The 110,690-nt window shown below is 39.3% G+C and overlaps 4 protein-coding genes across 11 annotated transcripts; 2 read left to right on the top strand and 2 right to left on the bottom strand.

Annotated features, from left to right (window-relative positions):
- Positions 1–1,717: 1,717 nt before the first annotated feature.
- BPNT1 (3'(2'), 5'-bisphosphate nucleotidase 1) lies at positions 1,718–16,677 on the bottom strand. Of its 5 annotated transcripts, none has more exons than XM_051614511.1 (9): positions 16,624–16,677; positions 12,503–12,627; positions 8,286–8,390; positions 7,950–8,057; positions 7,393–7,441; positions 5,805–5,896; positions 4,620–4,817; positions 3,645–3,750; positions 1,718–2,341 (listed from the first exon to the last, which is right to left on the bottom strand). In XM_051614511.1, exons 2-9 carry the CDS (start codon positions 12,617–12,619, stop codon positions 2,193–2,195), a joined length of 924 nt encoding a protein of 307 aa, XP_051470471.1. In that variant the 5' UTR covers positions 12,620–12,627; positions 16,624–16,677; the 3' UTR covers positions 1,718–2,192. The 5 variants fall into 5 exon arrangements, with proteins under 5 accessions (XP_051470471.1, XP_051470470.1, XP_051470468.1 ...); XM_051614510.1 differs by lacking the exon at positions 16,624–16,677 and adding an exon at positions 16,425–16,530; XM_051614508.1 differs by lacking the exon at positions 16,624–16,677 and adding an exon at positions 15,074–15,936.
- IARS2 (isoleucyl-tRNA synthetase 2, mitochondrial) lies at positions 16,671–48,480 on the top strand. Its single transcript, XM_051614506.1, has 23 exons — positions 16,671–17,064; positions 17,573–17,695; positions 18,757–18,913; positions 20,044–20,192; positions 20,282–20,331; positions 20,431–20,540; positions 20,626–20,716; positions 21,096–21,211; positions 22,790–22,959; positions 23,839–23,929; positions 24,141–24,292; positions 25,280–25,440; positions 32,840–32,942; positions 33,605–33,698; positions 39,054–39,162; positions 42,860–42,962; positions 43,979–44,104; positions 44,507–44,638; positions 45,275–45,381; positions 46,193–46,338; positions 46,501–46,691; positions 47,822–47,966; positions 48,108–48,480. The coding sequence occupies exons 1-23, from the start codon at positions 16,840–16,842 to the stop codon at positions 48,257–48,259; spliced, it is 3,003 nt and encodes a 1,000-aa protein (XP_051470466.1). The 5' UTR covers positions 16,671–16,839; the 3' UTR covers positions 48,260–48,480.
- A 218-nt stretch (positions 48,481–48,698) lies between these two features.
- On the bottom strand, positions 48,699–95,469 carry RAB3GAP2 (RAB3 GTPase activating non-catalytic protein subunit 2). 4 transcript variants are annotated; one of them, XM_051614505.1, is made up of 35 exons: positions 95,289–95,469; positions 86,216–86,283; positions 82,989–83,112; positions 81,565–81,646; positions 79,439–79,486; positions 79,247–79,322; positions 78,997–79,098; positions 77,816–77,915; positions 75,195–75,287; positions 74,214–74,362; positions 73,174–73,253; positions 72,969–73,058; positions 72,013–72,152; positions 70,143–70,359; positions 69,684–69,827; positions 69,343–69,425; positions 68,730–68,794; positions 68,222–68,312; positions 65,821–65,948; positions 64,892–65,105; positions 62,890–62,987; positions 61,938–62,043; positions 60,851–61,011; positions 59,670–59,886; positions 59,126–59,299; positions 58,888–58,994; positions 57,791–57,857; positions 56,981–57,051; positions 54,902–54,937; positions 54,292–54,366; positions 53,829–54,047; positions 52,076–52,165; positions 51,773–51,991; positions 50,887–51,045; positions 48,699–50,630 (listed from the first exon to the last, which is right to left on the bottom strand). In XM_051614505.1, the coding sequence occupies exons 1-35, from the start codon at positions 95,395–95,397 to the stop codon at positions 50,484–50,486; spliced, it is 4,149 nt and encodes a 1,382-aa protein (XP_051470465.1). In that variant the 5' UTR covers positions 95,398–95,469; the 3' UTR covers positions 48,699–50,483. The 4 variants fall into 4 exon arrangements, 3 of the variants coding, with proteins under 3 accessions (XP_051470465.1, XP_051470463.1, XP_051470464.1); XM_051614503.1 differs by having other exon boundaries at positions 75,195–75,293; positions 95,289–95,461; XM_051614504.1 differs by having other exon boundaries at positions 75,195–75,293; positions 86,216–86,280; positions 95,289–95,461.
- Positions 95,470–101,862: 6,393 nt separating this feature from the next.
- Positions 101,863–104,694, top strand: LOC127382887 (T-cell activation Rho GTPase-activating protein-like). The gene is made up of 8 exons (XM_051615037.1): positions 101,863–101,939; positions 102,294–102,399; positions 102,597–102,758; positions 102,843–102,952; positions 103,120–103,315; positions 103,547–103,655; positions 103,937–104,088; positions 104,542–104,694. The coding sequence occupies exons 1-8, from the start codon at positions 101,863–101,865 to the stop codon at positions 104,692–104,694; spliced, it is 1,065 nt and encodes a 354-aa protein (XP_051470997.1).
- The last annotated feature ends 5,996 nt before the right edge of the window (positions 104,695–110,690 follow it).

The following is a 110,690-nucleotide window of genomic DNA, read 5'->3' as shown; positions in this document are numbered from 1 at the left end:
GTATAAGTAAGGCAGTGAAATTAATCTTGTTCTTGCTATGTAGTTCAAATTCAGTCACAATCAGTATGTGGAATCATTAAATGTATAATGGATCAGAATATTAAGAAGGCTCTAATTAAAGCAGGCTGAATCAGTCTTGCATGCTCTTACTAGTCAGGTGCTTGAGGAAGAAGAAATGTATGCTACAGATTAAAGGATTAGAAGGATGTGTTGTTCCTATATATGCAGTTTTAATCCAGTGTCACAATAGCCTTATGAACTGGTTGGTGATGATAGAATGAAGTGGTAATCTTGCTAATTTATCTGTAAAAGTTTTGAAAGAGCTTCCTTAGATCCTTTTCCATGTGTGCATATGGGGAGACTAGGAACACTTGGGCAAGAGTTGCCTAGTTCTTGGTATCAAGATGTTCCTGCTTGCTAGAAATAAAGCCAGCTTTATGCCAATTAAGTTATATCGGCATACTGCTGTGACAGGAGGATCTAATCTAAGGACTCTAAGTAAATTAGAGTTGTTAAATACCTTGTGTGATGAAAAGAGAAAGAAGTAACTTGAAGACACTGCTGAAAACTTAATTTTGAAATTTACTTTGGACTGAGAGTGTAGTTAATTCGAGGACTTAATATTTTGGTCAGGCAGAATGGGTGCAGTGCAACTTGCAGGCTACTTTGCCATTGGTAGTGGCAGCAGAGGTTAAGGCCAAAAAAAATCATGCTGGGAGAGCTTAGGCCTTCAGTACAGACAGGCAAGCAGCCAAGTTCAGGCATCCTCCCCAACACCACAAGCCTGAGAACCCAATATATGCCACTCTTCCAACCACACAGAGAACAGAAAGAAAAACACAACTGTGTGTTGTCCATTGAAAATGGTATCTCTTCATGGCATGCCTCAATATGTCCCACATTGTTAGGGAAAGGGAGGCCCTAAGACTCCTTTATTTGAGACTGAGGGATTTGGGTCACAAAACCTGGAGAAAACGAAGTCCATAGGGGCCCTAGTGGCTCAAGATACTCCAGAATCCCAAGTTCAGCTTGAAGGGGGGACTTCTGTTTTAGCTAAAGTTGCCTATTTTAACTAGTCATACGTAATTTACTACTTCTTCTCTTTTATGTTCAAGTGGACTGAACGGTTGAATCCTGCTTTCCTAACCCCCATACCTATGGGAAAACTGACTCAAACAGGCCCTCCCAATTTTTACATTCATTTCAGGTGATTTTGTCCCCTGCTCTCCCTTTCCCTAGCATGCCTATGATCCACAGGAGACAGAAGTGGTAGTGTCAGGTTCCTTACCTCTTGGGGCTGTTGGAAAGGCACCTGGACTTCCGTTTCTCTCAAAATGTGGACATGAAAAATTTCAAGTTTTGACATTTCTGTTGTCCTCATGTGTGATAAAGTGACTTAGGATGCCCAAGGCTCTCCAAGACTGAGTTGGCATACATCCTGACAGAGGCATTTCAGATGATCAGAGCGGTGCTGGGAGCTCCTCCCCCTGTTGCAATTTCCTTGGGTTGTCCTCAACTGAGGTGTCCTGAGCCCTTCTGTACTAATGCTTCACTGATTCTCAGGGGATCAAATGATCCAGGAACCCCTATTTGAGATGTCAGAAGCCCAGCTGGACTGTGTCCTGGCTCCTGCAAAATTCAGATGACCCAACTCACCACCAATACCAACCTCAGCCATGCCAAAACTGAGTGCAGATAAAGAATTTCAGTGATTCACTTCTAGGAATCAAAAAAGTTTATAATAAATGAGCTAATCCATCCAGGCAAATTCTTAGTTCATTTGTGTTTAACAAAATAATCCCTTGTTCACTACATACAACAAAAACATTGAGCAAGATCAGGCAAATTACTTAACATGATTGTGTGCCCTGAATACTAAGATGATTTTTGGTCTGAAGTGCTATGTTTAGCATTATATTAAGCACAGTGACAAAGAATGAATACTCCCAAGGAATATCAAAACAACTATTGAAGAAATGTGACTGTTTTGATGTTGTCTGCTTAACAAGCAAAACAATCTGATCCAACAGACACCCAGAGATTCTGTATGTAATTTTTAAACTTTTGAGCACCTCAATGTAAGAATTCAGTTCAGATTCTATAAAACAAAATTTCAGGCTCAGTTATCTCCTTTCTTTTTCTCGAAGCTCACTTTCTCAACCTTCCAGGCCAAGTGAAGATGCTTTACTACTTCAAGGCACAAGAGATTGTTTAACATTGTTAGGAATACGACTGGCATAATAGTCATAATTTCTCAAAGTGGCAAGGACCCCAGCTGAATTCATGTGTTTCACTTCCTTGTTGTACTGAAATGAATTTCCATGGATATCAGTTATTTTGCCTGCAAAAAGAAAAGAAAAAAAAAAGATTCCAGGAAACAGGAGCTGGAGAGAGAGAACCTGTTTTATTAGTGTGATATAACTAAAAACCCCAGTCTTTGCCTATACGTGCCTGTCTTCAGATGTGAAATATCTCTGCTCTCCGTTTAAGTCAATAAAAAACTGTTGCACTGAGAACAAATACCTAATGGTTTTATTTTCTTTCAGCAGTATTTAAATTCACTGTGTTTCAGGAAAGGAAAACAACATCTCTGTCTTATGGATTAATTAAATGCTTCCTGAGTACTTTTTATGCTGGTCATTGACAAGAAGGAAAGAAAAGTCCTCCGTTCAAGTAAAAGCCAGAGTAACTCTGTACAACAAGTAGCAGTATAGAAATACCCCAGCTAGTTTTAAATTAGTTTCTAGAAATGACTTAGCAAAAGCAACACAGTTCTTTATGCAAGCTAATTTAACGATAAGATACCTACATAACAGGGAGGCTAAATACAGCACTGTGCTGCCCCAGATTGGTATCTTTTTGTGCCTCAGCTAACCTGTTTAAAGTTACCCAGTTACCAGCACTAGAGAGGAATTAAATCATGTCATTATGAGACCTGTTACCCTTGCCTGACAGAATCTAGGAGATCGAAACCCACAGTTTTAGCATATAGTGGTAAAAGGTCTATAAACATGAACATCAGAAAACATATAATAATACTTAAATTCCTGTCAGTGAGACTTCATAACTTCTGTAATAACTTAGCCCCTAGAAAGGTGAAGTGGCTTATGTTGGCTGGAGACCACTAATTTTACTGAATTACACTAATTACTCAATTTTGGAGATTGTACATGTGAGGAACAACTGCATGATTTGGCCTATTTTTGTTGTTTTAAAAAATAGCCACATATTATATAATATGTTGCTAATAATAAACTACTATATCCAGTTAGTAGGACAACGTGATTTTACTGTGAAATAGTAGCCAATAGAAAAAAATTAATTTGTTTTGAAAATATTAAAAATAATATAACAAAAACTTTGGAATTTGGTTTCTTAAATTATTTGACAGTTGTTGACTATATTACTCCAGGGCAAACAGATCATATCATGCTTTCCAGAGCATACTTTCCTGCCCCTTTAGAGTTACTGTTGATTTCAAAGGCCTCAAAGTTCTTAGTGAATCATGACTATTTTAAAATATGTACATTCTGACATTTTTCTTTCCAAAGACATGTTTTGATCTTTTTTTCTATGAAAAGTATAAGCAACTTTAAGCTGATGCAGTTTCACTTATCTTGGAATTTAGCATGCTATTAACTTACCTCCCACAGCATGTAGAATAGCTTCAGGTGCACATGTATCCCATTTCTTGCAGCCAGGACTGGCAAATACATAAGCAGATGCCTTGCCTTCTATGAGTTGAATGATCTGTTATGAGTAGAGAGTGGCAATCATTGCAAAGGATCTAGGCATTTAGAAACAGGTAAAAAACCACCAGGAAACAAGAATTAGATCTGTTTCTTCTATGCACTTATGGTCAGAAAAGGAACACCAGTCATTTCTTTTACAATATTACAATAGCTTATGTTAAGATTTACAAAGCTATACTGTACTAGTATTCTGCATGATCTGTTTTCCATTGTTATAAACACAGCCCACAGAATGCTTTTAGTTTCAGAAACAAGAATTCCCATCTTATGCAAGTACTAAGAAAATAAAGTGGCAGATATCTCTATGTTGTCTTAGTGCCATTTTGGGCCTTGCAAATGTTGGAGAAAAGAGATTGGAGGGTCTGTTTTTGACAACCATGACAAAACTAAGCATTGAAAACTGCAGCAAATGAGTTTTCCCTGTATGCAGCGAAGGTGTGCAAAGGAAATATCACTGTACGCTTCTCCTGTTTTATTCTTTGGTATGTGCTGCTAGATAGTTGGAACAAAAAACATATTAACATGAACAGGAGGAAATATCTTAATAATTAGGATTAAACTGTATTGCCATTTAGTAATTCTAGTCTTAAAACTCCTTATTTTCTCCCCTTGTAACAGAATATTGGGGAAGATGGACATCAGCCATGACCAACACAGCCATTGTTACAAATATACTTGTACCAAATTCTGACTCTCTAGCTCATAGCAGTCTGAATGCTAGGAAGAGAAGTTGTGCTGGGGAAGGAGGAGGAAGTCTCCAGTACATTCATGCAAATCAGCAAATTATTTCTTTCTTCTTTTTTTTTTTTCCCAAAGGTAATAGGTTTCTTTGTCCAAATACAATCAAATTATTTGGAGTTTTCATACCTTATTTCCTGCTCCTCCAACTCTGATGACACTGTCTGGGTTCAAGGCACTGATGCAGTCATTTACCAGGGTACTGCTGTGAGAACGAGTGGTGACGATGATGTGTTTCCCAGCAGGTGCTTCTGTGAGCTGAAATCCAAAGGCACCTAAGCCCAGGACTCCCCATATTGTCCTGCCCAACACAGCACCAGCTTCTGCCTACATAAAAGGTAGAGAGATCCAGATGATGGTCAATCATTGTGATCAGCCCTTAAATCACAAATGGAGAGCAGTATCTAGAGAAGCTTTGCTTTAGGGAGTATAATGTTAATACTGGGTTATCCATTTAAACAGGGGCACTTAAAAAGAACTACTCTAGAGCCCCAAGTGAGAAATTGGCTCTTTTCCTTTAAGGGATTGACATAATTTCCTATTTTCTGTGTGACATTATGGTGATGTAATATGTCCTGCCTCTAATGGCTGGCAAATTAATATCTGTATATTTCTCTACTTCAGGCAGAATCTGTAACTGAAAATACCTTAACTGTCATTTTATATGTTTTGTCATAGATACCGCATTGCGCTTCTAGAATCAGCTGATGAAATGCACTACATCAGATCAGTAACTTTTGCTTTATACTAAGTTTAATCACTGAGACTGCATCTTGAGCTTTTTGAGTCACAGATAATACTGAAATAATCTCCAAGCATGTGTGAAGGCCTGGAGGTTGGCCATTCTGGACTTACACCTCAAACCTGCCCTGATACATTCTAGCCCAGCTGTCAGTGACTTACTTTATTTGGGGCTGCAGATTTATGGCAGTTACCACACATCACATGCCCCTATTGCAAAGATTTAGTACAGAATTTCTACTAAAGACTGCAAAAATACCAATTTGCACTTGTTTTACCATATGTACTTTATATGTACTGCAGTAATATGTACAGTATGAAAGTAACATACACTGTATTAGTGTATTACACAAGCCTCAGGATTCAGTATGTGTGTTAGTAGGCCCTTGAAATCCAGTTGCTGGAAAGAACATTCAAAATTGTATATATTTAATAAGAAATCCACCACCTTGTATTACAACATAAACTCCACTACACACTGCTTTTCAGTTGAAAGTGTGCAAACTAGAAATTGCTTAGAAGTGACAGTTAGAAATCACCCAATGCTCTGCAACAAATCAATGAATTTAATACCTCGTAGTTGTAATATGGCTGGTTGATAACTCCTGCTATTGCTTTCCCTCCATATGCAATTCCAATAAGAACTGTTACGTGGTCAAGCAGACCTGTACAGAAATAATACAAATATAGTTATGCTTGAAAAAGTGTGTGTGTGTGTATATATATATATGTCTGTGTGTATATACAGATATAAAAGAAAAACCCTTCAATGAAAGTTCACAAATTCATATGCAGAGCTTGTTGGCATCTTAAAATACTAATTAGGATTTTCAGGTGTAATAACTTGGTTGATATAGCCTTTTAGTCATTTATCCTTGAGGCCTACAAAAAAATGCCCCCAAAAGAATTATCTTAATAGAACTACATTATAATTAACACATAATGAGAAAGAAGTTTAAAGATACAACTAAAAAGCAGTATATTATGACATTCTTCTGTAACTGTGGTGTGAATTATTCAAGGTATTCAAAACTAGCAATTTGTTGACAGTTGCACATATCTTTCCCTGAAAAGGGGGAAAAAATCTGCCTGAAAGATTTTACATTAAGATGCAGTAGGAGGCTAAAGTGAGGTTTCAACATATTTGTTTTAGGGGGGTTTCTTTTTTTTTCTCTTCATTTTAGGGCCTATTTCTGTGGACACAAATTAGGCTCTGCTGAAAACAATTTAATAGAATCACAGAATGGTTTGGGTTGGAAGGGACTTTAAACATTGCCTAGTTCCTACCCACCTGCATGTGCAGGGACACCTCCCACTAGACCAGGTTGCTCCAAGCCCCATCCAACCCATCCTTGAACACTTCCAAGGGTGCAGCATCCGCAGCTTCTCTGGGCAACGTGTTCCTGTGTCTCACCACCCTCAAACTAAAGAATTTCTTCTTAATACCTAATATATATCTACCCTCTTTCAGTTTAAAACCACTACTCCCCTCGCCCTATCACTACATGGTCTTGTAAAAGCCCCTCCCAGCTTTCCTGTAGCCCCTTCAGGTACCGGAAGGTTGCTATATGGTCTCCCTGGAGCCTCCTCTTCTCCAGGCTGAACAATCCCCTACTCTCTCTGTCTTCCAGTACCAGAAGGGCAGCTACAGAAAATCTGGAAAGGGACTTTTTACAAGGCCATGTAGTGATAGGACGAGGAGTTTCTTCCCATAACTAAAGAATTACAATTTAGGGGAAGACGCTGCTTTATTTTGAAAGGGCTACAAATACACCTGTAGTATTTGGGTTGTTTGAAGAGGAAGATGTAAATATAATTGAGCATATTCCTACATAAATGGGTGATTTAGTTCCTCAGTTCAAAGTACATGTGAAATTGTAAGTTTAACCAAAAGCTTGAGATGATCTGCCAGCAATCAAAGGCAGGAATTCGCTCCCCGAAATGTTAAAAACTTGTGGGAATTCCCGTCAGAAATATTTGATACTGGTTAGAATGAAATTAAATTATTAAAAAATTCCATAGAACTCAAAAAGCATAGAAACAACATCAGCCCTATGAAACAATATTGTATGTAACTTCTATCATATATCTACCTGTACATGCTACTTTATGACACTGCTGTAATTTTTTTTTGAATCTGCAGAATTAAAGAGAAGCCAACCTTCAGTGTACTCTTTGGTTCCATCCAAGGGATCAACCCATATTACAAGCTAGAAAAAAACCAAAACAAAACAAAAAGGAAAATTAGTTAATACAAATCAAGTAAATGACCATGCAAAGTACGTACTTTAGTGCTTTTATTTCCTTATGGTAGTAAGGAAAGAGAATCAAATTGTTAATGTTATGATATGATCGAAGTTTACAATACTGTTTTACACAAAAAAATCTTAAGAACGGACAGAAACTTCTCAGCTAATATTAGACTTAAACTGAAAATGGAAATGACAATACTTTCTTATGAGAAAAGCAGATTCCTTCCAAATAAATTTGAATCACAAGTTGTAAGGAACAGCCTTCTATTTCCCATTATTTCACACAGGGGTATGCAGCACTTCCCGCCCTTGTGGTGTGATTCTCATTACTACCTCTCAGTTTTTAAAACCAAAAGGAAAAGTTTCCAACACAGAAATCACTTTTTGTCTTAATACATTCTTACCTATAATCAATGTGTAATAAAGTGTAAAATGTGAAGACTTGTGTAAAGCACTACCACGTTACCTCTTCCTCTTTAATTCCTGTGTACTGAGCAGGACAGGTGTTCTTCAGTATTTCTTCACAGTGACCATCTTCAATTAATTCCTCAGTCACCTCATCAGTGGACAGTTCCTAAAAAAAGGATTCTCAAAATTATTAGAAAAAGATGTTGGACTCACCTGGATTTGCCTGAGAACTGTGGATTTGCTTGCAACTTACTTGACAAATCTAATGCAATGGAAAGATGAAATGGGATGGAAATTTTTATTTTTTTTTTTTAAACAGATGATTTCTTAAAACCTGCCAAAGCAAATTCCACTGCAGGTGAAATTGTTAATATGAAATAAAGTAGGCACGTACTTCTTCTCCTATGATGGTCACCTTGGGAAACTTCCGTGCCAGGGAAGCACAAATGCTCATTTGTACCAGCCGGTCAGCTTTGGTCTGCAAGTCATTGGCTCCAGTCTGTCAAAGGATGGATAGGAAATGGTGTATTTAAAAAACAACAAAACTAGTTCAACGGCCCATATGTCACTCTGAATATCTACCTTGTAATGAAAAAGAAGTCTAATTTGATAAATTATCAGTCTAGTAAGTTATCTTGAGAGAGGCTGGCTAGAGATTGAAAGAAGCAATTTCCTTCTTGTTCTGGTTTGGTTTGGTGAGTTTTTTGGTAGCGGGGAAGTGCCACAGTAGTGCCTCCTGTAAGAAGCTAAGAAGCTCCCCCTGCTCCAAAACCAGCCAAGGAGCCATTAGAGGGACAATAGATGCACCTCAGTGATTAACATATGACATAACTGAGATAACACCAAAGCAGAGAAGGACTGAGGCCAGAAGAGCTGTGCTGGAGGAGAAGAGGTGTGCTGGGGAAGGAGAGGAGTGCTGGTGGTTGGTGAGGGGGAAGGAGAGGAGTGCTGGTGGTTGGTGAGGAAGAAGGAGAAGAAGATGCCCAAGCAGAAGTTTCCCTGCAACCCATGGCGAGATGGCAGGTTGTCCCTCTGCACTCGTGGAAGAACATTCCCTGAAGGCACCAGGAGGGGTGAACTTGGGCACTGCACTTGGATTTTGTGGCCAGAGGATTTGCTGCCAGTGGAATCAGATTATGCAGCTGTCGAAGACCCCGACGCCAGGGGATGTGGCAGCCCATGACTCAGTGGGAAGCCCATGCTGGAACAGCTTGGTCCTGACCTCGTGGGAAGGACTCATAATGAAGAGGTTTGTAGAGGACTCTCTCCCATGGGAGGGAGCCCATGGGGAATTAGGGAAGGATTGTAAGGAATCCTTCTTCCTGAGGAGGAAGGAGCAGCAGGAACCACCAGCCTGTGAACTGACTCTAAACCCCATCCCCTGTCCCCCTGTGCTGCTGGGGGAAGGAGGGAAAGAAACTGGGAACAAAGTGATTTGGGCCTGGGAAGAAGGAAGGGGTGGGGTAACATATGCACGCCCTGCTCTGTGTATTGTCTGTGTCCTGTGTGTGTTTGATTAGTGTGAAATAAAATTATTATTTTTTCCCCAAGTTGAGTCTGTTTTGCTTGTGACCTTAATCAGTGAAGAACCCTCCTTGTCCTTTGTCTCAAGCCATGAGCTTTGTCCTCCTCATCCCAGAGTGTGTGGGGTGGGACGGGGGTGTTGAGCGAGCAGCCATGGGGCTGTTCCTTTGTTGTCATGTTGGGCCCAAACCACCACACCTCTACAGCCCCAAGCCAAGATAAAGTGATATGATATGAGAACAATATTTACATGCTGTATTCTTCTCATGCCCTGGTGCAATTGTACTGTATGTATTTGTGCAAATATTAGACCATGTACAGAATCAACGAATACAAGTATGAGCCCAGGCATAATACAAGAAGAGGGAAAAGCAAAAATTAAGATGTTAACAGGAACAAAAAATATTTTAAGACTCACTGGAGAGACATGGCAAATTAGGAAAGAGGAGAAATACAGAATTAATAGAATTAATTACTAGAATTAATCTAGTTTGTTTAAAATAAATAGTAAAGGAAAAAATGTCGATGTATAAACTTTAGCATGCAGTCCTTTAGTCTAGCAGAGAAAGACCAATGAGGGCCAGAAGCTAACCAGTGAAATTGAACTGGACAGTAACATCCATATATTTTTTCCAGCAAAGGAAAGGAAACTGGATTCAGTGTCTCAAGATGACATGAAAAAATTACTGAAAGCCTTTGCACAGGATGCAGTGTACCCAAACAGATGTTGCCAGGTGGATTTCCACCTGCTATATAGTGGAAGTGGGTAATTTATTAATATTTTTTTATCTTAATCTTCATGTTACTTATGAATAAAGGAGCCCTTTAGGTCCAGAAACAGAATCCCAGTAATAAATACTTCTCTTAGCACATGAACGAAGAAAGCCAGTTCATCCAAGGTTATGTGTCTTAGTTGAATCAAACAAAAATTTTATCTGCTTTTGTCTTACTTGGTAAAAACATGAAAATTGTTTTATCCAGCTACATAAATTAGTCATAGGAATGGAATAGCCCATGTATCATGCTGTAGGTTAATTTTTGCATGCTCAAAACCTAGACTTTCCCTTATCCAATTCCCTATTTTTACGAAACCTGGTATTTTTCTTTGAAATTTCCCCTCTTGTCCCCATAATAAATGTGGTTGAACTTGGGACTGAGTTATTGCAGAGAATGTCCTTTGTTCCAAGACACCAACTTAATAAAACAAAATAAAGTAGTTCTGCAAAACAGTCACCAATAATGTAAGAAGGGCTAGACAAAATGCCTAACTTCCAGTAAGAAAAAATAAATAAAAAGGAAAAAGAAAATAAAAACTGCTACAAGGAAAAGCAAATTAAATTGAGAAGTTAGAGGTGACTGGGGGAAGGAAAACTCTGGACATAAAGAGAAGAACTAGCTAAAAATTCAACTGTCCTTGAACTATTTTTCCTCATCTAGATTAATGGATGGGAAGTCAATGTGTTGAGAGGAAAGGTGGAACGTGCTCTTCCTAGCTTTTCTAAAAATTTAAATGAGGCCAATTGGAATTGATCTTTGCAGCTGCTGACTGCAGAAAAAGGATGAATGAGAAGAAGCAGCACTTTCTGTTCTTATGCATCTCTTCCCTCCACCCTGTAAAGCAGAGGCACATACAGGTTCTCTCTAGTATTCTTTCTCTTTCCTCACCAACCACCTCTGACAGGAAGCTTGCAGGAATTCTGAGACCTCTATGGCCTCAAACAGGCCTGTATCTACAATTATTTAGTTATCTGGTTACAGAGCTTAAAATGTGTTAATTTGCTGGTTTTATTATATTAGAAAATAACAGCATTTCTGACTTACTGGGAAATAATATTAACACACCTGCATTATTTTAAAGTGAAACTGAATTAAACTAATAAAAGCCAGCATTTACTTTTAGTTAAAATTACCTTAACCTTGCTGGACTCTTAAAAAATAAGCTTAAGGAAACTTGTTTATGCATTTAAAATTAACTGGTTAATCAAAGAACAGATAGTACTTCCATTTTTACCTCTGGATGCAAGTATTTTAAGGCTTTCTTTTAGTGAAGCTCCATTAGTTTTTCCAAAGACCTAAAATCAGGTTATGTGGGAGAGTACATTCTACTTACATGTGTCTTTGAGAATCATGTTATGCATCTAAGTACTTTTGAAAACACGTATCATTACATGTTTTTAATTGTCTCCCCCATACACTTGATTTTAATTGCTTAGGAAAAAAGGGACTAAGAAAAGCTTGCAAACGTTTTTGTAGCAATGAATATAACTGGCCAAATGGAGAAAAGAGCATTCTTGCATCTTCTGTCTGAACCGACAATAAAAGTCATAAAGTATCAGGCTTTTATTCACAACTAGATGAAAGTGCTCATTATCAGAAAAATGTAAATATCAGCACTTACTTCAATGTAGTGACAAAAATTAACATAGAGACTTAATGTAGTTGATAATATTGTAACATACCTGTAAAGCTAGAAGTAAGTTCAAAAGTTAATTCCACCTGTTCTAGTACTGTGGTCAAAACAAAGATCTGCCTGGCTCAGCAATGCATCTTACTAACTTACAGCAAATTAAGATTTTCATGCAGATAATTATAATTTCATTTCTGTTTTCTATTTAGAATTAAATTTTAAGTTCAAAAAAAATGTTTAAACTGTGATTTACAATAAAATCTAAGGTTCTTTTTTGTTTTAAGAAACTAAATACTGATTCATCCTAATCCAAAATTCATCAAGGCAACAGTTCTTCAACCTGTACTGTACAGATGTTATAACATGGGTATGGAAATTCATGGGAAGGGTACATTATTATGAATTCTGACATACTATTCAAAACTTGTGTTTTGTGAGGGGAATCAGGACAATTACAGTATATTTCTTTTAAGTGTCTGAGCAATGTTTAGAAATAGGGGTCAAAAGACACTTCTGCAGCGCTCTTTTAATCCTTTAATAAGGAATATTTCTTGTATCGAGAGAGCTTAGCATTGACTGTATTTCCTTCCCCAGTTGCTGATCTTCAAAAATATCACTTTGACCTGTATCTAACTTGGTATTAATAAAAGAATTAAACTGGAACAAAATAAAAGTAATACCTTCTCCACTATGCCCAGGTCTCCTCCAGCCATTACACTTCTCACAATTGTTGCAGCTTTTTCCGCAACAGAATAGGCAGAGGCGACCACACGCATGAGTAGAGCTGGAGAAGCCATTCTGAATGCTGAAAAGGAACAAAAGCAAAGTTGTACATTTCTCTCTTCTGAAGACACAAGAGGGAAAATATTTTATGTAACATGACAAACAGGTACAGTTTAAGCTGAGCAGGAAGAGGAAAGTGGGTACTGCCAGTGAGTAGGAATGAAGCGAGCTTTGACTTTTTAAAAAACACAGTTAACAAACAGAAGGATATAAAGCTATTCCAGACAAGATTTTTCAAATACCTATGTTCTGTCTGACAGAGAACTCAGTTCTTCTCACTAAAATCTGGCATGAAACAAAAATGGCAGCAGAAACACTTTCTCATAAACTTTATTAAAAAGCGTAGTCTACACAAAGTGCTCATTTTTTCCAAGTTTTGAACGTAAGTTCATTGCTTCAGAACAGAATCTACAGAGTTGGTTTGTGCCCAGGCTCAAGTACAAGGTTACCAGACAGGATGACAAGACTAACTTTACTTTTTTTATTGTTCAAATATAAAATACTCTTTTGTGGATGGCCTGACTGTGGACACAAAATAAGCTAATAATATGCAGATACTGCAAACACTGCACTTGTATGCAAAAATCTGTTCATCTTAATTTTACCATCCTTTCTATATTTCTATAAGTTCTCTTGATTCCTTTATGGATATCTATTACATCTTCCTTCCTTCAACACCGCTTGCCCTGTCCTTCTTCCTACAGTATTGTCTTCTATGTCTGTTCCCCAGCACACATCAGGGTAATTCCCTGTGAGCTCTCTCTTGCAAAAGGCTATCAATCATCCATTCCTCCCAGCTTTTCTCTAGCTCACGAAAAAGAAGAATTGATAACCACACTGTATTATTTAAAATGCAGAACTAACTGCCTTCTCTGTTTTCCTGACAGTTTTTTTCTATGTGTGCAGATTTCATGTTTTTTGGGTTGGGCTCACATGTATCATTTACTTCTAAGTAAACACTTAAGCACAGAGCTAGAAAAAAAAAAAGAGGAACTCATTAATCACCACATAGGAGACGACATTAACAGGCTTCACTCATAGTTAGTATTTGCAGCAATTGCAGCAAGTGTTGCCCAAGTGGCAGTAAGTTGTTATATGGTGTCTTTCCTTACTTCCTTGAGAAATCTACTTAGCAAAGTATAATGTGAGGTGATAAGGCTGGCTACTGTAGATACACTGATGTGACCTCAGCTTCACATCTGTTTACAGCAAAGGCAAACAGCAATGTTAGAGGTATCAAAATCCCAAATTCAGCTGGTTTAAGAACATCTTCAGCATTTTAGAAACTCTGTATGGTTATCTATAGAGTTAGAAAATCTCTGAAGCTAAAAGAATGATTGTGTAAATACATTCACAAAGTGCAGTTGCTACTGTTAATTATTATTTACATTAATGGATGGGAGCAAAGTGCTCTGCAATCCCATAGAACAGCCAAGGTCCATACCCAAAGCGCACATGCGGGCTGTCTTGGACTGGTAACAATGGTTACAAAGGAAATTTTGGAATCTCCACCTGTGGCAAAAAGTAGCTTTCAAACAACTGAATGTAGTAGAGCAAATACACCTCATAACACATGGGAAGATAGCTACTATTTTAACTATCTACCTTCATGCGAAACAAGTTAACAGGAAGGGAAATTGTATGTAGTTCATTCCACACTGTATATATCTGAAATACAAGTACTTCTGAAAGAGAGTAAAAAACTTAGCATATTAGATGGGAAATTTGGGTTAAAGAATTGAGCTCAGAAGATAATTAAGATTTTAGGCTCAACTTTTTGTTCTTCATTTGACGTTTTACTCGACATTTAATCCTGCTTTGTAAAATGAGGTTAAAGCTTACTTAATTGTTTTAAAGACCTGGTTTTATTACGTGTTTGCACAGAGATTCAAAAGCCTTAGAAAACAATGGAGAAATAGTATCTTACATTCTTGAAGCTTGACTCAAGGTGTTTCTTGAGCACATTTTCCTCGGACATTCTTGCAGCAAAGTCTACTTTCTTTCTGCAGTGAACTTGCTTGAAATCTCTAAGCAAACCTTAACATTATAATATTCTTATGAAAAAGCAAGATTTATTAAGAGAAATTGAAATGGGAGGTTAACCTCCCCCTTATACAGAGTAACTAACTAACGAAGTGCAAAGTATGCTATTAGTGCAAAAGGTACCTTATATTTTAACAGGGTTGCATGTCTTGTGTGGCCCTTTTTCTGGTGTGTTGGACCGTTTTTGTTAGATGTGTGTGCTAGTTGGCCATAAGTATCACATCTCAAACTAACTAGTTTATTCATAAGTTATGACACATTCTTTCCGATGAGGGCAATGTCTAATGTGCATTTCCACAATACATTCAAGAATGTATTGCTTGCTTTGGACAAACAGGTTTGACTCTTACAAAACTGTACAGTCTACAAAGAATGCACAGCAATCATCCCTCAATTTCAATTTGCATATTATTGTCAAAACATACCTTGACTTCCAAAGACCATGCAGGCTTTCTCCTAGCCTAGCAACCAAATTGTTGGATATAATGGTTTCAACTTCACAAATCAGTTTTCTCTGATACCTACTGAAATAAAATAGCTCCCCAGTTCTTGTTATGTATTTTCATGTTTAAATACTTAAATATTACAGGACGGCTGCAATTCATCAAAACAAAGGATTTGCTGATGTGGCTATCTCAGTGTCTCTTCTGAAGGCATACCTATTTTCAGATTTATAATTTCACCTGATGAAAGGAGAAAAGGGCCATCACACACAGCACATCTTAAAATGCAATTGCGAAACTGCGACTTCTTTCTCTGAACTCTTCAAAGCCCAGGTGACTAGAGCTCCCTATTTCTCTACAATATACTTGGACTCACATTTAGTAAAAAAAACCCTTTTAATTCTGTTTAAGGTAAAGAAACAGTATTCACCCAGCAGACATGGGCTAGGAATTGGGAGTGGGAATGCTTGGGTCCCACTGCTGTTCACCTACAGACTTCCAGCAGGAAAGGGCTGCACTACCTTCTTGCACCAACATGCTTAAAGGCCTTTTGAGTTTCTATTGTTTGTTTGGGTTTTTTTCAAAAAAGATTGTTCCAGATTCCCTTGTGATTAGGATTCCCAGTGTTACCCTGCCTGCAGTGCAGTCCAGACCAGCCAGTGTTCCTGCAGAGTGCTCTCTCAATGCATTTAGTTGATCATCGCATAATGTAACATAGGTGGCTGTAGATCACAGTACCATAGGATTGCTTTGGCTGGAAGACCGTGAAGATCATCAAGCCCAACCATTAACTCAGCACACTGCCGAGTCCACCCCTGAACCACGTCACCCAGCACCACATCTGCAAGTCATGTAGGTACCTCCAGGATCGGTGACTTCACCACTTCCCTGGGAAGCCTGTTCCCGCGCCTGACAGCCCTTTCGCTAAAGACGTTTTTCCTAATACCCCATCCAAGCCTCCAATGGCACAACGCGCAGCCATCTCCTCCCGTTCTACTGCTGGTTACTTGGGGGAGGAGACCCACACCCACCGGGCCGCACCCTCCCTCAGGCAGCTGTAGAGAGCCAGGCCTCCCCCCTCAGCCTCCTTTCTCCAGGCTGAACTCCCCCTGCTCCCTCTGCCTCTCTTCGTAGCGCTTGTGCTCCCGATCCCTCACCATCTCTCTCGCCCTTCCCTGGACACGCTCCAGCCCCTCCATGTCCTTGGGATGCGGGGCCGAGAGCGGAGCGCGGGGTCGCAGGCGCGGCCTCCCCGGTGCCGAGCCCGGGAGAAGCTGCCTCGCCCTCCCGGCCTCCCTCCCTCCCTCCCCCCCCCGCCCGGGCGCTCCCTCACCGAGCAGGAGCAGCAGCAGCAGCAGCAGCGCCCGCAGCCCTTCCTGCCGCTCCCCTGACCCAAACCCGAGGCAGCCCCGGCACCAGCCCCGGCACCGGCCCCGCCGCTCCGCGCCCCGCCCGGCCCCGGGCCCGCCCCCTGCGGCCTCTGCCCCGGCCCTTTCCCCGCTCGCCTCAGTGGCGCGCCGCCGCCTTCGCACCGGCGCTCGCCCCGCCGCCAACCCTTCCCGTTCCGGGGCGGGCGGAAGGGCTCTCCCGCCTCTCCCGCCTCTCCCGCTCCTCCCGGAGGTCTCCGCCACGGGGCGGGAAACGCGTTGCTGCGTGTCACGGCCCTTCCCGCGGCCCGTCGCCGCCTCGCCGCTTGCCGTAGCGCAGCCGGAAGCGTTTCCTCGGTGCGCGGCGGAGGGCCCGTGGCGATGCTCGGGGCCCGGGTCCCGGGGCGGGTCGGGCTGCCGGCCCGGGCGGGGGCCGCCGCCTGGGGCTGGGCGCGCTCCGCCGCCTCGGAGGTGAACAGCCGGCAGCCGGCAGAGGAGAGCCGGCAGGACTCCCAGTACCGGGACACGGTGCTGCTGCCGCGCAGCCGCTTCCCCGCGCAGCTGCCGGGGCGGCTGCAGCCCCAGACGGAGCTGGAGACGCAGCAGGTAGCGGCGGGGCGCGGGACTCGCTCGCCCGGGGGCTGTGTGCCCCGGGAGGGGCGCGGCGGGGCTCGGGCAGGGAGGCGGGTGTTTGGGCCCTGGGCCGCCTCTGGCTGCCGTTCCCTCCCGGTGGGTCTGGGCTTTGGCGGCTCCTGTCCAGGCCTTCCGCACTTTGCCGTCGGAGAAGGGCGACGACGCCGGGACCTTCCGTTACTTGTTTATCTGTAGCGTGGATGCTCTTAAATTTGTTGTACAGTTTCCTTTGGAGAAAGAGCAACAACCCTCCTAGTCGTGGACAGCCAGAATAATAACGTTAGGCTCAGTATTGTGTCTCTCTCGGGCATTTTAATGCTTTCGAACTGCTAACATCTTCTGTTACAGAGCTAGAGAATTCTAAGTTAACTCTTTGTGTTTGTTTGCCTGTGTCACATGCTTTACCATCTAGCCAAAATCCAGACTTTTTGGAAGTGCGAAGACCTGGGATGATTTTGGTGTTTTCTTGTTGTCTCTGCAGAAATGTGGTTTTTCAGAACTGTACTCATGGCAAAGGCAAAGGAAAGCAAAGCAGGAATTTTGTCTGCATGATGGACCACCTTATGCCAACGGAGACCCTCATGTTGGCCATGCACTAAATAAAGTAATTATTTACTCTTTCATAGCACGCTGTTTTGAAGTGGTAAAGGTTTCCTATAATATGCTGTGTGTTCTCCGTTCCCATCTAAATCAATAACCCTTTAAAGCGTTCAGTATTTTGGTAGATGGGGCTTTTGGAAAGCAAATAACATGGTTAGAGAAATCCCACATGATGCCAGTGACACAGATACCAAACCATGGCATAAATACCTTGCACTGGTCTATGGTACCTACATGCTGAGAGCTCATTCATGAGGCTGAATGTTACAGTAAAAAGGGAACGTTTTTCTTTTAGAGAAAGTCCTGCTTTCATTCCTAAGCAGTATTAAATGCATAGTTTGTTTGTGTATTGAATGTACCACACGTACACTTTTGATGAGTGTATATTTCTTTATGTAATGATGTAACTAATGTGTGGTTGAGCTCTGCCTTGCTATTCTTCTTTTTCCTTTGGGTATTTTGCAAGTTTGGTATATTGCATTTACTTTATTTTATCTGAGTGTCTTAAATGGAACAATAACTAAACATTGATGAAATGTTGGGGTTTTAATTTTTTTTTAATGGAAATTTCAGCATCGAAGTAGTAGTCCTAAATTTGTTTGGCTATGTCTAGATTCAGTCCTAAGAATGACAGCATTACATACGTTACCAGGTGGGAAAGACTGAAATGTGACCCACAGCTTAAGCTACTAGTGCTAAAGCTTGGACTTCTAAAAATGACAGGTTTTGGTACGTGACCACTTTATATCAAAAAGCAGGAATACACACTAGGTCCCTGCTGTAGATCCAGCTATATGTTTTAAAAATGAGAGCAAGTAAGATTTATTTGCTTCCAAGTCTTGCAAGTTTACAAACTATACTGAATATTAATTCCTTTGATCAGAGGTCTTCTGAAGTTCTGCCAAAATACAGTACGATGGGAAAGAAGAATCACAAATGCATGGTCTTAAAAGTAAACATACCATGCAGTCTTTTATGCTTGTTTTTTGTTCTTTTAAAAGGAGAACCTTAATTCCTTGCCACATGGGGGAGCTAAAGTGTTAACTGACCCTTGTGTATTTCCAGATTTTGAAAGACATCACTAATCGTTTCTACGTGATGAGAGGTTATAAAGTGCATTATGTGCCAGGTTGGGATTGTCATGGCTTGCCAATTGAGTTGAAGGCATTGTCAGAAGTCAGAGGAGCTGAAAATCTTTCACCAATAGAAATTAGACAGAAAGGTAAACTACTGTTTGCAGTATCTTTACAGAAAAAAACTGGTTTGGGTATTTGTACATCATATTTTGAATTTCATGCTTTATAGATAGCTTTTTTGCTTTACTGGATGCTTTTCTATTAGCTGTTGGTAACATTCTCTAGAATCACTGTATGTGTCTGCCAAGCAGATGGAATGCCATGTAATCTTATGAAATGGGGTAACTGAATACAGGCTTGATCTGATGCTGTGATGAACACGCACAGCACTGACCATGGGTTTAAAAAAACCACAAGGACCAAGGACTTGAATTTCTGCCTTGCATGACTAGCATTTAGCAGCAAGAAACCAGTATTTATGAGACCAGCAGTTTTGAAGACCACATTTGATGAGGACCCAAGAAGAAGCTCCTCGTAAGCTGGGAGTCCCCTCTGACCTCAACCAATATGTAATTCTGTGATAAAAATTGCACTTAATCAGGACAGCTTGGCTCAAGATCATAATTACGGGTGTGTTATATGTAATTAGATGTATTTATTAACTCTGTTTTTAACAATACTACAAAACTAGAGGGGTGATCCTCTCAGAGAAAGTTAGCCTACATTATACAGAACCTGTTTTGAAGAAATACTTTCAAATACCATATCTATTGAAAAACATCAACATTCAGCTTCAAAACCATTTGTAATTAGCAATTTTAACTGTTTTAATTTAAATTGAAGCAATGAAATGGGCTAACTTATTTTCAGATGCATGTTGCTTTGAAAATTTTGAATCAGCATCAACAGAGGTGGTTTTCACTCAATTTCACATTGTATGAGAATGCATTTTGAGAAATTGTTCTTCATAACTGAATTTATTATTTTCCTCTTCCTTAAGAAGAAATTTTATGTTCTTGAGACACTTGTTGCTTTATGTCCCCATGCTAGTCAAAGTGCCACTCCTGGATCAGTGTACCCTGCAGTCATTTCATGTAACTATTTCTCCGAGATACGTAGTTTTTGAGTCATAATAATCTATTTGATAAACAGCTGCAGTTAGTGCATGGATTCAGTATGTTCAGCTCAGGTTTTTCTAAAAACATCTATATTTTAAATGGTATTATATTGATCTTAATGGCATAAACCATGTGCTTAATTGAACTGTTCCCTTCAGCCAGAGAATTTGCAGAAAGAGCAATTGAGAAACAGAAATCCGCCTTCATTCGTTGGGGTGTAATGGCAGACTGGGATAACTGCTACCGTACCTTTGATCCCAAGTATGAAGCAAACCAGCTGAGAGTCTTCTACAAAATGTATGATAAGGTATATTGAACTTCTGTTCAAGTATGTTTTGATTTGTCATGAGTTTCAGTTCTCCTAACTTCCTTTTTTCCCCTCTCTTTCCTCTTCAGGGTTTCATTTATCAGGACTATAAACCTGTGTTCTGGTCCCCTTCAGCTAAGTAAGAATCATCTTACTATTTTGGCTTCAAAATTTTGGCAAGTATGTAAATAGTTTTCCATGTTCAAGTGTGTTAACTCTAGGTTTGGTATCTACCCAGAACAGCCTTGGCTGAAGCAGAGCTTGAATACAATGAGAAGCACGTCAGTCGTTCTGTGTATATGAAATTTCCCCTGTTGAAGTCACCACCCAAGCTGACTTCTGTGATAGGTACCAGTTTTGTATGGATTTTAAAACAGATAGCTTTTATTTTTGTTATAATTTAAAGTAAAGTACTTCTAATTTACATCTGTAGATGGATCATCCCCTGCTAGTGTGCTAGTGTGGACCACGCAACCTTGGACTGTGCCAGCCAATCAAGCAGTTTGTTACATGCCAGATTCAGAGTATGTGTCTTTAACTTGGTTCAGTGATCTGTGTCAGTCCTTATCAATATTTATCAGCAAAGTTAAAACAATTCTGGACTAACATTACATTTTATTTAAGGTTGTTGGGTTTTTTGAGTTGTTGGGTTTTTTTTAAGTGACACAATTGTAAGCTTTGTTCTGTATGTCTATTAGTACATTAATTTCAGGTTTAGTTTTTAATTTTAGAGATATATCTTCTTCCTGATCTTATCTTGAAATTCTCTTTAGATGTACAAGTGAATTGGACACGTAGATCTTAAAACATATTTTGCTGTCTTTTAGAGATGGAGCGTTTAAGGAATTTGTAACTTTATTGTGTTTGTAATTATTTAGTATCACACATCTCTTTGCATTGTAGGTATTCAATTGTGAAGTGTACAACTACTGGTGAACACTTCATTCTTGCTGCAGATAGAGTGGAATCTACAGCTGCTGTTTTGGACACACAGTTTGAGGTTGTGTCAACGTGTAAAGGTAGGTTTTAATATTGTTTATCTTAACTTGCTTAGAAATCTGCTTGTAGGTGTCCAAAAACTGCTTCAGTTCCGATCTGTTATTAAGTTTGTGTATATTTTGAGAACATGCTTCACTAAAATAACATGAGGAGTATTAGTCTGTCAGATTTATTATTGGTGTATTGCTCGAATTTTCATTCATAGATTTCTTAGTAATTTTTAATACCTGGATTCACGGTTGGAAAACATAAACACAGTGTGGAAGTCTGTGGCCTGTTCAGTATCTAAATCTTAATTACACTCAGTGCAGTTTGTCTGCCTCTCTCATCTGTTGCTGATGAGACCAAGGGGCTAGTTACAAGTATGCTTACTGACTGCCTGAGGGCTGAATTCTATGAAAACTATTAAAATTACCTAGTGAAGCAGAATCCGTAGCACATGTTATGTTACTTTTCAAACTTTTCATTATTAAGCGGTGTCTGAAGCCTTGTAGGTGACTGTTGTCTGTAGGGACAAACAAAAACAGTTTGGTTTGTATCCTAACAAACTGCACAGTTATATTTCTTAATAGACAGACTTTTGATTCATTATCACAAATTGGGATTTAATGTGCCATTCGGGAACTTTGTTCATGTTCCTTTATCAGTGATTCAGTGCTGAAAATATGCTTATCTAAAAGGTCTGAGATATCTGTTTCTAGGATTTATTTTTTTTTCAGGTTGTTTTGGTATCTTCCCATGCCTTCTTTTTCAGAGGGAAACAGTTTATCTGTTTTGCTGCATAATAATCTTGTTTTTGCCTAATGGTAAAATTAACTGGAACTGTTCTTCTCACAGGTTCCACCTTCTTGAATAGCATGATTTGCAGATAACATATAATAGTAGAGTTGGACCTTTCTGAAAACAAATTTAATATTAGAACTTGTTCTTTTTATCTTCCCATGTATTCGGAGATTTGTTATATTTGTTACCCTTGTGTAGTTGTGTATCTGGCAGCAGTTCCTCAACACGTTCCTTTTAGGATGAAATTGTTACGAAGTGTTCCTCAAACCGTATGAGTCTTGACTTCCAGCAAGGTCTTGCTACTAAGATTGCAGTGGGTTTTTAACCTTAAATTTTCACTAGCTTCATTGGTACTGCACTTGTATTTGTATGTGATTTAGAGGATTTAAATTAATTGTTCATGGTAACATTAGTGCTTAGTGGCAGAACTATTAATAGATCCCAAATCCCAGGTTTTCTAGCCTACTGAATCATTATTGAGTTCTGTTTCCAGAACACTGAGATAGTGGTCCCCAAGGAGTAGGAATGTGTGGAGTGTCTCTAGGTGGAATGTCATGACTAAGGAATATCATTGTCTAAGGTAGCAGAAAAGCTTTTTCCTCAGAGGAAAAAAAAACTATGTGCAAGATTAACAGTACAGAAAATTTGAAAGCATTTGGACATCAACCCACAAACAAGATAAAGAGTTAATATATCTGAATAGTGTCCTGTGCACATAATTGCTGATCAGTTGTTCCATTTCTGCTCTTTGATAAAAGAAGGTGAATGCATGAACGATGTTGCTCTGTTTTCTCTTCTGTTTTCTCTCACCCCAGGTGTAGATCTGGCAGATGGTTCTTGTGCTCATCCCACAATTCCTGGCAGAGTGTCTCCTCTGTTACCTGCAAATCACGTGACAATGGCAAAAGGAACAGGTTTAGTTCATACAGCCCCAGCTCATGGGATGGAAGACTACGGCGTAGCTTCCCACCATCAGCTACCCACGGTACTTTATTTTATTCAGCTGTTGCTCTTGGTTTCCTGCAACTGTTTGATCCTGTGCCTCTAAAGGGATTCTTGTAGTCTGTGCATAAAACTTGAAAATGTTTTGAAGCTTCCGTTTAAGTGTGAGTATCACTAATAACCTGCAGGAATGCAGGACTATCCTTAAAAAAAGTTTTTCATCCATCTGCTAATTAAAGCTCACACGGAAGTGGTAGGATAGAATCAGATTTCTCTTCTCTCTCTGGTTTTGTTTCTTGAAGGGTAACACAGACAACAGTTCTCAGGTATTGGCTCTCAGTACTCATAATTGGCTTTTGAAGCTGTTATCTTGACGACCAGTAAACCAACAGTTACGTAGGTCATTGTTAGTTTTCCAGCAAAGCTTGTTTTAAGCCACATACATAAATACAGTTCAGTTACGCATGTTCAGTTTGTGTTTGATGGAAATGAAGACGCAGAGGTTTCTTTTTCTCTTTTGACATTTTAATGAGGTGGCTCTAGAGATGTTCCAAAGCCTGATAGTGCTCATATTTCTGGATGTGTTTTTTGACGTTGAGGTTTTTCTTGGGGGTTTTTTGTTTTGTTTTGTTTTAGTTTTTCAGTGTTAATTTTGAATACTAACTGGTGAGTTGGTGTAAGACAGTTGTGGCATATCTGCAAACGTGATGGTGCTTGTTTCTTCTGATGTGTAAAATTCACTTGCCTGGTAGATTACTAACTAACAGTTCAGTAGGTCTGAAGTGTACTTAAATGAAGCATACTTTGCTATTCATCAAATAAGTTTTTACTCAGCAGAGTACTTAACTCATGTTTGAATGCCAAAAAGCTAATTAATTGCCACATGGTATTTTAGCAACATGATTAACATATTTATTTTTAGGATTGCCTTGTGGATGAAAGTGGGTTTTTCACTGAAGCTGCAGGTCCTGAACTGCAAAACAAGAATGTCCTTGAAGAGGGGAATGAAGCTGGTGAGTATTGGATGTTTAGCCATTTGTTACTTTATAAGTTATATTTCTGCAGATCTGTTTTGAGGGTTCATATAAACTGAACGTATTTTGAATATGGATGAGGTACAGGCACTTGTTACTACATGTTGATCATAGGAATAAATTAATTGAGGTTAAAAGTAGCAGTATGTTCCAGTCAGATTTTAGTCTAGCCTGATTTTGTTTCTCTCAGTCATTCAGATGCTTCAAGCAGCTGGGAGTCTGTTAAAAGAGGAGAAGTATGTGCACAGTTACCCATATGATTGGAGGACTAAAAAACCAATGATTATTCGTGCCAGCAAGCAGTGGTTTGTAAACACAGCAAGTGTGAAGGCTGCAGCACAGGTATGTCATTTTGTTTTCTTATGAGGCATTTAAAGACAGCTGATGCCATTTGGATTCAGCAAAACAATCTTAATATAGCTCACTCTAGGATATGTTCTTTTCTAGGGTTTACAGACAGTAGTTGAAAAATGTTCATTATTTGTATAAGTGATGAATGATGTAATTTTTTGGTCAATACTGGTATAATCCAGAATAAATACATTGACTGACATATTTGCTCATTGTTTTTGTAGGAAATTTATAAGCTTCTTAGAGCTACTGAATTATTTTCCCCAACATATTTTTAAAAATAGAATGTTTCGAGGAATAAAATCAGATGATTTTGTCACTATTAAAATTACTTTTGTTGTTGTGGTAGCCTTGCATGGCCAGACATCTTTGTTTGATCCCCTCTTAATTTTGCCATAGTCTTATTTTAAGTAACTTTAAAACATATTTTTTGTTATGTTTGTAAAAACCTTAAAAAAATCAGCCCCACACCTTAGGCTGTTTTGGGTAACATTGATTTCATTCTAATTAGGGCATGAGGAGTTTATTCCCTAATCATATTTACTTAGAGTGAAGGAAAACATGGTTATTTGGCAAGGATTGGGAGTGAGTGGTAGCTCACATTCTGTAGTACAGGCAGTATTTATTGAGATGGGGCTTCAAAGTAGACAACATGACAAGGCACAATGAGCTATTAAACTTCAGGTAGAGATACTGATGCCATTTCTAACTGACTTTAGGGTGTGTCTGCTGGAGAATCAAAGCTGGCAACAAAGCCTGGGTTGCTCTGTGGGGACATGTACAGTATCTACAGCGTTCAAAGTGTGTTACTGAAGTGCAGCACGTGGTGAAGAAAACACAGTAAATGTGGCAGTTGCCTGAGAACATGTTATTCAATACTGGGCTGGGGGGGGGGGCAGTGTAGGCCTGTAGCTTTTTTTTTACTGGTAGCATAAACCATGTTTGAATGCTGGGGCATGTTCACTGTCTCCTTTATAGGAAGTGCTGAAAAAAGTGAGAGTTATTCCTACATCTGCAGTGAACAGAATGCTCGAAATGCTGGACAGAAGGACCTTCTGGTGTATATCACGGCAAAGATGCTGGGGTGTTCCAATTCCTGTTTTTTATCAGAAGAACACGGGAGAATGCTTAATAAACAGGTATTTGGCTGGCTTTATATGCTGAAAAATGAAAGAATGAGCACTGTCTTTTGTGCTGTGGTTACACATTATAAAACTTGTAACTACCTAACTATAAGCACATGCTTTTAATTGTTTATACACAGAAGTAATTGAGCTATAAATTAAAACAATCAAAAATTGTTGCTGAAGGTGACTTGTAGGGAAATAATGGGAATAAATTTGCTTAGATACTGAAGTTATCTGAATAGTCTCCTTGGTAGCAATTGCTGCTTTCATCCCTCATCTTCAAGTGAAGTGAGCTGTCAGTAGTATTCACTGGCCTTTGCATTTAAACAAAGAGTAAAAAGCAAGTTTTAGTAAGAACAGACTGCAACTGTAATTTTAATTGTAGCACTGAATTGAGTGATACAGGCATTTTGTCAAAATAGCATTTTGCAGTTGAGTAAGTGATAGATGTCTGAAGTGAAATAATCAAATCGGTTACAGAATAAATAATTGCACTTTGTTGCAAAATAAAGTCAGAGCATTTTTGAGGGGGCAGCTTCAATAAGTGTAAGTAAATGACCTCTACCTATATGATTTGGTGTGTCTGAAACTTCAGATGTTAGCCTTACTCTGCCATCTTTGGTTAACAGTATCCAGATATTGCAAACACTGCATTTCAGGAATTCCAGGTAATACAATGTGGAGGAAATCCAAGCTATGCTTTAAAACAAGAAAACTCAACCAAATAAGATCCTTTTCTGTCTTTTAAGGACTAAGAGATCTGCTTTTTTTAAATTCTGCATATCCTCCAAGAGATGATTTCATAGAGGTAGTATTGTGGACATCCACATTCATTGTATATATATGTAATTGTTTTCTATCTTGAAATATGCTAGTATAACTCCATTTTATGCATCTTAACCTTAAAACCATTTGTGCAAATTGATTATGGATAGTGAGATTTCCCAGTGGAGATTAACTTAAGTGGTGTTGAAGAATTGTTTTTGTTCTGGTGTTGAATAAATATACTGCAGAGAATCCAGCATGTTCTCCAGAGGCTGGGCTGAGCACATAGGTATAGAAGTAGGTGAGGCTTAGGGTGTGGAGAGCAGGGAATGGACTTTAAGCAGTTAGTCCTTAGCTTCACCTAAGGTGACTGGGTGTGTAGGTGCACAGATATGTACTTTGACTCTCTCATGATAGGCAATAACTGTGAGAAAAGACCACAATAACCATCACTGTTTATAGTACCTGAATAATGCTGACACTTATCAGGAAATAAATGGATGGAGGCTCTGTGGGGTGTAAAATTATTTTACCTGCAAAACTGTTACTGTATTAAAAAGTAAATTTATGTTCACATAAAGAAAATAAGTCACAGCTTCTGAGGAATACTTGTGGTAGTCTATGTGCAGAGTAGGCTTCAGTGTGTTACTTGTGCTTGCCTGTTAAATACATAGTTTAATCACAAAATAAGAGTATAATGAAAAGCAGCTTAGCAGTTGGCAGTCAAATGCGAAGGGTAACCATGAAGGAAGAGCTCCTTCAGAACAGAGAGATGACGACTCAGCCGGTACATAAAACGTTTGAAAGGAGGCATGTATGTGAATTCCTTTAGGTTGTACTAAAATTGCCTTGCATGCCAGTGACTTGTGTAAAAAAAGCATGTCTTTTGTAAGTTGTGTAAGGTTATTGCTGGAGTTGTACAATCTGTGGCAGTTGGGGCGTTTCCTGCAATAGTTTAACAACTTGATCTTTGTTTGTAGGTATTGGCCTAGCAGTCAGGTGAATAAGGGACAGTATGGCATGTTTGGTTAGGACTGATCTGGGGAAAAATGAGAGGCATTTAGGAGAACAAGAGACATGCCAAGATGCTTGAAATTTATTTCATTTGACTGACAGCTTCTGATGCCTATTTATAGTCAGTACTCATTACTTCTAACATATTTTATGGTAGAAGTGACATTTTCAAAGAAAAGTGTAAACCACTCATTGAAAGTTAGCTGTGGCAGATTTCTGTAATCAGAGTAGGAAAAGTGCACAGAATATTGGCCTATAGAAATGACAGGCAAATTTAGAAAGCAGTCTGTCAATTCATAGGTCATTTTCCTGGACACCAGTTCTTACTGAAATAAACAGCTAAGCCTAAATATTTTGTTGCATTTGCATTAGCATTTTGAAAATCATATTGCAATAGGTTGCCAGTATGTTTCTAACACTTAATATGCTTCGCTATCAGATTGTGTGAATAATAGATATAATTAAAATAACAGTAAATAACTTACATTTCAATACAAAAGCGGTTTTCGTATCCTGAATGCTGGATAAACATGCTTCCAGTAGCAGCTGCTCTGCAGTTTTTGAGTGGCTATCAAAAGTAACAGCATCTCCACTGGAAGTCAGTGTAGTCCACATGGAGTTGCTGTTACATATGAGAGCACCAATGGTCGATCCTGAGTGATCCCGTTTATTTATCACCTGTGAAAAGACTTAAAAAAAAAAAAAAAAAAAAAAAATCCCTAAAATAAACCTCTGTGTTTTCTGTCTGTGAGAATTTCCCCTGAATTTGTCATGTGAAAGGCTGAAGAAAGCTTCTCTTTTAAGATGCAAGTGCTCATCTCTAGCAGAATATTTTTACCACACAATCATGTCTTTTGAAACTTGAAAGCCAAAATCTAGTTTGTAATCTTATATGCTATGCTTTTGATGCAAAACCTCCATGAGTCTTCCCTGTTTGCTGCTGTGACCCCCCCCCATGGCCCTAAAAGAGATTTGATTGTATGGCACCGTCGCTGGTTATAAATTTAATACACTACTGATGATTAGATTCTTTATGTAGAGTACGCCACACCATGTTGTGATCAGGAATTAAAAACTGATCCTAAAATAACAAAACCTTATGCAAGAGATAAGAAAGAACATGTTTTGATTATTGCCATTTTTGGTAAAAATATGGAGGTAAGATTCTGTGTGATTTTTTCTTCAGTGGAGAAAAAAGACTTTAAAGAGAATACGTGCACAAATAAATGATTATGCTGTTTGTCAATTTTAGAAATGTAATAGATTTCACGACAAAACATTCTGATTCTAGGAAATTGTGTAACTTGTGGAAGAGAAGAGAGAAAATGCTCCAAAAGTAAACCGAAAGATTTGTATTTCCAGTAGTATCTCAGATCAGGTAATAAATGTGAGATACATACTTAATCTGACCTCATGCAATAAATTCTTGACAAATTCACTGTTCACATATTGCTAAGTACTATTACTATTACAAAGATTACTCTCATGCCTAAAACTTTAGTCCCTTCTCTGTGATTTTGATTAACAAGTAAATTAAATTTTTGACACAGAAAACTCTAACCTCTTCTTGAAGTAGCTCTACTCTGTGCTCTAATTTTCTTTTTAAAATATAAAGACATTTCAGTGATTCAGAAACAACAGCAACTTACCGTACCCTAAGTACTTACTGCTGCATTAATCAGCATTCGGGTACAAAAGAAAATAGCTTGGTTTCTGTACTGCTGTTTGAAGAGGGGTCGAGAGAACATCAGGCACTGTATTCTTCTCCTCCTGACTCTATCTTAATGCTGCCTAATCTCTGTTAACACATTAAATAAGTGTTCAGCATAATCAATATCAGACTTCAGAGTGATTGGCTGGTGTCGTGGTAGCGTGAATTGCCGTAGGGGTTTCAGTGTTAAAACGTAGCGAGTGACACGTAATGCAAGTTCTTCTAGATAGTGTATGAATACAGGTCAAAGTTTTACAATGGTGTTTATTGCTAACTTGGTGAATTATCATGTTCATGTTGAAGCCCATAGATTATAAAGTGATGAGTAGTTACTTGAGAAAGGTGGTTTTCACTTGCACCTTACGTAAAAGTACTTTACAAAAATCTTTCTCCTTACTATACAAATACCTTAAACATAGCAATTTCTTTCTCTCTGCTTATAGTTAATCATAAGGATCCTGGGAAAAGATTAGAGGAACAGGGAGAGGGTTTTGTTTGTCATGGGTTTTTCAGATGGTAGGAGGAAAAAGTATTTGCCAAAATGGTGTCTTGGAAATCTTTGATCTTAACTGTCTCCTCTTAAAAATTAATTGACTATTAATGTTCATTTACATTCTATAGGGAAAGAGAATATAATGAAAAAAAGCCTTGCACTGATAAAATGTTCTTATCCTTGATTTGAAACCATGATAGGATCTTGAGAATACTGGTCAATAATAAGTTGACTCCACGGTTATTGACTTGTTACATCTTGAAAGATAACACACTTCTAACCTTCTTTTAGTAATCTGAAAACACTGATCTGTAGCATAATCATGTCTGCTAGTTCACGTGTCATGAAAATAATTCTGTCCTTTGTAAATTAACAGTATAAGCCTTTGCATGGCAATGCTCATGTTTTGTAGTAATGGTTTATCTAGGATAGTACACAAGTTGTGACTTCCCAAGGGAGATTGATAGCAAGGGTTCTTCCTCCCCCTGACTCTAATGGAGAGGAGAACAGTTCATCCTCATTACAGGTAATACAGTTTGCACTAAGACAGTGTTTTGGGTCCCTCCCTTGTTAATTTCTCCAAATGTTGATAGGCCTGATCTTAATCATTGTGTCTTCCACTGAGGAGAGATGTCAGAAAACTGGTGGCACTTCAGGCTGTATATCCTTTACTTAAAGTTAAGAACATCTGACAAACTGAGATTTCTGTTGTCATCAAACTGAAACCAGGCAGTTGCTGGAAAGCATTGTTTTTTAAGAGTGTATTCCTACATGTTGTCCAGGGTGGTTTGTTAGTTTTGGTCTGTAGCTGGATTTATCCCCTTTTAAAAATATCTACAGACAGTGATGTCAATGAATACCTGTTGAATGCTGTAAAAAATATTGATTGAAAATTAATTAATCAGTAGAATTTGTGTCCCTCACTGAAGTCTATCTGTAATATGGGAAGGTTTTGTAGAAGACAAGCTTAGTGCCTGTTTAAATTTTCTAAGTGTTTATAGGGCATGCTGGCAGCTTTTCAGTTCTAGTTATGGGTATGATTCTTGATTGAAACATTTTCTGGCTCTAATTTGATGCCAGAGCCATCAGCTGAGTGCTGAATTACTTCTTCCATTAATCACTCAACAGGCACTAACATTTTATGTGGCAATAAGCACATTTTAGGGTATGCATTTCTTTTTAATTTAGCTACTCTGTGTTCTGCTGGTGACCTCCATGACTAAGACTTCACTAGTAATAAGAAGGCATTGATACTGTGGAGAGAGCTCTTGAAATACTTACTTGAAGGCAGCTAGTTATTCATACTTCTCTTTAAAAATACACCGATAGTGTTTTTGAGAAGAATCAAAGGTGGAGCCTTCTGTTGGCAAGGGATCAAAAATAATATTGTACTGTTTTTTCTAAAATATTCCCAGGTTCTACAGTCTATGTCATCATTGCAGGTCTGGATGTAAAGCCAGCCTCTTCAGTGGAAGGTACTGACTCTCCAAGATCAGTGGAATAGTTTAGTCTGGACCGAGGCAAACAAATTTCTTCTTGGCTTATATGATTTATTTTTTTCCTGAGAGTTTTTGAAGATTTTAGTCTGAGGGAGGTAAGGCTTAAGGAATACTTACCAGCTATCTGCCAGGACTAGAGTTGTTTGCTTTTGTCTTGGAAAAGTAACACTTCACAGCTAGAAGAACAGGAAAATAGGCCTATGCGCAATTACTTCTGAAAGGAAAAGATACCATTCAGAACCAGAGCTCCTGTGTTTTGTTTTACCAAGATAAATGTCAACATATATATCACAAAGCTGTAAATTGTGTCCTGTCATCATTGAATTGGGGGGTGAATGATTTCCGCTCTAGCCTGAAAGGGTAAGAATGGAGATGGTATGCTAGCTTGGCATCGCTTTGCGAGTGGTACAGGTTAGTGGGCTTTCTCTCCAGAAGGTAAATTGGTTAATTGGTGATTCATTGATGAATACAAAAACTTGCAGTCAATTGCAACTTTGTGGTGAATATAAAATTGCAATCTTATTCCAAAACTCAAGACCAAAATTGCATTTTCTTCTTACTCTGCACCTCATGTTATATAATTAAGTAATAATTTTTTCTTCATCTTCTTGGAGAACATGGGTTTTCATGCTTACACTCCAGATGTAAGAATCCACTAAATGTTGTAGCTCAACTTGTTAGCAGTGCAGAAAAATACTCTGCTGAAGTCCAAATATAAAACTGAGTGACACTAAAGTAGTTAGATAATCTGCTTTTTGTGTTTTCAAGATAATTATGCCAGTTCATTATTTTACTTTTTCCCCTTTTGCAATACTGTGTCAATAAGTTAGTTAACTGATTAAATCTTCATTTCTTGAGTTAAAAGCTAATCTCTGGATCTGGGGTAAGCCAGTGTTTTTAGTTTGAAGCTGGCAAGTCATGATGGTCTGCTGTACTCCTTAAATACATCAGAAGTTTTAAAAGTCACCTCTGTAGTAAGTGATCTGTGAGTCAGCAAGAAAAATGTGTGGAGTTTGTTTTGGGTTTTAAGCTATTTTAATTTATGTCTGAGCTTGGCATTAAATGATACTAAAAATCAATTCCCCATAGCCTTACCTACTGGGGACAACGACTGAATGTGTCATAAATAGTGCATAGAACCTCGTGCCTTGTGACTGCGTTATCTTTTCACATCAGAAAAAATGCTTAGTTGATTTTTTAAATTATTTTTCTTAATACTGTAGTATCTCTCTATTTCAGGGCCTTTGTCCTAACTGGTGCTATACCATATGAATTCATAATATTGCCTGCAGAGTGTATGTTGAATGGTTGTTTTCACCACTCCTCTACTGAGTATAGACATTTCAATTTCCCGTATTATTTGTGATAATACATTTTTATATATATATATGTTTCTTACCATTAAAAAAATGTATTGCTGAAAAGCAGGAATCCAGGCAACCAGAGTTCTAATATATATGTGTACATTACTTGAATTGCTGCCATTTCCTAACTCCATTTCCACGTGAATTCTCAGGGTCTCTTTATCCAGTGAAGAAAAGAAGCCTATCGTCAAAAAGAGCAGATTTTTTGGGGGAATTAGTTGTTTAGTTTTTGTAAATCCAAGGTCAGGAAGTTGTACACAAAATTAATTTCAGAAGTTTTCGTGCTGCTGGCATCTTTTCTGAGTGCCCAGTTTTTGTGTATTTGCATAAAAAGCTGCATGAAATTAATGCAGGTTCTGTGTGTTCAGGTTTTACAAGACCCTATCCATCTTGGAAGACAATGTGGGAAGTCTTTTTAATGCAGGCAGAAAGCTCATGGAGCCTTGTCTGAATTAGAAGCTTGAAAATCTTGATCGCTTTATCAGTCACTGCTTTCAATCTGGGATACTTGTAGAAATGTATGATTAACTCATCAATTCATGAACCCCTTTTTTCCTTCTAACAGTGAAACTGTCACAGATGTCATCAAAATAGTGGAGCAGCAAGGAACAGATGCATGGTGGACTCTTCCTATTGAACAACTGCTATCGAAAGAGGCTGTAGCAAAGGTAATCTTTTTACTTTCTTTTTTTACTAATTTTACTATTTTTTTTTTTACTTTTTTTTTTTTTTTTACTGCTTAAGACAGTTCAGTGATGAGTAATAATATAAAACCTTCATATATTCCCATGACTCTTTTCAGTCTTGACCTTCATGAGAAGGTATCCTGTGAAAGGAATATTCAAAAAACAAGATCTGAATATGGCAGAATACACACAATCAGATTTGTGCCATTAATCTAGTGCAGAAATCTCCATCCTCCCTGTTTTTAGTTCTGGAGAGAAGTGACATCCTAACCAAATTATCCATCACAATCAAATGATGAGCCATTGTCATTAAAAGAGATTAAAATTTTTATTTAGTTCTACCTAACATTTTATTGTTCCTTTAACAGTTGTGCTCTTAAGCTAGCACACAAATTAAAGTGTTATTCTGCCATCTCAGGCTTTTTTGGTAATTTTTTCTTACCCTGTTTTGGTTTTTCATCAGTAATTATATGAAAACTATTGTGAAAAATTATCTAAGTTATTTTGTGTTCACTCACCAAGTTGGTAGCAGTGCCTGTACAAAACTGGTCCAAAAACCCAGTACTACTTTTTTCCTTGCTTTGATGACCATTGATGATACAGACTATGCTATTTGCGTTATTTAGTAATTGTTTTTCCCATAGGCTGGTGCTCATGATGTTTTGGATTATGTCAAGGGACAGGACGTCTTAGACATCTGGTTTGACAGTGGAACTTCCTGGGCTCATGTTTTGGAAGGTACAGAATTAATATGTTGATCTTTCTTTTAACATATTTGGAGAACAAAATGTGTTTTGCGTGATGCTGTTGGTATCAGCAAGACTGAATTAGATTATGTCAGCAGCAAACTGATTATGACTTCTTGTAAAGCTGCTTTGGCTTGTAAAGATAAGAGTTTCATGTTGGCAAACTCATTTTCAACATAGTTGAAGTTGTGATTTTTCTAATATTCTATTCTGACTGTTTCTGCTATGTGGCATATAATGTATCTTCTAATCAGAATGTATTTCTTTAGAGTATAGAAGTTTCATTACACAAACAGCAAAGGTACTTTGCTGCTAGTTGGTAACTCTTAAACTATCTTCAGTTAACAAATTTCAGTTTGTGCTTGTACATGCTATTTGAAGCAGAACAAAACTGAAATCAGATGCTGAATTTAAATGAGTTTTATTTTAACAGTGTAGATGTATTTTGGACTTCTGATTACTTTCAGTAACTGAAGCAGTATATTGTGTCTTAAAATATTTATACTTAGTATATGCTGTTTATAACTCCTACTGTCAGTAGTTGCTCCTCACCAGGTAGCAGATACATATTTGTATAAAAATATATTCAATATACCCTGTTTTCTTGGAGAATAATCCAAAGCCAGGAGTCCTTTCTAAAAGAGAAGTCTGGTTCCATACATCGAGTCTGTTGGACTTTAGACCCTCAGTACACAATTGCATGATAACAATCTTGTGTAATTATAAAACACGTTAGTACCATAGGTTTTATTTCTTAGCAACGTGGTCAGGCAACAGTACCATCAGCAAATACTCATTTTCTAAAAGACCTTTATATACATTGGAAGTGCATGCTTTTTAAAATCTGGTTTGAATTTGAAAGGTAAAACAAAGTAGTGGCATTTTATGTGCATAGTTAAATACTTTTATTCTTTCAGGGCTTACTTAACACCTCAGTATGCAAAAACTACTTTTAGTCCTGTATAGAGGATAGATGTTGTGTTTAATGAACAGCAGAATCAAGACCCTTTTAGTTTCAAAGATTCATTTGTATAAGGCTCCCATGTGGATTCTGTAATGTCTACTAAATGTTGAGTATTTCACAGTACAGGCTTCTTCCTTCATGGAACCATCAAAAGTTCTTCTTCTTTATTTGGTCACCTATTTTAATGAAACTTCTAAAACTTGGTGTGAAAGGAAGGCATCTTCTTTTGCTGTCTGACCTGACTGGAGTGTCCCCACTGGTCCAAAAGAGAAAGACTAACAGTGTCATCTTGTAAGCCTCTTCAGAAATTACACAAGTTACATTGCCTTTTTTCCTGTGTAATTTAGGCTCCCAGGCATGGCCACAAGTGGAAGTACAGTCTCAGTAATTCATATGAAGTTACTGGTTTAATTTGTCCTTTATGAAAAATGCAATTTGCCAGAGAAGTTGTTGAAGGAATAGTTTTGTATTTCTCAGTATGCTCCAGCTTTTAAAACTTCTTGCAGAACTTCTTCCTATGTCAATAAAAATAATTGGCAAGGCTTACAAATAGGTTAACAGATGGGATCGATTATTTTCCCAAGAATTCTTGGGGAAAAAATGCATTAAATCCATAGAGAAATCCAAAATCGCTTTGAGAACGTTACAACAGGAAGAAGAATTTCCTGTGGCTTAAACTCATGAAAGCACAGAGGCATATGGGTGCTGGAGTGCTACCTGCGAAGTGCTACCTGTTAATTTTGTTGTAGGACATCACTGATACCAGCAGTTATTGTTTGCCTGCTGATGAGTGTCATGTGTGGCAGTGATTCTTTTGCAGCACGTGAGTTACTTTCAGGGCAAATCTAGCATTCATAGATACCTAAAACTGAGACTAACATTTATGATTGTTTCACTCTACCACAAAAGTTATTGAAAATTATAGATCAATGATCTGTCTGTGAGTAGCCAGCCAAAATAACCGGCTTTACAGGCTTCCCTGCCAGGTCCAGTCTTGCAAAAATAAATCCTTCTCTTGAACGTCTCTGCAACTTGGGGAACTTTGGCCTGAGTTTTCACTGGACTCGAACTAGCTGTGTGTGAGTTTATTAAATGAGATGACGCAGTTACCTTTAGCTGGTGGCCACACAGAGTGCTTTAAAAAAATACAGCAGGTTGGGAAGTGAGTGGGAAGGAGGAAGAGGAGAGAGAAAGATTCTGCAAGTTGAGGTTTCTGAACAGGTTCAAGGAATTGCTAGGTAATGGCAAGCCCAGTGGCCTAAATCATAGGTTGCATGGACACAATCCTTTTTCTGATGCTTGCCCTGCTGTGTTTGCTACCAGAGACAGGGTATAATTCTGATTGAAATTACTTAGAGATGCTCTTTTTTGATTGAATTATGGTTGGCTTTCTTTTTCCAGCCTAGGTGTGTCAAAGATACCCCTTCTAGCTAAATGGCAAATTAACCAAACTGCTCTACATCAGCAGTATGGCAGGTAGGAAGGTGCAACTTACACACAAAGATCAAAGATTTAGCTACTGTAGTTACAACACCGAAAATGTACACTTATAACTAGATTGTTAATTAGATACTAATTCCCTTGCACCATGGAGAGCAGCTCCACAGGTGCAATGTGCCCTGAAAAACCTGCTGCTGCCAAAGTTTTCTGGGGATGCTGTTTGCTTCGTTAACGCTCTGTTTGCCTAACACCGTTTTCAATGAACAGATTAGTTATGCTATCTAATCCTGCTTCTTTCTTGCTACACACGCTTCAAATATTGTCGGAAAGAAGTGTTTCCATTTTCTTGCAATGTTAAATTTTAAGTCTGAATGCCTCATATACAAATAAATTCATTTTCACAGTGCTGCTGAGAGGTAGAAATGTGTTAATACACTGCCTTCAAAAAGGTGTGTAGTAAAAGCAAAATCTGGTTCAAAACCATTTGCTGATTTTGAATACCCAATGCTGTGGAGCCTACAACTTTTTTTCTTTTTTCTTCTTTTATTTGAAGTTTAGTTTGTGTTCAGCCTTTTGATAGTGATTATTTCAGTACCTGTCTTTGAAATACCCATTTTAGAGAATTCTTTTCTATCTTAAAATTCTCTTACTGGTCTTGACATCTTCCTCATGGGCAGAGTGCCAGCTGCACTACAACCTTGAGATAATTGATTTTTCAAAATATTTAATATTAAAATGCACACTGGACTCTGTTGCAACGTGAGATGCCATTGGTAAAAGTCCCACAGCTTTTTACCCATAGTTTTGTATCACACTGAGGGTGGTTTTCAACATCGTACCTTCTTTTTCCATATCTTATTGGCTAATATTTAACTGAATGAATGTGATTATTTTACAACTTACCTATCTGAATGTTTAAACTTTTGTGCTGACTGAGAGACTTGAATTTATCTTAGCTGATTTATTCCTGGCATAAAAATACAATATGTTTAATCTAAAAGTCAAAGTCTGTAAGATCAAAGATATGGAATCTTGAAATCCAAACCAGAAGGATCATAAATTGTAATTCTCTTAATGACCTATGTACTATACCTCAGTGTAAAATAACCAACTGAAATGTCTCTTCTGGGTTGTCAGACGTACTCTTCCATTTGCAAAGAAATGTGTGCACTGTTGTAATAAATTTCTATATAATCATCAAAGATTCAGTGAAACTGAGGGAGAGGAGCTACCTGTGCACTTGAAAAGCAGGCTTTGTATATGCAAAACCTGTGTTTGTATTTTACAGAGATAAAATGTTCAGGGCATCATTAACTTTGTAAGCTACATTAGCCAGCCTGCCAGATGTACTAATTCCTGTCAGAAAAGACCAAGACAGTTTGCCATTTGCAGTCGGTTGTTTGTTTAAATTCTTCTCTAAGTTAACAACTGGCATTTCCGTGAAAAGTAAAGTAGCTGTAAATAACAACTGTGTTGTTACACATTTTCCACTGTTATTTTCATCCTTACCACAAATATTTATTTTTTTTTCATCTTGACCTCACAAGTATTTTTGCAGTCTGTTAATACAAAGGCTGATCCCTACTTGTACTGCTTTTTAAACTCAAATATCTTTGTAGCTTTTCTTGAAGGAATAAACAAATGTGTTAAAAATCATAACATCCACCCACACACTTTTCCTGTGCTAGCTGGAACTGCATGGCCTTGACCTTTGTAATGTTGAACTTCCTTTTATTGCAGGATGGATCTAAATATCGAAACTTCCATTAAGTTAAACAAATAAATCCAGCGTGTCAGCAGCAGAAAGAAGCATTGTCTCGGGGGTCCTAGGAAGAGGATAAAAGGAGCTAGTAGATAAAAATTGAGTAGAGGAACTTTTGTCTGAGTATCTGGAAAATTACACCACCAACTTTTGGAATCAAAACTAAATTCCTGCCAAATATGTGTATGATTTTGCACATTTGCAGGCTTTGACTCACATGTTCTGCTGTGCTCCACATTATTCTGTTCTCACTGGGATGGTGACCTGTCTGGGATTGTTTAGGACAAGGAGGGACAACTTGAATCAACAAGTCTTGTACCTTCTTGTGCAATGAGTGAATTCCACTAGTAAAGCCATTAAAACTTTGTTGCCCTCTTTCAACCCTGTGGGAAAGCTGGGCTTGCTCTTCTGCTTTTAATGTGCAGTCAGTTAATACCCAGTTTATGTGCCTTGTAGCCCATTTTTTTCTCTGATCCCAGCAGTACTCATTAGCTCCAGTTGCTCTATATTTTATGGGGAATAGTATTTCCATTCAGCTTTCCCCTGCTAGGAAAGCCATGCTTCTCCAGACCCCTCTCTCCCACAACAGGGTTCCTGTTTCCTGTCTTGTCCTAACCCTTCCCTGAAATTTTTTATCTTCCCAGAGCACCAGTGACCAGAAAATGTAGATTCTGTCACAGGTGAGCTGCGGTCACTGCCAAAGCTTCCTGGTCTCCTCTGAGAATACCCAAGGCCTTACGCATGCCAATCAGGCACCTTAAGCCTGTGACTTGTATCTTGAGTAATTCCCACATTAATTCCAAAGTATGTGATCTTTCCATGTGTCTTTCAGTTTGTTTAGGAGTACTTGGAAAGTATTTTGAGAACTTATGAAGTGCTCCGAGTGTGATGGCTTCTGTTTTCAAAATTTATTACTTTATTTGGGGGAAAGCAAGTTTATTTGTTGGATTTTGGAGTTCAGTGAGTCTTGAATTTTTTATTTTTTTTTTTTTTTAAAGTGATACTAATGAATCACTTGCATCATGTTCTAATAACTATACACCATTTATAAAAGTAAGTTATTTACTGAGTTTAAAGAGGAGAGTCAGTTTAACTAATCACTTTCAGAGATCTTCTGTTAAGTGTTTTAATTGTTTGAATATACAGGCTGATATTTTAAACAAAATCTTCTGGTTTTAAAGGTTCAGAACAAAGAGCAGATACATACCTTGAGGGAAAAGACCAACTGGGAGGTTGGTTTCAGTCCTCTCTATTAACCAGTGTGGCAGCAAGGAAGAAAGCGCCATATAAGTAAGTATGTGCATTGCAAACACATTGCTAGTTCATTTATTAAATACTGGGCTTTTGATAGTGTGGACAGTAATTTATAAACAAGATAAATCGACCTATTACTAAGTATCTGATTTATGTCCTTAAGTTTTCAGTATAAAGTTTTGCTGGGATTAGATTGTAATGGGTTTACCGTTAATTGATTTCCACCATAATTTAAATAGATACTTTCTCAGTCATTTAGGTCTATCCTGTTACATTATGAGATACAGGTCTGTTCTTTTGTCATCTCTCCCACTGCCCGAAGGCAGGTGGTCTGAGGAGGATTTGGTCCCACCAGAGTGCTCTGTTTGCTTCCTGAAATGCCTGTATGCTAATGCACGCAGCATGGGGAATAAGCAGGAAGAGTTAGAGGTCTGTGTACGGGCTAAGGGTTATGATCTGGTAGCAATAACAGAGACATGGTGGGACAGCTCACATGACTGGAATGTGGTCATGGATGGTTATGTGCTTTTTAGGAAAGATAGGGTGGGGAAGCGAGGTGGTGGAGTTGCTCTTTATGTGAGAGAGCAACTAGAATGTATTGAGTTTTGTGCAGGGGCCGATGAGGGGCAAGTTGAAAGTCTGTGGGTAAGAATTAAGGGGCAGGCTGGTGTGGGTGATACAGTTGTGGGGGTCTACTACAGACCTCCAGATCAAGATGAGGAAGTTGATGAGGCTTTCTACAGGCAGTTGAAAGCAGCCTCACAACTACAGGCCCTAGTCCTCTTGGGAGATTTTAACTACCCCGATATCTGCTGGAAGACTTACACATCCAGCCTTTCACAGTCTAAGAGGTTCCTCCAGTGCATTGATGATAACTTCTTAATGCAAATGGTGGACAAGCCAACTAGAAGAGGAGCGCTCCTGGATCTTGTATTAACTAACAAGGAGGGCCTTGTTGAAGCAGTGGTGGTCAATGGCAGCCTTGGCTGCAGTGATCACGAGATGGTGGAGTTCAGGATCCTGTGTGGAAGGAACAGAATACCCAGCAGGATCAGAACCCTGGACTTCCACAAGGCAAACTTTGGCCCCCTTAATCAACTGTTAAGGGAAATCCCATGGGACAGGGTGCTAGAAGGTAAAGGGGCTCAAGATAGCTGGTCAACATTCAAGGACCACTTCTTGCGAGCACAGGATCAGAGCATCCCAATGGTTAGGAAATCTAGTAAGGGAGCTAGGAGACCTGCATGGTTAAAAAAGGAACTACTGGGCAAACTCAAGTGGAAGAGGAAAATCTACAGATCATGGAAGGAGGGGCTGGTCACTTGGGAGGAATATAGGTCTGTTGTCAGAGGATGTAGGGAGGCAATTAGGAAAGCTAAGGCCTCTTTGGAACTTAACCTTGCAAGTCAGGTTAAGGATAATAGAAAGGGCTTTTTCAAATACATAGCTAACAAATCTAACACTAGAGGCAATATTGGCCCTCTGATGAATGAGGTGGGAGCCCTGGTGACAGAGGATATAAAGAAGGCAGAGGTGCTGAATGCCTTCTTTGCCTCTGTCTTTACTCCTGCAGGATTTCCCCATGAGCCCCAGATTCATATAGCCCCAGAAGAAGTCAAGATAGAGGAGGAGTTTGCCATGGTAGATGAGGATTGGGTTAGGGATCAGTTGAGTAATCTGGACATCCATAAATCGATGGGTCCGGATGGAATGCACCCAAGGATGCTGAGGGAGCTGGCGGAGGTCATTGCTAGTCCACTCTCCATCATCTTTGGTAAGTCATGGGTAACAGGAGAGGTGCCTGAGGACTGGAGGATAGCAAATGTCACACCAGTCTACAAGAAGGGCAAGAAGGAGGACCCGGGTAACTATAGACCGGTCAGCCTCACCTCCATCCCTGGAAAGGTGATGGAACAACTTGTTCTTGTCACTATCTCCAGGCATATCAAGGATATGGGGGTCATCAGGAGCAGTCAGCATGGTTTTATCAAGGGTAAATCATGTTTGACTAACCTCATAGCCTTCTATGAGGAAATTACTAGGTGGATAGATGATGGTAGAGCGGTAGATGTGGTATACCTTGATTTCAGTAAAGCATTTGACACTGTCTCCCACAGCATCCTTGTAGATAAGTTGATCAAGTATGGGTTTGATGATCAGGTAGTGAGATGGATCAAGAACTGGTTGAAAGGAAGGAGTCAGAGAGTTGTAGTCAATGGGGCAGAATCTGGTTGGAGGTGTGTGACCAGTGGAGTCCCTCAGGGGTCGGTACTGGGACCGGTGTTGTTCAACATCTTCATCAACGACCTGGATGAGGGTACAGAATGTACCCTCAGCAAGTTTGCTGATGACACTAAGCTGGGAGGAGTGGCTGACACACCAGAAGGCTGTGCTGCCATTCAGAGGGACTTAGACAGGCTGGAGAGTTGGGCGGGGAGAAACATGATGAAGTTCAACAAGGGCAAGTGTAGAGTTCTGCATTTGGGGAAGAAAAACACCATGCACCAGTACAGGTTGTGGGCTGACCTGCTGGAGAGCAGTGTAGGAGAAAGGGACCTGGGAATCCTGGTAGACAGGAGGATGACCATGAGCCAGCAATGTGCCCTTGTGGCCAAGAAGGCCAATGGCATCCTGGGGTGCATTAGAAAGGGTGTGGTTAGTAGGTCAAGAGAGGTTCTCCTACCTCTTTATTCTGCATTGGTGAGGCCGCATCTGGAGTATTGTGTCCAGTTCTGGGCCCCTCAGTTCAAGAAGGACAGGGACCTGCTTGAGAGAGTCCAGCGCAGAGCTACAAAGATGATTAAGGGAGTAGAACATCTCCCTTATGAGGAGAGGCTGAGGGAGCTGGGTCTCTCTAGCTTGGAGAAAAGGAGACTGAGGGGGGACCTCATCAATGTTTACAAATACATAAGGGGTGAGTGTCAGGGAGATGGAGTTAGGCTTTTCTCAGTGATGACCAGTGATAGGACAAGGGGTAATGGGTGGAAATTGGAGCATAGGAGGTTCAAGGTGAATATACGAAAAAATTTTTTTACTGTGAGAGTGACAGAGCACTGGAACAGGCTGCCCAGGGAGGTTGTGGAGTCTCCTTCACTGGAGACATTCAAAACCCACCTGGATGCGTTCCTATGTGATATACTCTAGGTGACCCTGCTCTAGCAGGGGGGGTTGGACGAGATGATCTTTCGAGGTCCCTTCCAACCCCTAAGATTCTATGATTCTATGATAATCAAAGGGTTGTTACGAGAGGTGCAGTATGAAAATCTCTGAAGATCATTGATTTGTGAATTGAACATTAGGCTGTAAGGAAGTCAGAATCACTGTGTGCATGTCTTATACTGGAGCTGTGACATGCTGCTTGTTCCCTGGAAGATGAAGAGCATAGGGAAGGGTAACGTGCATCTGTTGCAAGGAGGCTGTGCAATTTTGGGGAATTTATTGGCTTAAAGAGTAAATAATACTTTAGTCTTTAATTTGTCTGAAATGTATGTGCACCCGGTATCTGCAAACAATCCATTGCTTGCATGGCAAAATTAAATAAGGAAAATAAAGTTGCATGTGCTGCTTGGATGATAGTACAGCATATTCATGGTTGCTTGTACTGGACAGATGAAGCCTCAGGCTTACCAAAATTGAGGATTTCTGTGTTTTATCTTAAGAATATCTTCCCTGGAACTCTGTTCTTAACAGATTTTTCACTGGGATTTTGTTTCTGCTAAAATCTTTTCTTCAGGACACTGGTGGTTCATGGATTTACTCTTGGTGAGAAAGGGGAAAAGATGTCTAAATCCATAGGCAATGTGGTTGACCCTGATGTCGTTATCAATGGAGGCGAAGTAAGTCCAACTCCTGAGTTTCTAGGAATGGCTAGTTACAATTTCTCACTACCAGATTCTGCTACTATCTTGTGACATGTTTTCCTCTAAACAGCTGTCTGGTAACAGAACCCTGTAAGGCTCTTCTAAAGAGGCTACCCTGCAATTCCATTTGGCAGGAGTGAAAACCTTGAGTTGTTTTGTGTCAGCTGTAGTGCCAAAAAACCCCCACACCTTTGTTCTGTGCTAAGAGAAAAGAAAGCATGTTACATAGAATGTGTAGAATGGTTCCTGTTTACTTGGGAAAGCTGTTGATGGAATGATGGGAGGAGGATTTAAAAAAAAATAAATAAACCTTTGCCTTCAGACTGACTGAAACTGATGAGCTGGGCCTATCAATAGAACAGTGAGAGTAGCAGTTGCACCCCAGCTGTCTGTCTGCTCTCAGCTTAGGCTGTTTATTGGCTCTGGAAACTTAGCTCATTCCATGGTCAAAGAGGGGGCACTGCAGGGGACGCTCTGAATTTTTTTACTTCCCCAATTCTGCTGTTGCTCTTTCTGAGACTGCTGAGTGTATTTTGCAACTCTCAAGACAGAGGAGTCCATCCTTACAAAGACTTGCTTATCTGATTGAATAAACACACAATAGTTTCTGTTTTTTCAAAAAGGAGAGAACCCGTTTTCAGAGTTGAAAACAGGGTGGAAAACTGTCTGAAGGAGAAAAAAAAAAGGCATGTAGCTTTAAAGAGTAACATTACTATTTTAATGTTAAGCATTCAAAGGATTCGAGATGTAAGATGGAAAGATTAATTTATCTCAACTTACTAGAGTTCCAGCATAGCCTGGTCACAGACTGCTGCAAGTAGCCCTGCCTTAGCAGAAATCTTGCTAAAAGAGTTTGAAGACTTCCAAATAGAGTGGCCCTCTGGGCACAGTTAAGATACATGTTCTCACAGCTTTACCAACATGGAGTTGCACTGCTCACCATGCTGCAGGACCCTCAGCAGTTCTACTCATGCCTTTCTGTCTCTACTTAGGATCACTCCACGGATCCTCCATATGGTGCCGATGTTCTCCGCTGGTGGGTGGCAGAATCAAATGTTTTTTCTGAGGTGCTGATTGGACCTGTTGTACTTAATGCTGCAAGAGATGATATCAACAAGGTAAGTGCCAAATATGTTAACGCTCTTCAGTCTAATGACCGGGTCCTCTTTATATTTGGGTTTGTGTTGACTGAGAAGAATCGATTGCAAAGCTTTTCAATCTTTAGACAAAAGAAAGCTTTTCTGAGCTTATTTAGGTGCTTCTGCTTTTTACGTCTGCGGATCTAATAGTGAAGTGTATGAATGAAAAGACTAGTTTTTGCAGCATGCTTTGGTAATAGCCAGGCTTTTCTTTACATTTCCCTAGGTCCTTTTGGCATACATTCTTCGTGATGCTTTTGTACATATGCAGACAATAATTTTGAAAAACAGCCTTTAGCTAATTCATTATAGAATATTATAATTTTGTGTTCCATCTGAAGTGCAGACCACCAATGTTTAATTTTTCTGGTTTGTTCCTAGCTTCGGAATACACTACGCTTCATGCTGGGAAACATGGCTGACTTCAATCCAGAGACCGATTCCATCCCTGCTTCAGAGATGTACATAGTGGATCAATACATGCTGCATTTATTGCAAGATTATGGAAGCAAGGTAGGGGTAAATTGGATTTAGATGAATATATGTCATGTTTTTTAGTGGTTTTACCCTCTAGGGAAAAATATTTTAAGTGTGTGAGTAAAGAGTATGTGTCAAGTAGGCAAATGATGACCACAAAGGTTTCTTTGATGCCATGTGCACTCCCTTAAGCCCGTTCCAACTGCTGGAGGAAGGCTTTGCTGTTAACATTCTGAACTTCTTGGTTTTAGCATTGACCAGTTTTTCCCTCTCCCCTTCTGCCCAAGGTCTCAAATTATCAATCTTTAGAAATAGTTTCAATAGGATACAAAAAAAGAAGACCAAAAACTTCTACAACTTTGGAAATCTGCTGTAGTCCAAAACTTAGTAATTTCTGTCACTCAGAACCATTCTGCTGAATGACAATGTATGGGCATAATTTCTGGAGTTCTCCCTGTCCTCTTCCCTCAAATTTGATTTTAAAATATTTTTGTCCTAATTGTTAATGAAATTAACTTTTTTTTTTTTCGCCTCCAACAACCTTTTAAAGAAGAGGTTCTCTCAGAGTTTGTCACTCATTACAGTTTCTGCAAGTTCAGGTTCATCAAGGGTTGTCATCTGTATGCTGTCATCTGATACACTGTTCTTATCATTTTCTACTCCCTCTTCCAGGTTACAGAAGCATACAAAGAATATGATTATAGCAAAGTTGTTCGATTATTGCAAGCATTCTGTTCCAGAAATCTGTCTAACTTCTATTTCAGCATAATCAAAGACAGGTAAGTTCATTACTGCTGCCTTTAAACAGGAAATAACAAGTTAAGCAGTTTGAGATGGAGGTAAGAGCATTCCAGGTGAATGTTGGGTGAATATGGGTATCTCAAGAACATGTCACACTTACATATTGTGCTTTGGTGCACTAAAGCTCTCAAGTGAAAGCTTACTTGCTTTCAGCTTATTTTTGTTATCAGTGTGCTTCTACATCCTGTTCAGTACGGATACAGAATCATTTTGAAAGGTAATCAGTTTTAAAGATAGATTCTTGGATCTGACTTTCTACCTGTAACTGTGTGCATCTGTATTTGGGAAGGTAAGAGGGAAGAGCTTTAAGCATTTCTGGGCAGCCTAATGTCTTTTACTGATCTAAGAAACAGATAAAGAACCCTAAGGATGTACTGATACCTTTGTAAGTTTTGAAAGGGAGGTTTCATGGGTAAGGGGGTAGGGGCTATACTGATCTTTAGTTTCCAGAATGCAGGTAAGGTGGGGGGGAGAAAAAAGCCCTAATGATACATTATAGATGATCCAGAACAAAGAGCCAACAGAGCTGCCAGCTCACCTCCCTGAGGAAAGATTCTCTTCTATACAAATGAAGTAAATTAACATGCCATATCCTTTCCTGACAAAAGGTGGCTGAATATGCAGCTAGTCCAGTACCTAATCCATTCTGCTTGCCTTGGAAAGGCAATTAAGAAAAGCTTTCCTAAGAAAGGCAAGCTAGGTCAGTGGTAGTCCTGAGCATATGGCTCTTGAGCAAGAACAGTAACATGAACATACAAATGTTTTCCAGCTTTCATCTCTGTCTTGCAGGCTCTATTGTGAAGAAGAAAAAGATCCTAAGCGCCGTTCGTGTCAAACTGTGCTAGCAGAGGCTTTAGACATAGTAGTCAGATCCTTTGCCCCAATTCTTCCTCACTTGGCAGAGGAGGTTTTCCAGCACCTCCCTCATAAGAAAGGTAAAGCATGTAGAATTTTGAAGGAATTCTTTCAGTGTGCTATTTAATCACACAGTTAAAAGGAAAGTAAATACAGAGATATGCCATTTTAAAATTAATTTAATAAACACTTTAATAGAAAGACACTCAATTAAAAATTCATTTGTTTGCTTTGCACTCAAGACTCGGAGGGTGTGTTTCGTACGGGCTGGATTAACGCAAGCTCAGCATGGAAGAAGCCTGGCATTGAGGAAGCAATAGAAGGTGCTTGTGCGATGAGAGACTCTTTCCTTGGGTCCATCTCTGGAAAGAATTCTCTGGAATATGAAGTTGTCATTGTAATTGAGCCTGGATTGCTGTTTGAATTAATGGAGGTAAAGATGCAACTAAGAATGGTGTTGTCTGTGCAAAAAAATACTAATTTCTTTGAACTTTTTTTTGCATTTTACTTGCCAGAAAATCACAAATACGTCTGAGGTTGGAAGGGATGGCTGGTGTTCAGCTAGAGCACGTTGCACAGGATAGTGTCCAGTTGGGTTCTGAATACTTCTGAGGATGGAGACTCCATAACCTCCCTGGGCTACCTGTACCAGTGTTTGTCTACCCTCACTGTAAAAAAAAGGTGGTTTTGTGCCTCACCAGGGCTAAGCAGTGAGGAGGGATTGCATCCTTCACCTTGCTGGCAGCACCCTTCCTCATGCAGCACTCATACAGGATGCTGCTGGCCTTCTGTCATGAGCATATATTGCTGGCTCATGGTCAGCTGCTTGTCCACCACAACTCCTTCTTTCTTTTCTGCTAAATTGTTTTCCAGCCAGTTGGCCCTCAGTGTGTACTGGTGCCTGGGCTTATTCCCCTCCAGGGACTGGACTCGGCATTTCCCTTTATTGAGCTTGACATGACTGCTACTAGCCTGTTTCTCCATCCTGTTGAACAACAGTGCAATGGTCTGGTGCATCAACCACTCCTCTAAGCACTGTATCATCAGCAGACTTGCTAAGGGTACACTCTGCCTCATCATCCAGGTTATTAATTAATATGTAAAACAGTACCAGACTCCATACTGACCCTGAGCCACATTACTAGTGACTGGCTTCTAGCTCTAGACTTCTTGAGAAGGCCTGTTCTAGTACTGCTGGCAAAAATTTCCACAGTACAAGTCTGTGCTCTTGCTACTGTCAGAAATAAGTCAATTAGTCTTCACTCAGATCATCCACTCCACGAACTGCTGTTACAGCATTTGTTTTAAACAAAAGAGCTTGCAGATCATAGGGCTTGCAAGGGTAGACCTGTTTTGATGCTGGATTTAAACAATTTTTAGATGTATATATTTAGACACACACAAGCACACGTGTAAACAAACTTGTGCTTTCTTCACAACAAGGCTACAACAGCTGTTGCTATCACATACATGGCAATTCTACATTTGCTTTAACATTTTCTAGGAGGAGGATGCTGAGAAACAAAAGCAGGTTGCAAGTCTGAAAATGTAACTCTTCCCTAGGCACTGCAGGCTGAAGAAACTTCTAGTGTTTCACAGCTGAATGAAATAATGATGGCTTCCCAGACAACCCTGCTGAGCGAGCTGCCTAAAGAAACCCCTACAGATGCAAACATCATCAAAGGGACCTTTCTGATTAACTTGGAAGGTAAGAGAACGATTCCAGATAGGCTGCTGTGCTAAAGAGCTGGTTCGTTTCCGCACTACAACATACGTTGTTGTCCACTGCATACGTAAGAGTTGGAAAACTGCACCTCCCTGCTCTCAGGAATGATGCTTTCTTTAACAGGTGGTGATATCCGTGAAGAATCTTCCTATAAAGTTATAGCCCTGCCCATTGCCAAAGCAAAATGCCCTCGCTGCAGGAGATACACTTCTGATTCCTCAAGCACTCCCTGCCCACGGTGCCTGAAAGTCATTGCTGGAAGAGGGAGCAGGTGAAGATGCAATGCCTGCTACACACACTGCTCCAGCATCAGGAGTACCGAGGTACATAACAGCAGGGGCTGACCAGAGCCTCTGTGCACCAAAGCCTGTAGAAACAGATGCTTAAAGCCCCAGCCTAAAGTGGCATTATCAAGCTTTTTTGGGGGAACCTTATGTACATATACCTAATTGTGTATATCACTTTTCAGCTTAATAAAAAGGGTGGTTAAAAATAACTGACTGATTTACTTGTTTTTAAAAACCTGTGTTCTGTTGGAGTTTCACTTAAGTGGAACTGAACTTCAGACTAAAACAGTGACTGTTTAATTCTCAGTAGGTAGTTCTGCAGAACCCCAGAGAAGCAGTCCACTCTACACAGGAGTGTCTACTCCTCTTACAAAACAGAACAGAAGAGTGGTGACTACCATTGCCTTGAAAAGAAGGAAAGACACAATGAAACCTCAAATTTTATTTAATCAATTTACACAAATCCACAGCAAATTAGACACAAAATAGCACTATGTACAGAGTATTACTTACAATACATTACAGATTTGATTGGTGTAGTGTGTCAGCTCAGAGATGGTACTTGGTTACAGTGAAATCCTTTACACAGCTGTACCAGGCTACAGGAATATAATGCAACTAAGAAACATTTTTTGTTTTTCTCAGGTTCCTTGATAACCAAATCTCTAGCATACTCATTTCTGCAGAAGTTTGAAGTGCTGTCAGGCAAGGCAGTAAAGTCACCTGTATGATCTTGCCTTCTTCCATTTTTTCCCCTACAGCTGTTTTAATCTCAGAAGTCAGTATAGAAGTACCTACAACACAGACCAGGGCTGTCCACTGCTTCTTACTAGAATTCCTACTCTTCTCTACTGTCTGATCTCATTTTGCTGTCAGAATTCAAACATTTAATATGAAAACTTTTTATGAAGCCTTCATCAGCTACATGAAAGTGCAGTGTTTAGGAACTGAGGATGCTGAAGGAGGCTGCAGAACAAGCCACCTACATAACCTTCTTTTAGGGGGAGTCTAACCCTTAGATGACAGCAGCACATACTTCAGAAAGGTAAGACCAAATTCCGTCTCCAGAATACTATGAACATTTCTTACATATAAAGCAAGAGAAGCAGGTTACAAGATGGAGCAAGTATTACCAGGTGACTTTAAAACTCAAACAATTTATGCCAACTTCATTTTTCTCCCCTACCTTCCTCTAGGTGGAGAGTAAACAGTACTAACTGATGCAAGATAATGATGTTTAATACCACTTATAGTGAGGATACTCACTATATGATTCCCTGTAGGTACTGTAAATAAAAGTGTGGGTGTTTTTAAGGCTAAAGTGCTCAGTACTATAAATCTTCAGTGAAGTTGGGTCAACTATTTAAGCAGGTTTTGACTACAAGTTAACGTGCAGAGATTTATAGCATACTACATCTTCTACAGTGGTAAGATGTGGGAACAATCTTAAAGTAAGACATTCCTTGACCTACTTGAACTCAGCAGAGCTTAATAATAAAGGAGAAAGATGTAAATCCAGTTTTAATTTAAGCGCAGCACCCTAGAGGCAATACTGGGAGAACCAGACTATAAGATGAGTCCATATCTGCATCTGGAGAATTGGAGTCTCCTTCCCAGGCTGTTTCTGATGTGGGCTGTTCTCCCTTGGCATAAGGCCCCTTGGCATAAGATGTTTCATCTTATGTCTAGTGCAGTCATCATTGTCTCGTATAATGCAGTTACAAGGTCTGAGCCCAACACCAGCTCTAGCTTCTGAAAAAGCAGGATTGGCTTTTTGTGCTAACTCCAGAGACTAAAGTTTTTCTTGGGTGTAATTCTACAGCTCGTATCAAAAAACAAATCATACATGGAACACTGAAATTGCAGCAGTTACTGCCAGCAAGAAATACAAAATTTCACAAGACATGATTTTGTAAGTAGATTAAAACTGCTGTCAAATATATCCAATTTAAGACTACCGCGAAAGCGCTCAAGTAAGAAATAAATAACAAAGCGTTTCAGATACTGACAAGTGTACTAGAAACGAAACATCTTTGTGCTAGTGCAGAATTTAAAATATATTCCAATTTAAAATTACCTCCTGAAATTCTAGGATGGGGAGCACTGTCCTCTCTGCTGTTTAACAAGAGCCACGCAGACATTTCTTTCTGTAAAGTCCAGCCTTGTAGTGTAAAATCATGCATTACAGCACTATAGAGCAGAGCCTTGAAGGTCAAAAGGAGATGGCTTCTACAGCCTCTATTAGGCTCAAGGCAAGGCTGTACTGCCCGTGATTCTCCGGTAAGTGCTCTAAGACTTTGTTAATGAGTTTAGCTGTTGTTGGAATTGGCACTTCTACATTTTGAAGTTCCTGGGGGTCCTATACAAAAGAATAAACACAGCATTAGCGTAATTTTATAGACCATCATCTCCATGTAAGCTCTCCTGACTTTGTATAAAACAAACCACAAAGGTTTATTAAATCAATTAACCTGACACTTTGACACCATGAAACTGCTTTACCCTTAATGAAAGGAAACTAGCCACCAAAAAAAATGAGGAAGAGGGTCATCAGCTTCTTGGTGAATAGAAGCCTCTGAAAACCAACCTGTTTTCCTAAATTGGGCTAAACTTACCATAGCTTTGAGCCAAGTACATAGCGTTGGAGGAAGGTGAGCGAGGAGTTCCATACCCTCCTTTGTCTGCCTGTGCAGTAAAGCGAAGGCCAGTCTCTGTCCAGCCAGTATGAGCAGCTGTGATGCAAGAACTTCTTTGTCAGACACCTGATGAAAGGCCTGAAAATAGGAAAAAAATTGAAACAACTACCCTGACCACTCAGTAACTCTGTAACTAGAAACCATTCAGTATGACTCAGCTCACTTCTGTAGAGGCTTGAAAAGCTGTATCAAAAGAAGCGTCTTGACAATAGGACAAATAGTTTTGAGACTGTTTCTTGTGTGACCTGTTACTGTAATAAAGCACATTATTAAAAGCTTCAGAACAGCAGAAGAGTGAACAAAGTCAGAGAATTACTCTCTACTTTACACAGCAATTAGCATGAACATGAGATCTATTTTACATTTCAGCAACATATTTCTAACTTCCATATCATCTCATTGCCTCAAGAAAGGCAAGGATTTTCTTGTCCAGGAACTGGTAAACTTCTTTTAGAAGATACTACAGGCAGAAAAAGCATATTCCTGAAACTATCAATCAAATATAATAAAAGAGGCTGTTCTGGTGTAGACAAGTAGTATAACGCCCTATATCATGCTTCCTTTAGCTGTTACACACAGATTTTTGTTGGGAAGAAGGAAAAATGAGGGTAATTATTAGTCCTGAAAAAGTATTTTTCCAGCATCCAATTTTTAATTTTATTTTTTTCATTTTATTTTTTCATTTTTTGAGCCTGAGAATACTTGCCAAACCCTTCCAGGCATCTTAAGTAAGCAAAACAGTAATTTTAACAGAGTATTTGACATAATGCAGTGTTGATTTTAAATCACTAAAAGCTGTTATTACCTCTTCACCAAGATGATCCATCCCATAACTATAGAGTTCACAGACATAATGCCTTCTGACCACATCCTCAGAAATTTGAAGACACAGAGCCAGGTCTGCAGCCAAAGTTGGCCAATTCTTTCCCTTTTCAAAAGGAAATAATTCCTCTTCTGAGATTTCTTTGGCTTTTTGTGATGAACATAGCGCTTGAACTGCTGCAGTCACAACTTTGATCAAGAACTTGGAAGTAAAAACTGCAGGTTACTTTACTGTTATTTGAAATTGTAGAAGTTTAAGAACTTTCAGTACAAAATGTATACCTACCTGTTGTCGTATGGATAACACATTTGGATCCATATCCCCACTAGGTAACAGCTGAATTGAAGTAAGGTCTTTGAAAAATGCATTTTTGCCCTAAAATTGAGAACCAAAAGACAGGCCTCAGAGGTACAGTGGAATACAAGTAATTAATTATGACCTAATACTAAGAAGCTGACTTATTTTTTACATTTTATTTGTACTTCATCTTCTATTTCTCTTTGAGGACAAAAATTAATATTGTAAATTAAAGCCAGTAAGCAAACCAAACTTTTGTTCATGCAATCAGTACGTCAAGGATTTGCTTTGAAACTTAAAACTAGCTGCCTACTAAATCAGGTAGCTGATAAAACACCAGCTGGACCTGAAGTTTGGATACATTTCCTAGTCCCTGTCTCTAGACCAAGCATAGTACGTGCAAAGAAATGCAAGTAGCTGATTAAAAAAATACACTATTAGCTATTGATATAGTTGACACTGCTTAATTTTAAGTTTTTTGTTGAACGGCAAATTAATCAAATTTCAGGTAAACCTCTGAATTATGGCATGTGGTAGCCTTTTTTTCAGCTCAGCAGTGTCATACTCAGTGCCAGCCATCTCTGATGCAGTCCTGCTCCATACCAATATGGAGAGCAGGGAAATTGGTACCAAAAGAAGGTCTGTGTTAAAAGACAGTGATCAGTGAGTAGGTCTAGACAGTGACTTGCCTTGTCAGAAATAAGGTAATAAATGGTCTTTGAAATTTGTAACCATTTTTTTAGTCATCATCTCTACAGGCCAGTTAGAAATTCTTTATAAAGATCACAGAACAAATGGAAATCTGAAGTGAGAGAAAGGAAAAAGGCAGCAGCGTGGAATAATAGTTGTATGTAAAAGAAAGGAGGCACAGGAACAGGATCTAATTTTACCCTTGAGGTGCAATATGCATTCTTAGATGATAAAAGGTAGTATATAATGTTTTCTGCTAACGGATAAGGAAAAAAAAAAGCCATAAAAACAATGGAATTTCAGCTACATTGAAATGCTCAAACCAGACTCAACCACTTCAGAGCCTGCACACATACAAGAACCTATGGCAAAAGGAGAGTAGTATTCTGCACTTACCAAGTTCCAGTAGCTATTTAAGAAGTCTGCTCAGTATTTCAGGACTAAAGAATTTTCTCCCCAGCAGGAATTAAATGACAGTCTACAGTGGAAGTTTGTGTTTACATTTTTTTAGAATTGTAGTGTGGAAGGAAGAGTAAAGCCCAATTTGTGGTACCTGTTTTGTATCATACTGTATTTTAAATGCAATTACTTTTGTTTTTTCAGAAGTGGTTTATATGTGCTAAATGGCAAATTGTTTCTTCTCTTCAAGATGCCTAGAATTCTGCAATAATCATCAGCAATAACGGATATAACAGTGACACTAACATAACACTTCTGACCTTAAATGTTTTTTCTGATCTGGCATTTCTCAAAGCAACTAGAAAAACTTGTCATCTAGTGTTCTTACCATGCAGTGTTTTTCAGGCCAGCTAATTATTAAGGAGCTAATTTTCATGCATGTGAGGTGACTACTATCTTTTATTCATAAAGAAAAGCATCAAGCTTGGGTTTCAGCCTGAATTCTGGTGACACCTTCATTAATGCCCCACAGTGGACTAAATATCTTTCATATAATTATGCATGAGCTGTTTAAAGAGTGAAAGCTGGCATATATTCTGGATACCAAGAGGAAGGATAGAAATCTTACAATGCAGGTTTCCAAAAGACATACCTTACTATCAAACAGTGAAAGAGGCTTCACGCTCTTCAGAGAAAACCTCATGATGGCAAACAAGATGGTACATAACACAAACTGGTGCTCAACAAGTGGGTAGTGAATGCGTTTCTGCTCAAGGGCTAGTTCTACTATGGATACTGGTCCTTCTACAGACACCCAAGCATCTTCCGTATCCAAAACTGGAGCCTGCATCTCATCGCTGCTGACGTCAGCCTGCCAGAGCCACAGAGAAAAGGAGTCACACACAACGTGTGGCCTCTACTGGCCTTCTCTGCAAAAGACACAGCTTTAATCACAAGTTCTCTGTGGTGAAATCAAAAAGAAAATGTCGTATTGTCTAGAAGGTCATTAATATTAGTCTGAACTGAATTGTAAAGATACTACTATAAACATAGCCTTTAAAATTTAATTTGAATCAATTAGTTCCTTACCTTATATGGGAAAAATAAAAATTTACCTCTAGCAGTGTTTGCAGAAGTTCTGAACAGCAGCCAAGAAAAGCTGTCATTGCTGTGTCACCCATACCTACGTCCTGTTAACAAACAGTATGTGTCAAATTGTTTCAGTTGGAAATTAAACAGGCTTTTATTAGCTCTGTACGTTTGAGAAGACAGTTATTGACATAAATCGCATTGTTAAGCTCAGTTTATTAGCCCATTATATTTCAGAACAAACAAATATTCACTAAAGTATAACAAAGAAATGGAAATAACTGGGGAAAAATAGTAATAAAGCTAAATATAGCTATTTACAAGACTGAATTCCTCAAGTAATCACATCTAGTAAATTTCATTTTCTGAGCATATCAGTTGTCTTCAAAAAAAAAGTTTTAACTAATGAAATTATGCATAAAAATAATAGTAATTTGTCATGTCACAGTCTCAGGGCTACCTTCTATAATATACAAAGCTATAGTACTAATTTAAATTTCCTAAAATTGTAACATTTTCTCTAGGGTGGCATTTTGAATTTTTCTGAAACTTTCAAAAACAAATCACTAACTAGGAATTCAAATTAAGGCCTTTTTATTTATTTCATCCCATTTAGACAAAAGTGGTATTACTTGCCCGTCTGCATAATCTGTCCTTTGGAGCTTTTCCAACCTGATTGGAAAAAAACAAACAAACATGTGTCTCAGCACAATGAAACAATTTTCATCATAAGGTATCCGTTATGCCACACTTTAAGCACTTGTTACTATTTTTCTAATATAAAATGAGAAATTACTTCATTATAGCTACATAATTCAAAAGCTTGCTTTCATCAGAAGATTTGATAGAAAATTAACATACTTAGTTCAACCTTCTTAAAATCTAGGATTAGAAATAAGATCCCAAGGTCCTCATTCAAATCTCAAAGGTAGCAAAAAAATTCAAACTGATTTCTGTAATATAGAACCAAAGCTATAATACCAAGCATGATATTAGAAAGAAACACTAGGAAACAAGTAAGAGCGAATGCTCCAGCATATTCACTGAGATGAAGATGGTCTAATAACAAAGCTACTAATTGCTTTCCATGCCTTGCCTATCTGAATTCTTCCAGAGAAACGTCAATCCTACCCTGTTTAGGAATGTTACTAAGATGTCCTGTTTCTACAGGTGGAACCACATGCTGCACATGATGAAGCACACACATGTAAGTGGAATCTCTCCCTTCCATAGCACCAGAGAGTAATAATTACATCATGGCAGAGTCTGAACAACAGCTGAAGTGAGTGAGATTCCTGGGTCCTCAATTACAGGATTCTTTAAACTCAGAGTCAAGTGACACATCATGCTGTTCAAAGTCTGAATTCAAGACCACTTTCAGCTGTCAGTTTTGGGGCTGAAGTGCCAACACACTTGGAAACTATGTTTCTGGAAGTGGGTGAGACGACAGTCGTTCTACTGTTCCTATAACACAAAGTCTTAGGACTAATTAATTCCTGGCTTTCAAATATACATAACTACTAAAAGTTAGCAACATTTGTTATTACATTATATTTCCTTGAGGTAACATGTGCAAAAACACTGAAAAACCTTCATCTCTTCTCCTGACACTGTTGATCGAGGCAGAAGCAATGGTGGTGGATTTATGTAAAGGCATGCAGAAAAACTGGAAAAGAGTTTTTTCAGAAGGAAAGCCTACTACGGGTGTATACAACTGAGCCTTTTTTGCTGAAAGGCACAAGATTATATTCTCCAATTTTATAGACCTAAACTAAACGCAAAAGCAGAAAATGAGAGGAGCAAAGGAAAAAAGAAGCAAATTACTGTGGGTTGTTTTTTGTTTGTTTGCTTGTTTTAAATCACCATCAACACTTCTCTCTTTTTATCTGGATTTTTATGCTGAAAAACACCTAGTTGCTGCTCTGCATCCAGCAAAACAATAGGCAGATTCCCCTTACACAATTTAAACACATCTATCACTTACTGACACAGTAATCCTCCTAAGCAGTCCTCTAGTCCTAAACAGAACTGTCTTCCAGTAAATAGATCAATTACATATTTGTAAGTATGAAAAAACTGAAGCTTAGCAGGGACAAAACACTGCTAAAACTCACAGCAAACAAGCTGCATACTAGAACAGAAGCTTATTCACAACGGTAGCGAGAGTTAAAAATGCTCAACATCATCCACAAAACGTTCTGCGTTTTGCAGAACAAGAGCTCATACATCCAAACCTTGGACCACAGTATTAGGAAAAGCTGCTGCGTGTGTTAACCTGAAGGCTTCAGGGCAACAATTTACCAGGAAACAGACAGAAAATACTTTAAACTACTTTTTTGTTTTCTAAATTAAAATTGCATACAGGCACACATAAATAGTTTCAAACTGTTTAGCAATTACAAGCTGACACTGCACATAAGTCTTCAGTACACATCAGCCAACACTGATCAGCTATTACTTAAAGCTCCCTATAGTTGATCATTCTGTGGATTTGTTATTTTTAAACAAGCATTCCTTCATCAATTCCAAAAGCTAGCTACATAATAAACCACATAAGTAAGCATGGGGGTTTTATGCTTAAATCAAAGATGTTCCAAAATGATCTGAAAAAAAGCAAAATCGTGATTTAAATATACTAGCTTAAATTTTCAGTTAACAAGAGAAATTCAGCCTCAAAAATATTGTCATAATATTATCACAGTACTGTCACAATACCTTGTCCATTAGGTACGTAGCAGAAGAAAGCCTTTTTACAATGAATGTATTCCACATCATCAGAGCAATACCTAGAACAATTGCAAACTTGTAAATGCCAAGTGAGTAGAAAAGAGAGCTTACAAGTATGGAGTGAAAAGCCAAGGGCCAAAGTTCCTTTAAATTTAAAAAATTATTCCAAATGAAACAAAAAGGAATTGTGAGTTGCCCTCACTGCTTTATTCTTGGATTCTGTATTTCAGATTTCTCAGGAGGAGATTACCTTGGTGATAAAACACACTCAGAGGGACAAGGCATCATTTATTACAATGCTTAGGTTATACAGGCTGGGTTAAACATCGCAGGTACACATTTGGTGGTAGCAGGAAAGTTTAAGACACTCTGTGCTTTAGGCACAGAGTGCACCTAATTTGCATATACAAAAAGCCTACGAAAAGAGAATTGTCATCACATTCACTGAAACAGAGTATATCAAGAAATGCATGGAAAGTAATTGAATGCAAGAAACATGTGCCACTATTTAAATACAAAGAAAACAGTTTAGAGCAATTTTACTTTAAAATGTTTTCAGTTAAACCTATGAACTTTATCTAACCAACTTCTTCTCATGGTTCTGATGAAAACTCAAGTTTCAACATGAAAAACAAAAGCTTGAATGTCAGCAGAAAGTTTTGGGGGTTGGTTTTGGGTTTCTTTTAGACAAAATGGCCACTGCCACTACAAACTGCATATGTTTATACTAGTCAACAGTCATTTGTTCTATTGTTTTACAGTTTCAAAAATAATTTTTAATAATAGCTTCATACTTACCATGCTGAACATGAGCATTAATGATGCATCTTAGGTGATCTATAGACCTAATGAGAAAACATGCTTCCTTATGTAAAACAAACAAACAAAAAGAACAAGTTACTATATTATTCAAAACTTATTTTAAATGCAAACTATTGATTTTTAAAGGGCCCAGGTAGACTATTTTAAAGCTACTACTTTTTGTCAGTTATAACATTTTAAGTTACTCTGACATTGCAGTCTTCTCTGCTGCTATCTGACAAACATATATGCACGTGGCAAAGTATGTTTCACTAAGCATTGAACACATTGTGATTTCAGCACTATTTTCAGGGCTTTGTTTTAGTATATGTACTGCTAACACACTCTTGCTGAAAGGTTCCTCCACTGCCTATAGTAATTTTTCAAATACAAAACCCACTTGTGCTAGAAAGATCAATTTTTACTCCATTTCATCAGGTTGGCATGAGTTTTTAACGATCTCAAAGGAAACTCGCACAGGAAGGTGTTATGTTGCATAGATCTAAGGAGTGTTAATTTCAATGTTAATATAATCTGAACTTATGACAAGATTTTCCAAAGTTCAAGAAGGTACAGGAAAGCAGCAGGAATGTTTGTTTTTTTTTTTTCTTCTCCTGTGACAATTCCCAGCAGTGGCCAGGGAATCTAATATTCAAGAAATCTCTTTCCTCTTAAAGTGCAATGGATTCCAATGGAACAAACTTAGTGTTCTGTGATTGGTTTTAACATATCTAGAACAGAGGAAAGGTTCGTCACTGCTTTGCAGTATTTGAACTGCTTTGTACAAAATCACCCAAAATACAGTTTAAACCCTTCTTTCATGCAGCTTATTTGAATCCAGTTTCCACACGTCCAGTTTTGAGAATCTGGTAGCTTAGAAACAAACTGTCCTGTCTTTGTGAGGTGCCATTCAGCCTCAGGACCTGCATTAATTTTCTCAATTTCTGCTTGCCACTTACCACAGAAAAACTGTACCTAGTATGCTTTCGAAGTCAGTCTTCTTAATGAGAGCTTTTATGAACTATTACAAAGTTGTGAAACTGCTTGTTTTGAGTAGCTCTTAACCATTACTCCTGCAAATGTAATCCTTTTACCTCTGGGTCCTTATTCCACTGTACTACATATTCCCAACAGCAATGTGCATGGAGTACATCCACTTCAAGACTACATGGAAATTGCTGATACGCTAGTTGCAGCAGTTCTAGAAAAAGAAAATCTAAAGTTACCAGACAGACCTCTCCCTACTGTCATTTCTGCTGCTGCACAACAGTAACAATTAAAAAACATCTCTGCAGACATTTAGAATTTGAAGAAGTCATGTTCTTTTCTTACCTAGGATCGTTTCCAAGCCTTTATCTGTTTCTAGTTCCTCAAGAAAAATATTAGTATGCATTTCTATAGATTCTTCAGCAATTTCTGTATTGCTTTTGTATTGGGCCAAATTCAGTACAAGAGGACTGAAGCCTTGCTTAAAAACCCACTTTGCTACAGTGTCAGCAACACCTCCTAAGACGGTAAGAAAAAAAAAAAAGGAAAAAAAAATAATTATGAGGTATAGTCAGCATATCCCAGAAGATTTACAGTCCAGAATCAAATAACAAAAGAGTTTTAACTACTACGATTAATTACATAAAGATAACTCATACCAATTAGGAAGCTTCCTAATCTACTGATTAGAGATCTACAATGCAGTCTTTATGGTAATATTCTCATACATTTTAAAAACACTATTCTATTGTTTGGATTGGTTTTTAAATTCAGAAAAGTAATCAGCAGAATCATTTCCAGTGCAGGGTGTATCATAAATCAAGGTAAGGATGGCTTAGAAGTCTATTAGAAAGACAATCAACCATCTTTCCAAGAGAAAAACGTTTACCTTTTCCAGCTTCAAGCAATTTTTTTACAGAAAGCCTGCCCAAGGGCTCACTCTGGAGTGATGAAACTCTTTTTGTCCTTTTGGTCACTTTGCTATGCAGTAGTGTTTGAAGTATCAGACAATCCTCTAGCTGTTTCAGCAGAAGTTTCCAATATTCAGTATCAAGGGAAAGTGCCTCCCAGGATTCTGTGTCTGAACCTACAGTTATTTGGGAAAACTAACAGAACATATGAACTGGTTTAGGTCTGTTCACTTAAAGTAGCACATTTTTGTTAAAAAAACCAAACAACACAGTATTAAAATGGAAAGGTATATCCTAAGAGCTACTGCACTTCCAATTATAATTTAGGTCAAGATATGTACATTCACAATTTTGCCAACATCAATTAATATCTCATGCTACTAAGAAGATGCACAGACTCTTAAATAAAAAACATAAGGGATTAAAAGGATCTGAATAGCCATCTTATAGTCCCATTTTAAAGTCCATATGTAGTTGAAAAATGGGTTAGAATCCCCTCAAAAAGATTTAAGTCCTCCACTGTATACACATTCCCTACATATATGATTAACTCACCTAACATTTAAATTTTGTACCATATGAAAAAATACATGGGTAAAGCATAGTATGTTGCAACATAACATTCTTACCTGGGCAACACTGACAATTTTAATACACAGAATTGCAATAGTTAAGATGAATGTGTAAAAATACTAAAACACTTTTTCATAACCTAGTTATGATTTATAAGGTAGTCTATTTACAAGATCAAACCACCTAAGCCCCTTCTAATCTATTAAGACAACTAGCACAACACACATACCCCTAAGTGCTATTTAGGAACTGAATAACATTTTCAATCTCAAATTGCAACTCTGCCTGCAGCCTCACAGTATTCATCCCAACTTAGTGAAAAGATACTTATTGCCAAGAAAACCAAATACCCACCATCTTAAGAAGGCATAGTCAACATTATTTGCTATCATGAGAAAAACTCACTGTACAAGTACCATCACATACTTAAAAATGTGTAGTAAACACTTCTGATATATATAATTCATTCACCTCAGTATAATATTATTCCAATTCAAACACAGGATGTTATTCCATTATAAAGACAGCAATTTGCATGGAACTGATATAGCAAATAAAATAGAAGGGGAAGTTTGAGATGACTTACCTTTTTCTCTGTCACACTGTCAATGATTTCCGCAGTTACCGAATGTCCAACATGGGCAGATAACAAAGCAGCTGCATTATTTTCAGACTGAACACAAGCTGTACGCATCTGCTGCCACCAGGGGGAAACCGACTGCGTGTCCCATGACTCATCTATAGCAACTGTGGAGAAAGGTAGTGTAGGACAACTCAACTTGGGCCAGGGGGGGTTAAAACTAGTAAAGCAGCAACCAACCCTGAAAGCATCACTTACTAATACAGCTTATATTAGAAGCCATTTCCAATCATTCTATGCTATCTTTTTCTAGATGTGTAACATACAATTTCTAGATTATAAATCAAATTTAACATGGAATAGTGGAACGTGAACTACCCTGTCTCCCAAGTTTCAGTTGTACGAAACAGGCAATAGATATAAATTGGTAGGCAGTAAAATCTGCTGCATGCTTACCAGATCTAAAGAATATTACAAACTGATGCTTTGCAATGCAGACAGCTTCTTTTGTGATTTCAAGGTGCCATGTGTATTGTCAAGCTAGCTCTCTTCAGGCTATCCTGATGTTTGGCAGAGAATTTATTCAGGCAGCAGTAATTTATTCATTCTTCCAGCTTTTATTCATTACACAACTTACCTCAAATAGTAGCAAGTTGATTCTACAGAGCATCCCTCAAGCTACAGAGATGTTCAGTATGCAAATGATGCTAGAATAATGGTGTTTCAATGGGTTAAAGAAACTTGAAGGACTTCTGAGAGTCAGTCAACACAAGGAAGAGGAGCAGGACTAAACACACCAAAACTGGAGGAAGGGGAGAGCTGGACAGCCACCGTCTGGTGCCAAACAGGAGTTGTGTCAGCTTGGTGGAGAGTGAAACTGAAGGGCACGAGGAAGGCCTTTAACTGTGACACTCTTCAGATTTTGATTGGAACTTGAATTACATCTTGAGTTTCATCACAGTGCAGCAATTAGCTCTGTTACATTATTTGTGTGTGCATGGGACAAACTAAGTGATAATATAAGAGGATCAGAGCAACAAATTTCTAATAATTAGTATAGATTGTGTTTAAGTGTTCCAGATGCACCTCTCACCTTTCATTTTGCTCAGAAGCGATAGCATAGTGTGAAGGCAACTGACAGAATCTGGTTTGTCTAGCATATCTTTTTCCTTGGAAAGCCATAAATTTAAAAGGAGTGACTGTAAAAAAAGAGAATATGGAATTAAAGCAACAGAATGAAACTCTAATATTGTAATACACCTAATGCAAACACTTTCTCAAACAAATTTTGTGTCATGGAGCAGAAGTGCTGTATCCATGAACCCTTATCATATTAACATAGAAAGTTAAAACTATATTGCATAAGGGAACCAATGGCAGACTTTGAAATGAAACAATACAATCCGTATCTTTCATTTTAAAAGTTATCTTAGAAAACATCTTCTGAAGGAACAGCCAGCTAACAGCAGTATGTTAAAAATCTCAACTTGATAAACATTAATATTACAGCTAAAATATAGTTATTAATATTACAGCTAAAAATATTTACAATCCAGGTAATACTGAAACAGGTATTTCCATCGTTATCTAGTGGAAGTAGCAAAAGACTAAAATTACATGTGAAGGATGAAGATGATTGTCTCAATACTACAAGCAATTCTGAAAAAAATACTAATTCTTTTTAAACTTGTTTGCTTGCAAAAGAGAATTATAACAAATTTATCAGTATCTGAAATTAACTGCACCCATAATTTTTGGTTCTTTGCGGAAGAAATCTTCAGCAATTATTATTATAGTCCTAAATGCATACTCTAGACATTTCCACTAGTCAGTTTATACTAGGAGTTCTTCCTTGGGTTTTTTTGTGTTTTTTCTTTGACAACTCTGAAGTGGGACCTATAAATATGAGCACCTAAAGAACTGAAACTCTGAGCAGAACCTGAACACACCATTACTCCAAGGGTCAAGATTCAGAATTTTTCCTGTTAACATTTTGTTTTCAAAATACAAAATCCAGGTTTTAAAGTATGTAATAAATATCTTACCAACAAGATTTGAGGGGTAAAACCAGCTGATTCTAATGCATGACACATTTCCTCTGCAGAACTCTCCCCACACAAACACTTCCAGAAGAAAAAGCTGCCTGAAGCAAAAATTAGTAGACATTAAGAAGACATCTAAAGCCACAGCTTCTCCCCTTACACAGAAGATCATCTGTTGATTGGGTCTCACTGAGTGCAATACACTTGGTGGAGAAGAACTGTAGAATCACAGGGTTGGAGGGACCTCTGAAGATCCTCAAGTGTTCTACTATTACAGGAGTGACTTGGAAAACGGATTTAAAACAAAACAAAGCTTATTACACTGCTCTGATTACACATTTTGTCCAACCCAAAGAATGGCTTCAAGCATTGGACAAGTTTATTCATGGAGTAACCCAGAACTGTGTGGCAGCGTGTTGTACCTCATATAGCAAACTGGTGGTGGTACTCCAACCAATTAAAAAAACAACCCAAAAGTATACAATTCATACCTTACTAGCACTACAAGAAGTAAGCATCCGTCAAAGCAGAAGAAAATTGGAAAAACAAGATCTGCAAGAAACCATCTAAACTGCTCAGCATAACATTCATGTTTCAATTATGTTTGTTTATAGTTAAACACCCTAAAAGTTCCTGGTGATGCTTGTCCAAGGCAGTGGGGAGAAGCATACTTCTATCCCAGTTCTTATAGCCAGCTATAATCTTACAGTAGCGAAAATGTAAATTCTAAGATTAATTAGAAACATCCTCTGATCTTCATTCAGATGAAGGCCAAGCTCTTCTAACTTTTTAATCTAAATTCCTCTCAAACTCTTGACAATTAAAGCAGGAGGCTACAGAGTCAACAACATACAACACCTGTGGACAGAACTCTGTGCTTGCACCAAAACTTCTCCTGAAAAGACAGTGCCTTTGAGACAGATTTAGCTCAAGCTGCTTCCACTAGTTATTTCCCCAGAGTCCCTAAAGGACAGTCCAAAACAGATTTGCAAATCAAAGCAGACCACAGACAGTAACTCCACCCCACATCCCAATAGACATACCAGACACTCTCATCCATAATGTTTCATCCAAAATCTCAACTCTACAAATACAGGGTCCTTACTCCTTCACTTAACAGTCCTTTGCTGCCTCTGGTCAGCTCCCCCATCTCTGAGGGTCTGACAGTTAGTCCTGTCATTAACTGAACTCTTGAGGTGCTGTGACCCCACAAAAACAGTGGGATACAACTGCTCTGTAAAGTACCAAGTTATCACTGTCCAACTTAGTGGCATTAAAAAGTGAGTGAACAGTGATAACGTGGCTTTAGGGTAATTATACCCACAGATGTACTTAACTTCTAGTATTATACATTTACGTAGAAAGACGTGTCATAGAATTATTTGGGTTGGAAGGGACCTTAAAGATCATCTAGTTCTAACTCCCCTGCATGGACACGGACACCTCCTACCAGACCAGATTGCTCAAAATCCCATCCAACCTGGCCTTCAACATTTTCAGGGAGGGGACATCCACAGGTTCCCTGGGCAACCTGTGCCAGTGTCACACCACCCTCACAGTAAATAATTTCTTCCAAATATCTAATCTAAATCTACCCTCTTCTACTTTAAAGCCATTACCCCTTGTCATCTCACTACAAGCCCTTGTAAACAGTCCCTCCCTAGCTTTCCTGTAGCACCTTCAGGTACTGGGAGGCTGCTATGAGCTCCCCCTGGAGCCTTCTCTTCTCTAGGCTGAACAACCCCAAGTCTCTCAGCCTGTTTTCACAGCCCTCTGATTATCTTTGTGGGCCACCTCTGAACTTGCTCCAAAGAGCTCCATGTGCTTCCTGTGTTGGGGGTTCCAGAAATGGACACCTAAGGCTGAGTCCAGAATTAGCACTATCACATGCTACTTCAAGGCAAGCCAGCTTGTTACAACCCCCAAATCAAGGCTAAAATATTTATACCATCTTAGATTATAATCTGTCTTTAAGCAATTTGGCAAACAGTTCAGTAGCTCTTACCTAAAGCCACATATTCTCCATCTTCCATATTCTTCACATTAATCACATCCTTTTCATACTCCAAGTACTCTAAGAACATTTTCACAGACAATACATCTTCCTTCACATCAGTAAACTGATCAGTAGTTTGGGTGTTTTCTTTCTTGTAGTTCTCCAGTAAAGCCTGGAGCCTATGAAAATCTTTTTCTTCCAGCCGAAGCAGTTCAGCCAAGTCCTTAAAAGCAAAAGCCCAAAAAATTGCACATCACAAGACTAGGGCAAGTGGATGTTTTACAAAACAGTAAACACCAAAAGTCAAAAAAGTCAAAATAATTTGGTTTTAACATGAAAAATGCCCTTAAAACAGGGCAAAAAGATTGAATAATCTCAAAATCAAGTTATTTGTATAGCTCTAGCTTAATTTTTAGGGACTTCAAGAGATACAGTTTCCATATTTAGATCCTATTCACAGTATTAATAATCACCCATCAAACAAGGCCATAGAACACAATTCCATATGTTTTTTATAATGGATAAGCAGTTTTATAAATGCTATCAAAAGCAAGCCATATTGCAACGCTACACAAGCAAATACCAGAATTTGTAATTTCTGCTGGTCTGAAAACACTCCTCCAAAGCTAAACAACGTTAAGAACATGCTATGAACTTTGGATAAAAGACTGCAACCAGGAGGTCTTAGTTCCATTTTCACTTCTGTCTGAACTTCATGAGACTGCTAAAAAATATTAGGTAGTTTTGAATATTAGGCACTTGTATGAGTGGTGGTGAGGGAAGGAAGTGTTATAAACCAATTACTTCATTAAAAGGTCCAGATCCCAAAAGCAGGTAACTTGCTTACCTAGTTATTTTATCCAACGCTTTGAAAAGATACTTTTATGCTTAAATCATCACTTGACTCTGTAAGACAACTGAATATTGAATTTACTTACATTATCTGAGGGTGGAGTGTTTTTTGGTATGCTTTGGGAATTTAGTTTGCTAACTAGTTCATAAAGATTTAACAGCTTTAACTTGTTTGCACAGAATTGCAGTAGTCCTTCATCCACACATTCGAGCTCTGAGGAGAAATAAAACCACATTTGAACTTGAGTGTATAGCCTGGAGTAGTGAAACATACTTCCCAGTTGCATTAAACTCCTTTATTAGAACTGGAGGACTTGAGTCTCTCAGTGTAATTTTTGATGCACTGCTACTTGTAGTGATTAATTTAATTCATGGCAGTATAAAACAAAAACTATTTTTAAGAGAAGTGTTAGAGAAAGATATCAGGCTCATTTTTAAACTGAAGGAGATTGACAAAGTGGAAGTGAACAAAGGCAAGTAATAGAATGGTTTCATAGAATGGTTTGGGTTGGAAGGAACCTTAAAAGATCATCTAGTTCCCACTGTCTTTTCCTGGCTTAAGGCTAAATCAGAGACTGCCAAAAAGTGAAGTACACTAAGTCCCAAATGTATTTTCTTTTATCAAGAATTAAATGTCAAACTACAATCTTTTATTCATTATGCCAGTATTTTAAACATATTCCTTGCATGATTATATATGAGAGCATGACTATTTACTGATATGAATTCAATTTTGTCTCTGCAAGACACTGTCTTTTGTATTTCTACAATCTTAGTCTCAGAAATTTCATGTACCTGTTGACATTCAAATATTAGTAACAAAGCAATCAGAATATAAGAAGCTTACACCAACATGATGTTGAAAAGAAAAAAAACAACAAAAAACACCCATTCTAACTTTTTTTTTTTTTAAAAAAAGCATTTTACAGAGATCCTGAGAGGAGTTTTCTTTAGAAAAGGTATCTCTGGATGTATCATCTTCACCTCAAACAGCTTCTAAACATTATTTTCTCCTTATTGAACCTTTAAACATTTAGCTACACTGCTATTAAAAATCCTACGAACAAAAGAGAAACACAGAACTTGCTGCACGGTCATGTCACCTTTTGTGCACAACCACAGCACTCACAGAGTCCAACATCTGTTTCATAGCATCTTTTACCTACTAAGCACAAGCGGAAAGATACAGCACCACCCTTCTGAAATAAGAAGGCTGGAACACCAGTTAAGTTTGTTCTTTATTGTGACTGTGAGGAAGTAATGTTATGTTTGACAGTAAGAGATTAATGATGAAAAATACAAACTAAACACACCTCAGCAAGTATACAGTTCTGTCAATCTCTCTCTTCAGTGGGAAAGGGCATGTTTCAGTTTTTCTTTGTTTTTCTTTAGGAGTTCTAATAGATACTGATAATGCTAGTGATTTAGAACACCAGATCGAAGTTAGGTAGAGAACTGCATATGTGAAGCTCTCCATCTCTATGTAGTTCAATAAAACAGTTTAAAAGAAAAAACAATCCACCACAGATACAAGTGAAAGAAAGATTTCCTCTCAAGGCTTTGAAACTATGAAAACATGTTGTCACATTCTCACTGAGGTGGATCATGGGACACAGCCTTTGTAATTGACAAATGGTTTATTCAGGACTTCCACACCACAGTGGTAGGGATTTCTTGACTCCTATTGCTAAAATCACACCATCTAACAAGGTGAAATCAATCCAGTGATAACAAAAAATAAGAAAAAGCAGACTTCTATTGCCAAGAAGTCCCAACACATGCAAAAAAAAGTGATAGGCACATGGTTATCCACTCTATTTCTCGATACCCAGGTAAGTCTCCAAAATTGGGTCACCTCAAACACGAAGAAAGTTCTCTCGAGTGTATAATTTCAAAGAAACAATCTTTCAAGGCTTCCAGCAACAAGATTTTGAATGGGTAATGACATTTCCTGACATTGACTGAAATCTCTGGCAGAACATATGAAATCTTACTTCAGTGAGGTTTACCAAGATACTAGGCATCTGGCCAGAGATCAGATCCTTCATGAGGAGGATGTTGTGCTTCCAGTACCTGAGAATTCACAGATCCAAAGTACCTTATCCTTGCTGTGTTCCTTGGAGAGAGAGATCAATCTACAACTTCTATGGGCAAAAGTCTGTGAAAGCATCTTTCTGAAGGAAGCTTTTACTGGATCCAAGTACCCAGCCCAGTTGTTGGATTATTATTTTATTTTTTTCTTTTTAGATATAACCACAAATTCCTAGGCACACAGCAAGCACAGAAAACATCCTTACTAGCAAGCTACTTGCAGTCTGTATTTAAAAAAAAAAAAAAGTAGAAACAACATGCTATGGTATCTTGCAGCAAGACTAAGCAGACCAAGTCTGGTCTCCCTGTGGAACAGAATAGCTCTACAACAGTCTCACAACACTGCAGACCAAGTGCAAATGCCTCTCTGTATTTGCAAAATAAATATCCACCTACCTTGCTTTTTTAAATTATCCATTAATGTCTGAGTGATGCTTGTGAGAGATGAAAGTGGCACCCGTTCACTTGTCAATATACTTTCCAGAGCCTGTTAAGCAGATGTTCAACAGAATCAAACATTTACTTAATTTTACCATAAAAACATACAAGGTAAGCCAACAAAGCACAACTTTGACAAAGACTTTTCATCTGCCTTTACATATAGTTGCGACATAATTTAATCCTACACAGAAGCCTGCTCTCTTTTTATTATTTTGACTTTTATCATGGAAGATGCATTCAGGAAGTCCAGTCAAAATTATTTCTAGTCAATATGTTGTAAAACAAAAAACGACAGAAACACAAAACAAAAAAAACCCCACCAAAATAGCTCAATTACTTGCTTCATCTAACTCTAGGAAAAAAAATACACATTTTGAAAGATTTAAAAATATTTAGCACTCTAATCTGATATCCCAATTTTTTTTTTCTAATATTAAAAGCATACTGGCTTCTAAATTTTCACCTGTTTCTTTGTAGCAGGATATTTAATATCAAGTATTAGTTCCTTTGCTTCAGCTTCAATCGAATCTGCAAACAAAGACAACCATGACTTCATATTTCTGAAAAGCATTCTGAAAATCAAGTCAACTAGCACCACAGTTAAGATGCATGTAGGTTCATGCTATAGAGATTAAGACACTTTGATAAAAGTTGTCAAAATAAGATTACGGAAATTAAATTAAGTAACAGCTCAATGGTATCTTTTCCTCCAAGTCTGTTTTTTATAAGTAATATATATTATTATTAATATATATATTTCTTACAGGAAGAAGAGAGTCAAATGCAGAACCTCCATTACATAGCATAATGGTTGCAAATAGACCATCTTTTATGCAAGCACTCAAAGTAGAGTTTATTTAAGATTTATATGGCAGACAAGGCTTATACTGGATTCTTGCATGAGATAAATCTTATCTGATAGTTTATAAAAAAACACACGCTACTTAAATGTCATCATTCATAGCATATACAGCTGTCAGAATGCACCACAATTATATCTGTGTTTGAACACTGACAGGACAGATAAGAATCACTTGATAACATAAAATCTTAAGAAATGATACAAGAGAACCTACCCAAATCCGAGTTTTTAGCTTTGAGTAAAGAATTTAACTTCTTCACGAGATGCATATCCTTTGCTCGCTCACTCTTTTTATCACTGAAAGGAAATAATTTTAATTGTATGAGTGAAGAGAACTAGAGTGAATGATTCAGAAATTTTTAAAATTTTATGTATTTATGCTACTTTAAGGAAACATTATGGTAAAAAAAAAAAAATAATCAAGTTAATACCAACATTACCAGACAATTATTCAGCTTGAGAAAGAACACCAGAATTACTCTCTCTAAATTAAACATTGTTTCCAAAACCAATAATGAAATTAATTTGGTTAGACAGAGCACAGAAAATCCTTACCTCAGTGCTAAGTGGAAAGGTACGTGGAGAGTTTTCACACTTCCAGAGACTGGGTCAACAAGGCATATCTGGTAAATCTGAGGCTGCCATCCCTGACTGGTCACGTTGTTTAGACCCATTATTTTATAACCAGGATACAACAATCTGAAACCAACAAAACCCACAGCCTTTACGGGGAAGAAAAAAATTAGCAACCTTACCTTTCTACTTACTGAATAAAAATATGACGAAGTTTATAAAGCTAAGGTTTAACAACTGCTAAATGTGTTTTTCAGGAGACACTGCAGAGTGATGAAATGTGACAAAAATCCCCTTCTACACAACAACAAGCTGCATTCAGTAGAAACACTGTGGCCAACGCAAAAGGGCCTGCCAGCACTTTCCACTTCTAACATGGGCATATCCATGTACCACTCTACTGCTGCAAGGTAGTCACTATGCCTGCCTGCTGTTTCTTACCTACAATACTTTCCCACATTGAAGGCTCCAACCCGAGGCCCTTGCTGCGTGCTCCATACTTCCAGAATGCCTCTCCTTGGAGCATAGATTACAAGGAACTGAGCCACTCTGCTTGGACCTTGTGCATTTCCAAAAGGAGAAAAATCCATCTTCTCCGTTTCCCTCTCATGAAGGTCCTCCGTAGTCTGTATCCAACCAACTTCTGCATCACGGTATCCTTTGTAAGAGAAGACATAAGGACATTACTGGACAGAAATTAACACATGATAGTGCACACCACTACTCACTTAAGTACTATTCCAGCAGCAAGTTTTCTTAAACGTTGTTTCAAATAGTGCAACTCTAGCCAGTAGCCAGGCTCCTGTCAAGAACTGTGGTCCCTTGACTTAGAGCAGGGCCCACCAGAGGTCTTCTCAGAAGCACAAGCAGCCTCCTGCAAAGCTTTGGGGAGGAACAAGTTCTGCTGGGAGAAGCCACAAAGAACTCCAGAACTCATCATGTCTGTACTCTGGACATTACATCAACGCAAAATTGCTCAGACAAGAAAGATCTTTACTAAGTGCCAAGATCTCACATTTTGAAACAACAAAAAAATATGCTTTAAAGGAGATTTCCATGTAAATTTTTATTCATGTGTTTTTATTATTATGTTTAAGTGCATTAATAATTAAAATGCAGGTTTTAGTAATCCAATAAAAATACTCATCTTCACTCTCTTTCTGGTTAACTTAAATACTTTCCTGCATAAAACCATCCTAAACAAAAAAGGCAGAGATGCTCTCATGGTATTACTAAACTATATAACGGTTCAGTAAGTATAAATGAAAACTGCAAACTGTAAGTGAAATACTGATGTATAACACAAGTTTATGAAAAGATGTATTATACAAAAAAAGATTGAAAAGTATTCACAGCTCGATTAATGAGAAAAGTTATGATCCAGAAGACATAATTCAGTTGACAGCCTTGCTTAAAAAAAAACAAACCAAAAAACCCCAACACTATTTCAAATCTCAACAACCTGACTAGGGAAGGGCTGGGAAACTGTACATGTGTCTAGAAAATAAGATGTAGGGACACAAATAGTACTTCCTAGATAATATGAAGCCCTCAGTAACAAAGAAAAAAATAAGTCCAAGAATATCAGAAAGCACATATTAGAGATAATAGCTTCAACATACGAGAGAAGAAGAACGCACACAGGAAACGTGATTACTCTAGCTACTACACTGCTAGTGTGTCAATGACCACTGCTCTTCTGAATTGGTAGTGTGGGGCAGAGAAAAGAGAAGAGCTAGAGATTTTGTTTGTTCTTAAAACTTATCTTCAACTCCTAAAAAGCTGCAAAATTTTAATTATATAGAAAAGAGCTGTTGTAACATCAGGTATAGTTACAATTTGAAAGCTTAACCATCTGCATTTCTTTCAAAAAGCCCTCAGTTTAGAACAGACTGAACACTCGCAGTCACCACAATGAAATGAGAATCTAACAAGTTTATCATACTCATTTTTCAAACTTTTCATTTTTTCAGCAGAATTAAAGAGAACTTAATTAATAGAGCTAAAGCTCTTCTGAAACAAATTGTTAGGTGAAGAGCTTTCTTTTGAGATACAGTCTGCAGGGAAAAAAACAAAATCTATACAATACAAACAGACTGAACTTTTATTATAGGCCACATCAATATTTCAGGGATTGGTACAATGCTCTTATGGACTTTATATTACATCTCCCTTTAATATTTGCTTTGTAATAACACAATGTAAAGTCGGTCTTAATAACGGAAAAAAAACTTGGAAGTCAAAGTCTGAACATAAGAAACCAGAGTATTTTGAAGAATTCTATTTGCTAGACTAGCATACACTGTCATACCTTTCCACATGCGAACTGCAAGTCCTCTTGTAACATCCAGTAAAATAACCCTTCCAAAATCATCTGTTACTGCTGCCAAAGTGTTACATGGAGAAAGACATATTCTTTCACCATGACGACGGGAATCTGGAAGTCCAAACCTTAAAAAAAAATAAAGTCAAGCAAAAAATACTTTTAAAATCTTTAAAAATAGCAAACAGAGTATCTTACATGGACTAACATTTATTTTTTTAAGGTAACATAAATGTACAGGTAAAATTAAGAGCAAAGTATTAAAAAAGTTTTTGTGCTGTTTACTGGCAGATCTTGTAGGTCTGTTAAAGTCCTAGTGATAATCATAGTTTGGAAACCAGGATAAGCAATTGCCTTGTCATGCACTGTCAGACAAAGACCTTAGTGGAGTGGGTTACTTTTTAAACCTTCTCTTAATCCCAGCTAGTCTTGAGAATATTAAAAAAGCAACCAAAACCGAAAAACATGAAAAAATATCAAAAGCAATCAGGAATTAATTTAGTCTTTTATCAGCTTTCTTAACACATTAGGCTACAACCTGTTGTTCCTATTCTTCTCTCTCCACAATCAACAGGGAAACAGAATCCCTCCTAATTCTTGTAAGACTTTAAACTATATTAAGCAGCAAACACTTCATGTGGCTTCTTTGAAGCTCTTCAGTGATAAAATTCAGGACTGATATTCACATACTTACACTGTCATTAAAATGTGCAAACTGCTCTTCTACAGTAACAATTAACTCACACACTGGAAGTGGATGAGTAATTTGTCCAGAAAGATAAACTGAACTGAAACAAAGCTTAAAACAAATGACCTGCAAACTATTATCACTGCCTAAAGTCAAGAAAAATAAATATTTCCATCAATTATGCACCTTCCAAAATAATTCAAACAACTAAAAACACAAGAGATTTAATGCAATTGAGACAGTATGTAAAACTTACCTCACTGCCAATGGAGTTGCAGGTTCAACTTTTGGTTTCTGTTTCGGGGCAGTTTCTTCTTCATGTTTACTCTTCCAACCAAGCCAGCCACTTGCAATAGAAAAACACATTAGAGAATCATACTAATGGTCCTAAAAAAATCCTCAAACTATCACATAGCTACAAAAACAAAAAACAATTTAATGTAATTTTTTAATGTTACTACCTGGCAGCATTAAATAATGCTGAAGTCAGTTTACTTGCAACTGCTAAGGCAACATGAGACAACAGTGGCTGTGAGCTACCCTGAAAGAAAGGAATAAAACATTTAGAGAGTCAAGAAACAGTCAGCTGTGAGCCACCCTGAAATGAAGGAACAAAGTGTTTAGAAAGCCAAGAAATAGTTCTTACACTGAACTCAACTGCAGAATAGTTTTTCAGGCCTCCTATGGATTTTCAGCTCAGAAAGCATAGCTTTAAGACTGCAAAATTTTAATTCATTGCCCCCAGAAAAGCCATTCTGACATCTCTTTACCATTTCAAAATCCTCCTGCAAGTCACTGGTAGCTCAGTATGTTTGTCTGCAACAGAAGTTAAGAAAACCCTGTGTACTATTTATCATGGAGAGTTAGCTGGTGTATGGCTTTGGCATCCTTGCAAATATCAATGTAAGCAATTTTTCATAAATGTTGGAAAACCAAGTACAGAATTAAAATTCCAATTCTAGCATTTTCAATCAACTTTCAATCCTGATAAGGACAGTACAAACACAAGGTCTGAATGTTATAAACACACAGACACACTGCCATCCTTCTCCTCCAATCCAACAGAAGACAACAAAGTGTGCTATATATCATTAAGCAGTTTTCTTCTACAAATAGTAGTTCCACAACCACCACAATACACTCAGGCCATATGTGTACATGACCAAAGGCCTGCAAACTCCCTAAGATGCATGTTTACACATTCTCAACCTAATAAAACAAACAAACAAACACCCTTATGTTACTTGACTGGCAATAACTGAAAAAGTAAATTACGTGTCTATCACATTAATTTTAAGATAAAACATAGAATTTCTCATTAGCAGGAACCTGTGGTAGACATTACTATCACAACTGCTCCAAATCATTCCAGTTTCATAAGATCAGGAAGAGTAGAAAATGTCAGCATAAAATGAACATAGAAATATTACAGAAATTCCCATCTAGAAAACAGAAGGATTAATTACTCTAAGTTTCACCAAGTCAGCTTTGTAGTACATACCTCCAGGGCAAAAAAGAAACCAGTGAAAGGATTGGATCCAACAGTAACATACTGAGACATAGCAGGTGGGCTGTTTTTTATAGTTGCATTATATCCACCTATATTGGAGGCAGTCTTCATTTGATCAAAAGGAGACAGTGTCATGATGCCTAACAAAAACATTAAAGTGAATGTCTTATACTTTCAGAACAGAGGTATGCAATTGCTCTAAAAGTCTAAATATATTCCTGCCTTATTGACTGACCAGTCAACATTCAGAGGGAAGGGAGGAGGAGCAGCTTTAACCACAGAAATTCCAAAGAATACAGCAGAAATAGCCTACTGTACTTAGGTTAATTATAAAGGGTGATTTGTTTGTTTATAAGAAAAGAATCTTTCAGCAGAGTTCAGCAGGAAAAACCCATGTACCAAATTCATTTCACCTGCCTCATCAGCCCCTTTCTGACCTCTTACATGCTTTTATGAAAGGGGTGGAAAAGAAATTCAGCTAGTGGCCCTCAGATCTGCCTGACAAGAACCTGGGCTTCTGTGAATTCCGAAGAAGCAGAAGTCTTTGAGAGCCTGGAAGTCAGTTTGTCTTTTTTGAAAAGGAATAATCTCAAATTTTAGTTTATGCCCTAGACTTCAGAAAGATCCATACCAGTCTTACCCTGCCTGCCAGACAGTTCTTTAAAATGGCAGAAAGGAGAATAACTGCATCTCATCTAGTGTCTCTTGACTGTTTCTTGCCAAAAAAAACAGAAGATAGCTACAGCTGTAAACACCTTTCTCCACTCAAGTGGAGATGGGAGGCTCAATCAGACCAGAAAAGAAGGTAAAATATATTTTCAAAGATGGTTAATGAGATAATGAATTATGATAGCCTTCTTGCACTATTTATTTCTATCCAGCCAGTACTAGTAAGTGTTTTCAATCCAAATTTAACAGCACAAAAAAACATTAATTTAAGCCAAATATTTGAAATCAAACAGAAATGCTTACCAATACTAGCATGGTCAACAATTGTATCCACATCTTGCAAACCCCATTTCTTATAAGCTAATGGTGGGGGCTGAACATTCTCATTGCCAGATGCTGCAGCTGACAAAAGTTTATAAAACACAAAAAATATCCGACTGAGTGAAAGGCAAAGTAATAGCATAACAGCAGGGAAAAAAATAATGTAATCCAAACACACAAAATAATCTAGTTTTACATTAACATACATCTAAATTCCCCCTGAGCTTAAATGGTCTTTTGACATACATACCTTAGTGAAATAAACATTAAAAAAAAAAACTTAATAAAATTGCACATTATATTCTCTCACAACTATATTTTGTACTTGAAGAGAACTTTGTTTTACTAGTCAGTTTAATATTCTGCATAACTTTAAAATGCTACTGTAATTTATTTCTGTGGTCTGGGCACATTTAAAGTGGAAACTTCCCTGCCAAAGTACTTGCAAAGTCAGCACATTCAGTGGATACGTAACAGCATGAGACAGGAAGAGTGGTAAAACTAAAGTGATTATTGAAACTCTTAAAAATACCTGTTATAGCAAACTTATGTTATCAAGAATGAAAAAAAAATATAGCACTCTGGTTGCAGATAGTACAACTAGCTGTAAGTGCTTCTATGCAAATGGTGATCTCTCATTGAAAGAGCAGAGCATGTTCTCATGAAAGCAGATGGATGTGTCTTATTATAGGGGCTGTCTCCTTTATTATTTGATGCATGATTCACAGGATATCAGTACCTGAAGTCCTGATTCACAAGAGTTTTGCCTTATGTTCCCATGGAAATGCTACCTTTTCATTAAGAGGATAAGAATGGACATTAGTAGATAGACCCAGGGAACCACTTAGCACTGAAGGTCAGGATTTGAGCACAGCTAAAACCAGATGTCTAGGAAAGAATATTAAAACAAGGTCACATACCTGATGCTTCCTCTAAACCAACTTCCAAAGAGACCTTCTCAACCACAGGTAAGCTCTAAGCACTCAGTAAACCTTCAAAGCTTTCTTCTATACTAGTTTGTCTGTTACCCTCTTAGCCCATGCAGGCTTTTAGCATCCACATCAACCTCTAGGCAAAGAATTCCACAGTTTAACCTCACATTGCATAAAACCCGTCTAACTTTTTTTTCTAATTGACTATCACCTAGCTTCATTTCAGGCCACTTCATCCTGAATTGGAAGGAAAAGTGAGCAATGCTTGATTCAGAAAAATGTCTCACCACAGTAGCATTTCTGAGTTCTTTACCACTCATCCCTTCTATGTAAAATTCAAGCCTCAGTTTAAGGGTGCTGCTGTCCCAACAGTTCCTAATGCTGTCATGCTGGCAGATCCATTGTGCTTCCTACCTACACTCAGCCTCATGATTGTCTACTGGTGTGGCCTGCTGTAAAAACAAGAATCTGACAAATTTGAAGTACAACGAGAACAACCATGAGGAAACTCAGGAAAACAATTTGGCAACAGCACCCATTTAACGTTTTATCTTGCAGAATTTTAACAGCCTTATTCTTGTGCAATCTGCCACACAATACCGTTACATAGTTCTCTATCTCAGAAAATTACCCTGGTTCCAAACTAGAGTACCAACAGGCACTATACTAACAGACAAGGATCAAAAGCTGAACAGTCAAACAATGTACCAAAAGCTCTCAGGCACTAACACAAAAAGCAGTGACCATTACCAATGCCAACAACACAGCATTATCCCTTCCCATAAAGTTTTTACTGGGAAGCATTTCACTGGCTGTGAAAGCATTCTGACCTGCTAACAAGCACTTTAGCAGCATGCTGTGGATGAACCCCAGTGGGCACCTAAGCACCATCCAGCAGCTCACTCATTCCCTCCTAGTGAGATGGGGAAGAGAATTGGAAGAGAAGTATGAAAACTTGTGCATTGAAATAAAGACAGTTTACTAGACAAAGCAAAAGCTCCACATGCAATCAAAGCAAAACAATTAATTCATTCACTGCTTCACATCAGCAGGCAGGTGTTCAGCCATCCCCAGGAAAGCAGGGTTCCATCAAGCATAACAGCTACTTGGGAAGTCAAATACCATATCTCTGAACATTCCCCCCCCATCCTACATTCTTCCTCCCACAGTTTATCACTGGCCATAACATCATATGGTATGGGATAGGCCCTTTGTCAGTTGGGGTCAGCAGTCCCAGCTGTGTCCCCTCCCAATTTCTGCTGTATCCCCAGGCTGTTCGCTGGGGGGTAGTGGAAGAAGCAAAATTCCACTGATGCCGTATAAGCAACAGCTTCAGCAACAGCTAAAACATCAGTGTGTTGTCAACACTGTCTCCATCACAAATCCAAAACACTTCACCACACCAGCTACCAAGACGAAAATGAACTCTATCCCAGCCAAAACCAATATTGTGGGGAGACTGTACAAGACAGCCAGTGCTACTGGGACAACTTGTGTTCCGAAAACATTTTTTGTAGAGGAAGACATTTCCATGTATGCAGCAGATACCAATACATTAATGGACAATCAAGGAAGATCCAAATCCCACCTTGATATTTAACAAACGAAGTAAATTTCATGTCTTGTAAACTATCAACAGAGTCAGAAATAAACCTTTCCTCTCAAACGTACCTCTTGCTACCTGATTGCGACATGCACGAAGGGACTGGAAGAGGCTGAAACCATCGATTGTCACAATCGCTGCTGGGTACAAGATACTTAGTTCTTCATTCTGGGGAAGAAAAAGGGAAGGGGGACAAAATACAGCAATCACTATTACTGTTGCAACATCTTATTTTCTAGCTTTTTATACTGCTAACTACACAAAGGTGAGGTTTACATCCAGAGAGTTAATAACTAACAAGCCCCAAACAACAGAATAAGGCAGAACTACAGAACCAGTGTTAAACCATCCAATATACGAGTAAGTTATTTAGGCACAGCATTTTCTATTTTTGTCTTCTTCCAATGACTTTCATGTTTGCTTAATGTATTTCATGGCTTAGGGAGAAAACACAATAGTTACAGCAGCTCATGAAGGCCATAGAAAAACAGGTTTGTCTAGAATGCAAGTATCAAGGTTGTATGAGCCCAATTCTGAAACTGGACTAGTGCCTAAATTACCACATGGGCACATAAATGCTAATTTGGTGATATAAATTCAAGACTCAAATTCATTAATGCTTCTGTATTTCAAAACTGATAACAAAATGTCATGCTAAATCTCATGAGCATTTTTATAAAGCAAACTTAGAAATTCCAGTAACTTCCTTAGTTTTCTGCATAAAGCATGCCAACTCAGCCAATAGCAAAGAAAGCTGGCTTTTCTACTAAATAGCCTGAGCTACAAGAGCCTTCTCTGCAAGGCATACTTGTAATGACATGCAGGTTCCCAGTACTCTCTCATATAAAGAATGTTTTAATTTTCAGTGATCTTCTCTGTGAAATAATTAAGGTAAGTTCTTATGAATGAGTACACACACATATTGGTACCTGTCAAGGCCTTTCATCCATACATTATTGTATTTTGTGCACATTAATGAATAAACAGGAAATTAATGAAGCCTTCCTTTGCAAGGTTATCACACAGAAAAATGGAACAAATCTACAGAGCTATTAATACTCCAAAAGATAAAAGGAAACTCTGAATCCTCAAAAGTACACAGGCACGAATACATCTGTAACAAGAAATCTAGAGTCTCTTGTTCTAAATAATTGTCCACTCAGCAAAATCTGGTAAAGGATTCACAGAGAAGACTCCCTTCCATACCCCATAACACTGCCAATTTGCTTTTGAAATAATCTGACAAAACCTGTTCTGTGACACCAGGATGCCTGGGAATTTCATAGGTTCTGCACTTAAGCTGTAGGACAGGATCTTCATTTAAAAGCTGTGCAAGAAGCAGTACTCCACTCTATGAAAGAAAGAAAGAAAAACAAGCATGAACATCTGTCCCTTTTCTTAGGGAAGGCAAAAAAAGTACTATCTGCAGAACCAGAAATTGTATAGAAATAAATGTTTATTACAACAGCTTGCTTGTGCTGCCATGCTGAGAAACATACCTCGGTGTAAAAACGAACATAGCCAGAGGTGAAGCCAACCACAATGCAGGTCCAGTCAGGACGGCCTGTAGAGCTCCTGTTTCACAGAGATATACTGGAAGTTAAAAACAAACCCTGCTCTAAGATATAGACATACAAAAGTGTAAAGTAAGGAAACTGATGATGCATATACATAGGAACATCAATCCTTACCTCTTCTGACTTGCCAATGGGATACACAATACACTACTCACACATTCACTAGAAATAGAAAGACAAAACTAATAAGCATGTTTTTTTCTCCCATCATGAAATTTTGCTCTACACAAGAGTTCTTTCCAAGTTAGCATTTTTAATAATTAGCAATATATTAAGGCAGCACACAATATATAAATTTTACCAAAATTATTAAAAAAAACTTTTGTTTTAAAAACATTTTCAATTACCAGTTCAAAAGCACTCAGATTGCATGAGTGCTTATTACACCTTGTTAATGTTGACTTTTATCATTCACAGACTGATTATTCCATCGGTACTCTCCAGTAAAGATTCAAATTAAACCTCATTTATCTAAAGGAAAATATTTTTTTTTATCCCAAGAACAACTACTTTTTTTAAAAAAAGACTGAACTATAGTTATAAAAATAAATTTTTGAAATACATTACTCAATTAAGAAGATTTTATATTCATTGCATTCCACCACTTTATAATTTCAGAGCGTTTGAAGAGCTAACGTGGTCTTCCAAGTGAATGTAATAACTGAGCATGCTCAATGCATAGCAGGCAAAGCATGCAGAAGGCAAGCAGATGAGCAAGCCTCAATATCTCAAATCAAAAGTTAACTGTTACCATAATAGTAAGTTTTACATTGTCTGGGGAAACAGAAGCAGTACAAAGGTTTATAAAAGAGCAGATACATACAAGATTATGATATCCTAAACAGCACATAAAGCATAAATGCCTGCAGTAATTTATTATTTGCATTTTTGGCCACTTTCACTCCCCAAGGAGTGATTAAATAACCAGGCTAGACAATTGCAGAAAAAACCCCAAACTTTATAAATGCAAGCTTAACATGAGTGCAATTCAATTAAACAACTTCAAAGCAACATTAATGTCTCAGTAAAATCTCATCTTCCAATATCAAAGCTCAACCAACACAGAATGTTACCAGTTGAAGGCAACTTGGGTGGGGGCAGAGGCGGGGTGGGAAGTCTTTTGACAATCTGATACTAACCACCATATTTACACTTCCACAGAAATAGAACCCTGACCTGTAGGAAACACTTGAACACTTTAAATCAAGATGTAGTGAATATAACTGTATCTAAAGAAAGCTACCTGTTCTCTATGATAGCAACTGTAACAGTTTTAAGAAATCAACCCGCAAACAGAATTCCTTTTTGTTTTGTGTGTTTGTTTGTTTGAACATAAGATGACAGGGTTATTTCAGTGGTACTATGTGGAAAAAACCTGAAAGAGATGCACATAAACCAGCTCAAATGTGTGGCAGCAGCAGATATTTGAAAAAGGATAATGATTTTTACAGATTGGAGAGAAGCTGATTAAGTCAACACCTTTTGCAGCATAACAGAAGGTTAAAGCCAATAGGGAACATGTTCAAAAGCAGACAGCAACTCAAGGCTGCAAACTTCATTGACTTGCAAAATCGTCTTCCATATGGGAGATTCAAAAAAGCGTCTGTCTGGTTATTTGAAGACAGATGGAGCAAAAAAGTTGTATAAATACTAAACGTATGACCAAAGCAGATTTTACAATTCTACTAAATGTCTTAGAGCCCCAAAGCATTTCTTGATCAGAGAGATGACTTCGTATTTGCTAGAGGTTTGGAAAATTAAAAGAGGGATTTCTAAAACAGCTTCATACATTTCAAGTTGCAACAAGCCCTAACAAAACTTCATCTCTACTAGGATACTTCTTTTTTTTTCCTTCTATAACAGGAGCTTTAAAAAGCATGATAACCCAGTTCTATTAAAATGTCTAAATTACACGCAATTACACTAATTTGCACACAGTACCGCTAATAATTTGTATAAACTTGCCCTGAGATATCACACTATGCATGAAAAGTGACCTTTGCAGACAATATTTCTGCTCACTCAGGTTACTCCATTTCTCTTTTCTACATGAAAATGCTTAAGACCATGAACTCATTTCGATGAAAGCAAAAAAACAACCACAAACAACCAAAAAACCCCCTAAAAAACCCCACAAAAAAACCACAAACCACAACAAAACAGTACAAGTAAAAAGTATATAATACTAGTCATTAAACATGAAAATAACATTTTAATCACAGCTGTATTTCAACACCTACCCTTCTTCAACATTCAGAGAGCCACTCCAGCCAACAGCATATTGCATCTCCTCTTTTCCCTTGTCACTGTGCTTCCATTTAGCTGCCATTAAGAATACAGACACCATCCATAAAACTGTAATGTTTCCCAGCTCAAGATGTAGCTCTATTCCCAACCTTTTTGACTATATAATACACCCTGCCACACTTAAGATTAAGTATCAATTATAAACCTTGAAGACCATAAAAACAACCATTTTTAGTGACTGTTTTAGAGATATCTTGTGTTGTCTCAGAAATGTTCATGGGAATCCTACATAAAATCTGATAATTTTTAATAATTGCATCATAATCCAGTTTAGAAAACCTACATTTTCTTACTCACTGGGTGCTATTACAGCTGACATTTGATTACTGAATCATCTTCCAGGTGCCAATGGACAACTAATACAAAGTTAAGTGTTGTGTGCCATTTGTCCAACACGTAAAACCTGAGATACAGGAACTCTTCTGCCACTCTGTAGTACAGTTGCAATTGTGCAGTTCAGCAGCAGAAATTCTCCAGCAGGTGAGCAAAATCACCTCTTTATTCTTGATCCAACAAGAACTTTCTGAGGAATACTGCTATCTCTTACTTTTTTGTGAAAAATAAGTGACTAACCTATGTAAGTTTTGGAACACACAACTTTGCAGTCAATGACACGTGAAGCATGACAACTCAATGCAATCTGCTTAATTATGCAACTCTGAGCTTTAACGGCCTGTTTTTTTTTAAAATGGTATAACATTCCCCACGTCAGGACGTTTCCCTTCATCATTCTCACGTGCCACCAACTGCAGCTGTTAATAGCACCAGCACCCAGGTAACAGCACCTACATAAACAGCAGTTTTCTGATCGCTGTTCATATATTAACAAGAGCACTTTTAAGAGTTCTGAGAGCCCTGCTTTAGAATAAAATACAAAGTTATTCATTGTTTAGGATGGAGAAGAATTTTCTGTTGAAGGTGGAAATCTTCAAAACCAATTCACCTCAATAATCCCTCCTCCAAGTGACGCTGGCTCAGATAGCTCATTTTTTTCAAGGAAAAAAAAAAAAAGGTCAAATACTTCTTAATGGCTAAAATTAATACAGAAGTTTTGTTTACTGAGCACAATTAACATCAATATCTCTGAGCATCTCAAACAACTGGGTAGTTACAGTATATATTAAATTGAATTATTCAAGATAATTGTTTCCTCAGATCAAAAAAGCTGAGAAGACAAAACAACTTAGTTGCAAGAAATACCTAGAAAATGCATGACGTGCAGTATAAAACACTCAAAAATTCTTGGAGGTGTGACTTGGAGTAAGCAAGTGTGCCAGAGTGGGGGGTGAAGACACAGTATTGTCCTTATTACTATTAAATGTACTGGTAAATATACTTAAGTAGAATGTATACTTACGCACTAAAAAGACTGCTTTCTGTTCATTAGCTATTACCATCAGGTCATTTGTTGGTGACAAAGACAACACACAGTCCTGAAGCCAGTATTTTCTCTGGTTCTTGGAAGCAGATTCTTCTTCTTCCTACAGGTAAAGCTTTAATCAATATATGCAACAATTTTTAAATACAACAGGCCTTGCAAGATTTGCGACAGCATTTTGGCTTGCCCTCAATACCAGTGCCAAATGGATTATTACATATCAAGTCACAAGAGCTCCAGCTTGCATGAAAATCCACGAGAAATCAATCTAGCATTAATTCTGTGTGTTTACAAAAACAGAAAACAAAGAAGTATTCATCACTAACTTGACTCCTCACAATCTTCTGCTTTCACCAAAGAGACGCTGAAAGAATGAGACATAAAGCTTTATTATTATTAGAGACTGCAAAGAATATTTTTAGTTATTCTCATTAAAATTCATACTCCAAATAAACTATTTATCCAACCTTATGTACTGACCAGAATTGAGTAAATATATAGACACATGAAGAAACTAACCAAGTTGGCATCCACACTAAAGCCTCATGGTAACATGCAACAGGGTATCACCATGTACCTTTCCACAGCAAGAAACTTTACCATGAAACAAATTCAAATTAAAAAGTGCCACATTTTAAGGGTTTAACAATGGGTCAGTTAGATACCATTAGGTATAAAATAAAACTTATTGCATCTTTTTTATCCTCTGAGCAACCAGCCAAATATTTGAAGAAAACACACAGGTAGCTCCTGATTATCACAGTTCAAAGGCAGGAAATAGGCAATAGGTTTTGAATAGACTGCTACAAGGTCTCTCAGAGATGCCTCTCCTGTTTTCTTAGGTCCACCCTCTTACCTTAATCACAGCAATAAAATTGCTTTCCCCTGTCCACAGTCACCAATTCAGTAGCCACCTACCCAATCCTACCTCCTTCTAGCACTCCAAAATACCACTCCATCCTCCAGTATCTCAAAGCAGCTATACACAAAGTCCAACAACTTCTGTGTGATCATTTTCTGATCTGTGTAATTTGTTGTGTTGTAATAAAGCGGTACGTACTTGAAAATATACACATCTACTCCAATCAGAGAATAAACTGTAGGAAGAATTTACATGTCATGCTCATTACCAGCTGTTCATTATATTTATTTTCTTAAGGTTTTACCATTAAAAGTGACTTTGTTCACACAAGAATCTTCCGTATACCCATCATAAACACTAGAACAGTAACAAATATTCAGCTACCTATCTTTGTCCACACTATCACTTGCTTTGTGCAAGACTACATATTATTTTCATGTCATTTTTTCTGTTGAAAACCAAGTTTATAGCATCATGTTTTCCCAATTACTGACATTTTTCAAAACTTGATAAAGAGATTATGAAGTTGACTGAGATACTTGTGACAACTTTAACTCCTTATGACAGAGATATGTAAACATTGCATGACAGAGATAAACATATTATGTGTAAAAACACATAACCAAAACCTGAAGGAAATTATTTTAGTAATTTCTAATGTAATGATTTTCAAACTGAGGAAAAAGAAGCAGAAGTTAAAGGGCTCTCTAAGGATTAAAAGGAATTAAAATTGTATATCAGATAATTTAAATAAAATTATCTGCATGCATAAACAAAACACTTGAAATCTAAAGACATAAAATATGGCCATCTCATCTTAGTGACAAAAGTAAGCTTAGAGTTGAAACAAGAAAAGCACTGAACCTGTCAAAAGAAGCTACTTTCAAAAGGTGAAAGACAGAATGATTAAAAATCAGCATTTAAAATAGGATTTCAACATCAGCATCCCTCCAAAATGGCTAATCAGTTCCATAAAAGACAATTAATGGAAGAAAACTGTTTTAAACATCAGTGTCTTCTCAAAACTTGCTATGTTCCAAGAAATAGATACTTGTCCAGGTGACTTGAGTAATTCTTGAGTAATTCCAAGAAAAGATGCATTTTACATCAACTATAATGCAAATTAACCAACAGTTAAAAGATAAAGAAGGAGGTCTTCAGCAAGAAAGGCTCGAATATCATGGCAGAAGACTCTGACATGTTAAAAAGTGAAAAAGAAAACTATTTCAATTTAGCAACACCTGCTGGTTCTACCAAATTACGACATAGGTAGGAAAAATAACATTTGTTCTTCTCATTAAGGAATTTACAAACTTCAAAGCTGTGATCCCACAAAGATGTGGCCTGAGAAATACACTCACTTCATGGCAATTACAAGGAAGCTGAATATCCATCCTATTAAAAAGTTTTTATACTCTTGTTATTCCCTGCCATGAGCATCAGTGAGTTATTCCTGCTCATGCAGGGATATGAGACACCATGCTCATTTCAGTTGTTTCTCACCTCACCCAAAAAATGTGTTTCCCTGCTTAAGTAGTAGGATATCGTCCAACTTCTTGGGCATACTTCCCACATACTGATGAGATTAAGACAGACAGTAAGAGTTTTCTTAGCAAAGTAAGGTCTGGATCCCTCAGTCTACCCTCTTACCTTTCTCTAACAGGGAATTAATCAAGCTATTTTGTTCAGATGATTCATTCAGGTGCAGGGGATTTCTACACAGCTTCCCTAACAATTTATGTGAGTCAGCTGGCAACCAGAACTCTCAACCTTGCCAACAAGTGTAGACTAGCTGTGTTATTCTTAGCTGAACTAGTTGGACAGAGGGATGTTTTTCCTCCTTTAAGGAGCAATGTGCTGCCCTATCCTACATATGTAATTTGATCCCTCTTGTAACACCATCTGTACATCACAGCAAAAAAGGAGTAGTACAGGATCACTAGAAAGATGCTTGTTTCAGGGGTTCATGATTTAAGAGTCATTGATTTATATTAATTCATAGTAGATTATTATGACTTCACTGCCATGCCCGACTCTGACTAGCTATAGGACAAAAATTATATCCCCCACCACAGCAGCACAGAAGAATGTGTGTATACTCTAGTGAGAAAAACACCTACAGAATACAAGAAGATGAGTAATTATCACAATAGGTAACATCCAAGCTGTATTTAGAAATAACCACAGAAGCAAGGGACAAACAAGCAGTCACATTTAAAACACTGGTCAAGATCTTTCTTGTACAGCTCCTAACTATAACGGAGAAAAAAACAACACACAAACAAGCAGACAAGTCTTTTAGAATAGGCAAGTTAGCAATGAAGGCTCAAATATATGAACTTACTGGTTCTTGTAACTCTGCTTCATCCCAGGCTCCCCAACCACCATCTTCCCAGCTTGTTGATTTGCCTGCTTTAAACAAAAAAAGGTTTCTCACATGAATACAGCAGATGCAATGAAAAACACAATCAAAAGGATTGTTGCTGGTTGTTTTCCTTTTCCCACCAATGTATTATAACTTCATTTATGCCAGATTCTAAACAAGTTCTATAGAAGGAACCCTGAAGAGGTAGAAACGGCTGTCCTATGTCTCTGTATTTACTTCTGTCTTTTACACTATAGAACAGTAACAACAGAAGATGTAACTTCAGCACAAACTGGAAATGCGGTAATGACACCAGTGTCAAATTAATTTTGACAGACTGCAGCCAGAACTCGTGGCAAGTAACATCTTACAGTGTCTGGTACAACACACCATTGATCCTCCCACAAGCCTCTCTGCACTTTACTAGAACAAATTATTCCGTCAAATTTGTCTTTTCTCAGTTTCTCCACAGCCATTTCAAAAGAGTCAATACATATTTCTAGTTTTACACAGAAAGATGAAGCAAAGAGTGAGGGCATAAGAGGGGGAAATCCTACATGTCCACTTAACAAGAGCTTCCTTCACCAGGTACTGAGACCTAAAAATCTCACTGCAGAAATTAATCTTTAGCTTTATTTATCTGATTATTACAACTCCAAAGACAGCAAGAGCCCCAAAAGGCAAACAGAAAGTAAGCAGACAGCAGGTTCTCTCCAACCCTTCAGAACTCTATGTTCCCAGCTGTTTTATTAACTGGCACAAGAACACCTGTAACACACCACAAAAACCATACACACAATTTTATGAGAAATAGTATTTCTGTACCTAACTAAGATACCTTCTTTTCCATAATAGTAGGTGTTTTGCTTCAGTTTAAGCCAACTGCAGGATTGTATGTTCATTTTAACAGGGAATGACAGTGCATGGAAATTCATCTGTGACAAGAAAACACCTGAGCCCAGAATAATGCAGCTCCCACCACCACCACCACACCCGAAACAAAAGCTGGAGACGTGGCCTCTGAGGGGAAAATGAGCACAAACACCTTTGCTATTCACCTCTTCACAAGACGACACAGAGGAAAATTAACCAGACACTGATCGGTTTCAATTATGTCATACAGAAACCTTAGAGAAAGCAGAAGCTTACAAAATATTTTAAAAACCTTAGAAAACAGATTCACAGAGACAGGCCTATTACTCAATTGTCTTAGAAAAGTAAATATAATAGTAAAATTAAAAACAGCTGATACTCTTCATTTAAACATACGATTTTACGTCAATGTCCATGCAAAAGATAATTATGCACAGGCATTCAGCACTATAAAGTGTACAATTCTCAAACACCACCATAACTGGGACCCTCATTAAGTCAGGAAGCACCCCTGTAGTTCAGTAGGAAAGCCAAGCAGTGACTTCCATCCAGAAGCAGTAGCAACAAATCTGAAGCAGGAACATTAAAAAGACTTCAAGACATTTCCAAGGATTTCTTTCAAGTTTTTTCATTAACTGATGTCATGGCTACATTTACTTTAACAAGTTTAAAATGCCATGACTCAACTTAGTTTAAAGTTAGTTTTAAGCAAGCAAAATTTGCTAATTTGGAAGATCAAGCAGTATCACTAAAAAGGTTTCTATCACAAACACTACAGTTTTACTTGGTTTAAAAACTCAGGTTCCTTTGCCACCAAACACAGCAAGGCAGAATCCAGCACAAGAAAACAGAAATCTGTATTCTGTCTGTTCAGGCAGATTTTTTAGCTTTTGTATGGCTAATGAAGACTAAAACCTTTTAAAAATTATACCTTCAGGTAGATACTTTCCATCAATGCTGATAAGAAGGTATTTCACAAGACTGCAGAAGACAAAACACCCACTACGTGAATAACCCTTGTTAAAAGGTCTGTACCATCGACAAAATGGGTGACTCAGTTTTACTGCATCATTTTCATCACCAATACAGCTCTGACTGCACTATTACTTCAGGCATAACTACACAAGCAACAAATTTCCAAGGGCCACTGTCTCATCTACTGTTGGAGGTTGAGAATTTTCCAGCATACAAATATGTAAAGGAGTATAAACTTTTAATACAAACTGCAAGAATAAAGTAGTAACTAACCTCAATGTTTAGCCTAAGATAGATAATAAAATTCTACTTCTGATTGCATTTTATTATCTCAAAAGGCAACAAAATCTCCTTCCTCTGAAATTAGAGGAGGAAAGAAATCTGTCAGTGTGCCAGTCCAGAGACATATACAAGAAAACTTCCCCTACAGCACAGAGCAGACCAACTTTTCCAAGAAATCTCAGCCACTTCAATTCTGAGACTGAACACTCAACATAAATAAACTTCAACTCTGATGATTCTTGCTGCCTCTTTGCAAATAGCTCCATTTTCATGCTTTCTGCATCTTCCTTGGGTATAGCTAGATCAACCAAAAAAAATGGAAAAAATGAGGTAATCCTGAGGCACTATTCCACTGATGAAGCTGCAGTGACCTGCCCTCTAAAGCCAGCATCTTCTCCAGTTTACAAGGGTTTACAAGCTTGATCCTTCATATCCAGCCCCCACAAAAGACTGATCCTGCATGAACTACTCATGTATTTCTACTCATTTATTTCAAAGAAATACATTAAATTAAAAATCAAATTGTTTCTGTATCCATTTCATTCAGATGTTCAGTTATGGCATTTGACTTCCCAGTAGCTGTTATGCATGACGAAGCACTGCTGATTGGAGGTGGTTAATGAATTCAATATTTTGCTTTGAACGCACATGGAGCTTCTGCTTTACCTCATAGACTGTCTATCGCAAACCACAAGTTTTCTCACTTTTACTCTTCTGATTGTCTTCCCCATCTCACTGTGGGGGAGGGGAAGTGAGCAAGCAGCTGTGTGGTGTTACCCATCTACCAGGGCTGTTACACCATGACACTCAATTGCATGTGTGTAGCTCATCGGGTTTATGATCTTCCAGCTTATTTCCCGTCCATGCTTCAATAATTTATAAAATTAATACGTATTTGCACCAAAAAATTGTTGCTTAAGTGCAAGAGTTTCAGATATTTTTTTTCTATGTATATTTACTGTAATTCTGATACCACTGAATTGCATAATTAGCAAAGAAACAGAAGCAGCTTCTTTCCCCTTCAGGCCAAAGAATTTTGGAAGTAGTTTAGAATCTTCCTGCTATTCAGTAATCATAGGTCATGTGTTTCCAAAGCTTCTCTGTCATAGAGACTGACAAATATATTAGGTTGTTTTGCCAGCATTACTAGGAAGACCCTTGTGAAACAAGTATTGCATTTGTTTTCTCTTATCACTTCAGACATCCGTAAGAGCGAAAAAAAAAAAAAAAGACAAACTAAGTTAGCTCTCTAATCTGAAAAAGAACCACTTGAGCATTATCTCTTATTTTAAATATTAACAACTGCTTTCAACAGAATAAAAGATGACTAAGTTTAAAACAATCCAGATACTATAGAGATTGAAGGATTGAAGAATTAAAGTAATGTTGCAGGTTTCCATAGCTTATAGTTGTAACTTAACTCTAAAAACAATTTCAGGTATCACAAAGGAAGGGGAGGGGGAAAGCTTTGTGACACTAGCATAGGACACAAATGAAACACATGACATTCAAATCAGCTGTCTTTCAGGTGCCAATGACAGTTCAAGCTATAGCAAGAAAGAAATAAGGAAGTCTATCCAGTAAGGGAGGTGCTAAAGCAGCATGAAACTCAGAAGACAACTATGCACCAGTCTGTCATGTGTTTAGAGCATGTCTTTTAGTCTTCCCCACATCTCAGAATGTATTAACAATCACAGTTGCAACACAATTCAGGTGGTTATTTTTATGATATTTTACATGAAAACTGAAAGAAAGGAAACTTAAATGTATATAATGCAATCTGGAGGGGGAGGGTCTGAGTAAGAGGCAATACAAAAGAACTTGGCAGAAGACTCTTCAAAAGGAATATACCAAATTCAGCAAAAGAGATACAGAAACAGTTAAGAACAACCCTCTTACTAAATGTAATTTAGGATTTGATTCTGTAATGTATTTTTTTCCCTGTAACCTTGTTTGCACCTCTGAAATAAAAAGCTTGGCCTTCTGTATTTCTGAATTAAATTAGTTGATCCAGATAAAGTAAAGCATGCAAGCACAACTCCAAAGATGCTTAGTGGAACTGGGCTCAAGAGTACTCCTCAGAACGCTGTCAGTGTAACAGGGCTGGATTTTGGAGAAGGGCTCTTTTGTTAGACTTGAGCCATCATCCTTACTGTAAAAAGAAGCAATAGGAAAAGCTCATAGCTCTGAGCAAGCCCTCAAATGAGGGAGCCGATTTTTTTCTTCCCTTGAATAAGCAGCAGCATCTCAAAGCAGTGTTCTGTGCCACACAGTGCTGAGGCGGTCAGCTCATGATCACAGACGCAGGTATCATTGCTTGGGCACTCCCAAGGGGTTTGGGTTTTTTTCATATTAACTTAACTTAGGTAATGGGATATAAACATATTTGAGAACTAAAAATATCTGCACACCAGGAAAGTACTAACTTTTTAAATTTCAGCTTAACACCCCCAAAATTTAGCTAGCAGTGGTCCTACCTGGCTATGTCACTGAATTGTTGTCATCAAGCCTACCAAATATTTTAAAACACACAGTTCAAGCTAAGTCTACTGGAAGAACAGACGCACATCACCTGAAATACACTGGAGTTAAATCTGTTGAATTATAAAGATTATAAAAATGTTGTGTCTTTATTGCTCAATTTTCTGCTCTTTACAGTTAAACATCTACTAATTTCTTAATGCTAAAATTGTTATGCCTGTGAAGCTTTATCACATTTTACCCGAGATGGATTTTTTTCAGTCATGTGTATCCCTTATTAGAGACAATTGTACAATGAGTTAACTATTGTATAATGAGTTAACTATTGGAGCTGTTTTCTGATCTAGCCAACAAGCATCCCAAACCATCTTCAACACAGCAAGCTGTCAAATTAAATGTAATGCAAGTACTTTCTATTACCAGTTACTTCATGTTTGAAACAGCAGTTTCCAAAGCCACTTATACAGTACTAAACTCAGGCTCCACTGAGTCTGTTTCATTATTAGCATTAACTTTTCCCAAGATTAAGTTCTCACGCTTTATTAGCTCTGTTCATTAAAATACAGAAAAGCATTGAAATCCTTTTTATTCCTAGAGAATAAAGGACTGGCAATTCCATTTGAAGCATCTTTAACCAGTTTACTCCATAGTACCATTTTTATTTCATTAAGCCATGTGAAGCAAGATCCTCTCCACTTTTATTCTAATATGCATAATTAAAAAGGAGATATATATTTGTACCACCACAGATCAGTGGTCACGTCAACGGCCTATGAACATTTCTTAAGTTATTTCAGAATTGTATTATTAGCAATCTTAACACACAAATTTGTAATGCAAACAAGGAGAACAACACAAACTCTGCCTTCCAGTGTTTCCTGACCTGGGAGGAAACGGGGATCTGCAAAACTGACACTACATGAGGTAAAAAGGAGAATGACACCATCTTTTCCTCCCCATTTTACCAAACAAGTAGATCCTTTGCACGAACTAGACAAACTGTTGGGCTACAGAAAAAGATGGAAGTGAAATTGTAGTTGATCGGACGCTTTCCGTCATCTTTTTCTAATGTTGAATGTGTTCAAATGTTTACCTATACAAAGGCAGGGAAAAAAAAATATCAAGTTTCCTTACAATAAAAACACAGGGGTTTAAAATCAGCTACCTACATCTGGATTTTTAATATATGAGCCTTTATATTTTAAATTTGAAATTGACAACCTAGATTAACTTGTAATGAAATATGTCACTATGTCAAATACAACTAGGTGAGAGGGTGCAGCTTTTTTACTCATACTGAAGGCATTTAACTTTTATTAAAAACACAGTATCATATAGTGATTCAGAAATGTATACTGCTTGCATTTTCAGAAGTAAGCAAATTACTTTAGTTCAAAATGTAGCTACAAAAATGCTTTTACATTAACCACCCTAGATGGTAGTGAGGCCAACAGATTCACAGAAAATATTTATATTAGAATGAAAAAAATCACCAAAGCTAAAACAGCCAAAAATACTAAGAAAGCTAAAAAAGAGAAGACCTACAGCTTCTAACAAAAAGCCCCAAACCTACGTATTGAAGAATTTTAAGAGACCTTTAAGAAATATTTGTTATAAAAAAAAAATCTGACAGGAGCTTTTGAAAATTTTACTAAGCATGCAAAACATGAAGTTATGACTAACTAAAAAGAAGTAATCAATTTGTTAGCTAAAGTACAGGGTCATAAAATGGTTTGGGTGTGAAGGGATCTCAAAGACCACCTAGTTCCAAGCACCCTAAATGGGGAGGGACACCTCCCACTAGACCAGGTTGCTCAGAGGCCCATCCAACCTGGGCTCGAACACTTTGAGGGAGGAGGCACCCACAACCTCCCTGGGCAACCTATCCCAGTGTCTCAGCAATGCAACAGTTTTTTTTACTAAAGCATTCCTTACTGAAAAAGCCATGTATTTGTATCTTTAGAATCACAGTTGGAAGGGAGCCATCAGGATCACGGAGATCATCTTGCTTAGTTAAAAATATTTGCCCTAGCCCTTTGTGCCATAACAGGCAATACGCAACGTAACTATTCAGTTGACTACGCCACAAAGTAGCATCAAGGTAGACTTGGAGAAGAAACAAGTGATCGAGGAAGAGAATCTCTGGCTTCACCCAGCCTTTTTTTTTTTTTTCTAATTTAGGATTCCCCCACAACTTATTTCTAACTGCAGGCATCTCTGCAAATTATAAGTGTTTTTCCCTGTCACAAATTAATGCATGAAGGATTTCTGCTTAAAAATTACTAGTTTATAGTCTGCAAAAGTAATTTTGTGAACGCTCACTTGTTACATTCCCGCTCATTTATCCTGAACCATGAAAGGAGCTATGATAGCAAAGAATCACTGGCACAAATCCAAAGGATTTCAAAAAGTGTGAATGAGCAATATTTGGAAAAATACTCAATTCTGACACTCCGCCTTGGTGACAAGATGAGCAAATATAAAAATAATCCAAATACAGTCAACTCATTAAAATGGAAGAATAGCACATTTTAGAATTTGCATCATCTTTGCTTCCATCATTTTTGTATTTTACAACATACCAAACGTCTTCTCTCTTTACAGCTACCATCTGATGAATCCATTCCAACAGAAGCATCCAAAAGTTATTGTACACAAACTTCTCTTGAGTGTACCACCAAATCCCAGAAAAATATTTTAATCCCTTTCAGCACACACTTTTAGAAACACAAACACATTATGATTTTTCGCTTTTATCTTCAGTATTCGAGAGGCACTAACAGGACCCTAATGGTTCCAGAATTCCTCCTTTACATATGGATGACAGCAGAAAAAAAGCCATATAGAAACTGTATACGTTTTTCAGTGTACTATTAAGAGTCAAAAAACAAGCACAAGTAGCAGCACATTAATACCTAAAAAATTGTTTGGACAATGAAGACTGGCTGTATAAAATTCTCCCAGAACTATTTTCATCCAAGTTAATTTCAAAAAAAAGTAAATAAATCCAATCTTGAACACAAAAAGAAAGCAATAATAAAACAGAACTATGCAAATAGAATTATTAGTGGTAAAACATACTAGCTGAAGATATAGTGTACTTAAAAAACCTTTTTCACAATTGTTGTGCCATCTTTTTACCAGGACCTGTAGTGACAGGACAAGGGCCAACAGTATTAAACTAAAAGAGGGCAGATTTAGATTGGATATAAGGAAGAAATTTTTCACAATGAAGGTGGTGAGTCACTGCAAAAAATTGCCCAGCAGAGTTAGGGATGTCTCATCACTGCAGGTGTTCAAGGTCAGGTTGGATGGGGCTTTGAGCAACCTAATCTAGGGAAAAATGTCCCTCTGCCCATGGCAGGGGGGGTTAGAACTAAATGATCTTTAAAGGTCCCTTCCAACACAAACTATCGTATGAACTCCCCCCCTTTTCATTCCCCACTAGACCTTTTAAATTTTTTTAAACAAACACCTTGCTGCTTTCTTTCATAGCTCTGTTCACAGTTGAGAGGACTTTAAAAGCATCCTCATAATCATAGAATGGTTTGGGTCCCTGTCCTCATTAACCTCTTTAAACACTTTTCTTCCATGCTGTTGCCAGAAAACCAAAACATCAGCCAAATACAGTTAACACAGTAGGGCACTAACATCATACAGGGCAGGGATTCGTTCCCCTCTGCTGTCTATTCTGGGCCTGGATCTGCTGGTGGCTCTTCCCTGCTGAGAATACAGCTCTTGTTTCAGACAGCTCAGCTTGCTCATACCACAGAGACCCGGTCCGCAGCATCACAATGTAGCTGCTGTAAGATTTATCGCCTTTTAATTTAAGCTGCCAAACTAAACCTTTAGCACGCTTTAAGCCCATTCTGCATTATCCGGCAACCCTGCACGCATCACGTTTGTTAACTTTACTACAACACCTTCAGACAACCGCACTCTCTTCGCAAGAGAAACACAAACTTTTATTTCGAAGCCTGTGGCACGCAGGGCCTTTGACCAAAGACCTTCACCTACACATTACAGCACGCGGACCGACGAGAGCGGCTGGACACCCGAAACCTCGGGGCAGCAGGAACGTAAGAACGTGAAGGTGAAGACGTAGCACCTGGAGCAGGACACCCACCCTTCAGAGCCCTTTGTCCCAGCAACCACGCCGAGCACTCGGCTGCCCGCAGCTGTCACCGGCACGGCCTGGGCGGGAGAGCGGGGACGGGCGACCCAGACCGAGCCCAGCCGCCGGCCCCGGCCCCGCCACAAGGCAACAGCAGCTGTGTCCCCCCGGCAGGGTGCACGGCCCGGCGGGGAGGCCGAGCCTCCCGCCGTGCGAAGCTCCGAGGGAGCCGCGGAAACCCGCTGCTGCTGCTGCTGCTGCTGCTGCTGCTGCCGCCGCCGGGCCGGGCCCCCGGCCGCACGGCGCGGCGGGACGCGGCCGACTCACCGCTCTCCTTGCCGGCCGCGGCGCTGCCCGGGCGGCGGTGCGGGCAGAGGAAGTCGCGGGCCGCCTGCAGGTCCTGGAAGCGGCCGAAGGGAACCAGGGCGCACGACATGACGATGATGAGGCCGAGGACGATGATGATGATGATGATGATGGCGGCGCCGCCGCCGCTGCTGCTGCTGCTGCTGCCCAACCCGGAAGCGCTCGCCGCTTTCCGCACGCGCGGCGCCGCGCGGCCCGGCGGAAGGGCGCAGGCGCGGCGGGGGTCGCGTGCTCCCGGCAGCGGCGGGCGGTGGCCCCGGGGGCGGGGCCGGGGGGCGGGTCCCCCTGCGGGGCGGGGCCGGGGGGCGGGGCCGGGGTCCCCCCTGCGGAGCGGCCGCGGCCCGGCGGAGAGCGCCGCTCGCAGGAGGCGGGGCCCGGCCCGGGCTGCCGCTGCTTCCCCGCCGCGCTTCCCGAGGGAAGTGGCCGCCCGCCTGCCCTGGTTTTTACCCCCGGCCTTGGAGCCGGCTGGTGCCGCTGGGCGGGCCGTGCCCCGCCCCGGAGCCCCGCGGCTGCCGCCCAGGCTGCCGTGTGCCTGGTGCTGCTCGCGGCCCCGGGCTTGGCCAGCCCGGGAGGGAAAACAGCCGCCGGGTCCTGCGTGGCATTTTCAGGGCCCGCTCGTGATGCGGGCAGCGGCAGTGGCTGGCCTGCGGGAACGGCAGCGATGGCAGTGGCTGTGTGCTTGGCAGGGAAGAGGAGGCAGCTTCCCAGCCCACCTGGGTCCCAAGGAAGGTGCTCCTGACGTGCTGATGCAGTTTTGTCATCCAGGCTCCGCGGTGGAGCAGCACGGCCCTGAACGCCCGCGTTACTGCGATGAAGAGGGAAGCCCAGCAGCGCTCGGGCAGGGCAGGGCTGCTCGCAGGCTCCGTTGCTCTTGCAGATGCGAAGCTTCAGTTCGGGTTTCGTCTCAAGCAAGTGCTGTCCCGTCTCCGCACTGGCGCGTCGCGGTGGCAGCAGTGAGGGTGAGGAATGACAGCAGGGTGATGTTGATCGGTGATCCGCAGGCTCAAAGGTCTCACCCCAGGGCAAGGAGGAAAAAAAAAAAAATATCATGTTTGAGAAAAACGCCAGGAGATGTTGTCTGTGCCCCAAGAGAAATCCCTGTCCGCAGGCCCTTACAATTGTTTTTTAATGGATCTCACTTTACCAGCCTTTTTTTTTAAGTATAAAATCTTGTTGCTTGTTTTCATGCATGTTTTTTAGTTGGTACATAACAATGCATATATGACAGTAGTAGTTAAAGAGATAAGTGATTGAGCAAGTAGTCAAACTAAGTCTGAAAGTTTGGCTCGTTGTGTAGGACTTCTGCGTGGTCTCTGAAGACCACCTAAGACTGAACACGTTTGTTTGGTTTTTTTTACTAGGAGAAGTTTAATTCCAGACTGGAATCCATTCAGACTTTCCTGAAGGCGCAGACTGTTAGCAGGCTATAAACTCTAGAAAATCTCTTGATTTTCAAAGAAACTGGCTGCAACTTAATCCTGACAACTTTTTATGTCTTCAGCTGTTACAATTTGTTGCAGTAATTAGGACCCAATAGCAGTTTTTTCCCTTAGCAACAGCAGAAACATATTGGTTTTACATTTAAAATATGTGGTTCCTTAAGCAATACACAGGTTAGACTTGAATTTAAGTAGATGAATAATCCCCTGCCCATTCAATACAGAGCTGTTGAATCCTGTTTTTCTGAACAGGTATAAAGCTACATGCTGTGTAACCAATGGGAAGGAGGGGCTTTGAAATAAGGTCACAGAGTGGGAAGGGTTGAAAGCAACTGGGATGGAGGAATGGCTAATGACTTTGAAGACACTCTAATTAAACATGTAAAGCCTGTGGGGAAAAATATATAATGCCACTTTAGATGTGCAACATGAAAAGTCACTAGTAATGTCAAGTGATTACATAAAGAGTATGCAAAAAATGAACAACCTGGTTTGTCATTCTTTAGTGATGCGTTCATCACGTTATGAAAACATCCTTATTTAGAGACTAGTGAGCAGTGTAAGACATTGTCATATCTCTGCCTGGTTTGCTATATACAAAAAAGTCTAGTTACAAAGCTGCCAAGATACTAATTAATGCATAAAATAAGGCAATTAATAATTCAGCAAATAATATTTCAGGCTAGGGTTGAGCCCTTTTTAACTCATGTTATCACTTTGGCTGCTGAATTACCTTTTTCAATAGTTACTAATTTTAAAACGCTAATTATAGTTATATGGGAGACTACTAAAAAAACCCACCACTTTGAAAAATCTGCGTCATAAATACAAATCAGAGTTCTTGAAGTCATTAATGCTTAATATCCAAAATTAACAATACGGTTACAGTAACAACAATGCTTTACATTTACAGAGGTCTTGTCATTTGGAGACCATATTGGAGTTTACAAAAATGTATAATTACAAGTTTCAGGGATTTTCACTGGGGGAAAGGAAGGTAATGAAACACTAAGTGATTTGCTCAGGTCTGTGAAGTGCTGTGAATATAAAACTCTGCTTTCTTCATCATCAGAAATGATCCCCACCTGTCATTTGTTCATGATAGTTAACAGAAATGAATGTGATTATACTGTCATGTGCAGAATCCTGCATTTGGTCTTCAATAATAAATGAACACAAAACCAGCAATTTAGTAATAGTTACAGCAGACATGTCTATACCATAATGTCAGCTTGATACAAAAAATCCCCTTATCAAATAAATGCGTAAGTGGCTTCCAAGTAATACAGTTAGCTCACATGGGGAGGGAGCAAGAATTAATCAAGGTTTAATAAAAAGCAGAGACCAGCAGAGAGAACAGAGAATCTCAGAAAAATGTTTGTTTGTCCCGAGCCTTTTCCTGCTGCTTAATCACAGAACTGCATCCTGAGATGCCTGAGTAAGTGTTGTCTGTCTCACATATGCCAAGTAGCTGCGATTTCCAAAGCTTCAATGTAACTTACTGGGTTTTTTTACCTCTGAACATAAATTTGCATACTTATAAATGTATACAATTTTCTAAATACAGACTTATATAAATATATTATTAACATATATTAAAATATAAATATAAAAAAGAGCTGAATGTCAAAAAATTATATCTATAACAGACCTTTCTGTCTCTCCAGTGGACAAGGGATTGAATTCTTTGTTCCAAGCTCCCATGTGAACTGGGACAGGGCTAGAAGCGTGAAGAGTCAATACTGCTGTTACAGATGGTTTATGAAATTTAGTAAAGGTTGTATTTGAAGAACAGAGGATGGAAAGATGTACTTAATATTTCTCTTTTCCTATAAATTACATTTCTTGCATATAGAAAAATATATGTTAAGCCTGAGTTTGTGGAAGGAAAACAACACACTGAAGAAATTACTTCATTTTTTTTCAGATCAGATGTTCTGACTCAGAGGATAGGAGTGAATACAGAGCCAGACAGCACATCTCTTCTGACCATTCTGAGTTGCGTTAAGTCTGGATTTAAGCAATCTTTTTTCCTCTCTGTATACTAAGACAGGCCACTGTAGGAAGCTACATGTGAAATTTATCTACAACAGCCTGCAAAGCTTAACAAAATTTTGGCAGTGCCTTGCTCCAAATTCGTCCTTTGCAACTTGAGGTAACATAGAAGGCATAAAGACTAGTGTCTTGACTTGGCTGCTCTTTAGATTTTATTCACAAATCTTTCTGGAGAGATGTGTTTACTATCCTAGCCTTCAATTAAAATTATGTTTTCACTCAAACCCAAGATAACCTGAATCCTAAATTAATAATGCATATTTTTATTTTTGAAGTCATAAGATTTTTAAGGTGGTTTGGATTGTTTTTCATCATTGAATGTTTGTGATTAATGCTGCCCGCTCGGAGTCTTATCTTTTGCATTTCTTGACTTTTACCCAAAGGTGTGGATTAAACACTGTTTTAACAGAGAGCCAATGTATATTCCCCACATATGAAGGCCTATGGAGGATGATGAAAACCCCCAAAGTTCCCTCTGCATTTTTGGATGGCAGTCTTGAGGCAGAAGGCATCTATACTATAAATCCTACATATCCATTTTAGAAACGTCTGAGCTCCTGGTTGGAGATGCAACATTTGGTCCCCCAATTTCTGTGTAATAAAGTTACCCACATTTCTTGGTACACTTTGGTCATACACTAAGTTGTATTGGGATTTGATTAACTGTAATCTATGCTTAATAGTAGAATACTTTTTGTATATATGCATCCAGAACATACAAACATACTCTGCTATATGCATTTGATTCCTGTTCTGTGCTGAATCAGTATTTCTTTATTCCAAAAGCCCACTTTGGGAACACCCCTCTGACATTATCTGCCAGGCATAGCAGTTCAATGTGCAACATCAAAGCCTGAAGGGAAATAATCTGCCTTGCTCCTTTTTTTTCTCACCTTCCTGGGCCAGAGTCACATGCTGGCAATCCCTGCCTGCCTGTTATCACTGCATGCAGAGGGTAGCTGTTGCTAAGCAACTGTGTGGCAGGCACCACAGCCTGGTTTTAAAATGGAAAATTAACTAAATTAGTTTTGGTGAATACAAGATACAGCTGAAGACCAGGCAGGAGTAAGAGAAAGAAAAAGCACCTGTGATTTGCACTAGAGAACAAAAGGTGTCCAAGCAGAAATGGGAGTTTTGAAAGCGAAGAGAGAATGATGCACATGGCTCAAGTGGAAGGTGTTCTTCAGGGCAAGCACTATCTCTGTAGTTGTACATCATGTACCACAGCAAAGCTCCAATCTAAGGGTCTTCAAGTACACTATCATAATATAAACCAGTGAGAAAAACGAGAACCTTCCACCTCCCCGCTTCTTGCTCATCCCGATCTAAATACAGCCTCACAGCCACCTCTGATAGGAGATAAAGAAAACAGAAGGAAAAGAGAGGATATTTAATAGTTCAGTTTTCTGTCCTTGACAGGCTTCCACAACATCAAGCCTACAGCAGCTTTGGGTGACTGCGCAATGACTGGGGACCAGACATATTTTTTTCATAATCCTACAAATGTACTTCTTCATTCATGCATAGCCAATCAAGAATTTTTCTTCCAATAAAGACATTCTGTGCTAACTAAGCGTGACCAAATCTCATTCTTTTTTGTTGTCCAACTTCCCTGACCTCAGAAGCCAGATTGTAGCATTCCATGAAAAAGCACATTGGCTACTGGGCTCGGTATCTTACATTGTTCTTATAGAGATATAAAGTCCAAGCAAAAAACATGCAAGTTTTTCTGAGCATATAAATGTTTTGTCATTAATTCACCACAATAGTACTTATTCCCATCTATGTTCACATTAATATTTCAGTAAATAATGTCACAGCATGTGTGTTCCCCACTGAATGTTTGGTCTAGTTATGACGAATATGAATGAGGATTCACATATCAAATATTTAGGCTGGAAAACTTACAGGCCAATAATTCTTTTTTACAGTTAATTTGTGGGTGAATCTGAACGAGCTTAGAACAATTTTCTGATGTTTAGAACATTGAAAACAAAAGCAGAGTGGAATAAGGAAGGTGACTGCTTTCCAGCAATGCAGCTTTGCTTGTAGTGCTTATCAGCCAATCATTTTTTCTATTTCTCTCCTTCTCATGAACATCAGCAATAAATTTCAAGAGCTCTTAGTTCACAAATATATCTTCGGGCAAGTTTCAGATACCACCTTGAGTGTTACATAAAGCGAAACAGTTTAAGTTCATAGTGACAGAGTCTAATATGATGGATTTCTTATATAATTCATACATCTTTTTAACATAATTGGTTGTCTCAGAAAAATATTATATATCTGGGTTTTCAGCATGAAAGCCAGAACTATGTAGAGAGGTGCTTAAAAATTAGGGACTTCTCCTTTGCTTTCAATATTCTTAAGAACACAACTGACATCTGTAGATGTAGTATCATTCCTATTTTGATAAAATGCAATCAATCAAGCAAAAAAATTACTCACTTTCTGTATATGAAGTTCATCTTTTCAATGTCTTTATTCATTACAGTGAGACTTTGATGTCACAGATCTGAGAGAAATATCAGGAAAAGACAGAAGAAAGGATGCCTAGCTTTTGTGATCCTTAATGAGAGAAAACCTGAATGCCAACATATCCACTGCAAATGTATTTCACAGTGAACTTTTTACTGAGCTGATCAGCTTACAAACTCTTTGCAAACCTGGACAGATTTGTGAGGAACTCTGGAATTGTTTTGTTGAATAATTTTAAATCTACAGCCTATTCTCAGAATTCCCTTCAATGTGTTTCTGATCTCTGATTGGTGTCCAGGGAAGAGAGCCTGGGAGGGCAGAGGGTCCCAGCTGTGCCACACTCCAGCTGCCAGTGCCAGCTGGCAGCTCGATGGTGGCCCTTCCTGCTGTGGGGCAGCTCTCTAAGCACAGCCTGGTTCTTGCAGGCTGATCCCAACCAAGGGCCTCTGATGAGCCCATCCAGCAATGGAGAGGGACTTTGTCACACACCAGGTGAGTTTTGGAAAGAAAGGCAGCCTCTTGCAACCAGCTGAGCTGCGCTCACTTGTCCCTTGAGTGTCACCATGCAAGTTGGGCAGCCCGAGGGAGGACATCACCTGGAGGAGGAAGAACTCGCGCTGGGCAGCGGCCTCTGGACATGGTTCTGCAGGGACACGGAGCCTCTGCTGCTGCCCACAGCTTGGAGGAGGGCAGGGCGAGGGCTGGGCCAGGCTGTCCTGGTGGCACGCTGGCTCTCAGGAGCCTCCAAGCTGGAGACATGGAGCTGCAGCCACGGCTCCAGCCGCTGTGTCCCTGCCCATCCTGCTGCACCGCTCAGCACCGTGCTGCAGGCAGGGCCGGGCAGGCTCCAGGAGTGCTGGCCTGACAGTCTCCACTGATGGGCTCTTGCTCTGTCCTCCTTTGCAGCAGGAGAGAGGAGCAGCAGCAGCAGCAGCAGCAGCAGCAGCAGCAGCAGCAGGAGGGGGCTGCCCTGGCCCTTGGCTCTGCGGCGCAGCCCGGCCGCTGCCCAGGCACCGGCGGGCTCCAGCTGCAGCAGGGCGCTCTTTGGGCAGCCCCTGGCAGCCCTCTGCGGGGAGGACACGCTGCCCCGGCCCATCCAGGTGAGCCAGCCTGGGCAGGGGGTCCCCAGCCCTCCCTGCAGCTGCTCCGGAGGGGTGGTGGATGCCCCCAGGAGCTGCGGGGATGGGGCATTGGGCTCTTCACCCCCAGCAAGGAGCCAGGTCTGGGTAGCGCTCTGGCCACCGCTGCTGGAAGGCAGCTCCTCCGCTCATCCCGTGTCCTCTTGCCTCTCCCACAGGAGCTGCTGGCTGTCCTACAGCGGGAAGGACCGAGGGAGGAGGGCATATTCGGCCGAGCTGCCAGCGGGACGGCGCTTCGAGAGCTACGGGAGGCCCTGGACCGCGGCACAGACGTCGACCTTGGGAGCCAGCCTGTGCTGCTGCTGGCTGCCACCTTGAAGGTGAGCGCTGCTGACCTGTGGCTGGAGGAGCTCCTGGCTGGCCCAGAGTCTTCAGAGGCTCAGCTGGAGCCCTCAGCATTGCAGGACTTCCTCCGCAGCATCCCTGCCAAGCTCCTCGTGAGCAACCTCTACGAGGACTGGATGGAGGCGATGCAGAAGAGCAGCAAGGAGGAGAAGCTCTCAGGGCTGAGAGCGTGAGTGTGAGCAGCAGCTGCCTGCTGAGCAGGAGCCCTGGCCGCTGGCTGAGAGCAGCTGGAAAGCTGCACAACACAGCCACGGGCTCCCACCTGCCTCAGGCAAGTCTGGGGGACAGCTGTGGGCAACCTCTGCTTCGTGACCATTGTTATTCCTGTTCCCTCAGGGTGGCCGAGAAGTTGCCCGCAGCCAACCTCCTCCTCCTGAAGCGGCTGCTGTCCCTCCTGCAGCACGTTGGCCACAATGCAGCCACCAGCCGTATGAGCTGCAGCAACCTGGCCATCTGCGTTGGGCCCGACCTGCTGAGCCCGCCCAACGAGGAGCTGCTGCCACTGGAGGCCCTGCTGGAGGTGACCGAAAAGGTCTGCAGTCCTGAGCAGCCAGCTGCTGCCTTCCCAGCCCGTCCCGGCCTGGCTGCTCAGAGCTCTCCGGATGCCCCCTCCCTTGAGCAAATGCGAGCTGGTGGGGTGGCTGCCTGGAAGAGCAGCCCCACAGCCTCAGGCCTCTGCACAGAAGCCAGGGTCAGGAGTGGGAGAGGCTGCTTGGTCCGTTTTCAGGCAGCAGGGTTGAGACCAAGGCTTTGCTGGGTGCAGGTGAAGGTGCTGGTGGAGTTCCTGATTGAGAACTGCGGGGAACTCTTTGGGGAGGACCTTTCCAGCCCAGCAGCCGAGCCCTCGCCAGCCCCCATGGAGAGATGCAGAGGTGAGAGGAGGGGCTGAGGGTTGTCACCAGCTGGGGCTGGGGATGCCAGAAACCTTGGGCTGGGCATCGAGCCTGGTGCTCTCAGTCCCGCTTGTCCCGTGGCCTCTCTTTGGCCACTGCCCCTCCGGCCATGAACGCTTTGCTCTGCCAGGTGAGCTGAAGTCTGCAGCAGGGCATAGGAGGGCTGAAAGCAGAAGGGATGGGGGGCTTTGGGTGGGTTTTGCTTTGGCTGTTGTTCACTTCCAAGACACGACTTTGCTGCACACGCTTTTGCTTTCTAGACCAGCAAGTGGAGGAGCAAAGCAGCGCTGCAGTCACAGTGGACACCGAGCTTCAGGCAGAAGCCTTGCTGCCTGCCCCCTGCTCTCTGCTCAGTGTCCTCCAAGAGGCTGGGAGAGATACAAAGAAGGTGGTGGAGCCTGCAACAGCAGAGGTATGTCAGGTCCCCAGATGTGGTGACAGCATGTCTGGTGTAGGAGGGGAGTTTCTGAGGAGCTGCTCTGCCTCTGCCTGGCAGTAGGGCTGGTGTGTGCTTGGGTTATTCCTCTGCCCCCCCATATGGTACATGGTGAGGAAGCCTAGCAAGCTGGCTACTCAGTTGCACTAGGCGAGCGCTGAATCCAGCCAAATGCCCACAAAACACCTCCAAAAGGCCAGAGGAGAGAGTAGCTTTAACCTCAGAGGGGTTTTGCTCAGGTCCTACTTTGTAAGGGCTTCATTAAGCCTGTTTTGGAGGGGTGGCTGGGGGGGCTGTGTGTGAAATGTGGCTGATGCAAACCAGCCCAAGCTATGTCCTCTGGAGAGCTAAGGTAGCCCTTTGGCAAGCAGTTGCTTCCTACTCCGGGTCATCTCTTGCCACCTGCTAACTCCCACATTTCTGTTGTAGGCACCTCTGGTTTTGCCTCCAACTGGCCCCGAGAGGAGTGGAGAGGGGAGGAGAGGAAGGGAAGGGACCTCACCAGACTTCCATGACCCCTCAAACATGATGGACAGAGGCTTAGAAACTGAATCTGCCAGCTCCCTCAGGACCCATGGATGAACCCCATCATGTCCCTTAGACATGTGCACCTTCAGGTTCTTTAAATGGTCAGGAACCTGTTCTCCTACAGCTGGGGGGACTTAGTTCTCTCTTCTCTTACTACTCTTAGTTCTCTTTACATCCCTGGCGAGATTTAATTCCATCTGGGATTTGACTCTCCTAACCTGATCCCTAGTTCCTCAGACAACCTCTCTCCCAGGATACCTGCCCTAGCTTCCACCCTTTGTGTGCTTCCTTCTTAAATTTCAGTTTTTCTAGGAGCTGCTTGCTCATCCACACTGGCCTCCTGGAGTTTTTACCTGACTTTCTCTTAGTTGGGATGCATCGCTCTTGGGCCTGGAGAAGGTGATCCTTAAATATCAGCCAGCTTTCATGGGGCCCTCTTCCCTCCAGAATGTTATCCCATGACACTCTCGCGCAGATCGCTGAAGAGGCTGAAATATTGTCTGTAGTTTCTCTTTCATGTTGCTGCATTGATCTCTAAATTACTTTTTACCTGTGAAGGAAACACCCCATCAGCAGGAATCAAAGACTTAATTTCTCTTGTCACCCTCAGAATAATATTTCTTCCTAACAATTATTCATGTAGCAATGGGCTCATCCACACATGCATAGAAGGTTACAAATCTACAGTCAGCACCCGAAGATACTCTTACAGGTATGTTAGAAAGGAAAAACTTTTTCCAGTCCTCTTGATTCTTTAATTCATGGCAGTGGTTATTCATGTCCAGAGTAGAAACAGGATTGGCACTACCTAATATTTTAAATAGTGTGGATATGGTCAGCATGACTGGACTTGCAAATTGGGTTAAGGCTGTAGACACTACAATTCTGTTGAAGTGCTTTCTCTATAATCTTCCCACCTAACCAAAGTAATGGATCACGTCAAAATCAGAATGACGTTTATTAAGGTGTCCTTAAAGATTTGTGAACATGTTTTCTCAAATGCTAAGCCAATAGTAATTTGTCTTTTATATCCCCAGTTAAGAGCATCAGTAGATAACAAATCTGTTTATGTCCTTAATTTATGTCCCTAATAATCATAGAGAATTTGTCTGTTAAGATATGACCAATTTACATCCTGTTGTCATCTGTGGGATTTGACTAACTTTTCTAGGTTTTACATGTAGCTCCAGTCGAGATACCAAAGTCAATCTCTTGTTGTTAGATGACATCAGGAACAGGAACATCCATAAATGCCTCTGAGACGTTGTACCACATGCACAAAGCAAGCAGCTGTGTGTTGCTGAGCTGAATGACATGGTGAGGAGTCCAGGTCTCAGCTGTAACTATGAAAATTGCGCAATTTATGTATCATGAGAGAAATAAATGGCCTCTAGATAGAGAAGGGAGACAGACCAGCTGCTAGCTTTAAGCTCTGTGTAGTTTACTTAACTTCATAGTGCCATGGGCCGCTAGATTGGCCAGTGTCACAAGCACCAAGTGTGCCAGTGGGCTAACAGTTAATCCCATTAGTATTATCTGCTTAGTTTCTAAAACTGGAATTAAAATACTGGATGACAGTCTTACTCAGCTTCATTATTTTAGCTAGAGCTCTCCTTCAGGTCTACACAGCTTGCAAAATAAATTCTCAAAAGAAAGTAGGTTGGCAGGGAAAGAGTTTGTCTTCCCCCTTTCAAACTGAACAGAACAGAGTGTGTTTATTGTGCAGAAAGAGAATGTAATTACAGTACTTACATAAATGCTTTTCTAAATGGGCATTTTAAACAAATGTTTTGCAATTAACCTGTCTGGATATACCTCTTACACCAATTTCAAATAATAAAAAAATGCTAACCCTCTTTTTATCCAACTGTACTTGTATAGGTTGCAGGAGGAAAATTTTATTTCCTGCCTTTTTATTTATGCTGTTATCCTTTCAAGAGTCTATCAGAGTATTACATTTGTGAAGTGGAAACAAGCTGAGTAGCTGACACAGCTACCTCTTCACAATCTCATCTCAGTAATGGCAGTAAATCTTTTTATACATCAGCCACGTGGTTCTAGGAAGAAGATACCTTAGCTTTTACATTTTTTCTCATGGGTTCAGGAAGAGAAAATCCCTTTGAAATTTAGTTTAGGAGGTGGGCTTTTTTTGGTAAATGCAACTTGCAGCTCTGATTCACTCTGTAGAAATTAGACTGTGCGTGTGTGCAGGAGGCAGAACTGCTGAGGGACAGAATGAAAAAAACCGTCAACCCAAAAGACTCTTTATTCCCTAGAAGGATTGGTTTGTTTTGGTTTTGAAGTGTGACTGTGTTGGAGGGAAAACTCCAAGCTATGCATACACTGATAGTCCCCTTAGATTTCTGGTGGCTGATTAAAATGAAAGGAGTGATGGCAGATAGACAAAAGCAGTAGGCATTTTGTCTTCCAAAGCTATAGCAAAACACCAGAGTACGTGCTTCTGGAATTACTGGTGACAGGAGGGGATGCAGCTCAGAGCAGGATCTGGTCCTGTGTTTTCCAGTTTACTAGAAAAAACAATGTGATTCCTACATACTGCTGTTAGAGGGCAGCAGATATCCTAAATAAGGTGTCTGGACATTATGACCTAGTTCTGCCAGGGCTTTGTGGTATCTGTAATGGCCGAGAAATGTCGCCCAGCTCTCATTTCCACCTCTGAGTCTAGTCAGCTATGAATTTACTAAGTTCTGATTTTTCAAGATAATATTTTCTATTCTCTGTCTTTCTTAGCTAGGGCTTTCCTGAGAATTCAAACAGTTTTATACCATCTTCACAGATGGTAACTTATCTAAAATCTATTATTCTGCTAAGGCCAAAAACATTCCTACCAAACATTTCTTCACATCACCTATTGTTTCTAGCACTCAGGAGTGGAATTTTTAGAAAAGTGTAATGCAGGTCTCTAGAGCTTTTTAATTTTTATAAGCAGACCAAATTCTATTATAAAATTCTGCCCTGTTGAATATCTGCTTTTTAAGCTTGCACATATTTCATCAGCACAGTGCTTCTACTCACTTTATCAGGATACCTGCATGTCCTTCTCCTCCTTCAGCTCTCATCACACATCTATGATCTTGGTGTGGGGGAGGGAAACAAACACTGGCCGAGTCTTCTGTGTTTTTTTATAAGTTTCAACTCTTTCAATGATGATAGTTTAGCAATTAGTTAAAGTGTAAAGACAACCTGCATATCCTAACCTAGGAGATTATCCTGTGACAGCTGAGTTAGGTCCTGCAGATTCAATTCTCCAGTATAGGAAAATTATTTTTAATTTTTGTCCATTTTACTGCACTGCTTTCCAAAGGAAATTGTACACCTAGCTCTGATACCTAAAAATACTACTCTAAAAAAAACATTTAATTGGTTCCTCTGGATTTTTTGTTTAAACAGCAGAAATTTCAGACCTGGGCCTTCAAAATATTTTCTTTCTGCAAAAGTGTGGAATCTCCCTCTAAAGATGGCATGGAAAAAAAAATAAAAGGTTACTTTACTGACTTCTTGAACTCAACAGCTGAACAAATCTATCAAATGAAGCCAGGAGTCCCTTTTGTCATTCCACATCAGTGTCATAGAGTTAAATGTGTGAAAGCTTACTTTTCTTTCAAAAATAGTGCAGGCAACAGCATCAAGATCAAGCTGGTTTTGTATGTTGTTACTTTACACAAGTAATGAAGCACCAAATACCTGAAAATACCACAATTAAGGACATAGCTAAGCCTTGCAAGTACACTTCTCCCCATATCTCATGACTCATCCTCTGCCAACCTTAACCTGTGAGGTAAGAAGGATCCTAAAGAAACCAACTCATCCCAAATATGTTCCTGCTATATTGTCATTCTGTTCTGTACATCTGAGAGAAAAGTGTCTCCTGGAGAAAGCAGAACATCATGGTATAGGCTGTATTGCAACGCACACATGTAAAGAAAAATAATTGAAGCTGCAAATACAGCCTTAACTATGGCATTTCTGACTTCAGGTGCTTGAATTTTAAAGTGCTTCCTTTTGTTCCTGAGGTCCAGCCAAAGTTCTCTATTTAGCCAGGCTTGTCTTCTTCCTCCTTGGCTCAGCTTTTTGAGTCCTGGAGATGGCCTTCTTCTTCGACTTCAAGAGTTCCTCCTTGAAGTATGACCAGCCTTCCTGGGCTCCTTTGCCCTTCAGGACTGTCTCCCAAGGGACACTCTCAGCCATGCTCTGAAACAGGCCAAAGTCTGCCCTTTGGAAGTTCAAGGTGGCGGTTCTGCTGGCTCCCTCTCTTGCTTCTCCAAGAATTGAGAACTCTTATCATTTCATGATCCCTCTGCCCAAGATGACCCCCAACCTTTACATCCTCCACAAGACCCTCTCTGTTAACAAGCAGCAGGTCCAGCAGGGCACTCTCTCTGGCTGGCTCCCTCACCAGGGAGTTGTCTTACACACACTCCAGGAACCTCCAGGACTTTTCCCTCTCTGCTGAGTTATATTTCCAGCAGACATCTGGGAAGCTGAAGTCCCCCACGAGAACAGGGCTAGCGATCGAGACCTCTGCCAGCTGCTTACAGAGTATTTCATCAGCCTCTACATCCTTGTTGGGGGAGTCTATAACAAACTCCCACCATGACGTCTGCCTTATTGGCCTTCCCCTTGATTCTTACCCATCAACACTTAACACTGTCATTCACATCATTCTAGACACTGGAATCTCTCCCTAACATAGAGGGCCACCCAACCACCTCTCCTTCCTTGCCCGTCCCTTCTGAAAAGTTGGTAGCCATCAATCGCAGCACTCCAGTTGTGGGAGTCTTCCCAGCACATTTCTGTGGTGGCATCTATGTCCTACTCTTCTTGCTGTACAATGGCCTCCAGCTCCTCCTGTTTGTTGCACATGCTGCATGCATTGGTGTAGGTGCACTTCAGCTGGGATAATTTTCCTGCCACCTTTTTGGGGGGACAAGCCCTGATTCCCACCTGACCAGGCTCAGACACTGCCCTAGTTACCAACCTACCAGTATCCCTCATGTCTTCCCTACCACATGGATCACCATCCCCCATCTCCACTTAGACAACAGATTGCAAGACCTTTCTAGCACTTTTACCCACAACCACTGGCATGCACGTTCCAGACTCCTCTCTAGTAAGCCTGGTTTCATTCCCATCCCCCTTCAAACCTAGTTTATAGCTCATTGTTTATGTTGAGAAGAAAGAAATTTCAGTAACAAGCTGATAGTAAACTTCACTTTATGCAGGTCATATTTTAATTTGCAGAAAGCAGATGCAAATCCTTTGAAAATCTGTGCCTGCATTTTGTTAAGCAAAATTGCTGAGCATGGTAAAGGAGGGAACCAGTTTAGTACTTTGTGGATTTTTTATAGATCTCAGGTGGACACACCAAGGAAGATGGTAGGAAAAGCAAGAGAACAGTGGTGGGGGAAAATGATAGGAATAGAAAGAAGCTGCTTTTGAACACAAGAAGTTGCATATTTGGTACATCAGTGTCACAGCTCGGATGAGAGTCAGCTGCCATCCTCAAACCTACAATAGAGACACTTGACAGAAGTGCTGGGAAAGATTTATGTATTCTGTGTACAAAATTGTCATGTATGATGCTCTGTTTGGGAAAATTCAGTGTGACCTCTGGCAGGACTATGATCTGGAGCCTCACAGGACCTCCCAACTACATGAGCATAACTGGAAGGATTCTGTGTTCTAACACATATCCCTTGTAAGTCCTGTCCATGGGGGTCCAATTCTGGCACCTCAGCCCACCTTGCTGTGCCCTGCTGATTCTTCCTATTCAGGGTCACTCACAGGAAGCTACTAAGGACAGTATTTCTGCTGATCTACACAATCAAGCCAATAGAAAAGAAATAAGATAAGAAAACAAATGTCTGCATTAGTCCACATTTAGCCATATGAGTTCAGAACCTCACCTCATCAGGTCTGGGGAGGATTTTTGTTTATTTTGTTGTGCAAACTTAGGATGCAAACTCTGCCTAGATGTTCGACTTCATTATCAAATCTTAAACAGAAATCTGCTTATAGGAGTAATTTCT

Source organism: Apus apus, chromosome 3 (genome assembly GCF_020740795.1).
Source record: "Apus apus isolate bApuApu2 chromosome 3, bApuApu2.pri.cur, whole genome shotgun sequence".
Classification (NCBI taxonomy): domain Eukaryota; kingdom Metazoa; phylum Chordata; class Aves; order Apodiformes; family Apodidae; genus Apus; species Apus apus.
Note: the sequence above shows the minus strand (reverse complement) of the source record. Positions and strands in the feature narration are given on the sequence as shown.

Excerpts from the sequence above, each read along its gene's own strand:
- LOC127382887 (XM_051615037.1), top strand. The coding sequence starts at position 101,863 with ATGCAAGTTGGGCAGCCCGAGGGAGGACATCACCTGGAGGAGGAAGAA. Across the intron at positions 102,400-102,596 it reads CGCTGCCCCGGCCCATCCAG|GAGCTGCTGGCTGTCCTACA; the intron begins GTGAGCCAGCCT and ends CCTCTCCCACAG. Across the intron at positions 102,953-103,119 it reads AAGCTCTCAGGGCTGAGAGC|GGTGGCCGAGAAGTTGCCCG; the intron begins GTGAGTGTGAGC and ends CTGTTCCCTCAG.
- IARS2 (XM_051614506.1), top strand. The coding sequence starts at position 16,840 with ATGCTCGGGGCCCGGGTCCCGGGGCGGGTCGGGCTGCCGGCCCGGGCG. Across the intron at positions 32,943-33,604 it reads CGAAAGAGGCTGTAGCAAAG|GCTGGTGCTCATGATGTTTT; the intron begins GTAATCTTTTTA and ends TTTTTCCCATAG. Across the intron at positions 47,967-48,107 it reads CTTTCTGATTAACTTGGAAG|GTGGTGATATCCGTGAAGAA; the intron begins GTAAGAGAACGA and ends TTTCTTTAACAG.
- RAB3GAP2 (XM_051614503.1), bottom strand. The coding sequence starts at position 95,397 with ATGTCGTGCGCCCTGGTTCCCTTCGGCCGCTTCCAGGACCTGCAGGCG. Across the intron at positions 62,988-64,891 it reads TGGAGAATATGTGGCTTTAG|GCAGCTTTTTCTTCTGGAAG; the intron begins GTAAGAGCTACT and ends TTTTTGCTTCAG. Across the intron at positions 59,887-60,850 it reads ACAGTGTGACAGAGAAAAAG|TTTTCCCAAATAACTGTAGG; the intron begins GTAAGTCATCTC and ends ATGTTCTGTTAG.
- BPNT1 (XM_051614508.1), bottom strand. Across the intron at positions 3,751-4,619 it reads TTGGAGGAGCAGGAAATAAG|ATCATTCAACTCATAGAAGG; the intron begins GTATGAAAACTC and ends TACTCATAACAG. Across the intron at positions 2,342-3,644 it reads TATTCTACATGCTGTGGGAG|GCAAAATAACTGATATCCAT; the intron begins GTAAGTTAATAG and ends TTCTTTTTGCAG.